The 137,838-nt window shown below is 56.8% G+C and overlaps 4 protein-coding genes across 7 annotated transcripts in view; 1 reads left to right on the top strand and 3 right to left on the bottom strand.

The window, feature by feature from the left end:
* UNC13A (unc-13 homolog A) overlaps positions 1-50,136 on the top strand; it is a 59,655-nt gene extending 9,519 nt beyond the window's left edge. Inside the window, exons 4-44 of one of the 4 annotated variants that reach the window (XM_069493749.1) lie at positions 1,291-1,408; positions 2,805-2,928; positions 3,525-3,598; positions 4,443-4,497; positions 6,003-6,038; positions 9,013-9,220; positions 14,963-15,451; positions 15,924-16,032; positions 18,480-18,526; positions 20,239-20,317; positions 20,481-20,486; positions 20,983-21,054; positions 21,323-21,542; positions 22,552-22,779; positions 23,594-23,735; positions 23,835-24,004; positions 24,443-24,558; positions 25,515-25,678; positions 26,411-26,561; positions 26,820-26,888; positions 27,207-27,296; positions 27,507-27,641; positions 29,153-29,286; positions 30,412-30,497; positions 30,695-30,821; positions 31,926-32,022; positions 32,413-32,556; positions 33,951-34,034; positions 34,868-34,945; positions 35,212-35,300; positions 35,775-35,927; positions 37,474-37,597; positions 38,358-38,363; positions 39,875-39,913; positions 40,975-41,004; positions 42,105-42,161; positions 42,545-42,625; positions 43,259-43,406; positions 47,467-47,559; positions 48,274-48,433; positions 49,836-50,136. In XM_069493749.1, coding sequence (XP_069349850.1) covers positions 1,291-1,408; positions 2,805-2,928; positions 3,525-3,598; positions 4,443-4,497; positions 6,003-6,038; positions 9,013-9,220; positions 14,963-15,451; positions 15,924-16,032; positions 18,480-18,526; positions 20,239-20,317; positions 20,481-20,486; positions 20,983-21,054; positions 21,323-21,542; positions 22,552-22,779; positions 23,594-23,735; positions 23,835-24,004; positions 24,443-24,558; positions 25,515-25,678; positions 26,411-26,561; positions 26,820-26,888; positions 27,207-27,296; positions 27,507-27,641; positions 29,153-29,286; positions 30,412-30,497; positions 30,695-30,821; positions 31,926-32,022; positions 32,413-32,556; positions 33,951-34,034; positions 34,868-34,945; positions 35,212-35,300; positions 35,775-35,927; positions 37,474-37,597; positions 38,358-38,363; positions 39,875-39,913; positions 40,975-41,004; positions 42,105-42,161; positions 42,545-42,625; positions 43,259-43,406; positions 47,467-47,559; positions 48,274-48,433; positions 49,836-50,136 — 4,933 coding nt within the window. The remainder of the gene's footprint in view (positions 1-1,290; positions 1,409-2,804; positions 2,929-3,524; positions 3,599-4,442; positions 4,498-6,002; positions 6,039-9,012; positions 9,221-14,962; positions 15,452-15,923; positions 16,033-18,479; positions 18,527-20,238; positions 20,318-20,480; positions 20,487-20,982; positions 21,055-21,322; positions 21,543-22,551; positions 22,780-23,593; positions 23,736-23,834; positions 24,005-24,442; positions 24,559-25,514; positions 25,679-26,410; positions 26,562-26,819; positions 26,889-27,206; positions 27,297-27,506; positions 27,642-29,152; positions 29,287-30,411; positions 30,498-30,694; positions 30,822-31,925; positions 32,023-32,412; positions 32,557-33,950; positions 34,035-34,867; positions 34,946-35,211; positions 35,301-35,774; positions 35,928-37,473; positions 37,598-38,357; positions 38,364-39,874; positions 39,914-40,974; positions 41,005-42,104; positions 42,162-42,544; positions 42,626-43,258; positions 43,407-47,466; positions 47,560-48,273; positions 48,434-49,835) is intronic. The other 3 variants (XM_069493732.1, XM_069493726.1, XM_069493740.1) reach the window with 3 other exon arrangements.
* A 10,464-nt stretch (positions 50,137-60,600) lies between these two features.
* COLGALT1 (collagen beta(1-O)galactosyltransferase 1) lies at positions 60,601-77,408 on the bottom strand. Its single transcript, XM_069476143.1, has 12 exons — positions 77,141-77,408; positions 76,001-76,111; positions 75,322-75,439; positions 70,288-70,422; positions 69,082-69,286; positions 67,939-68,058; positions 63,706-63,782; positions 63,343-63,449; positions 62,758-62,890; positions 61,904-62,031; positions 61,180-61,386; positions 60,601-60,932 (listed from the first exon to the last, which is right to left on the bottom strand). The coding sequence occupies exons 1-12, from the start codon at positions 77,401-77,403 to the stop codon at positions 60,665-60,667; spliced, it is 1,872 nt and encodes a 623-aa protein (XP_069332244.1). The 5' UTR covers positions 77,404-77,408; the 3' UTR covers positions 60,601-60,664.
* An 18,078-nt stretch (positions 77,409-95,486) lies between these two features.
* On the bottom strand, positions 95,487-102,362 carry PGLS (6-phosphogluconolactonase). The gene is made up of 5 exons (XM_069493711.1): positions 102,051-102,362; positions 98,811-98,918; positions 98,332-98,433; positions 97,867-98,007; positions 95,487-95,788 (listed from the first exon to the last, which is right to left on the bottom strand). Exons 1-5 carry the CDS (start codon positions 102,336-102,338, stop codon positions 95,651-95,653), a joined length of 777 nt encoding a protein of 258 aa, XP_069349812.1. The 5' UTR covers positions 102,339-102,362; the 3' UTR covers positions 95,487-95,650.
* A 3,497-nt stretch (positions 102,363-105,859) lies between these two features.
* Positions 105,860-132,297, bottom strand: SLC27A1 (solute carrier family 27 member 1). Its single transcript, XM_069493699.1, has 12 exons — positions 132,089-132,297; positions 117,827-118,221; positions 117,474-117,635; positions 117,314-117,383; positions 116,070-116,161; positions 115,884-115,993; positions 111,424-111,633; positions 110,217-110,343; positions 109,995-110,132; positions 109,751-109,915; positions 109,216-109,362; positions 105,860-107,120 (listed from the first exon to the last, which is right to left on the bottom strand). Exons 1-12 carry the CDS (start codon positions 132,253-132,255, stop codon positions 106,963-106,965), a joined length of 1,941 nt encoding a protein of 646 aa, XP_069349800.1. The 5' UTR covers positions 132,256-132,297; the 3' UTR covers positions 105,860-106,962.
* Positions 132,298-137,838: the final 5,541 nt, after the last annotated feature.

Below are 137,838 nucleotides of genomic sequence, written 5' to 3'. Positions count from 1 at the left end.
CCCTGACCACCTCCCCCAAGCTGCGATTTCAGAGCATCATGTTCTCCCCAGGCCCAGCCATCAATTGTTAGTCATTTCTATGGGTTTTCACATTTCTGGCCACATCTGCCAGACTGTGAACTCCAGGAGCGTGGGGCCAGGTTGGTCTCTGTCCTCATTGTGACCCCCGTGCCACAAGACCTGGCTGGCACGCAGCAGGTGCTCAACAAATATCTGTCTATTAACTGAATGAATTAATGACCTGGACCTGCGCCTCAACTGGAGCCAGGCAGGGCCTCATGTACCCCATTTACAAACCGCTACTCTGACGACGCCAATGACATGTGCCGTGGCCTGTCCTAAGTCTCTAAATGCTTTTATTAAATCAGTGTTGCCCACAACCCTGGGAGGGGGGAGTGCTGCTGTAATCTCCAATTTACAGATAACAAAACAGAAGCCCAGAGAGGCAAAGCCACCTGCTCAGTGTCACACAGCATGTATGTGTCACAGCTGGGGTTTGGACCCAGGCAGCCCTCAGTCCCCAGGTTATGCCTCGAGCACAGCCTGGTGGGGGACTGTCGGGGGGGACATGAGAGGCCCCAGAAGAGGGACATTTTAGGAATGAAGGGGGGAGCCTACAAATTCTAGACAACATGTGAATGGGAGGGGACCAGGTGGTCCCCAACTCACTGAAGGCCAGTTACTGAGTGACCAGATCACAGTGGACAGATCTATTCAAGGACTGCGTTCCTGAGGACAGATCTTGGGTAAGCTGGCAGATTCAGTGAACTGGACAGCCGCCAACTTTCCCACCCCCCAGACAGGCAGATTCCAGATGAGGCCTGGAGGGACAGTGCTTGGAGGTGGGATCGTGCATGTACCCAGGAGTGTCCTCACCTGATTAGATGACGATGCCACTGGGCAAACCAGCGGTGCCCCAGATGCCCTTATCCCGGGGCAAAAGGGAGCCATGGAGGGTGTTTGAGCTTCTCCCTCACTTATCCAGTGTTGTCAGGGCCTGAGGGCTCAAGGAGGTACAGGAGCTGCGTAACATCTGTCCCCACCCCTTCCCTCCCAGCTTGGAATCCTGGTCCTTCTGTGATACCCGGAGCCAGTAACATCCCTCTGTGGCCTCAGTTTCACCTCTGTAAAATGAGAACCACTCTGTTACCATCCTGGCTGGCTCAGGACTCACCCAGGACTGGGTTTGGATTGCTGTGTGCTGTGTGTCCTCAGGCAAATGAACTAACCTCTCTGAGCCTCCATTCCCTCCCTCCTGCTCCCTTCGTGTCGCCTCTCCTCTTTCCACAGTGAGATTAATCGCCTGGATTTGGGGCTGACTGTGGAGGTGTGGAACAAGGGTCTCATCTGGGACACGATGGTGGGCACCGTGTGGATCCCACTGCGGACCATCCGCCAGTCCAATGAGGTGAGTGCTGTGCAGGATGAGAGTGGGGAAGGGGTGCCTGGGAAAGAACCAGATACCAGTGGCCTGAACAAGATGGACGTTTGTCCGCCATCCCCTGACGACATCCATGTAGACATCCGAGGTTGCCACGACAGGTCCAAAGTCACCAGGGCCTAAACTCCTTCCACCTTGTGGCTCTGCCTTCCTCCCTATGTGGCTTCCACCCTGTGGGTCCAAAATGGCTGCGTGAGGCTCACCATTGCCCCTGCATTCCAGCCAGGGAAAGGTGGCAAGGGAGGGGGCCCCCTCTCAGTGGATGGCCCAACCCGGAAGCTGCTCAGTTCCCTTTGCTCACATCCCATTGGCCAGAACTTTGTCACATGTCCCCACCTAGCTGCAAGGGATTCTGGGGAATGTACTCCCAAGCCGTGCAGCCCTGGGCCCAGCTCACCATGTTTCACTATGGAGGAAGGAGAGAAGGGACAAGGTGGGCCACTAGCATTTTGTGGCCCAGGTGGGCAGCAGGGGGAAGGTTACACCAGCACAGAGGAGGGTCCTGGGCAAGAACCCTGGCCCCTCAGCCCTCGTGTGACAGCCAGCAGGCGGTGGTCACGTCTGTTAATCTCCTTTCTGTCCCTGCACCCCAACCTTCACCCCTCACAGATTCTAGCCTCTGAAGCTTTGCATACGCTGTTCCCTGAGCTTCAAGTGTCCTTCCTTCCATCACCCTCTAAGCCCAGCTCCCGTGCTGCCTCCTCCAGGAAGCCCTCTCAGCTCCCTCCTGGATCCCTCCCTCCCTCTGGCCTGACCTCACGGGGCCGGAGGTGCCTGTATCCAGTTCAGTTTCCCAGGACTATGGGCTTCTCAGGGGCCCGGCTGGCGGCTAGGGCCCCTTGGGGACCCTGGTATCACCCATCGTGAACCAGGCGTGGAGGAGACACAAGGGAGCATGTGGTTTTGAATGAATGAATGGAGAGGGAGGGACTGGGTGCAACAGTCCAGGCAAGTGAGTGCAAAAAGAAGCCTTGGGGGGACCCGAAGTTTCCACAGCACAAAGCAGATTCCACTGAAGATCATTCCCATTTGAGAAATGAAGAAACGGAGGTTCCGCGTGGACCCCACTTTCTCAAAGGCCCCCAGCTCTAAACGAGGGGGATGAGCTCCTTCCCTGGACGAGAGGATCAGGGCTTTCATCCGATGTCAGAGTCCCATGACCCTCCTCAGACGCAGGGAGTGGCCGTGCGAGGCCGGGACCCTCCTGCCCAACCCTGCAGGGCCCTCTCTCTGGGACTCCTCCTGTGTAAACGGGCCACGGGAGCCCCGTTCCCAGGGCAGGGTGGGGGCCATCTCGTGGGAGCAGGGCCCGCTGGCCAGTGTGCAGCAGGTGCCTGAGCCACACACCTCCCTCGGCCCCCAGGAGGGCCCTGGAGAGTGGTTGACACTGGACTCCCAGGTCATCATGGCGGACAGCGAGATCTGCGGCACCAAGGACCCCACGTTCCACCGCATCCTCCTCGACACGCGCTTCGAGCTGCCCTTAGGTGAGTGCCGGGGACCCTTGCCCAGCCCCGGCCCAGCTCCTGGAGAGCGTCCTGGCTTGCGGCAAGTTGGCAGGGACGCGAGCCTGCTGCGCTCCAGGGAGTGGCAAGTGCTTCTCAACCCCCCGGGGCTCAGGTCTGAGCTGTCCCGACTGGTTCTTGGTGACACCTTAAGCTGTAGGGGTGAGCCGGGGATCGACAGAGACAGAGAGACACACGGACATGGAGAGAGACACACGGAGACAGAGGCAGAGAGCAGAGAGCCCCCTCTGCCTTTCCTGGAAGCACCTCCACATTTTCCTTCTAGAAACTCACAGCATCCCCACCTTGTGATTCTGGGCCCATCTCTTCTCCTCTTCTAGTCATTCCCAAGGCAGCTTGGTGTGGGGCGGGGGAGTCAGGGCTGCCACCCTGTCCCCCTTCCACTCCCCCTACCCTCCCGAGCCTGGAGTCCAGCCCAACCCCCCTCCCAGGCTTGGCCAAAGACCCCAGGAGCCAGGGTGGGGCTGGAGCTCCGTAGACCTGCAGGAGGGAGGCCGAGGGGTGGGGTGGGTTGCGGTGGGGGGCTTCCAGCATCATGGCCTGGGCTCCACTTGCAGACATTCCTGAGGAGGAGGCCCGCTACTGGGCCAAGAAACTGGAGCAGCTTAATGCCATGCGGGACCAGGATGAGGTGAGTGTGTGGCTGCGGCTGCTTCTCCCTTGTGTCTGTCTCTCTGTCTCCCCACGTACTTCACTCTCCATCTCCGTTTCTCTCTGAGCTTGTCTTGCCCCACGTCTATGTGTCTCACTCTTCGTAACCCGACTACAGCATTGACCCATGTGGTCCAGTCTCAAAGCAATCACGGGCTCTGCGAGCATGCAGCCCACCAAGGACATAACGATTCCAGTCCACGCAAGTTCTGCATTTGCCAAATACCCTTAAAAAAAATACGTCGGCCCTGGCAGAGGTTCTCATATCCCTTCCTGCCCCACGCCCCTCGGCATCTCCAGGGACACTTGCAAATTTCCTAAAAACTCCCCCGTCCCCACCACCCTAAGCTTGTCCCCTGCTGTTCCGTGCCATTCCCTTGCTTCCTGGCTTCGTATCACAACAGTTCAAAGACCCAGTGAGGCCCCCGAAGACAGTTTTCAGAAGGTTAAGGTCGGGGAAGAAGCAGCAGGCGAGACAGAGCACTCCTTAGGGGAAGGCACGAGGCCCAAAGAGGCAACGTTCACGTGTTAGTGATTTTTGTCCAACCTCCTCCTCCTCTTCCCGTCCTTCTGCTGCCTGCTCAGCACGCCCCCATTGCTCTCACGGGTGTCTCTTTTTTTCTGTCTCTGTTTCCTGCCGTCTCTCCGTCTCTTGTGTGTGTGTGCCTCTCTCTCTTTCTCTGCCAACACCTGTGTCCTCCTCACCAAGAAGGAGCAGATTTGGCAGGTGAGAGAGTCAGTCGGGACGGGACAGCACAGAGCCATCCTGGTCCCCTGACTCGCGGCCCCACTGAGACAGCCCTCTCTCCCTCTCTCCGCCTCAGTATTCCTTCCAAGATGACCAAGACAAGCCTCTGCCTGTCCCCAGCAACCAGTGCTGTAAGTGCCTCTTGGTTTCTCCCTGGGCGTCCGCAGAAGCCCTCGCCCGTCCCCTCGCCACGACTGCTCTGTCCCTCCACTCAGTCCCCTCCAGAGACACCAGTCCTAGGAGGACACGGTTCCAGCACGCGGAAGGAAGAGAGCTGAGACTTGGGTTTGAGTCCTGCCTTGCTACGTGGCCACGGGTGTGCCCGTGTCCCTCTCCGATCCTGAGGGCCCCTCTCTCGCAAATGGCCCATGTGACAGCTCTGAGGGCTGCTGGAAGGTCCCGGGACGGCTCGAGGCACTGATGTGGGCCTGGAACTCAGTCGACTCGCCGTTCCCGGCGGTCCACAGCCAGGCGGCGCAGGCAGACGCCACACTCCCACGACACACCGGGGCCGTTTCATCCGCCCATTTTCTCAGGGGAAGAAACTGAGGCCCCAAAGAGGAGAGGGGACTTGCCCGAGCCCACACACCCGGCAAGTGGCAGAGCCAGGATGTGAACCCAGGTCTGCGGCCTCCACGGCTGCCTCTCTTGTCACTGCACCCTGTGAACGGTGACGATCGCGTTCCTCTGCCCACCCCCTCCGTGAAGGCCGGAGCGGTCAAGATTGTTTGTCCTCCGCGGCCCTGTGGGCCCCGCGCGCCCAGACCAAGTGTGCAGGGCCAAGTCCCTCAAGGTCCCCAGTCCCCTGGGGCGGACAGCAAGCAGGGCCCCGGCAGAGCTCCCGCCTGCTGGCACCGACAGCGCACTTCACTGCTCCCTCTCCTCCTCTCCTGCCCCCACAGTCGTCCCTGTATCCGTGTGTCCCCCTCCGTGCGCCCAGGACGGTGGGGACGCAGGGCTGTGGGGGGCGCAGGGCTGGGGAACCGCAGCTGGGGGCGCTGTCCCCACACTGACCTGGGCTGTGGCGTGGAGAAAGCCCCTCGACTTCCCCGGCCAGGGCGGGGTGGTCGCTGCCCGGAAAGGATCGCAAGGCCCCTCCCTCCGTCCCGGGTCGTCGAGGGGCCGTGGTGGGGACGGGCCCCGCGGGGAACACCGGTGCGGGCGCAGGGACGTCGGGGGCGGCTCGATCTGGGAGACGGAGGCCGCCCTCAGCGCTGACCTCCCAGTGCCCCCAGAGTGTGTCGTCAGCCCCAGGGGAGGCGCCCAGGGTCAGCGCCGGGCCCCGAGGTGCGCTCGGAGGCTGTGTGGCTTTGGGCGGCTTGTCCCGCCTCTCTGAGCCGCCGTTCTCCCGCTGGAAACGATAAACCCAGCCAGCAGAGGAGTGTGGAGCTCGGGGGTCGAGTCCTGCGTGTCCCTCCTTCCCCGCCACCTCGGGCCTGGGCGGGCGGCGCCGAGCTCAGGCTTCAGGGCCGGGAAACCGGATTCCCACGTCCGCTCTGGGGCCCGGTGGAAAACGGGGACACCCGCCCTCCGCCCACGCAAAGGCCAGCAGCCCTGGGGCAGGGGGAGGAGAAGGGGGACCCCCCTCCGCCCGCCCTCTGTGGCCCCGTGTCACGTCTCTGCCCTGTCTCCGCAGGCAACTGGAATTACTTCGGCTGGGGCGAGCCGCACAGTGAGTACCCGGCCCACGCCCGGAGGCCCGTGGGGGCGGGCACCCTGGCGACCCGAGGCCCCCACCCAGCACACAGCGAAGCGAGGAGCCCACGGCTGTCACGCTGGGGCCTGCGGGCTGGAAAGAGAACGCCTGTCTCGGCGCCCTGCTCTGTGGGGGTGGGGCGGGCATTGGGACCAGAGACCTGCCCCAGCCTCCCCATGTACAGTCTCATTTTCTCTCCTGTGACCCCTCCCCGCCTTTTGTCTTCCCACCCCGCCCCTTCACCTAGAAGTGTGAAGGCCAGAGGGTGGCGGGTGGGGAGGGGTCTCCAACACAGAAGTGGGGCAGAGACCCTCAGGGACTTCAGCTCTTAAGTCCCCCCAACCACATGCATGCCTTCCTTCATTTGCCACCCCCACCCAGGAAAGCGGGCAAGCCACGCACACACACCCCAACTTATTTTTTGTAGAGATGGGGTCTTGCTCTGCTGTCCAGTCTGGTCTCAAAATCCTGGCCTCAAGCGATCCTCCCTCCTCAGCCTCCTAAAGTGCTGGGACTACAAGCGTGAGCCACACCAGACAAACTAAATGTCCATTTTCCTCTCTTTCTCCCGTATCATGCCCCTTCTAGAGAAATCCAGTCCTCTAATCCGATGACGAATCTGCCACCTTCTCTTTCCTTCCCCAGCTAGGGACTCCTTCGCTCCTTCCCCATGTCCTGGTGGACAAGCCCAACTCCAGAACCAGGGAAACTGTTTACAGACACTTTGGCCCACTGTAATTTATCAAAAACGAGTTGGTTAAAAATCAGTTCTGCCACAATAGGTGTCTGGCAGACAGGGCAGGCTTCCCGGTGACCAGTTTGCCAGAAACAAACAATATGGTCAAAAGCAAAGACATTTTTGGGTAAAACCAATGTGGCCAAAGCTGATAATTGGGTCAAAAAGGAAAGACAATTGAGCTAAAAGCAGACCATTTGGTCACAACAAAAGTGGCTGAAAATGAAGGCAATTTGGTCAAAAACTATTCGGTGAAAAACAGAACTAAGCAAAAGCAAAAAGAATCCAACTAAACAGAGTTCAGAACTCATGAACAATTCGTCAGAAAAAAGAATAATCGGGTGAACATGTACACAGCTTCACGTGATTTGGTTGGCGACATCTCAGCCTTGTCAAGGACGATTTGGTAGAAAGAATGCTGATTTGCTCAAATACCGAAAACCCAGATAATTGGGAGGAAAAACAGTCGGTCAGAGAGGCATTTACCCAGAGCATCAGATGGTTGTCCTGTGTGGCAGGGTCAGGATAAAAAGCTTGCAGGCCATAGTGGCCCCGGCCAAATGAGAAACCAGGAAGCAGGGTGACCTTGATAAGCTCATCTTTGCTAGCTGAACGTGAATTTAGGATTTTTCTAAAAGCAAAATAACTCAGGGAATGAGTCAAAACAGTTTTGTCCGTCTAAGTATGAAATTAATTTCTTGATAGCTCACCACATTAAAAAGAATTCAGCCGTATTTTTCAAACATATAAACATGTACTCAATTGGCTGAAAAAGAATTAGGAAGTTAAAATCATAAAGTAATAAATATGCACAAATATCTGGCAAATGAACAAAAATACTCAAAGACTTTTATAATGGTACAAACTAAGCCAGGCGCAGTGGCTAGTGCCTGTAACCCCAGCTACTCAGGAGGCTGAGGCGGGAGGATTGTGTGAGGCCAGGAGTTCGAGACCAGCCTGGGCAACATAGTGAGACCGCATCTCTGAAAAAAATTTAAAAAAAATTTTTTTTAAATGGTACAAACCACTCCTTTGTGCATAAAATTGTCAGTCAATAAGCCCCACTATGGAAGTTACTGTGAACCACCCTATCAGGATTTTAATGTTTTTTGCAGGCTATTTATTTGCAACCCAGGTGTTTTCTGAATAAATTCTCTCCCCTACCACAACAATCTAACATCCTCTGATGCTGCCAGCAGCACTCACAGCCCCTCCCCTAAATGCAGCAAAAGTCTGAAGGTCGGGCTCACTGGCCTGCGATTTTAAGGTCTCTGCTTGTAAAAAGGTCTCTCCTTCCTTTTCCTGCGCGTCTCGTGCTTCCTGTGGGCACTGCGCTTTGCTTTGCTTTCAAAACAAAGACAACTTTGTCATTTTTAGTGCTAAAAGTAACGTGTGTGTGTTACTGAAATCATTTCTTCAGAAGGTTCAGAAAGGAATAAAGAAGAAAAGGTACCATCCCCAAATACCCCGCTACCCAGATATGTTCCTTTTAGAATTCAAATTTTTTTAAAGGGTTTAGTAAATAAACTGTTTTTTTGTTTTGTTTTGTTTTGTTATTAAGAAAACCAAACCAAAATAGCCTTTACTTCTTATTAAACCTTTGACGTTTGGCAACTCCGCCCCATTCCATTCTAGCGATAGATTCTGGGTGTGTGGTGGTCTTGCCCACCCGAGAATCTAATCCTTTTTGAGGGAGGTGGCACCTTGTCCTAGCGCCTGCTTTGTTTTTGCGCATGTAAGTTCAGGTCTGGGGTCCTTGCCCTCGAATATCAGGAAATCTCTGAGGGTTAAAGGGCATTTACCTCACCTGGTCCTCCTGGTCTCCCTCCAACTTCTCCCTGAGTGTATATGTGACTCCTGTCATGGAAAAACCCTGTCTCATTTTCAGAGAGCCTGAACTTCAGCAAAGTGCTTCCTCACGTGTGAACTGAAGGGATGCCCTCTAATGTGTCCCTGTTTTCTTTACATGGTAGAGCCTACTCGACACCCTAGACTCTAGGTCCAATTTGACCTACATAAGGCAAAGCGAGGCTTTCACCTCCCTTGCTCTAAAGTCTATACCTCTATTAACATGACCCACAGTCATTCATCCATTTTGGTAAAAATTTCCCTTCTTGGGTTAGCCACACCCTCAGTCTGGGCGCCTGCATTGGCCTCCGCCATGTGCTCTCTCCCTTCTGCTCATCTTCTCCCCTCACCTCCTCTCTCTTCCAGACGACGACCCCGACAGTGCCGTGGATGACCGTGACAGCGACTACCGCAGCGAAACAAGCAACAGCATCCCGCCCCCCTATTACACTACATCGCAACCCAACGCCTCAGTCCACCAGTATTCCGTCCGCCCCCCGCCCCTGGGTTCCCGGGAATCCTACAGCGACTCCATGCACAGCTACGAGGAGTTCTCTGAGCCGCGGGCCCTCAGGTAGCTGCCACAGAGCGGAGTGGGTCTGCGTGTGCGTAAGGGCCCTGCTCCGCCCCTGGAGTGGGGAGGGGGTGGGGCTGGAGGTACCTGGAGGTGGAGGGTGGCGCGTCTAGGAGAGCAGAATCTGTGCTTTCCTGTGGGCGGTAGAGCCCTTTCTTTACCTAACACCTTGCCAGAAAATTCCATGACCTTCGCTGGGTGCAGTGGCTTGCGCTTGTCATCCAGCACTTTGGGAGGCCGAGATGGGAGGATCACTTGAGGCCAGGAGTTTAAGACCAGCCTGGACATCATTGTGAGACCCCATCTCTAAAAAAAAAAAAAAGAAAAGAAAGAAAGAAAGAAAAATAAGCCGGGCATGGTGGCGTATGCCTGTAGTCCCAGCTACTCGGGAGGCTGAGGCAGGAGGATCGCTTGAGGCCTGAGTTCAAGGCTGCGGTGAGCAATGATTGTGCCTCTGCACTCCAGTCTGGGCAAACAGAGTGAGACTCTTTGTCTCTAGAAAAAAAAAAAATTCCGTGAGTTTGATAAAAGGGATCTGCTTGGGCTAAAGAAAGAAGGAAGCCCAGGCCCCTGAGAAGTTCTCCTGAAATATGGGGGCTTCTTGTTTCTCCCCTTAAAAGCCACTGGTCTCCGTGTTCTCTGCAAATGGGCGGAAGAAGGGGTGGGTGGAGAAAGAGCTGGGGACTAACGGGGGCGGCGAGGCACAGTGACGTGGAAAGACCTCCGCAGCTGGCGGTCCCAGGGCGGCCTGCACAGCCCTCCTCCGCGCCTCCCGACCCTGTGTTCCAGACTAGCAGACACGGGCACGGTGGCTTGGGAGCTGCCCCAGGTCAGACCGGCCACCATCACCACCCCCTTGAAACAAGGCTGTCCCTAGGCCCGTCGGATAGGTGGGTCCCCTGACCCGCGTGGACCACACGTCTGCCTGGTGCTGTGGACCGGCCCTGGGAGGCAAAAGCCCATCACTGCCACCCGTTGTCATTGACCCGGTCACCCATCCCTGGCTTCGAAACGGAACAATGACAAACATGATATTAGGTTAAATATTTGTAAAGTACTTAGGGTGGTGCCTGCAAGCACCGTGTACTGACTGTTAGGTAAACAGAGAGCACAAACAGCGGTATTTAGAGCTACCTCTCTGCCCCGCGCTAAGTCAGCATCTTCCCTGCGTCGTCTCGTTTCATGCTTTGCATTGGGAATAGTATTGGTCCCACTTGACAGATAGGCAACCAAGGCACAGAGAGGTTAGGTCATTTACCTGAGGTCACACAGCTGGAAAGCATTGTAAGTACTAGCATTTAGGATGGACCTACTGTATGCCAAGTAGTGGCCTGGTGTGATTTCTGGTCATGGTCAAAATGTTTGCTCCCCGAAGAATACATTTCCTCCATTAGAGGGTGAGCAGGAAGGAAATTTTGAGTACTCTGTACTCCCTTGGTATGGAGCCTGTACTTCTATTAATATGACCCAAATAGGTCTCTTTAAGATAAGCTCAAGCCAGGCGTGCTGGTATGCACCTTATAGTCCCAACGATTCAGAAGGTTGAAGCAGGAGGATCTCTTGAGCCCAGGAGTTGCAGACCAGCCTGGGCAACATAGTGAGACCCCCTATCTTAAAAGAAAAAGAAGCTATTACGCTCAGTTCACACACACACCAGGAACCCCTGTTATGGCAAGACCCTGATATCTGGGAGTGGGAAGTCAGCCTGTATCTTAGGTCCAGGAGTGAGGTGCTCGTGTCGAGTGTAAAATTTAAAGAAGTGGCCAAAAGAACTCAGTCATCAAGATCAATAATACTTTAGTTCAATATTTTAAAAGACCAAAATGAATGAAAAAAAAATCCATGAGAAAAAAATTCACCGAAATATACTTTTATGAGAGTGAATTTTATTATACGTAAATGCTATTTCAATAAAATGCTTAAAAATCCACGATGAACAAAATATCAACATTTTAGGCACAGACGGGGCGTGAACCTGCGTTTGCAGGACGCGGCGGCGCCCTGCCCCCCGTCCCGCTCCGTCTGGTCAGCGAGCAGGAAAGACAGTAGCGCTAACCCAGCGCTCCGCGTGCGCCAGGCGCTCCGGCGAGTCCCGGCTAATTTGCTGAGTCCTTAGCCGGTCCCGTGATGTGGGGTTTTCCTCTGTGGGTAAGGAAAGTGAGGGGCGCAGTGAAAGGCATCATCCTCTTGGTCAGAGAGGTCAAGTGCACAGCTCAAGGTCACACAGCTGGGAAGTGGCTGAGCGGGGACTGGAAGCTGGTCAAGCAGGCTTCAGCGCCCACGGCCACGGCCAAACTGCCCCAGTCGCTCTCAGCACCAGAGAAGCCATCAGCAACCCACAAAGGGAGCCTCCAGGGTCCCACAGACGGACAAACGTGCTATTCCTTCCGCATCCTGCAGCAGCAGCGCTGGCCAGGGGGACTGTCCTGTTCTCTGGGCTCCCAGCCGCACCTCCGCTGGTGGCTCCCTTAGAACCATCTGATGTCACTCTGGGTCCCAGAACTCCCGGGCAACACACACTGACCAAATAAAAAGTCACTTAGACTCCTGGACTTCGGACCTTCTCTGAGCCTTGATGAGGAGGTTCTTTACACAAACCAGTGTGTGCCCGTGGCTGAGGTCTCCAGGAAGCCTCGCAATCTCTTTATTTCTGGTGCGGTGAGAAACGCTCTGTAGATGGGCCATCTTTGTGCCACTGAGATAAACTGAGCCTTCAGAGCCGCGCTGCCCAACATGGTGCTGCATGTCGATTTTTTAAAATTAAATTTAGATTAATTACAGTAAAGTATCCGTCCCTCCGTTGTACTAGGCACCTTTCCAGTGCACAAGAGCCACGTTTCCCACCATGTTGGAACAGTGCAGATAGAAAACATTGCCATCTCTGCAGAAAATTTTATTGGCTAGAGCTGTGGAGGGTTTGAGTACAATGTAATTTATAGAAAACGTTCACAAGCTTCCCACTCAATCTTTAGCATCAAAGTATTTTTTTGCAGGTATTGAACAACTTTATTTTGAACTTTCCTGTATTTTTATATATCACATAAAGCTTTATAGTTCATAGACACAACATTTTAGAAGAAACATTTTTAAAGACTGAGCATCCTAGCCGGGCGTGGTGGCACGCACCTGTAGTCCCAGCTGCTCAGGAGGCTAGGACAGGAGGATCACTGGAGCCCAGGAACTTGAGTCCAGCCTGGGCAACATAACAAGGCCTCATCTCTTAAAAAAAAAAATTGAGCATTTTATCTAGCCTTTTTATTTTTTAGGTCCAAGGAAATGAAATGAGTTACTCAAGGTAAAACATTCGGTGGCAGTGGGAGTAGAATCCAACTCGCCTGGGTTTACCCGAGCATTCTTCCCACAAACCCTGTGCACTTGAGCCCCGCTATGTTCTCAGGCTGAAAACAAAGAGCTAGATCTCTTTTTGTTTGCGTTTGTGACTTCCTTGTTCACACTCTCTTCAGAGGCACTGTCCTCCTAACAGCACCCTCCCATTTCTGCAATTGATACGATCTTTAAAGCATGGTTCATTTGCATAGAACACTGGCTCAGACTTAAGCATTTATCCGAACAGAGTTTCAACACATCGGAAACAGCCGAAAGGAAAGTAAGACATTAAATATTAATAAAATATTAACTCTTGGAGAAATAGGAAATCTCTTGGAGCAAAAGAGCAGGAGAGAGGTTGATCATAGCATCATCTGCACAGGTGCTGGGAAGTGTGTTTGCGCAGAAACATTTTCTTTAGAGGGAAAATTGATTCTCTGAGACTTTTTCTTCCGTGGGGCAGTGGCGCCATGGCCCCCACCATCTCCGTGAATGTCCGTGAGGCTGGAAAGCGCGGAGTGGGTGGTGCCCATCTTACAGATGGGGAAATCGAGGCCCCCAGGGCAGGAACGAGTTGCCCACGCCTCAGAGCTGCCTTTCCTGGCCACCCCAGCCGTGCTGCCTGGTTCTGGGTGATACTGGGCTCTGAGAGGCTGGAGGGGACAGAGCAAGACATAGACATTCCTATCCCACAGGTCAGGGCTCTGTTGGAGGCAGGGCCAGGGCTGGACATCCTGGCGGTGGGGGAAGGCAGGAAGGGCTTCCTGGAGGAGGGTGCATGGGAGCCCACCTTTGAAGGATAAACACACATCTGGAGAAGGGAAGAGAATTCCAGGCAGAGGCAACAGCTTGGCTGAAGGCTGAAGGGGCGAGGGGGCCAGATCATGGAGGAGGGCTCTTGGGTGGCAAGCTCAAGGGCACGGGAGCCAGGGGAGGCACCTGAGTGGGCTCAGAGCTGTGTTGGGACCCCAGATGTCAGAGCTGGGGTGGGGGGGTCTCGGTGATCTCCAGGTCCCTTCCCTCAATTTGAGGGGAGGAAGCAAAGCGAAGCTTGGCACGGCTCGTGTGGTGCCCGAGGTGGCCGGTGGGCACATCCGGGCCTGTGTTTCGGATCCCACTTCCAGGCTGGTCCCTCCCTGGGGACCTGAGAGTGTGCTGGGGTGGACTTGGGGGTACTCCCGGCAGATGGAGGTTGCAGTCCTTTGCGAACAAATCATGCTTCCTGACCTCCTGCCTCCCATGGTGCTGTCTGCGAGGACAGGCACTAATCAAACACATGAGCTAGCGAACGGGGGCTGGAGGAGAAACCCGCGTTTGAAATTCCTACCGCACCCCCGGGGCTGGCTAGGGAAGGGGGTCCCGGGCACTGAGCACAGGTGGTGATAATCAGGGACTGCGAACGTTCATTGAGCGACTGAATGGACAGTTAGAAGAGAGCTGGGTGGCGGCCCCCATGTCCTCCCGCCTGCCTTTGGGCAGAGAGATGTTTCTTCCCGGTCACGCTGCGCACGATTCAGGGTAGAAATAAGGAGCATATAACGGGGGCCCGACCTGGCCAGAGGTGGCAGCCTGTCACCCAAGGAGGTGATGATTCCATGGGTTCCCAAGGATGAGCAGGAGCTTGCCGGACGAAACAGACAAGGGAGCGAGCAGAGCAGGTGCAGAGGCCCCGGGGCAGGCCAAGTTTAGGACGTTGGAGGAACAGTGAAGAGGCCGGTGTGGCTGCCGTGGAGAGAAATGGCGGTGGGGGGGCGGGGGGAGTCGGAGGGTACGGACCACATGGGGCTACAATGGGTTTTATTCCAAGGCACTAGGGAGCCACAGCAGGATTGGAAGGCGGGGGTATGTGGTTGGATTTATGATTTTAAGGGGCTTCCAAGGGAAGCAGGGACCGCTGAGAGCATCCAGCAGAGACAGAAGAGGCTGGAGCAGGGTGGGGCCCAGGGTGCAGGGGAGCGGGTGCATTTGCCACACATTTGCAAGGTGGAGGCGAGGGCGCCCACCACACAGTCAGCTGCCGAGGGCGGCCGAGGCCAGCAGAGGAGGACGGTGGCTGGAGGGATTGGGCGGTGGGAGGACCATGGGGATCCCAGGTTGGAGTCGGGGACAGCGAAAGCCAGGAGTGTCCATATTCAAGCTTCAGGAGCACTAGGTGTCCGAGGGGGGCATGGCAAGGACGCTGATCTGGGTCCCCAGATCTCTTGTCTCTTGTCTCCCCAACCACCCACCGGACTGTGACTGCCACAAGAGCGGGATTCACGTCTCTTTTGTTTTCTGGCATCTGGAGCAGGGCCTGGCACACAGTAGGTGCTTGGTCAGTGCCAAGTGAACGCCCAGGTGATGAGTCTGTGTGACGGGGCTCGGGCAGGTGGCCGCTCGGTGCCCCAGCCCCTGAGCCCCAGCCTGTCCCTACAGCCCCACAGGCAGTAGCCACTATGCCTCCTCGGGGGAGCTGAGCCAGGGGAGCTCGCAGCTGAGCGAGGACTTCGACCCCGACGAGCAGAGCCTGCAGGGCTCGGAGTTGGAGGACGAGCGGGACGGAGACTCCTATCACTCGTGCCACAGCTCGGTCAGCTACCACAAAGACTCGCCGCGCTGGGACCAGGACGAGGAGGAGCTGGATGAGGACTTGGAGGACTTCCTGGAGGAAGAGGAGCTGCCCGAGGATGAGGAGGAGCTGGAGGAGGAGGAGGAGGTGCCCGATGATGTGGGCAGCTATGCCCAGAGGGAGGAGCCGGTCGTGGCTGAGCCCAAAGACTTCAAGCGCGTCAGCCTCCCTCCAGCCGCCCCGGAGAAGGAGGACAAGGCCGCCGTCGTGCCTGAGGCCCCCAAGCCAGCCACGCCGGAGGAGGTGCCTGTAGCTGATCAGGCACCCGAGCCCGAGCCCTCCAAGGCTGAGGAGAGGTAACAGGAGGTGGCCGAGGGGTCAGAGGGGCTGTCACAGGTCATGCAGCCGGTGGGGCCGGGATGGGGCCTGGGCAGTTGCGGGGGTTGGAAGTTGTCACAGAGCCATGGGTTTATTGAAGGGACCAGAAGTGTCAGGGTGAACTGGGGAGGTCAAAGGCGGCTCAGTGGAGTCATGAAGGGCTGTCAGGGGTCGTGACCTTAGGAGGTGCTGGGGTTGGAGAGGTCAGAGGGCTTCGGGAGGATCCTGGGCAAACAGGATTACAAAGGGTCAGAGGGGCTGAGAGTGGTGTCAGGGAAGGGGCGAAGGGCACTGAGGTGGGCCAGAGGGGACACAGGTGGGTCCTAGTGCCTCTGAGGGGCCAGAGAGGCCCCGGGGGAGGAGGCGCACATCACTGGGAGGGCAGAGGTCAAGGGAAGGTCAGAGTCACGGAGGGCTGGCCTTGGAGCCTCTTGGTGTTCCCTGCCTTAATTTCAGGCCGCGAGAGGATGAAGAAGGCCAGGAGGGTCAGGACTCCATGTCCAGGGCCAAGGCCAACTGGCTGCGAGCCTTCAACAAGGTGCGGATGCAGCTGCAGGAGGTGAGTGAAAGGGAGGGCCCCGCCACGCCCCCGCCACCCCCCCGCCACGCCCCTGCCGCGCCACACCCACCTGGCCCCACCCAGTGCCCCACCCATGCCGGGCTTGGCCACACCCACTACCACTCAGACACCCAGAATGGCCACGCCCAATGCCCCACCCACATCAGATTGGCCACACCCAACACTCCACCATGCCCCACCCACCCGCCCTTCCCAGGCCACGCCCACACACAGCTCATGCCTTCCCCATGCCCAACCCACATCCAGCCTGGCCACGCCCAATTTCTCACCCACGCCCAGAATGGTCATGCCCATTGCCACCAGCCCCACCCAGATTGGCCATGACCAGTTATAACTCCATTCCCACACCCTGCCCGTGCCCCGCCCACCCTGGCCCTTCCCTGGCCCCACCCACAGTCTGGTCACACCCATGCCCTCCCACACCAGCCTAGTTATGCCAACTCCCAGTCCCTGGACACCACACCTGGCCTGCCCACACCGTTCTCACACCCCTCCCACACGTGCACTGGCCTTGCCTACACCCCACTCCCACCCAACCTCATCACGTCTGCACATGCCCATGCCCCCATGCTCCCTGGCCCTGTCTACACTGAGTCCAAACCTGGTTGTGCCCATTTGCCCACCAGCACCCCATCATGACTGAGCAACCCCCAGCCAGGTTCTTCCTTGGCTCCACCCACACCTGCCTGGCCCCGCTGTGTTACTGGATGGGGGGATGTGAGATTGGGGAGGTAGGGTCGGACAGACGCAGTATGATAGTAGCCCTCCCCATTCCTGGCGCAGCCCCTGCTAATACGACCTCTCCCACCTACAGCTCGGCCCCACCCATCTCCAGCCCGGCCTCCTCCCCCATGCCAGCCTGGACTTTCTAAGTGCAGAGGGCGGAGAGGCAGCTGGAGCTTTTAGCTGAAATAAGGCTACAGCCATGTTAGGGGTCAATTTATGGCCAAGGATGAAGGTCAGGGTTAGAGCCGCAGTCAGAGATCAGAGGTCAGGGTTAGAATTGGTGTTAGGCAAAGGGGTTAGCACGTGGGGTCAAAATGGAGGTCATTGCCAGAGTTGGGGAATGGTCTGAGGTCAGGTCAGTATGGGAGAAGGAGTCAGGTGAAAAATAGAATTAACATCAGAATCGGGGTGACCATTTAGATGGGCAGCAGAGTTGAGGCCATTCATTTATTCCTTGATTCATTCAGTTCACTCCTGGGCTGGGGACAGAGCAGTGTTGCTATCCAGGGTGACCTTCCAGACTGAAGGCCTTTCTCTGTCGTCCAGGCTGGGGTGCCATGGCACATCATGGCTCACTGCAGCCTCGAACTCCTGGGCTCCAGCGATCCTCCTGCCTCGGCCTCCCGAGTAGCTGGGACTACAGGTGCCACTACCATGCCTGGCTCATTTCTTTTTCATTTTTTTAGAGATAGGGTCTTGCTGTGTTGCCCAGACTGATCTTGAACTCCTGGGCTCAAGTGATCCTCCCACCTCAGCCTCCCGAGTCACTGAAATTGCAAGCATGAGCCACTGCACCTGTCAGAATTTTATTTTTTTACTTAATAATATATTCATGTGGTTCTAAATTCAAAAGGTAGAAAAGCATGCATCGTGAAAAGCCTAGTGAATGATTTTAACTTAAGTCAGCAGATTAAATGAAAAAAACACCAGCTACTGCTGGAACCATGTGACACGATGAGAAAAACTGTAGAACTAGTGATATGACAAGAAAAATAAACACGGGCAAGATCTCTGGGTTTCGTAGAAAAGGCATAAAACTAATCCAAGGCAATCAGGAAAACTCCATGGAGAAGATGACACTTAAGGAGAGGTGATGCCCAAAATATTTCAACAATGTTTCAGAAGAGCGCTGCCCGCCCCATGACTCCCGTGTTAACCCTTTAGGTGCAAGATGGAGGGGAAGAAGGGGGATGCCGACCCTGGCTCTATGCTGAGATCTGAGCGTTAAATGTAGGCTAGTCGGGTCCAGAAGGTTGGAGAACAACAAGCTAGGGGCATAGCTCAGGCAAAGTCCCTGGGGCGTGCAAGCAGGTGAGCAAATGAGGCTGCAGGGAGTTTAGGGAATGATGAGATCTTATAAGTGTTTGAACAGAGAAATTGTAGCCACCAAGGATTCCAGGGATATAGCTAATGTGTTCTTTCTGTAGATGATGCTAGATCCCCAGGTTTGATCAATGGGAGAGGACCTCAAGGTCCACTGAAGTGGGTGACAGAGAGAACCTCCTCTCTCCTCCAGCCCATTTTACAAATGGACAAACTAAGGCCCAGAGAAGGCCAGGGAGCTCCGTAAGGACACACAGCAGGACTAGGACCCAGGCCTTGTGACTCCTGGCCCAAAGGGAGTCAGAAGTGGGTTTGGAGCCTGCCCTAGGGAGAGAGGGGGTGACCACACTGACCACGTATGCCTGTCTGTCCTGCAGGCCCGGGGAGAAGGAGAGATGTCCAAATCCCTGTGGTTCAAAGGCGGGTAAGTAACAGAGCTGGGCTGGGAGGAAGTTTTGAACTCAGAGCCCAAGGCTGGTTTACACCCAAGCCCCAGACTGCTAGAGGGTGGGGAGGGGGTTTGTGTAGACAAAGGACAGATTCATCATGGACAAAACAATGTGGCCACCCTTGTAAGACACCTAACCACAGGCAGATGCCAAGGGCAATCACCTTTGAATTGATTCAAAGACTTTGAATTCTCACAGCAAACTCAGGGCAGGGACCCTGCTGTCCCTACGTTACAGATGGAGAAACTGAGTCCACAGCCACTCACATAGTTCAAGACCATTTACCCATGGAGATAAATGTAAAATAAAGCAGGAACTGTTTCCTGCACTGTACATCTGCAACCCTGGAGCAAAATGTTTGCTCCGATTCTATTTTTAAATGCCTCAGATTAATGCTACAGTTGCTGGCTCTTTAATGATAGTTGTTTAGTCTTCAGTGGAGCGTGTGGTCCTGTCTAACCTCCTAACTTACTGATTTTCAGGGCTGCTGGATGGTGAGGTTAGTGCATGCACAAGCTATTTTAAAATTATGCCCGTGGTTTAAAATAGCAGCAAACTTCGTGCGTCCTTTGCAAACAGGCAGGGAGACAGCAGCTGGGACTCCCAAACACGTGAGCAGGGGCCCTGGCTGGAGAGCCCCAGGTGCAGGGCCCCAGAGGGGCTCCCGTGCTCGTGAGTCAGGAAGGAAGCGCTCTCGGGAGAAAGGTGGCAGGTGGCGTCGGGCCGGGGAAAGATGTGTCCAGAGGTCTCTGAGCTTCAGCTCATCCTGCAGAAAGCTCCGTAGCAGGAATAGCAAGCACCACAGGGCTTGTCTCTCAGTGGCCAACGGGAACCTTCTGGAGAGAAGCCACACCGAAGCCTCTGTGGGACGGCTGCACCTCTCAATAAAGGGGGTTTGGACAGGTCACTACAGCATCTGCCACGGCAGCCATTTCAATTCGCCAGCCGAGGCAAAGCCACCAAGAGACAGCAACACAAACACAGTTTCCAGTTCTCCCTTTTCCGTTCGCTTCCAAATCCCTCCTTCCCAAACAGATTCTAAACATACACTGTATTCCCAATGTTGAGCATAGAGAAAGGTTTCCTGCCTGTTTTAGTCAAATGTTCATTCAAGGTGGGCAGCTGCCTTATCTCCCCATTTTCCAGATGGGGAAGTCGAGGCCAGGGCCTTCACTTCCCAGGGCTGCTATAACAAAGTACCACAGAGGGGTGGCTTAAAACAACATCTATGTATTCTCTGTCCATTCCGGAGGTGTCGGCAGGGCCACACGCCCCTGAAATCTGTAGGGGAGAAGCCTTCCGTGCCTCTTCTCACTCCTTGGTTTGCTCGAAATTCTTGGCCAACAAGGATCCGTCTGTAGGTGCATCATCCCAGTCTCTGCCTCCGTCCCCACAAGGCTGCCTTCCCCGTATGCCTGTCTTCTTACGGGGACACCGGTCACACTGGATTAAGCATCCACCTCACGCCAATACGACCTCATCTTAACTAATTACATTTGTGACAACCCTATTTCCAAATAAGGTCACCGTCTGAGGTCATAGGGGTTAGGGCTTCGACATATCTGTTTTTGGAACACAATTCACCTCTTAACACCTGGAGAGGCTGAGTGTCCTGCCCAGGCCTCTGGTGATGCCGGTGTGAGGAACTGGGTGGCCCGGACCCTCCAAGTCTCTGCGTATCTTGCAGCCCAGGGGGCGGTCTCATCATCATCGACAGCATGCCAGACATCCGCAAGAGGAAGCCTATCCCCCTCGTGAGCGACCTGGTAAGCACCCATGTCCTTCACTGCCTCAGCAGAGCAAGCCTGCTATAAGCAGTGTGTAACCTGTGCAACTGTCCATGGTGGACCTGGGGCTGGGGGCTGACGAGGCTTTCTGTGGGACTAACGTACTCTGATTTCTACTCCACGTGCTGCATGGACACTTCAGGCCATGGTGAGTGGTGGTGACATTGGCCCCTTGGGATGTCCTCTACAAACCCCCTCACTGGGATCTTCTAAACCAGCCCCGAATTCATGGGTTCTGGGGGATTCTTGCCATGTCCTGCTGTTCATGGGTAGGGAAGAGAACATACGACTCCCCACCTGTGAGCTACCTTGGTTCATGGTGAGGCTGATGGTTTTGCTCTCTGGCTGGTGACCACAGCCAAGCATGGCTCCCAAGTCCTATATTGGGGGAGGGGTGTGAGTCTGGTGTGGGGCTGCTCACCTCCCAGGGTCCCTTCCAACCTAGAACCTCTGTCACTTCCTAATTCTTTGCTGGGTCTGCCCCTGCTGCCATCGTGATCTGTTTCCAATTTGTTCCAATCTGTGGCGGGTCGTCCCAATTCGTGGCCGGCCTTTCCCATCTGTGGCTGTGAATTATTCTCCTGGCGACGATCCCCTGCGTGTCAACTTCTGTGACTCCCACCTCTGTGACCTTCCCTCCCCAGTCCCTGGTCCAGTCCAGGAAAGCGGGCATCACCTCAGCCTTGGCCTCCAGCACGTTGAACAATGAGGAGCTGGTGCGTGAGACGCCTCCTTCCACCGGGTGGGGTGGATTGGGCTGGGGGCTCCTGGGAGTATCGCAGCCTCTGAGGACCCCCGGGAAGAGGGGGTGTGTGACAGACACTGGCATAAAGCAAGGAGGATTCCCACGGCGTGGGGGTCGGGGAGGGGATGGAGGCTTTACTGCGCCCAGCACTGGGGCGGAGCAGGGCAAGACAGGGACAGTGCCCGCTTGCAGGTTAGGGCCACTGCTGCACCCCAGCTGCACCCCCAACTTCTCCGCAGAAAAACCACGTTTACAAGAAAACCCTGCAAGCCTTAATCTACCCCATCTCGTGCACGACGCCACACAACTTCGAGGTGTGGACGGCCACGACGCCCACCTACTGCTACGAGTGCGAGGGCCTGCTGTGGGGCATCGCGCGGCAGGGCATGCGCTGCACCGAGTGTGGCGTCAAGTGCCACGAGAAGTGCCAGGACCTGCTCAACGCCGACTGCCTGCAGCGTGAGCGCGGCGGGAGTGGGGGTGGGGGCGTCCAGGCGGGCCAGACCGGACACCACGGGGTGGGGCGAGGGACTAGGACGGGACATCAGGAGAGGTGGGGCGCTGCCGGGAGGGAAGGGAGGAGCAGGCCGGTGGGGTCACGGGTTGGGGGATGGAGGGGAGGGGAAAGGAGACGGGAGGGGTCCGAGGAGGGTGGGGCCCGGCTCAGGGACTAGCTAGACTGTGGAAAGGGAGGGCTTAATCAGAAGAGGCGGTTCCCCTGGAGAAAATGGGTTGGCGAGGGTAGCTCAGAGGGGGGAGTGCGTTTCAGAGAGGGAAGAGGCTCAGACTGGGAGGGGACTGTGGAGGAGGGGCTTGGAAGAGGACGGAGGTGGGGGGAATCAGAGAGGGGGCGGGGCTCAGAGAAGAGGGACTCGGCAAGGGGCGGGGCTTAGTGAGGGGGTGGCTCAGCGAGGGGCGTGGCTCAGAATGCGGAAGGGGAGGCTGGACAGGGGTGGGGCTCCGAGGGGGGCTTACTGAGGAGCGCGGCCCAGAGGAGGGGCGGGGCTCCGAGAGGGGCAGAGCTTTTTGGCCAGGGCGTGGCTATGAAAGGGGCGGGGCTCAGGGTGTGGCTCAGCGAGGGGTGGAGCTCAGAGAAGGGGCAGGGCTTGATGAGAGGCGGGGCTAGTGAGGGGCGGGACTTAGTAAGGGGCGTGGCTAGGAAGGAGTGGGGCTTAGCGAGGGGCGTGCCTGGGGAGGGGCGGGGCTTGGCGAGGGGCGGGGCTCCGAGGAGGGTGGAGCTCTGAGTGGGATGGGGCTTAGTGGGGGCGTGGTTGTAGGTGGGCGGGGCTAAATGAGGGCGGGGCTTGGCGAGGGGCAGGGGTTAGTGAAGGGCGGGGCGGGCCCGGCAAGGGACGTGGCTCGGCCAGAGGCCATGGCTCGGGGAAGGGGCGGGGCTCGGTGAGGGGGCGGGGTTCAGAGAAGGAGCAGGGTGCGCTGGGGGATAGCGACGGCCGTGGGGCCCCCGCAGGTGCGGCGGAGAAGAGCTCCAAGCACGGGGCGGAGGATCGGACGCAGAACATCATCATGGTGCTCAAGGACCGCATGAAGATCCGGGAGCGCAACAAGCCCGAGATCTTCGAGCTCATCCAGGAGATCTTCGCCGTCACCAAGAGCGCGCACACCCAGCAGATGAAGGCGGTGAAGCAGAGCGTGCTGGATGGCACGTCCAAGTGGTCGGCGAAGATCAGCATCACCGGTGAGGGGCGGGCCCTTCCCGGCCTCCAGCGCCTGGTCCCCTGGCGCTGTGTGTTCGTCCCTTCTGCTGCGTGAACGTGAGCGCGCCCGTGTCCGTCCCCCGTCTGCGTGCGCGTGCGCGTGCGGGCAGGCACGTGTGCCTCCAAACGCGCGTAGCTGACATTCTGTCTGGGCGCGACTTGCTTGTGCCCTCCAACGGGAAGCCCCAGGAAGAGGAGTTGAGGGCACGTGGTTTACCTGGGAGGTGACCCCGCAAAGCCCTGGTGAGGGGTCGGGAGGTTAGACAGAGAGGGGAGGAGCCCTGAAGGGGCGCCAGCAAGCAGGCAATGATGTGGGCGCCTGGGACCATAAAGGGACGATGTTGAGCGTGCAGTTCCGAGTGGTCCCACGCAGGGACTAGGGCACTTAGATTTTCCCATAAACAGACCCAAGGATGGGGATTTCAGGGTACATGGGCTACTTAGGAAGTAACCCCAGGAAGCCCCCGTGAGGGGTGAGGATGTGAGTCACGGAGGGAAGGCTCCCCGCAGGGGTGCCAATGGCAGGTGATATTGTGGGCGACTGGGGCTCAGTCCCCCTGGGAGACCTCAGGGAGCTCACGCCCCTGGGCGAAGGGGCTGGGGCACCTTCCCTTCGTGTGCTGGCTGATGGCTCCCTCCGCGTTAACTCTCTAGTAAGCCTGGTGTGCCTTGTGGTGGTTCTTGGGCCACATCGAAGGTGTCCCCAGTCAGCAGCTTGGAACACGTGGCAGTGACTGTTCTCAGCCTGCCTTGCTCCTTGAGTGCACGTCTGTGTTTGTCCTGCGTGTCTTTCAGTGGTCTGTGCCCAGGGCTTGCAGGCAAAGGACAAGACGGGATCCAGTGACCCCTACGTCACAGTCCAGGTTGGGAAGACCAAGAAACGGACAAAAACCATCTATGGGAACCTCAACCCCGTGTGGGAGGAGAATTTCCACTTGTAAGTGCCTGGCTGGGTGCCCAGCCCCATGAGGGGCTCCCAAGACTGGCCCTGTGCTGGCCTCCCTACCCCCAGCCCTGATTCCTCTTCCCCCTGCAGCGAATGTCACAACTCCTCCGACCGCATCAAGGTGCGCGTCTGGGACGAGGATGATGACATCAAATCCCGCGTGAAACAGAGGTTCAAGAGGGAATCTGATGACTTCCTTGGCCAGACGATCATCGAGGTGCGGACGCTCAGTGGCGAGATGGACGTGTGGTACAACCTGGGTGAGAGGAGGGGGTTCTGGGGGGCCGGGCCTGTGGGGGGCATGGAGGAGGGGGGCCCAGGGATCCAGCCAGAGCGCAGAGCCCACCCAGAGGGGAGACACACATTCTCAGGAGGAGTTGGCGGAGGAGCCCAATCTGGCGGGGGAAGCAGGGCCTGGCAGCTCATTCCAGGGGAGACCCGGGACCTAGAGCTGCTAGTCTAAGGAGGGAGACAGAAACCTAACCTGAGTGGAGGAGCAAGGCCTGGGATCCTAGTGTGACGGGAAGGACAAGGAATTGTAGTCTAACGGGGAGACACAAGCCTGGGGGGCCAATCTAAAGAGAGACACCCAGGCCTTAGTTTCAGATTCCCAAGAGGGCTCCAGATTCATGCATGATTAAAATAGCCCAAGGCTGTACTGGGAAGTTCTGAAGTTGCCATCTCTCTCTGCCCGGCAGACAAGCGAACTGACAAGTCCGCCGTGTCAGGCGCCATCCGGCTACACATCAGTGTAGAGATCAAAGGCGAGGAGAAGGTGGCCCCCTACCATGTGCAGTACACCTGTCTGCATGAGGTGAGGCCCGCTGCTCGCCCTCCCACACCGCCTCTGACTGCCCGCCCCTCGTCTCCGGTCCTTCCTTCCGTCCCGGCTCCAAACACGCATGGGTGGGCTGTTTGTGTCTGGGTCTGTCTCTTCCAGCTGCCCGGGGGTACCTGGAGAGAACTCCAGCCCCAGCATTTAGTTTGTTCAATGAATGCTGGTGAATGAATGAATGATTGAATGGACCAGTGAGTGAAGAGCAGATAAAAGGAAGGATGGGGAGATGGGTGAGTGCATGGATGGACAGACACACGAGCTGGTGCGTAGATGCATGAATAGGTGGATGAGGGATGGATGTGTTCTTGAACCGTTAGAAGCATAGACGAGTAGATGGGTAAATTTTTGTGTAGTTGGACAGATGATGGGTGGGCAGATAGGTAAAGATAGATGGATAACTTGATGGGTGGATAGATAGATTGGTGGATAAATGGTTGAATGCATGGATAGATGAATTGTTGGATGGACAGATTAAGTTGTAGGTACATACATGGAATGGATGGATGGATGGATGAGTAGTCAAATTATTAAAAGGAAGGAGAGAGTGTGGGTGAATTTTTGAGTAGCTGGATGGGGACAGATGTGTGGTGAGTGGATGGGTGGGTGGACAGATGGATAGATGGGTGGGTGAGTGAATGGATGGCCAAGTGGATGGACAGACAGACATGCAGATGGATGGGTGCGTAGAGTCGTGGATGGACGGAGGAGGCACGTATGCATATGTGGTTGAATTACTGAAAGGACGGATGGGTGGGTAGGTGAAATTTTGGGTAGTTGGATGGGTGGGTTGGTGGATGAATGAAGCGTAGATGAAAATTGATAAATGAACAGACAGACGGACGACATAAGCTGCCTCAGACCCTGGGACCTCTCTCAAAGGACTGATGCTCCTTGCATTCTCCATAACAGCACCTTCTCCCCCTCGTTGGCAGAATTTATTCCACTTTGTGACGGATGTGCAGAACAATGGGGTTGTGAAGATCCCCGATGCCAAGGGTGATGACGCCTGGAAGGTGTACTACGATGAGACAGCCCAGGAGATCGTGGACGAGTTTGCCATGCGCTACGGCGTCGAGTCCATCTACCAAGCCATGACGTGAGGCTGCAGGCCGGGGCAGACACTAGGGCGAGGTGCAGGACACAGGAGGGGCTCACCAAGCAGACACTGGCAGATCTGGAGTGGGAGCCAGCCAGGGGGGGAGCGGGTGTGACGGGGGCTGTGCGATTCCCCTGGAGATCAGGAGAGGGCCAGATTGAGCTGGAGTGACAGGGACCAGAGAGCCTCAGTTAGAAGCTGGGATGAGGCCGGGCGCGGTGGCTCACGCCTGTAATCCCAGCACTCTGGGAGGCCGAGGCAGGAGGATCACTCGAGGCCAGGAGTTCAAGACCAGCCTGAGCAAGAGCGAGACCCCGTCTCTACTAAAAATAGAAAGAAATTATATGGACAACTAAAATATATATAGAAAAAATTAGCCGGGCATGGTGGCAAATGCCTGTAGTCCCAGCTACTCGGGAGGCTGAGGCAGGAGGATCGCTTGAGCCCAGGAGTTTGAGGTTGCTGTGAGCTAGGCTGACGCCACGGCACTCACTCTAGCCTGGACAACAGAGTGAGACTCTGTCTCAAAAACAAAAAAAAAAAACAAACAAAAAAAAAGCTGGGATGAGGCAGCCCAGAGGGTTGGAAAGACAGAGACAGGAGACGCAGAGAAACCCGGAGGACAGAGTCAGACAGGGGCATGGCTTGGGGGGCGAGGGAGGCATTCTAGTGGGGAGCTCAGCCCGGCCTGGTGAGACCCCTGGCCCAATACTTCCTGCTCCCTCTCGCCAGCCACTTTGCCTGCCTCTCCTCCAAGTACATGTGCCCTGGGGTGCCCGCCGTCATGAGCACTCTGCTCGCCAACATCAACGCCTACTACGCGCACACCACCGCCTCCACCAACGTGTCTGCCTCTGACCGCTTCGCTGCCTCCAACTTCGGGGTCAGTCGTAGGGGCTGGGTGCCCAATATGGACCTGATTTGCTGTGTGACTTTGGGCTAGTCACTTCCCCTCTCTGAGCCTGAGTTTACCCCTCTGTAGAATGGAAACAAATGTTATGGGGGTTCCGTGCAATGGTGGATGGGGTATACTTAGCGTATAATCGGTGCTCAGCCAGTATGGCAGCCACCACCATGAGCTGCTTCACGTAACCGCCACGTCCCACCTTCATCCATCCTCCCTCCTCCCCTGCCTCTGTAGAAAGAGCGCTTTGTGAAACTCCTGGACCAGCTGCATAACTCCCTGCGGATTGACCTCTCCATGTACCGGGTAGGAAGCGCGTGCACAAGGATTTACTGGCCCCCGTGCACTTGTGTGTGCCTGGAGGGGACAGCTGCCAGCAGGTGTGTACATGGCAGATCCCGTTTTAACACATGCAGTGTGTTCTCTGACACGCGTGCACGTATGTGAGCACTACCTGCCCAAATGCCGGGTGCATCCAAGCAGAACCCCAGTGGCATCAAGGTGCTCTAATTGCCACCCCCGGCCCACCTCCTGAAACTTGGAGCCTTTGTATCCCCCTAAAACACTGTCTCCCATCCCCCCCAACCTTCTTCCATAACCCACCTCTCTTCCGGCTTCCGACAGAATAACTTCCCAGCCAGCAGCCCGGAGAGACTCCAGGACCTCAAGTCCACCGTGGACCTTCTCACCAGCATCACCTTCTTTCGGATGAAGGTAGCGAAGGGCCCCGCCCCGTCCGCCCCCGCCAAGGAGGAGTCAGGGCTCCCGGTCCCCAGAACAAGTACCCCTGGAAAGTAGCGCCCTTTCCCACTCAACTTCTGCCTCCGAGCTGCTTCAACTCCTTCACCCCAGGATGACTCACAGCCACTTCCTGGGTACCTGCTGTCCGAGCTGTGCCCACCCATGCCTGTCCCCTCCCTTCAGGTACAAGAGCTCCAGAGCCCACCCCGAGCCAGCCAGGTGGTAAAGGACTGCGTGAAAGCCTGCCTCAACTCGACTTACGAGTACATTTTCAACAACTGTCATGAGCTGTACAGCCGGGAGTACCAGACAGACCCGGTGAGGACCCCAGACGGGGCAGGAGAGAACAGGGGACATCACCTGAGCACTGGCCCAAGTCCCAGCTCCGCCCCTTCCTGAGGGATCTCAGCCGATCTCCGCCTCTGTATCTTTTGGTCATAAACCCACATCTCGGGACTGGGGAGAAGATTTATGTGACACGGGCTTCAGACACGATACCGTGGGCACACGGCACGTTTACCCGGCTGCATGGCTGAGGCTGGCATAAGACGTGCCTGGCAGAGAGTCGCTGTGCAGTGAACGTTGGGTTGAATTGAATTTCTTGAATGGAGCTCAGTTTTGGTCACTTGGCCTCAATGTCAGATCTTCCAAGTGCTTCTCTACACATGCAATGTCCTGGGTTTGTGGGTAAAGTTTCAAGGAGCTTCTAGTCTATTATGGGGACAAGATGTACGAATTAGAAATTTACAACAGAGAGTGGTTTGTACTGAGATGGGGGGATCTGCCTTCTCCAGCGTCTGACGGGATAGAACACGTGAGCCTGGTTCAGCTCAGTGTCATCTCCGTGTGTCCCTTTCCACTCCATTGACTTGACGTGAAATCGGTCACGCTTGTCTGAGTTGGGTTGAGGGGAACTGGATCAAACCGGGTGGAGTTTCGTTCAACCTTAGTTTACTTCCATTTATTTCTGTTTGGTTGATTTAAGTTAAAATTGTTCTTGATGAATTAGAGAGCAGAACTGAGCTCCATCAAGTGGAGTTTAATTGGGTACAAACTCATTCTTTCCCATTCGGTCAAGTTATTCTCAACGGGGTCAAATCAGCTTGTGTGAAGATGCGCCGGGGCGTTGGATTGGGTGCGGCTGATTTCCATTGCATTAGGTTGAATCAGGCTGATTTCAGTTCATTACACTCATTTCCGTTGATTAACTAAAGTTGAGCTGAATAGACCTGCGCATGTTGGGTTGGGTTTAGATGCACAGAGTCAGGTCGGGTTGACTTGCATTGAGTTAGATCCAGTTGGGTTGGGTTGGGTTGGGTTGGCTTGGGTGGAATTCAAGTCAACTTCTTTCCATTCTTTTGACTTTGGTTGATGTGGGTCTTGGAAAAGTTGATTAGGTTCAATCCAATTGAGTCCATCTGAGCTTAATTCAATCAAGTTTAATTCCACTCCATTCAGTGTAATTGGCCCACGTTCAATTCCACTGAATTAACTCCGAGAACTGACTTCTGTTAAGCTAAGCGGGTTTGATGTGCATTCGTTCTCGTTCCATCTTGCTTAGTGGAGTTGAGTTTGTTCAATGACATTCAATTCCATTTATTTCCATGCAGTTCTATGAGTTGAGTCTAAAAATCTTAAGCTTTGCCAAGGTTCGTGGACGTGAGCTCTGTTCGGGGCAGTCCCTATGAACTCAGTTCTTTCCCATGGCTTCCTCCCGAACCACATCCGTGTTAAGGGGGCCATGCTGCCACAATGTCCCACCCCTCAGCAATGAACTGATGGAGGCACCAGCCTCTGGGCCCCTTATAACCAACGTCTCCACTTTTCAGGCCAAGAAGGGGGAAGTACCCCCAGAGGAACAGGGCCCCAGCATTAAGAACCTCGACTTCTGGTCCAAGCTGATCACACTTATAGTGTCCATCATTGAGGAAGACAAGAATTCCTACACTCCTTGCCTCAACCAGTGGGTTGTGTCTCTGTGTGGTTAATTATCTGGGGCCCAGTGTGTGTGCGTGTGTGTGCGTGTGTGTGTGTGTACAGCTTTGTGTCTTGTGTGTAAAAGTGATCATGTCTAATTACACATAAAACATGCATGTGGGGGCAATTTTGGGTCTGATTGTGCCTGTGTGAAATTCAGATATGGGCATAATTTGCAAACGTAAGCGAAATTGCACGCATGCACACAATCGCGGGGGTCATCAGACTTATACTTTAAATGCATTGATTTGTGTGAGTAACAGTGTGTGCATATGTATATAATTTTGTGTGCATGTGTGTAGGTTCATAAATAACAAGAGATAGTGTTGCTCAAGTATTTACCATGTGCTAGTCTAAGTGTTTACATTTAAATTGTATTATATCTGACATGTGTGGACGTATGTAATTTTGTCCACAGTTGTGGTCAATGGGTTTGATTGTGTATATGTGTATAATTGTTGTGTGCATGTCAATATACAATATTGTACAAGATACAATGTTGTGTATTGTGTAACTGTACGTGAATGTGGATCTATGTGTCTGTAGAATTTTCATTTGCATTCAGTTGAATGAGCTGTTGTGTATTTTTCCTTCCCGAATTGAGCACGAGGGAGGCCCCTAACTTTGCAACACTAACATCTCCTGATTACTTAGATACAGAATTAAGATCAGGGATTTGGACGGATTGGAGGGTGGGCAGATGAGGGGACGGATGGACAGGTGAATGGCTGGATGGATTGGTGGGGGGAGGGTGTGTGGATAAAGGAATGGAGGGAGGAGTGAATGGATGGGTGGGTAAGTGGATGGACGGGGGCTGAAGAACGGATGGGTGGGTGGAGAGATGGAGTCACAGATGACGGGGGGTGAGTGGATGAGCGGGTAGTGGGATAAGTGGGTGGATGAACAGGTGGAGGGCAGGCCGGGGGGCGGGGTGGTTGCGGGCCGGAGAGAAGCAGGGCCTTAGTGCAGAGTCGCCCAGCAAGTCAACGGCTAGGAGGGAGCTGGACTCTAGATCCCGCCCTACACGCCCCTTTGGGGCAGGGAGGGACAAAATAGCCTTTGCCACCTGGCTTCCGTCTGCAAAGGTGTCATACTCCATGACCTTTGCCAGGTTTCCCCAGGAGCTGAATGTGGGTAAAATCAGCGCCGAAGTGATGTGGAATCTGTTTGCCCAAGACATGAAGTATGCCATGGAGGGTGAGTGCCCCAGTCCCGTGTGTGTCCCCCAGCCTGGCCACAGCAGGTGGCCGTGCCTCGGCGTCCCCTCCAAGGCTGCAAGTGCCCTGGACCCTCCTGTCTGCGTCAGACAACAGCGATGACCAGAGCAGGCAGCCTCTGCGGTGACAGAGGGCGACAGACCCTCCCCTCTGACCTGCCCCCTCTCCCCGCCCCAGAGCACGACAAGCACCGCCTGTGCAAGAGTGCCGACTACATGAACCTCCACTTCAAAGTCAAGTGGCTCTACAACGAGTATGTGGCCGAACTTCCTGCCTTCAAGGACCGCGTGCCCGAGTACCCCGCGTAAGTCCCCTGGCCCAAGCCCGGCCCAAGTGAGAACTGTGGCGCCGACAGCTAGGAGGCCCAGAGAGAAAGGCTGGCCCCCTCAGAGTTACCTGGGCACCAGGGTCACAGGCGGGGCCCAACCCAGGGTTCTCTACTCTCAGCCCTTGAACTTTGGGCCCATAGCCCAGAAAACTCGGAGTCATGACAGCAGCAGGAACCGTCCCTGGGCCGTTTCTCATTTGATCCTTTTGACAATTCTATGAGATGAGGTGGGATCGTTATAATTCCCATTTTGTGGAAGAGAAAATGGAGAGTTGGCCAGGTGTGGTGGCTCACGCCTGTAATCCCAGCACTCTGGGAGGCCGAGGCGGGAGGATCGCTTGAGTCTAGCAGTTCAAGACCAGCCTGAGCAACATAGCGAGACTCTGTCTCTACCAGAAATAGAAAAATTAGCCGGGCGTGGTGGCGTGCCCCTGTAGTCCCAGCTACTCAGGAGGCTGAGGCAGGAGGATTGTTTGAGCCCAGGAGTTTGAGGTTGCAGTGAGCTATGATCATGCCACTGCACTCTACCCAGGCGACAGAGTGGGACCCTGTCTCAAAAACAAAAACAACAACAACGAAAAGCAAATGGAGAGTTAAAGATGCCAAATGCCTTGACCGAGGCAACGACCCTTCAGTGATGGAGCCGGGGCTTGAACTGGGGACGTCTGACCCCCAGGCTGTGTGTTGGAGAATGCTATGGTGGCCACCAATTACTGAGGACCTCCTGTGCATGGTGTCATTCACTGCTCCCAAAGGCACTGTGGCAGAGACGGGCTGCTATCATATAGGGAATGGGAGCTCAGAGAGTAAACCCACTGGCCCACGGGCCGTTTATCTGAACCGGGATTCCATCAAGTCTGGGCCCTGCTCGGTCAGTGGCCACTCAGTCCATTTCACAGGTAGAGTAAACTGAGGCCTGGTGGGGGAGGTGAGCAGGGGAGGAGCCAGCCAGGGTTGCAGGGTGAGTTCGAGGTAGAGCAGGCCCGGCCCCAGCACCAGCCAGGAGTGGATCAGAAGCAGGAAGCACAGAGGGTGAGGTGGACACGCAGCGGCAGGGCCCCACTCCGGCTCCCATTCCAGGTGGTTTGAACCCTTCGTCATACAGTGGCTGGATGAGAACGAGGAGGTGTCCCGGGATTTCCTGCACGGAGCCCTAGAGCGAGACAAAAAGGATGGGGTGAGAAGGCCGACCCACGGCCATGCTCCCGCTCTGCCCGTGGTGACCGCACTGCCTCTGGGGTCCACTGGGATTCAGTCTGGGGGCAACATGTGCCCTGGGGATGAAGCCAGTCCCTGCTAGGTGTCCGCCACTCTTGTCTTGCTCATGGTTTTTAAAGTCTTCTGTGCATTCACCAACTATGGAATGCGAGTCCATCATGCCCAACCCCCCCACCCACCCGTGGCCTCTGCGTCCACCTCTAGAGGCTGTAGGTCAGTTTCACACCCTGTTTAGCTGCCCCCAGGGCAGGTGGCCTCTGGCTCTCCCCGAGGAGAGTGCGAGGGGGGGGCTCCGGGCTTTGTCCAGGGCTGACCTCCTCCTCCCTCCTGGCCTCCTTTCCGGCTGCAGTTCCAGCAGACCTCGGAGCACGCGCTGTTCTCCTGCTCTGTGGTGGATGTCTTCTCCCAACTCAACCAGAGCTTTGAGATCATCAAGAAACTCGAGTGCCCCGACCCCCAGATCGTGGGGCACTACATGAGGCGCTTTGCCAAGGTGCAGGAGTGTGGGGAGTGTTGGGGCTGGGGGCTGGGGTCAGGATTGGGATGGGCTTAGGGTTGGGTAGTTGAGGTCAGTGTTGGCTATAGGGTCAAGTTTGGGGCTGAGGTTGCGTGTTGAGGTTGCGTGTTGAGTTTGAGGTCAGAGTTGGGATCGGTGATGTCACTGAGGTTCAGGTTAGGGTTGGGGTTGAGTTTGGAGTTGAGGCTGGGACTGAGGCTGGGGTTTGGTTTGAGGTCAGTTGGGGCTGGTGAGGTTACTGGAGTTGAGGTTGGAGTTGAGGTTGGCATTGGGGTTTGGGCTGAGATTGAGTTAAGGGTTAGGGTTTGTGTCGAGGTCGGATTTGGATTGGGGTTTGGATTGAGGTTGGGATTGAGGTTGAGGTTGGGTTTGAGGTCAGAGTTGGGGTTGGTGAGGTCATTGAAGTTGGAGTTGAGGTTGGGGTTGAGGTTGGGGTTGGGGTTTGGGCCGAGGTTGAGTTTAGGGTTAGGGTTTGTGTTGAGGTTGGATATGGACTGGGTTGAGGTTGGGATTGGGGTTGAGGTCAGAGTTGGGGTTGGTGATGTCATTGAAGTTGGACTTGAGTTTGGGGTTGAAGAGATTGGTGGACTGAGATCATAAGTGGAGTTGGTGATGCCATTTGGTCGATGTCATTGAGGTTGAGGTTGAAGTTGGAATTTGGATTGAGGTTTGGCTTGAGGTTGAGGTTGGGGTTGAGGTTTAGGCTGAGGTTGAGTTTAGGATTAGGGTTTGTGTCGAGGTTGGATTTGGACTGGGGTTGGGATTGAGGTTGGAGTTGAGGTTTGGGCTGGAGTTGGAGTTGATATAGGGGTTGAGGTCAGGGTTAGGAATGAGTTCCTAAGTGGGACAGGCAATGCCATTTGGTTGGAGTTGAGGTTGGAGTTTGAGGCTGAGACCGGGGTTGGGTTTAGGGTTACTATTAGGGTTGGGTTTTGATTTGGGATTAAGGCTGGAGTGAATGCTGGGATTTATGTAGAATTTGAGTGGGCCTTGGGGTGAGTTTGGTGGCCAGGATCATCGCACGGGGGTGGAGGTCTAATTGGATTGGCGTCAGGCCGTGTTGATCTTGGGGATTACAAGTAGGAATTGGGATTTGATTTGAGAGCAAGTCACACTTGTGGTCCAGGCTGGGTTAATATGATGAGAAAGAGCTGAGTCTGCATAAAACAATCATCTTTATCGGGTGGTATCGGCCGCGGGTCTTGGTGGTCATCCTGGCTGGAGAATTCCCCCAGCCCAGTGACCCATCATGGGTGCTAGTAGGTTTGGGTTCATCCCTGATCTTGCAAGTGTCTCTTGATGGGACCTGGTGACTGGGGCCCATCCTGGCCCCAGCCCCTCCTCTCACCCACCCTCTGTGTCTCCGCCAGACCATCAGTAATGTGCTCCTCCAGTATGCAGACATCATCTCCAAGGACTTCGCCTCCTATTGCTCCAAGGAGAAGGAGAAAGTGGTGACCTGCGGAGGCCCCTATGCCGTCCAACCTCCCCACCCCCCAGCCCCACTCAGCATTCCCAGGGCCCCGCTCTTCCCAGGGCTCTGACACCTGTGTGTCCATCTGTGCAGGGTCTGACCGGGTTGATAGTAGAGCATCATGTGTGTTTGGACGTGCTGGTTTGAGCGTGTGTATCTGGGGGTATGGGATCTGAGTGCATGTGTCAGATTCTGTATTGTCTAGTTGTGCTGACTGGTATAGTGTGAGTGTGTGTGCGTGTGTGTGTGAGTCCAACTGTGCACTTCTGGGTGTGTGTGTCTCACAGCGTGCTTTGTCTGGCGGTGCTGAGTGGGTATGGTGTTTGTGTTTGTGCGTGTGTCCACATGTCTGTGCATGTCTGAGTTTGTGTGTCTTTGGGAGGTGTCTCACCGGGGTGAGGGCAGACACCTTCACTGAGTCATTGATGGTTGCAAATGAAGCTTTCAGGGTGTGTGTGAGTGTGCAAAGCCTTGGGCCATAGAGAAGAATATGGAAGTATGACAAGGACCCCCCTTCCTGCTACTCCCAGAGTTCCCAGACCCTCTCCTGAATTCACCACGCCCAGTGCGGACATTACTTGAGCCTGCCTTTCCCCGCACAATCCCCGGACACGCTACCAAACACACCCCCTGCCCAACACTCCCAGGAATCTGAGCCCAAATGCTGCTTTCCATGCTCGGGTGACCCTGTGGGACCCCAGCTTCCTTTAGACCCAGACCCTGAGACCGTCCAGAGGTCCCTGGCAGTTGGGGGTGGGGGAGGTTCTGGAGAGGGGGCCTGAGGCCTGACTGCCCCTCTCTTCCCGCCCCCAGCCCTGCATCCTGATGAACAACACTCAACAGCTACGAGTTCAGCTGGAGAAGATGTTCGAGGCCATGGGAGGGAAGGAGGTGAGGCAGCGCCCGGACAGGGCTGGACAAGGGGCAGCGTCACTGCCACCCATGTGTCCCAGCAGGCCCCAGAGCTCAAACGTCAATAGGCCTGGGGATGAATTGCAGCCCAGCCACCGCTTCAAACCCAAGCTGGCGGCTTAACTCTCCGTGCCTCAGTTTCCTCCCCAGCCCCTTGGGCTCCCTTTCCCCAGGTCAGATGAGCAAATGCCTAGTACAGGTGGGTGCTTCATTAACCTGGCCCGATGTCCCCTCCCCTCCCACAGCTGGACGCTGAGGCCAGTGACATCCTGAAGGAGCTTCAGGTGAAACTCAATAACGTCTTGGACGAGCTCAGCCGAGTGTTTGCTACCAGGTGAGGGCCTCTCTAGCTAGGGCTGGGGGCAGCAGGGAGGGAGCGGCCCCCAGAGCCCGAGCCCGGTGCATCTGGAGATTCCGCAGCTGTAGAGGTGCAGACTTTGGGCTCCGAGTTAAACAAAATTGAGTGCAAATCCTGGCTTCACCGCTTACTAGCTGTGTGGCCTTGGGTGAGTCACGTAGCCTCTCTGAGCCTCAGTTTACTCATCTGTAAAGTGGGGATGATGGTAATAATAGTACCTGAGTAGGACTGTGAGGATGAATGAACAGCACAGGTAACTGTCGCAGCCCAGTGCCCGATTCTGCTGTTTCTATTCCTCGCCCTTGCTCAGTTATGTGCCAGTGCTCCCTGACGCTGGTGATGTAAGCTCAAGGATCATAAGTCCCCAGATCAGCACCTGCGGCCTCGTGCAGCCCTTCCCCTGGGAGACAAGGAGAGTCTGGTCTGAGCCCCTCCCTTCTGTGCCCCCAGCTTCCAGCCGCACATAGAAGAGTGTGTCAAACAGATGGGTGACATCCTTAGCCAGGTTAAGGGAACAGGAAACGTGCCAGCCAGTGCCTGCAGCAGCGTGGCCCAGGATGCCGACAATGTGTTGCAGCCCATCATGGACCTGCTGGACAGCAAGTGAGCCGGGCCAGGGGCACTAGGCTGGCGCCAGGGAGCAGCCAGGGGTGGGGCCAGAGACCCGAGAAAGGGCTGGCCTGGAGAGGGCATTCAGGGCATGTCTGCTGGGCGGTGGTTGCATAGTTTGGACGCATGAGTAGGTGGCGGCATGAAGGGATGGAAAGATGGTGGGTAAACGATCGGGAGGACTGTGGGCAAGTATTTGTGCGGATGAATGGATGGTGGTTGGACGGATGGACGACATAAAGGATGGGCAGGTGGGTGGATGCATGGATTCAAAGACAAATGCTTAGAAAGCTAAATGGAAGGGGGATGGAGGGACAGTTGGGTAAATATTTGGATGATAAATAAATGTTTGGAGGTATGGATAGGTAGAATGAGAGGTAGATGTAAGGATTGATGGGTGGGTGAGTGGATGGATGGATGGATGGACGGATGGATGGGTGGGTGGATGGATGGATGGATGGACGGATGGATGGGTGGGTGGATGGATGGATGGATGGATGGGTGGATGGTTGGGTGGATGAATGGATAGATGGATGGATGGATGGATGGACAGATGGACGGATGGGTGGATGGTTGGGTGGACGGGTGGGTGGATGGGTGGATGGTTGGGTGGATGGATGGGTGGATGGGTGGATGGGTGGATGGTTGGGTGGATGGTTGGGTGGATGGATGGGTGGATGGGTGGATGGTTGGGTGGATGGATGGGTGGATGGGTGGATGGTTGGGTGGATGGTTGGGTGGATGGATGGGTGGATGGGTGGATGGTTGGGTGGATGGATGGGTGGATGGGTGGATGGTTGGGTGGATGAATGGATAGATGGATGGGTGGATGGTTGGGTGGATGGTTGGGTGGACAGGTGGGTGGGAGGGTGGATGGTGCGGGATGGATGGATTGATGGGTAGATGGACAGTTGAGTGGGTGGAAGGATGCCTGGGAGGATGGATGGATGGATGGTTAGATAGAAAGACAGGGAGAGAGAATTAAAGAAAGTTGGAGAAAGGGTAGTTTGGTGATAACTGGGCCTTTTGGTAGATGGATCATGGTAGACGGCCTCTCTCCTTCAACCCCTTACATCCAATCACAAATTCTTTGCTGGTTTCCCTCTCAAGTCTGCCCTCCTCTGACCATTCCCCTCCTCTTCCTCCTGGGCATGGTCTTAGCCCCCTCATATTCCCAATCTCCAGACTTCCTGTTCTGGTTCATCCCCCACTCTGTTCTTTCAAACTTAAATATCTGTCTGTGTCTCTCTCTCTTGAACACTCCATGGCTCCCTACTGTCCCCATCCTCATGATAAGGCCTGAGCCTTCCTTCTGAGTGGCCAGACGTTGAAGCCCCTTCCAGTCTGGCCCCCAATGACCTGTCCAGCCACCTGCATCATGCATCCTTGTCCCATCAGAACCCCCAGGGGTCCCTGAGCAGGCTGCGTGCCCTCTGGCCTGGCCAGGAAATGCCTTCCCACCTTGCCCACCTGCGGAGGGAAGGGGCTCTGCGGGTTGGGGCCAGCTCGGCCCTCTCTCAGGCCGGCCCCTTGCCCCCAGCCTGACTCTCTTCGCCAAAATCTGCGAGAAGACGGTGCTGAAGCGCGTGCTGAAGGAGCTGTGGAAGCTGGTCATGAACACCATGGAGAAGACCATTGTCCTGCCACCCCTCACTGACCAGACGGTGAGGCCCGAAGGGGGCCAGTGGGGACACTGGCGCCACCTCCCCGGTGGAAGCCCGTGGAGCTTGGTGCCTAGAGGCTGGGAGGTGGGGATGAGAACAAAGGCATTAGGGGTCAAAGGTGATCTAGGTGCAAGGGCCATCCGAGGGTCATAGAAGCCACCAGAGGTCAGTGGGGCCATTCAAACGTCAGAGAAGCCACACGTGTGCCAAGAATGATCAAAGGCTCAGAAAGGACATTCAAGGGTCAGCTGGGGTTATTCCAAAGTCAAAGAGGTGAAATAGAATTAAGGGAAGTCTAAGGGACAGAGAGGTCACACACAGGTCAAGGGATCATTCAAAGGTCAGTGGTCACCCAGAGACCTAGACCCTGCACCCAGGACCCTTCTGGGAAGAGATAAGAGACCACAGTCCCCCAGGGATCGGGCTGTTTAGTGGGGCTGAGGGAACACGGACATCCGTGGGTGGGCGTGGGTCCCTCCAGGAGGCGCCAGGACCCTGAGGACATCAGCGGCACGCAGACTCTGGGCACAGCGCTCTGGGTGGCCCCGGGGGACTTGGGGAGGGTGGGCAGCGGCCACAGAGAGGCGACTATGTGGGGGAGGCTCGGACTTTCCAGCCTGCCCCCCTGCACTGGGCTGGACTAGGGCAGGTGTCTGCCCCTGGGTGCCTGCTGTCTCTGTCCCCTTCCCGGCCTTCCCGGGAGACTCACGGTGACTTATTCCCCCCTCCCCCACCGCCCCGCCCCCATCACGGCTGACAGATGATCGTAAGTAGAGGCCCGTCTGTCCGTCTGTCTGTCCGTCCCCTCTGTGTCTGGACTCGGCCCACCGCGTGGCTGCACCCTCTCCCCACTACCCTACCTCCCGCCTAGATGTGCCTGTGTCTGTCTGGGGCGGGGCATGGGGAGGGGGCGGGGCGGGAGGGAGGCCACGCCCAGCCGCCCCGTCCCACCGAAGTCCAAGGAGGCCGGGCCCTGCTCCTCCCTCGCATCTGCCCTCGCCCTTTGGTTAGCACACGCCCCTGCTCCCCTGCTCGGACTCGGCCAGGATGTCTGGGTCTCTCCCTGCAGCCGGAAAGAGGTTCAAAGTCAAGAGGGCCCCTCTGACCTCCCCTTTGGGCTCTAAACCGTTAGCAGCATTCCGGAATGCAGGTCCACACCATGCGGGCCCCTACTCAGCTGCTCAGCACAGGACCCACTTCTGACTGCCCGCAAATTCCAAGCTCTGTCCCTCTGTGTCCCACCACCCTGCCTACCCCTCCCCCACCATACACACAGACACACACCCGGGTGCTCAGGTGGGGACAGCGTCATGGCTTTGGTGTCAGGCAGACTTGGGGTCAAATCCTAGCCCAGCCGCTCTGTCTGTGACCTTTTGGGAGTCACTTCACCTCCAAACTTCTGTTTCCTTTGAAAAATGGGGTTCACAGCAGCCATTCTCTGAAGACTGGCTGTAAGAACCAAACGGGGTGGTGCATTAAAGTGCTCATCTCAGCGACTGGCCCAGAGCAGCGCTTGCTAAATCAGACCTAATGTTGCTGGGAGTATGTGGACACGCACTAGGGCAGAGCCAGAACTGCTTTAGATTCTCGCTTTGTGGGTGAGACAAGGCTGTTACAAGATTTCACTTTGTCAAAAGTTTCCCAGTGTTCATCTCACTTCTCAGGGGCTGCAGCCTGGGTCTTTGGCTGTAACCACCTGGTGGCAGCGTACTCAACCACAAGCAGTGTACTCATAGGCAGGGAGATAAGGGAATTTGAATTTCATGGTGCTCTCTGTATGCCAGACCTCAGAGCAGCTGTTTTAGCTCATCTTCACGACAATGCTTTGAGTGAAGTGGATACAATTATTCCCATTTTGCAGATGAGGAAAGCTGAGACTCAGAGAGAAGTCGCTTGCTCAAGGTCATATAGTAAATATATGCCAGAGTCAGGATTCAAATTCAGGTCTGTCTGAACATGGAGCCCGTTTGCTTCCTATTAACCCAAGAACCTAGAGCATCATGTGTACAGTAAATGTAAATGGATTATATTTTGGCAGTGACTTTTCTCCTTTCTTTCTAGCTCTGTTTCTCTCTCTCTCTTCTTTCCTCTCTCTATGACTCTGACACCATTTAAGAGTCAGTCATTAAAGCACACACACACAATCCCCCTGGAACCCAGCCACCAGCCCCCTGTGCAATGTAGACCCCCGAACCCCACGAGTATACCTCTGAGCATCCGGGGTTCCCACCCTGCACGGCTGACCAGGTTGATCACCCTGTGACATTGTCTCTGCAGGGCAACCTCTTGAGAAAACATGGCAAGGGATTAGAAAAGGTAATGAGGGCCTCGTCTCACTGAGGCCCCAAGCTCTGGTGTCTGGGCATGTGTGTGCATGTGTGTGTCCGTGTGGATGGGCAGGAGGGTCAGTTGGGAGTCGTGGGTAGGAGATAGATGTCCTAACAAAGTCCCTCAAAACCGGAAGTCAAGGACGAGGTGATTGCCCAGGGCCGGGACGTGGAGTGTGTGTGCGTGTGTGCACAGCAGTGCGCACAAACAGCTCCCATCCTCTCGCAGCAATCCCGCGTCCGAGCCATCGCGGCCCTGGGCTCGGCGGGAACCGCGGCTTCTCAAAAGAGCCCGGTTGCTGGATCACTTCCCTGGACTGACACGTGTGTTGTTTTTTATGTAGATTTTTTTTGTTCTAATGGGTATTTGTCGTTAAGGAGATGGGAGCTGCAGTGACACACCAGTGGCTGTCTTGCTGTACGTGTGCGGTAGATGTGGTGCCCGTGTGCATGGCGGTGGAGTCCCAGCTTCCTGAACGTGGGTCACGGGGCCTCCCTACCCACTCAGCCAGCTCTTCAGGGGGCACATTGATGTGCCAAGCACTGTATACATGTATGTGCCTCCATGTGGGGGCCAGGCTGTGTAGGTTTATGTGCGTGATCGTGCACACGCGTGCAGGTGTTCAGGAGCGCGCTGTGTGTTTTAGCATGTGAGTTCTTCTGCACTGAGTGAACTTGGAGTATATGTTAGCGTGTTTTTTGTAGAGTCAGGCCTGCCAGGGGAAGGTCTTTGGGGCTCAGGAAGGAGGGACTCTGAGCCCCCTCTCTTGTCCCCGCCTCCCCAAGTGCCCCATCCTGGGGCAGGCTGACTGTGGGATGGGGCTGGTTCCAGCCCGCTGGGCATCCCCAGAGTGCACTGGCAGTCCAGGAATCGGGCCCCAAACCCCCACTGGGGGACTAGCTGGGGAGGGGGCGCACCACTAGACCAGTGTCAGGGAGGGAGCTCATGGGTTGGGAAGTGAGAATGCGCTCTGAGGGGGCAGGGAAGTCCCACTAAGTATCCTCCCAGGAGCCAGCAGAACTCTGACCTCCACCTGATTCTCTCCACAGGGCAGGGTGAAATTGCCAAGCCACTCAGACGTAAGACCGGCCTCTCACTGTCTGTCTGGCTCCCACCCCACCCTCACCCACCCCTGTGCCCCTTTCCACGTCTGTGGTCCGTGCCGTCCGGGGCGTACCGTGAACCTGTGTGTTGGTCTCTTCTTCCTCTGTCTGTCTGGCTTGCTCGTGGGGGGTTGGGGATGGGGCTTGGCTGGTGGGGCAGAGGGTGCCCAGGGGGCCCCTGCTCCCTGCTGGACCACACAAGTGGGTGAAGCAGGGGAAACTGAGGCCCAGAGAGTCAGGGACATGCCTGAGGTCACCCAGTACAATGATGGAGACTGCGACCCTGTCACCCTTAGCATTGGCCGTGACTTTGAGACCAAGTGATGCTTACAGTGAATGCTGAGCAAAGACGTTTAGTCCCAACGAAGCCACAAAGGATGTAATGGATGTAATTTCCCACATCTAAATGGGAAAACACAGGCTCAGAAAGGTTAAGTGACTTGCCTAGGGCCACACAGCAGAACTAGGATTTCAACCCAGGCCCACTGGCTTGTCGAAGCCATAACCGTGTCATCCTCTTGCCAGTGTCTTATTTGGGAGGGGGTGAAGGCGGGTGGGTACGGAGGCATGTGTTTGGGGGGAGGGTTTTTCCTTTAAAAGGTTAGATTCACCCTACCCCCAGATTACGAGGGAAAGTTCCCCACAGAAGGGACAGTCCCTTGGGAAGGGAGAGGGGTTTCACCAGAGCTATTTCCTGACCCAAGGCTCCCTAACTTGGGGCTGGAGAGCCCCACCCATGCCCACAAGCAGCCCTGTCTGAGGCCCCTCCCCTACTGCCCCTCACAGCCAGGTCCGGCCTGTTCCCCTCTGTCTCACAAGTCTGGGGGTTCGGTGGAGGCGGGCGGGTGGGTAACAGCCCCATGAGACTGGGATTTCCAGGGACAAGGTTGCCATGTTCTCCTCGGCACTTCCTGGGGGGCTCCAGACCTCTGTTCCCAGGACACAACCAATTGCCCTGCTCAAAGCCTTTGGACAAGAACCAAGATGCTGTCCAGGGCTGGGGTGTCAGCCCAGTGCTTGGGGACTGAGCTGGAGGACCCCTGCCCTCACCCAGCTGTGTCTGTTGTCACCTGCAGGGAACCCAGATGATCTTCAATGCAGCCAAGGAGCTGGGGCAGCTGTCTAAACTCAAGGTGAGGGGTGGGGGCAGGAGGAGCAGATTATGGGATGGGAGGGACTCCCTGGGGGAAAGATCCCAGGATGGTGACATGCTTTGCAGACCCAAGGAACAGAAACCCTACTCACTGGCTCAAGCACAATTTATTTGCTCCAATATGTTGGAAAGATGCGCATGGTTCAGCTTCAGGTACAGCTTGACCAAGAGTACAAATCATTTATTTATTCCACAAATATTTATTGAGCACGTGCTGTGTGCCAGTCACATGCTGGATCCTTGGATGATGAAAAGACAGACCCTTCTCAGTACACTCCTAAAAGCTGAACAGGGATGAGACCCATAGATTGATCCAAGGCGGGGCCTGCTCTGCCCACCTGGCCCCTCTCCCCTTCCACCCAGGACCACATGGTACGAGAAGAAGCCAAGAGCTTGACGCCGAAGCAGTGTGCAGTGGTCGAACTGGCTCTGGACACCATCAAGGTGAGGGGCCTACCCCTGCCTGTCCTAGGAGGGGTAGGCCGAGGGCGTGGCTGGTGTGGACCTGGGTCTATGCTCACCGCCAACCCACATTCATTCATTCTATTTATAAACACGCCCTGATTCCTTCTATATCAAAGCTCGGGTGGCTGATGCTGGGGTCTTGAGGTGCCCCACGCCGGGGGAGATAGCTGAATACAGAAATTCTCAGCTTTGCGGGGTCAGCCCTGCAGTAGAGGGAAAGATGGGGCCTGGAAGAGCCCAGGGAGGGAGCAGCAAGGGCTTTCTGGAAGAGGGCATGTGGGAAGTAGGTTCTGAGGAATGCATAGGAGTTCACTAGGCAAAGCAAACAGGAGCAAGGGGCTGGGCGGGTGTTCCCACTAGCGGGCGCAGTAAGTATAAAGGCCTTGAGGCAGGAATGATCTGGGGGAGACACCTGGAGAGACGTCTGGGAGGGGGGTGAGGCGTGGGTGTTATTCCCAAGGTGCTTTGGGGCAGAGGTGGAGGTGGGGAAGTAGCAGGATCCGGCTTGGGTGGGAGACAGCGGAGTCGGGGAGGAGGCTTTGGGGCTGCCAAGCTCTACGGGCGGGCAGGGGGTCTTGCCAGCCTCACCTCTCCCCACCCCACCTCCTGCAGCAATACTTCCACGCGGGGGGCGTGGGCCTCAAAAAGACCTTCCTGGAGAAGAGCCCGGACCTGCAGTCTTTGCGCTACGCCCTGTCCCTGTACACACAGGCCACCGACCTGCTCATCAAGACCTTCGTGCAGACGCAGGCCGCGCAGGGTAAGGCGCCCCGGGCCCGCCCGCCGCTCCCGGGTCCGCAGAGGCTGCCCCGCCCCCAGCCCGCGCAGCCCCCATTGGCTCGCCCGTCTGTGACGTCATGGGCGCGCCTACGAAGACAGGGCACCAACGAGTGATCGACAGCTTTGGGGGTGGGGCCTCTGGAATCACAGGGCCGGGAGGGACTGACATCTAGGAAAATCTGTGATGTCATGAGGCGATTGACAGCTCTGGGATGGGACCTCTTTGACATCCAAGACCAGGGAGTGACTGACAACTCCCAGGGTGGGACCGATGACAAGGCGATTGTCATCTCCTGGGAGAATCTATGATGTCCCAGGGCCAATGGATGATTGACAGCTCCTGCGGGCGGTCCAGGGAGCAGTTGACAGCTCTGGGGGAGGGACCTCTGTGACTTCGGGAACTAGGGAGTGATTGACAGCTCAGGATGGGCGGGACCTCTGACAGTATCTGCCAGAGAGCGGTGGGGGAAGTCCGCCGAAGGGGGACCTCTTACGTCTTGGGGCGAGGGAATGATTGACGGTCCCAAGGGCGGGAGGGACTGGGAGCGGGGAAGTGGCCAGAGAGGGAGTTCCCACTCTCAAATTCTCTCTTTCTTTCTTTCTGTCTTTTGCTTCTGTCTCCTGTCCTCTGAGCTCACACATAGCAGCTGGGGCGGGACGGAGGGCAGGACTCCCTGGGGACCCCCTTTTCAAAATCGGTCGTGAGGGTGCAGACGCGGGAAAGGAGTGTGGCAGGTGACCCCAGGAGGGGAAGGGGCAGTTGCCATTCATTCGCAGGCCAGGGTGAGGGGAGCAAAGCCCTCTGGCCTCCAGCGGTCCCCCCCGCCCCCCGCAGTCAGCCCAGGGCCCTCCCTGGATGTCCGGCCCTGTGGTCAGCTTCCCTCCCAGTCCTCGCTGCTTTTAGTGTCCCTGGTGTCGCCGGGGCAGGAGGCTGTCTGTCCGTCCGTCTGTCTGCAGCTGACGTTTCTCTCTCTCTTGTTTTTCCTCCCTCTCACTCGCCGGTCCCTCTCCGCGCCTCCCCTGCCCCTGCCACGCACACTCCTCCGTCCTCACCTCTCGCTGTGTCTCTCCGCCCTCCCCACGCTTCCCCTCCCGCCCTCCCCCCGCCCCGTGATTAGTCCATGGTGGAAAAGGGACTAGGTTTACCCTTAGTGAAGACATTTATCCTGAGAAGGGTACGTGCCTCTGCGCCCCCGCGCCTGGTGCCCGGTGCCTGCGCCCCTCCCGCCCGGCTAGTAAAAGGCCCGTCCTTGCGCCTCCCCGGCCTGGCGGCGGCGGCAGGATAAAGGACGGCTTGCTGGTTCCACATGGGGAAGGGGAAGCGATTCCAGTCGGAATTTGTTTCTCCCGTGACGCATCTTGTAAGCCACATCCCGGTCCCTGAGACAGGCACCCGCGAGGGTCAGAGCTGGGCTCAGATCCCAGGTCAGCCGCTCTGTTCAGGCACCTCGGGCAAAAATCTGCCTCCTCGAGCCTCAGTTTTCTCATCTGTAAAATGGGGACAGTCAAGGACCCTACTTCATGGGATTATATTTAGGACTCCTCTAGTCCTAAAATTTTAGTGCAAGTCCTGGCACGTAATGAGCTCGCTGCAATTGTTAGCTGTTGTTACTGTTGTTATTACTGTCCTGGATGTTACAGTTCCCGGAGTAGAAAATAATTAACATGGATCAGGCTCAGCCTGGGCAACATAAGGAGACTGCATCTCTACAAAAAGAGAGAAAAAAAATTACTTTTAAACTAGCCAGGCGTGGTGGTGGCATGCCTGTAGTTCCAGTTCCTCAGGAGGCTGGGGAGGATCACCTGAGCCCAGAAGTTCAAGGTTGCAGCAGGCTATGATCACACCACTGTACTCCAGCCTGGGCAACAGAACAAGACCCTGGCACAGAAAAAAAGAAAAAAGAAAAGAAAGAAAGAAATACACTTATCAGGCCCTAACTCTGAGCCAGACCCTGCACCAGGTAATCCTTGGGGAATCTCGGAAAGATTTCTCCAACTGCCCCACGAGGGGGCCGTCCCTCCACAGATGAGGATGCTGAGCGCCAAAGGGGTAAACTGCTTGCCCAAGGAACCTTCCCCGGCAAAGGGCCCGGGGCCTGGGGAGTGGGGAGTGGGGTTAAGGGTATCAGAGAGGCCCAGGAAAGACCCTTCCCCGTGGAGCCAGCAAACCACGGGATGGGGGCGCCCAGCACTGCCCTCCTCCCCCTTCTTACTAGCTTTGGCCTTGGTCTGACCCTCACCCGCCCCACCACTGTCCAGCTCCCCCTGGCACCCTAGTCTGGCCCGGATTGAGCTTGCTCTGAAGCATCAGCCTGGGGGGTGGCGAGGCTGAGCATGTGATTGGCGGGGGGGGGGGGGGGGGGGGGGGGGGAACGGAACCCGGAACGTGAGATGACAAGGAAGAAGGTCTGGGATGGGCACGTGCCCAAGGCCCGGGGCGAGGGGATCTCTCTCCCCTCTGCTCCCTGGCCCTCAGTCACTTCCTGTCCGGCCGAGGTAACCCAGATCCACCTTTGGTTGCCCCAGTCTCCCACCCTCCCCCGACTTTCCCCTCGTTCTCCCCGTGCATGGGGCGGTCCAAGAGTGGGGAGGTGCCTGGAGGGCTGGGAGGGACCTTCGGGAGTGCTGGCGGCCGCAGGTCCGCAGGCCCCGGGGAATGCCCTTCTGGGTCACAGACGGGGGACTAGGGCAGAAGCTTTCAGGCCGCCTCTTCAGCGATCCCCGTCAGAACCAGACATTCAAGAGGACACGGTGGTGGCCTAGAACACACGTGCACCTCACGACTCAAGCAGAAAAGGGAATTTTTGGCTCCACGACTGAAAGCTGAGGGGTTCAGTTGGCTTCAGGAATAGCTGGATCCAGAGTCAACAATACCATTGGTGTCGGTCTTTGTGGAGACCATTGTGGGGCGGGCTCTCCTGTCACTGGGCAGAGATGGCCCTGCCTGCTTAGCACCAGAAAGAGCCTTTTCTAACGTCACAGCCAAAGTCCCAAGCCCAACTTCTATTGGCCCAGCGTGGGTCACATGGCCATCCCTAAGCCAATCACTGCAGCCATGGGCAGAGGACGATCCGATCGGGCAGCTGTGTGCCATGCAGCCCGTCCTACCTGACCACAGCTCTGAGGCCAGCGGGGGAGATTTCCCAACAGAAACTTAGACCCTGTATTAGAAGGGGAATATGGGTAGGGAAAATAGCAGTTCCCCCTACAAGCTGTCACTTCAGTAGAGACGGGGTTTCTGGGGCAGGTGATGCAGTGAGGTGGCCCGTGGGACTGGATCAAAGCTAACAAGGGCCAGAGTGTGGGGAACTGAGGCAGGAGGGGTGGTAGTGAGGGCATCTTGAGAGGGACATTGCAGGTCACCACAAAAGATCTGATTACTTAAGAGTGAAGGGGAGACATGGAAGAGTTTTGAACAGAAGAGGGACAGGATCTGACTTAGAAAGATTTTTCCGGCTGGTGTGTTGAGACTAGCTGGGAGGGCAGAAGCAGGAAGACCAGCGAGGAGGCTACTGCAATAGTCCAGGCACACAACGATGGAGACAGGACCGGGACAGAGGTCAAAGACATGGGTCCAATTCTGGATGCACTTTGAGGGTAGAGCTGGCAGGATTTTCCAGTGTACAAGTGGCTAGTCTGTAGGATGAGAACCTGGGATGTGTGGCATTATATGGCATCCTCCAGGAGGAGAAACAGGCAGCAGAGGCCAGGGTGTCAGATGCTGCCAAGAAGTAGTGTAACATGAAGACTGAGTTTTGACAACATGGTGGTTGGTGAAAGAAGATAAAGGAAAACAATTGCATCAGGCTCAGAGAGGTTACGAGATCTACCTGAGATCACACAGCAAGACAGTTAAGGGCCAGAACCCAGGATTCTTGGCTTCCTACGAGGCCCTACCATCCTGGCCCCCTCAGTGCATTCCTGTCAGGGCTGATGACCTGGTGCCGCCAGCACATGGTGGGTGGGACGTAGTCAAGGTCCCTCCTAGTGGGTAGGAAAAACTAGAGCTCACACCAAGCATCCTCCCCTGCCCTGCCCAGGCTCGGGTGTGGAAGACCCCGTGGGTGAAGTCTCCGTCCACGTTGAGCTCTTCACTCATCCAGGAACTGGGGAACACAAGGTCACAGTGAAAGGTGAGTGGCCTGGCGTGGGAGGGAGTAGGCCTCAGCCAGGACTCACTAGGTTCTAAGACAGAAACCAAACTCAAAACTGGCTTAAGCAAGGAAAATATTTTTGGGCCAGGCTCGGAGGCTCACACCTGCAATCCTAGCACTCTGGGAGGCTGAGGCAGGAAGATCGCTTGAGCCCAAGAGTTCGAGGCTGCTGTGAGCTATGATGACACCACAGCACTCTACGCAGGGCCATAGATTAAGACTCTGTCTCAAAAAAAGAAAAAGAGAAAAAGAAAAGAAAAGAACATTTTTTTTTGTCTAATGGTTCATAAAACTGAGAAGTCCAGAGGTAAGCACCTTCAGGCATGGCTGGATCCAGGAGTGCAAACAGTGTTACAGGACTCTATAAAGATGCCTCTGCCATCTTTCCTTGGACTGTCATCCCTAATGTGTTTTTCCTCCTCTACAGGGTTCTAAAGCATTCAGCCCCCACCAGCACTGCAGCCTGAAGCTAGGGGAAGGAGAAAGTTCAGGGCTCACTTTCTTTTAAGGCACAACAGAGAAGCTGTGCGCATCACTTCGTCTCACATCTCACTGGCCAGAAGTTAGTCATATGGCCACACTTAGCCACAGGGGCATGCTAGGAAATGTAGTCTTTATTTCAGATAGGTTTTGAAAACCACAGACATCACTGGGGAATCATGACCAACCTTACCTTCTACTTCTCCCCAACAGTGGTGGCTGCCAATGACCTCAAGTGGCAGACTTCTGGCATCTTCCGGCCATTCATCGAAGTCAACATCATTGGGCCCCACCTTAGCGACAAGAAACGCAAGTTTGCAACCAAATCCAAGAACAACAGCTGGGCTCCCAAGTACAATGAGAGCTTCCAGTTGTGAGTCTGGGATCCTTGGAGGAGCGTGGGGACAAGGGAGGGGCATCTGCCAGGTGAACCTCAGGGCCAGCTAGGCAGGAGGGATGTCTGGGGGGCTAATGGCACCTGGGTGCAGGAATGGGAGGGGCCACCTCCTGGGTGGGGAAGCTGGAAAGGAAGGCACCTCAGTGCAGGAGTAAGGGGGTGACACCATGAGGAATGTCACTTTATGGGGCTGGCAAGTCCCAGGGGAGACAGTGAGTGATAAGGGGCACGGGGTGCGGGTGGGGTTAGCATCGTGATGAGGGCTTGTGAGGGGGAGAAGTCTGGGCAGAAAAGGTGTGGCAGGCAGTGCCATTTTGGGGCTGGAGACTGGTCCAGTTAAGGGATGTGGGGGGTCATGATGAGGCTTGTGGGTGAGGGGCTATGGGATATGGGGGGACTGAGGTCACGTGGGGGTGGGGACTCCTGGAGTCAGCAGTGAGCCTTGTCAGGACTGTTGGGGCAGGTCACCTTGAGGAGTCAGAGCTGGGAGACAGGAATGGAGTGTCTCCCAGGCATGGGGGTGGGTGTCACAGGGGGTGGAGGTGGGATCACATGCGATGGGGGCACTTGAAGTCAGGAGTGGGCTTAGTCAGGGGGTATCATAGCTGGCATCATCTAGGGAGAGGTGGGCGCTCCTACAGGTCAACGCCACGGCCAGGTCCAGGTCGCCTCAGGACAGGGCTCTTGGACAGAGGGCGTGGGGTGATCGGGAATGCTTACTGGCTAGTCGGGAGGAGCAGACGTCAGCAGCTGCGTGGGCATGGCCCTAAGGCAGGGGCTGCTGCTCAGCTAGCGGCAGGGAGGTCACTCAGAGAGTGCTGAGGGGTGGGAGCATAATGTCACTCCCGAGTGGGTGAGGAGCATGCAGGAGCCAATGTCACTAGTGGTGAGGCACCAGGCAGGGTCATGTCCGGAGGGGGGCCGTCTTGGGGGTCAGAGAGTCGCGCTAGGGGGAATGGGGGAGGGGCCACGTCAGGGGGCGAACTTGGGCTCAGGTGGGAACGCGGTAAAGGGACCGCTGGGTGGGACACCTGGGACGAGCAGCAGTTCAGCAGGCAGAGGGCATAGGCGCGGGGTGCCGGGGGTCATGGCCAGGCAGGAGACAGGGTGGGGGGACCTGAGGGAAAGGACACTGGGGGGGGCAGAGGGGGTATGTGAGCCTGTGGGGGTGGTGTTGGGTGGGTGTGAAGGGAGAGGGGACAGACCTGGCAGGATCATCACCGAGGTGTGGGCGTGGCCCAGCACAGGGTTCCAGGGCGTGTCACCTGGGGCAGGGGCGGGGCTAGCCCAGTGCGGGAGCTGATGGGCATGGGGGAACCTGGTGTGGGCGTGGCGTCGGCGGGTGGGCGTGGCCTCACGCACCGCCCCGACCCCGCAGCACGCTGAGCGCCGACGCGGGCCCCGAGTGCTACGAGCTGCAGGTGTGCGTCAAGGACTACTGCTTCGCGCGCGAGGACCGCACGGTGGGGCTGGCCGTGCTGCAGCTGCGCGAACTGGCCCAGCGTGGCAGCGCCGCCTGCTGGCTGCCCCTCGGCCGCCGCATCCACATGGACGACACGGGCCTCACGGTGCTGCGCATCCTCTCGCAGCGCAGCAACGACGAGGTGGCCAAGGAGTTCGTCAAGCTCAAGTCGGACACGCGCTCCGCCGAGGAGGGCGGTGCCGCGCCTGCGCCTTAACGCGGCGCGCGTGCGTGGGCGGGCGGGCGACACTGCGCCTGCGCGGCGCGTGGGGCGGGGCGGGGTTTGAGGGGGCGTGGCCTCCTGGGGGGCGAGCTCCGGGCTCTGCTCAGAGGGTCGGGCTGCGCCTGCGCCCTGGGCTTAGCTCGCCCGTCTGGAGAACTGGGAAGGGCCACGCCGCGCCCCTCGGGAGGCCACGCCCCCGTCGTCTGGGGGCCCGTGGAGCTGGGGTGGCGGGAAACCCCATCTCTGGGGAGGAGCCACATCCCCAGGCTCTGGTACAGGAAGGCCGCGCCTCCTGTCCCCTGGAAAAGCCATACGACGGGTCCTAAACCCCCGGGGCCCGAGACAGACCCATTGCCAAGGACGGAACTCTAAGCTCCTGGAGGGGGGGCCCTAGGCAAGCGCCCCTTGAGGGGGTTGGGGGCTGGACGGACCAGGCCTCTGGCTGGAGGGCCCCGGAATACTGGAGTCCCCCTTTGACGTTTGTGCAAAAAATAAATGGGGTGAGGGGGAGGATGGGAGTTCAAAAGCACATGCGCCCTCGGGCGCTCAAACCCTGGAGGCTAAGGGGACGGCTCTGGGGCACCCATGCTGCCCCTACTTCCCCTTGGGGGTTTGCCTCCCCCTCTCCCCCAACAAACCCAGTCCTCACATCATGGAGTTCAACACACCCATTTGATGGATGGTGAAACTGAGGCCAAGAGCGCTGCTTTAGACTCGGCCGAGGTTCCCAGTGCCATACCCTCTCCCCAGTCCCTTAGGCCTGTGTGCCCCATGGAAGGGTGGGCTGAGGTTGGGTGACCCGACACGGCTGCCCATTGCTGCTAACCCCACCTCAGGGGTCCTTCCCCAAGGGGTGGAGGTCCTGGGCCAAGGCCCCCGTTGCACCCGTCCTCCTCTGGCTGCCAAGCAAGACCCTGCCTTCAGCCTCTTCTCCTGGAGCTCCGTGGGGGTGCCCTGAGAACTCTTGACCTCCCAAAAAGAGTGAGGATTTGGGGTCCCCTGTACCCAGGTTCTCCCATCCCTTCTTCCTTTCCCAGAATTCTCCAGGCAGGAAAGAACAGGAAGAGACCAGAAACTCTGGGGGGGGGGGGGTGAGAGAGAGAAAGAATACACAAAATCTCATTCCTCATTCAAACGCCCAGGCCACAGGATTGCCACAGCGGGAGCCCTTGCCTGCCTGGAGCTCTTCCGCCGGCGACCAAAATTGGGGTAACTTGACTAGAGCGCTCGTGCAGGCAGGACCCTTCAGGAAGTTTGGCGTGGCCTGTCTTCCCCCACGATCTGCTTTTCCACGTCCGATCTGTGCATATGTGACATGGATTCTTCTGTCATTTCGGCACGCACGGGACCATGCTGAGCTCGGGGGAAATGAGTAACTGCCTCCAGAGGGATGGGAATGGCCTCAGATGCGGAGGGTTCCAAGGTGAAAAATGAAGGAACCGCTCACAAGACAGAAAAGAGCTCCAGGGAGAGGGAACAGTAGCTGCAATGGCCGGGGGCAGGCACTCTTGAAGCAAAAAGGGTGGTCTGGGTGGCACTGCGCCAGCACGGGGGACAGTGGGGAGTAATGCGGCTGGAAAGATCTGCAGAAGTATCAGGCGAGGCAGAGACTTGTACGCTGCCCTGAGAGCTCTGGGAGATTTTAAAGCTGGGGAGAGATTGGATTTCAGGTTTCAAAAGCTGCCTTGTGAAGAACGAAACCAATGAGGAGGGGGTGGGGTTCCTTTTGGGGTACCAAAATTGATTATTGGAGAAAGCCTGGAGGCTACACAACAAAGAAAAGACAAACCAAACCCTTTGTCCTTAGATGAGCCCCAGGGCCTCTGGGTACAGTTGTCCCAGTTGTGCACTGTCCAAGGGTTTGGCATCTCTAAGGAGGAGGCCACATGCAAATCCTAGACGTTGAGTATTGTATGTTTATGGTGATGGTTTCCCAAAATGTGAATGGCAAGCATCTGGGAGAAGTGGCACCGCTTTGTACTTTGAAGGTTCTGTATGTCCCCTACGCTTAGGCAGGTATGGGTAACTTGAGCTTCTGAACCAAGGGTTAGGATGCAGGATTGGAGGATTCCAGCCAGGGGCAAGGGGGAGGTTAGAGTGTCCGTCACATGTACCTGGGGGCAGATTTGAGATCCAGACCATGCCAGGTCTGGGGCTATGGATATGTGGGTAGGGTGGATGGATGATTCAGGTTTGGGAACACCAGCAATGCAGAAGGGGAGGTAGTCTGTGACCTGGGTGAGTCCTGAAAGATTTTTGGATGGCTGGAAGGAGAAGGAGGAGCTGAGCTGCCTGAGAGAGCCAAGATATTTCCAAAAGATTCCTTAGGAGTCTTTCTGGTCGAGTGTGTGTGTGTGTGTGTGTGTGTGTTTGTAGGGTTCCACAGCACTGGCCAAGGCATATGGGGGGAGCTTCAGAGAGTATTTGTTGAATGAATTTTTCTGACTCCCAGGCTAGAACTGTTTTTGACATTTCCTCCCACTTCTCTTTCCCCAGAGAACTCCTACTCATCCTTCAAAACCCATAACAAAAATCCCCTTGTAGAAAACTGTCCCCCCTCCTCCTCCTCAGGACTTCCCCAGCTTTTGCTCCTTCTCTGGTCCGGCCCTGATGCCATGGGGCTGGGGGTGTCTGTGTCCAGCTCTATTTCTCCCAGACTGGAGACTGAGGCCTCTCATGAGCTCCAACTTTGCTCAGCACAGGCTGGGCACAGGGAATGGCAGGGAGGATGTGCCTAGTTGAATTATATGTTGGAGGCGGAGTCAGTGTGTGACGACACATCCACATGCGTGTCTGTGCATGTCTGTCCATACCAACCGTTCACTCCCGCACGGACCTGGGTACATAGACAGTGTCTGAGCCAGATTCAGGCTGAGCTGCAGGACACAGAGTGCAGACAGACAAGAAAGAGCTGGAAGCATTTTGAAACTAGAAAGTTCCTGTATTGGCACAACGAGGCCAGGGAGGAGCAGGGCCTTCCCCAAAGCCACCCAGCAAGTGGATGCAGAGCCCAGTCTCAGATGACCCCCTGGGGCACCCGGGGTTCTGTGCCCTGGTTGGTCTTGGGCCTTGCTTCATACAAGGAGCTGGCCCGGGATTTCCACAGGTCAGGGAAAGGATAAAGGCATGTCAGCCCGTGGCAGGGCAGCGGTGGGGGTGACATTGAGGGACATCTTGGACAGAGCCAAAGCACACCGCTCCAAGAGGAACAGGGACAGAGAGGAAAAACACAGAGACAGGGGTGACATCATGCCCCGAAGAAGACAGAGACTTTGAGATGGAGAGAGACACAGAGACAGAGACACACAGGGACAGAGGAGGGAGAACAGCACAAAAGGGGGTTGCGAAGGACGAGGGACCCGCTCTCTCCCCAGTCTGTCCTTGAGGATTTTCGTAACAGGAGGAGGTGCCCGTCGACGCCCTCTTGCAGCCCCCAGAGCCTGAAACCTCGCCACGCCCCCCCCCCATCAGAGATGCAAAAAACTTAACACCCAACCAGGAATCCTTGGGCCTTCTCTGGGATCTCAGAGCCTTTCTGTCCTCCACCGCTGCCCCCTGTGCTGTCCATTTTGCAGGTGGGGACACTGAGGGGCGGGGCAGAGTGGGGACAACTGGAGCCGTCTGGAACTCTGCTCCCCTCAGGGGAGGGGACACCTCGGTCCCAGATCACCACCCGCCTGTTCCCCGAGCACCCGTTCCTAAGAATCATTAAGGACCAAAGTTGTCTTTGCTGACACGTGTTTGCTTTTCTCCTGCCTTTATCGTTTTAGAGAGAAATCAAGTAACCTGCCCCATCCCCGCCCAGCCATAGTGGCTCTCCGGAGACACAGGCCACAGGCGGGGGGTCCCTCATGCATCCCTGGCCACTCGGCCAGGGAGCCTCGACCCCCACTCCTGTCCTCAGCTCCCCAAACCGGCCAAGCAATCCCGGGAGGCCACCCCCTCCACACACCTTCTCTTAGCATGTGATTGCAGATGTGAATGTTGTTTGTTTGTGTTTTGTTTTTTTTAATGACACCCTGTCGCTCTGGCGTCCGCACAGATGCCCTCATTTCTCTGTAAATATGTGACTTGGAACAAATGTTTAAAACAAATGAGAAGTGACCATGGATGCATGGTGTTGAGATGTTTTGCACTATTCCGACTTTTTGGTCTCTGTAAAAATATTTTATTAACAGCAGACATTAAAAAAAGAAAAAGCCCACAGAGCTTTGGACGCGTGGTGGCCTTCTTGCCTTCCCATGATGGCAAAAAACTCACGCTGCGCACCTACTATGCAGACACCATAGAACATGCTTCTTGCCCACGGACACCGCTCATCCGCCGCTAGCGCTGTCGTCATTTTACAGAGGAGGAAACTGAGGCACACAGATCGCACAGGCAGGAAGCAGGGGAGCTGGGATTTGAATCCAGGACCTTGGGAAGCTGCTGCTCCCAGCTCAAGGAAGTTAGGGTACAAATGCCAAGGACACATGCCCCTAATTCAGCTCACACCCCCTTTTTTGTCTGTTTTAAATGTGGCAGGTGAGCACTTCATTCCATAAACGCAGATGTGCAAGAAACAAAGCTTCATTTTCCAACAGCTGAATTTAATATCTGTTTTGAACCCCCCAACCTAGCAGGGAGCAGAAACAGAGAGTTGCCTTGGCAAATTCAGGAACCCCCCCCCCCCCCCCAGGTCTGGGGCCGTGGGATCCGGCACCGGGAGCGGGAGCAGTGAGCGCGTCTGGCCGCGAGGAGCAGCAACAAGACTGACCGTGGGCCAAAACCATGGCTGAAAGCCCGGGGGCACCCTTCACTCGGCAGTTCTGCTCCTGGGGGTGCACCTCGGGGAAGCTCTGGCACGCGGGTCTGTGCTTGGAGCCGGGGACCACGGCTGTCGGTGTGACGTTGGCAGAGCCAGCCCCGATTACTGCCGCGCGGCCCAGCCTGCGAGGTTCAGGGACCGAGCCAATTCTGTGCCCTGGCGCGTAGGCTACGCGGCCTGATTGCGCCGATCTGCTCAATCCCTGCCCAGCGGGGCCGGCTTCTTTGGTGCTCGCTGCAAAAGGTCCTCCACCGCGTTACCCACGGGGCTTGGGGGCTGCGGCTCACGCTGCTTGCTGGGAAATGTAGCTTCTGCTCTGCTCTCCCGTCCAGCTAAAGTTATAGTTCTACGGAAGGAGAGAAGCCTAGCAATTGGGGCAGAATTTCACATTTCTACAACTCGGCCCAGCTCCCAAGCTCATTTTGGTCATGGTCTAATCTGGGGGAGGGGGGGTCAACCAACTTTTCTGTAAAGGGCCGGATGATAAATATCTTCGCTTTGCACGACATACGGTCTCTGACTCAACGCTGCCATTGTAGCCATGAGAGCCTGCACGTGTGGGTGCGGCTGTGTGCCAATAAAACTTTATTTAGAAAAGCAAGCAGCTGTGCTCAAACAAGTCCTGGTACCCGCGCATCCAGAGCAGCACTATTCGTAACAGCCAAAAGGTGGAAACAACCCAAGTGTCCATTAGCAGATTCGTGGGTGCACAAAATGCGGTCCCGACAGACACTGGATTGTCACTCAGCCATGGAAAGGCAGGAAGTTCTAACACCTGCCGCCACGTGGGTGCGCCTTGGAAACACACAAAGGCCACACAGTGTGCGACTCCGCTGCTGCGAAATGCCCGGAACAGACAGATCCATGGAGACAGAAATCAGATGGGTGGCTGCCAGGGCTGGGGGAGGGGAAGTAGGGAGTGACTGCTGATGGGGACGGGGTGGCCTTCCGAGATGATACAAATGTTCTGGAACTAGATAGAGGTGGTGGTTGCACAACATTGTGACTATACTAAATGCCACTGAATTGGACACTTTAATATGGTTAATCTATGTTGTCTGAATTTCACCTTAAGAAAAAACAATTTTAAAAAAATAAGTCGTGGCCGGGCATAATGGCTTATGCCTGTAATGCCAGCATTTTGAGAGGCTAAGACAGGAGAATTGCTTGAGGTCAGGAGTTTGAGACTAGCCTGGGCAACATATCAAGACTGCCATTTCTATAAAAAATAGGAAAATTAGCCAGGAGTAGTAGTGCACATCTGTAGTCTCAGCTACTCGGGACGCTGAGGCAGGAGGATCGCTTGAGCCCAAGAGTTCGAGGCTGCAGTGAGCTATGATGACGTCACTGCACTCCAGCCTGGGTGACAGAGGGAGACTCTGTCTCTAAAAACAAACAAAAAAACCCCTGTCAGATTTGGCCCGTGGGCCGTAATTTGTCAACCCCTGACCTAATCTATTGCCCTTCCACTTTCCCTCCTACTTCTCCTCACTCCTCCCAACTTCAGGCTAAATAAACTCTAGCCCCAACCTCACACCCACCACCGTCCTCCCACTCTTACCCCAAACACCCCCACCCCAATTAATGTCCCGCTAACCCTAACCTTATTTGAGCCTCGTCTCCTCATCATTTCACCAGGCAACGTGGCAGAATCACCCAGGAACTTCAAAAACATGCACATTCAATTTCCTGGAGGGCGTAACACAATTATGTGGTTGATGATCTAAGATTCCATTTCATTATATAGTTTATTATCTTGCGTGGTAATTACTCTGCTCCTAATCCAGCAATTACGTGTGATGGTGACTGTGATTATATGTCCTGCGATTACACGATCATGCTCACCATCGCTACGGCACACACTAATAAACCACGCCGGGTCGACGTCGGCGCCCGCCCCAGCCCGAGCTCATTCCAGGCAGAGGCTGCCCCGCCACTGGGCGCCCCGGGGTGTGCACTGGGCTCCCCTGGCCAGAGGCAGCTACCAGATTTTTGGAAGGCAGAAGGGATGGGAGTCATCTTGGTTTGGCTTCCTCTTCCCTCTGCCAGTGGCCAGATGTGGAAACAGCTGGTGTTTCAGAATCTGCACTCCCTGGCACAGTGACAACCTTGGTGAGCCTTGAAAAGCCAGTTCTGCAGGGCCATCCCTGTAGGACCAGATCCAGTCCTCATCCTGTGCACCAGGAGCTGACAAACTACTGCTCCTGAGCCAAATCTGGCCCAACACTTGTTTTTATAAATAAAGTTTTATTGGCACACAGCCACATTCATTCATTGACTATCGTCCGTGGTTGTTTTCATGTTACAACAGGAACATTGAGTCATGAATTTCCTGTAATAAACCTCTTTCTGTTAAAAGACCTCAAGTGGTTTCTGTTTCCTGCCTTGATCCCTGACTCATAAACCATGTTATATCACAGGATAGATCGATACATCCACAAACTGGACACAACTGCAGTTATGCAAAAGAATGAATGTGCTAATCGGCTAGATAATGTCCCCCAGAGACATCCACATCTATTGCCCGCAACCTGTGACTGTCACTTCAAATTGCAGAATTGATGGCCAGGCATGGGGGCTCACATTTGTGATCCCACCACTTTAACAGGCTGAAGGGGGAGGATCGCCTGAGGCCAGCGGTTTGAGACCTCATCCCTACAAAATATAAGAAAAATTAGCTGGGCGTGGTGGCCCACACCTGTAGTCCCAGCTACTCGGGAGGCTGAGGCAGGAGGATCGCTTGAGTCCAGGAGTCTGAGGTTGCTGTGAGCTAGGCTGACGCCACGGCACTCACTCTAGCCCCGGCAACAGAGTGAGACTCTGTCTCAAATAAATAAATAAATAAAATAACATAAATAAATAAAAAGATTTAACAAGAAAAGTAAACATGGAAGCCTCCACTGGAACTTCACGTTCACAGCCCTGTTAACCCAGAAATTCCACCTGTGTCAATTTACCCAGTGGAAACGTACAAGTCCAGGATGAAAGCTGTCTGTACCGTACAACCCTGCTCACTGCAGGGCTGCGATGCTCTTCAGCCAGAGTCGGACACCCCTACCTACCACAGAATATTTTCGGTAACAATCCAAAAAGAACTAGTAGGTGTTAGCCCTGATTAGAAAGAATGTCCACAATATATTAAGTTTAAAAAGAAAGTTGTTTAAAAGAAATCAGTACAGGCCGGGCGCGGTGGCTCACGCCTGTAATCCTAGCACTCTGGGAGGCCGAGGCAGGTGGATCATTTGAGCTCAGGAGTTCGAGACCAGCCTGAGCAAGAGCGAGACCCTGTCTCTACTAAAAAAAAAAAAAAAAAAAAAAAAAAATAGAAAGAAATTATATGGACAACTAAAAATATTAAAAATATATAGAAAAAATTAGCCGGGCATGGTGGTGCATGCCTGTAGTCCCAGCTACTCGGGAGGCTGAGGCAGAAGGATCGCTTGAGCCCAGGAGTTTGAGGTTGCTGTGAGCTAGGCTGACGCCACGGCACTCTAGCCGGGGCAACAGAGCGAGACTCTGTCTCAAAGAAAAAAATTAAAAAAAAATCAGTACAGTTTGATCCCATGTTTATGAAATAAACATGTGTTGCATGAAAAAAAATTCAGGTTACAGTAGAGTTTATGTAACACGGTTGCCTTTTTTAAAACATGTATATACTTGCACCATGGAAATCGGTAAGGCAAGAAGGTTTTTCATCAAAATGTTAGCTGTGTCTGAGGACGTGTGATTTAATTTTGCTTTGCCTGTTTGTTTAGCTCTAATTTTTTCCACACTGATCGCACACCATGTGTGTGTTTATAAGAGCACTGGGTGTGTACCTATGCACCCTAAGGGCCGCATAATCCTGAGAACCCACAAACATTTGACTCAGAAGATCCAACTGCAGTGGGGTGTGGAGAAATGCCCCAGCCCGCTCTCCGCGGCTGGGACACTCAGGCTTGAGCTCTGTGCACGTTCTGAGGTCCCCGGTGCCCACGGAGTTATCTGCTCATTGGCACCCCTGTAGAAATCTTTCTCAACTTATGCCACCTGTCACCCTCCATGGCGGGCTCCTGGAATCACACCCTGATCACTCAAGCGTCCTCACATCTCCATCTGGGCGCTGTTTTGTGGGAAGCCAGGCCACGACAGCCCCCACCCTTATTCAGAGTCATCTAGGACAATCCTGCAGTTCACTCAAGATACTGTGGCATCTGCTGTCTGCCCCTGTGCTATTTTGGGCAAGTGTCAGGGGGCGGGCTGGGAGCGGGGCTGTCACCACCCCGTCACCCCGCACTCGCTCTGCTGCTGGCTTCCCCATGGCCTCCACCCTGGTTCCCTCCCAAATCTGGGCTGGAGGCTGGGAGTGAGGAGTGTGGGAGGCGTTTTGGCAATGAGCAAGACCATAGACTTCAGTGAAAACCAGGAACGTTTAATAAAAAAATAAGCAAGTGTCCCCAACAGGCGAAGCACCGCTGGCCGTGACATTCAATTCAGGCTGGAGGCAGCGCGAGTCCTCCAGCCCTTGCTGGGAGACGTCCTGCCCGGGCCTGGGCGGTGCCCCAGTGCAGCTGAGCCCCCGCAAGGCCCCCAAACACACGATCCCACCAAAGACTTGAACAGAGGAACTTCAGCAACCGGGCAGAGACCACACCTGAGACATAAGGGCACGGAGGTCAAGGGAGTGGAACCAGCGTGGGTGAGGGAGACCCAGCCCCCCCTCCTGTGCCCCCTCCAGGGGGGCTTGCCCGTAGCCATGTGGCCACCGGGACCCATGCTTGCCCCTGGTGTGGGGAGAGCCCTCCCTCCTGGGCGGTAGGGGATGTTGTCTGTACACAGGTCAGGTAAGGGGGGGACAGGGAGGAACGAAACTTAAATTGACCATTCTTCAACCCAACCGGGAGTTGGGAGGCCGGGCATACAGTAGGCACTCAATAAAATGCTCGTGGCATGAAAAAATTCGAAGAGACTCATATTGTTCATCTCTGTGCCCTGGCGCCTGACAGGCAGTCCCGCATACAGTGGAGGATCAAAAATGCGCACTCAACAACAGTCATGCTGCTTTGGTTCACTCGTGCCTGGCTCTTGAGAAATGTGGGAAAAAAACAATTAAAGACTGAGAAGCACCTTATTTACCTCCATCCCCGGCACCCAGCTTACACCCCTACACACAGCAGGCACTCAATAAGTGCACCGAATCAAGAATTTTTCTCTGTCACAAGTGCCAGGCACACAGCAGGTGCTTGATACGTGTTTGAATAAATGAATGTAGATGTCTCATTTATCTTAATATTCCCAGAACCTGGATAGTGCCCAACACACAGTAGGCGCTCAATAAATATTTGAATGACTAGTGCCTGATGCTTAATCTGATCAATAAATGCTTGATAACTAAATCAACCGCTGACGGACAGTATAATTGTGCCTCATTCACTGTCATGACATAGGGACCTGATGCCCAGCAGGTGCTTCGTCAGCGTTGGGCTCATGAACATGAATGAAGAGGTCTTGGTCCCTCCCAATCCCCCGGTGCCAAGCCCTGTTCCTGGCATGCAGTAGGCACTCCATTAATGCTGCCTATGTGCACACAATTGCTGAGCAAGAGCCGGCTGGACGCTACCCTGCATGGAGAGCCCTCCGTGGCCTGCTCAGGGGTCCTCAGGTGGCCCTGCTGTCCCCAGCGAGCATGTAGAGGGTGGGCCAGCAACGGCTGCTTTGGCTTTTGACTGCTGCCCCTCAGAGTTCGTCCCGGGCAGCGCTGTCCAGCGGGGACTGGAGCACATCTGAGTTCTTGGCCTCGCGGCTCAGTGCCTGCTGCTCCCGCATCTTCTGGGACTTGGCACGGTCCCAGTCAGTCTTGACGTGCTCGTTGTTCCACACGACCGAGGTCTCCGTGTCACTCACGTACCCGTCGTCCCCCGTGTAGTGTGTCGGGTAGACAAGCAGGGGCTCCACGGAGAAGGCGCGCAGGTTGCGGAGGGCGAAGTGGGCCTTGTACTCGGACCTGGCGCCAGGGAGGAGGAAGTGAGAGGCAGCGGTGGGTCCGGGGGAGGGGACAGACGGAGGGAGGAGTGGCGGGAAGAGACTGAGACAGACGTAGGTGGGGGCACAAACAGCGAGCGAGCGGGGGAGGGGACGCACGGAGACATGCGGGTGGGGGCAAATGGAGCCCGCGAGTCTCACACCCCCACCGACCCAGGACAGACGCACGCTGAGACCCGGCCCCCAGCCTGCCTGCCGCAGCCCCTCACACTGGGTGCTTGTCGAACATGACGGGCAGGAACTCATCCACAGGCAGCATCTTGGCGAGCGGCCTGGCGGCCAGCAGCTTGTGGGCGCCTTGCAGGGAGATGACGTAGGCCAGGGTCCAGTAGGAGTAGTCGGCCTCCACCAGGTTCCTCACGCGGGGCACGGCCTTCTCAGGGTGCTCCACCTGCATCCGCTTCCGGCCCACGTAGCTGGGGTGCACAATTGGGCCCCGTCACACGCCTGCCCTCCACGGAACACTGACCCAGAGCATCAGGGAGGTAGCCACCCCCGGCAGGCCCTTGGACGGGAGCAGGCTCAGCGTGTCTGGGGAGCAAGGCGACTTCTGTGACTGGAATGGGTGGACGGTGCAGCACAGGGGTCCGGGGGTCACCGGGAGGAGGGTGAGGTTTTCCAAGGGCACTATGGAGCCATGGGAGGATTTGGAGCTGGGGAGAGCAGGACCACCCAGACGCTGTAGGAGCCTGAAGCGGTTCTGAGCTAAGACCCAGGCTCCCTGGCCACGCCCCCATGCTCTCCAACCGCGCCCTCGCTGCCCCCAGGTCAAATCTCAGCCACACCCGCTGTCCACAGGCCTCAGTCGAGTTTCCAAGCCCAGACCAAGCCTGCGGGCTTCTGGCCACGTCCCAGCCCACACCCCTGACGCTGGCCACGCCCATCGCCCTGGCCACGCCCCCGCCCCACCCCGCCCCCCAGGGCCCCACGCACATGAGGTCCCAGTCCAGGCCCTCTCGCTCCACATCCCGCATGAGGTTCATCAAGCGCCTCTTGAAGAAGATCTCAAAACGCAGGTCGTCCTCAAACACAAGCGACTTCTGCAGCCCCCGGTCCACCACCTGCGGGAGGAAGCCCTGCAGGTCACAGGGAGACCAAGGCCCTGCCTGTCCCTAAAGCCAGCCCTTGCTGGAAGAGGCTCTGGGCCACCTGGAGAGAAGCAGGTGCTCGCTCCCTCCCCTCCTGTCTACAGGGCCACCTGTGCCTCCTAACCTCTGCCCGGCGCCACCCACCAGGAATGTCAAGGAGGGCGGGCCACCGGCGGGGCGCCTCGGTGGCCCAGAGCCCCTCCCGTGCCCCTGCCACCTGCAGCCGGACACCCGCATTTGGCCTCACGTCTGACGGGCACAAGCGTGAATCCCAGCCTGACACCCTCGTCCCTCGCAGCCTCTCCCTCCGGGAGCCCTCGGTAACGGGGCGGCCCCGGCACGCCCCGGCTGGCCGAGGTCGCTGCGCTGTCGTCTCTACTGTCGCGGTAAACGTGGAGGCAGAGCCAGGCGGCAGGGAAGAGGCCGTGCGTGGGGGGGGGTCCTCGGCCCCAGGCTCTGCCTCTGGGGCTCACCCCTCCCCCTCCCAGCCTCGGTTTCCGCATCTGCACAATGGAGGCCCCCACAGCCGGCAGGGGAGCACTCGGCAGGGGAGCACTCGCCGCAGAAGCCACGTGCTCTCTCTGTCGCTGCCGGAGGAGGCCGGGCTGGGGGAGGGGGCATTCCCTCCGTCCCTCTGTCCCCCTCACAACCCCGAGACCAAGGGTCGTGACGCCGGCCCGCCCAGCCCTGGGCACCCACCTCCTTCCAGATGTTGTAGTGGCTGAGGAAGCAGCCCAGCTCGCCCTTGGTGAGGGGCCGGCCGTGGTAGGGGTCCCGGTAGCCTGGCAGCATCTGTATGCCCAGCGCCTCCACCTGGCTGGTGTTCATGGCTCTGCCGAGGGGGGCGGGGGTCACGAGGGAGCCCCCCCTGCCTGCCAGCCCGCCATCCGTGTCCCTCCTCCGGGACACTGCGCGCTCAGCCACACGCGCAGCCCACCGCCCAGCACACGGTCCACACTCGCCGGCAGACCCGCCCTTCCTTCCTCCTGGGGTCAGACTGACTTCCCCTCTACAGCCCCCACCACCGTCATCTACACCGGAGGTGTGGGGACCTACCCTTTCCCGGGTCAGGACTCACCGTCCACGGCCCGACCAGTGTGGTCTACACCAGCAAAGACCTACCCCTCCCCAGGGCGCATTCACTTCCCCTCCACAACGCCCACCAGCGGGGTCTACACCCCCCCCCAGGTCCCCCCCCCCCCCCGCAGAATCACTTGCCATCCACCAGCGAGGTCTACACCCGCAAGCGCATGCCGATCCGCCTCACCCTGGTCTCGGACTCACTTGCCGTCCACCGCCTCCACCAGCCGACACTCGATCTCCTGCTCCTGCAGCGCGCGCAGCATGCGCGCCCGCCGGTCCTGCCGCCGCTTCAGGTTGATCATGAACACCTGCGGTCCGGAGCGCCGTCAGACCCCCGCCCCGCCCCCCGCGACCCCCGGCGACCCCTGAAACCAACCCCGCCCCCACCCCCCGTGACCCCTAACACCAACCCCGCCCCCCGCCCACCCCCGCGACCCCTAACACCAACCCCGCCCCCACCCCCACCCCTAACACCAACCCCGCCCCCACCCCCTGTGACCCCTAACACCAACCCCGCCCCCACGCCCCCCCCACACCACCCCGCCCCCCCGAGGCCCCACCCACCTCATCGAAGCCCATCTTGTCCGGCGTCTTGGTGGGCGCAGAGATGAACCGGGAGGGCTCCACCGGCGGGTGCTTCACTGCCGGGCAGAGAAGCTAAGGCGTCGCTGGGGCCACCGGGCCTCCAGCCTCGAACACCCTTCCCTGCCCTTCCCTTGGCTCCCTGTCCAACCTGGCTTCCGCCCCCCAATCCCATCTCACTCAAGCTGCTGGCACCACCCCAAAGACCCCATTTCTACCACAGGACCTTTGCATATGCTGGGTCCCTGCCGGGAACATCCTTCCCTCTCCCCTTCCCCACCCTCAGTTCTCAGCTGTGATATGCGGGGAGGGAAGAACTTCCCCTCCGCAGGCTGAGTCGGGCACCTCCTCTGGGCCCCACACACCTGGGCTTCCGCCACCAAAGCTCCCACCCTCGCTGTCCTATTTGCCTGGCCCTGCACCTGTCTGTCGTGAGCCCCTTAGGGAGGGCACCCGGTCTGTGTGCTCACGATGGGTCCCCAGCGCCCGACATGCGGCAGGCACTCAGTAATCACTGGTAGAGTGAACAGAGCAATGACGGCAGGCTGTGCAACCTTGACCAGGCTGGGCTTTGGCTTTCCTCGTCTATAAAATGGGCCAGTAGGTCCGGCGCGGTGGCTCACGCCTGTCATCCCAGCACTTTGGGAGGCCGAGGCGGGAGCATCGCTTGAGGCCAGGAGTTCGAGACCAGCCTGAGCAACACAGTGAGACCCATCTCTACAAAAACTATTTTAAAAAATTAGCTGAGCGTGGTGACACATGCCTGTAGTCCCTGCTCCTTGGGAGGCTGAGGCAGGAGGCTGAGGCTGCGGTGAGCTGTGAATCCACCACTGTACTCCAGCCTGGGTGACAAGCCAAAACGAGGTCATTAAGGGGAGCCCTGATCCGCGTGGCTGGAGTCTATGAAAAGGAAATCTGGACAGAGACGTCCTGGACACACAGGAAGAAGCGCCCACGGGACGGGCGGACATGTCTGCTAGAACTGCCAGCAACCGCAGGAGCCAGAACGGCAAGAACGGGGCTCCCCGCGGACAGGGCAGCCCGGCCGACTCCCTGACTTTGCACTTCTGGCCTCCGGAACCCCGGAAGTACGTTTTGGTTGTCTTAAGCCACCTGGTTTGTGGTCCTTGTTACAGCAGCCACGGGAAACTCACACCCACGTCAAATAAGCTTCTCAGAACGGTCATACTTGTTATGCTGTTAGCTGCGGGCCTGTCGTGGAGGAAGGAGGCGCCCCAAGGGTGGGTGTCGGCCTCCTGAGAAGATGAAGCTTCTGTCTGCCCACCGGGCTGGCCAGAGAGAGCCCAGAGCCAGGGTGAGCACAGCGTCCCCCTCATTAGGAACAAAGGCCCCGTGTGAGCTCGTGGGACACACACAGCCCCTCTGTCTGGGAGAGGCCCAGGGACACGTGTCTTGGGGTGTCCTCCCACCCAGGGCCCTTTGGTTCCTGGTCACCTGCCTGCGACTCAGCACTGAGGGCAGGGCTCTGGGATCTGAGGACCCAAGTTCAAATCCCAGGTGCCCCTTCCAGGCTCAGCCCGGACTCTGAAGGAGCTGGATGTTAGGGGCCAAAGTACCTAGGGGACCAACCCCAGTAGGATCCCTGCACACCGAGGCCTGGGGAGCTGCCCGGTTGGCAGTGCGCCATGCACGCTGTCACACCCCATCTCTGGGCAAAGGGAACGCTGTCCACCGGCCACTGGGAGACGACAACGCCAAGCATGGGACCCTCCTGGACTCTGCCCCAGGTGCCTCTTCCCACGGCTGACTCCGCTCTGTACCCTTCTGCTGTGATAAACCGTAACCGCGAGCATGACGGCTTCAGAGAGTCCTGTGAGTAGTCTCGGGGAACCGTCAGAGTTGGCTGTGCTCTTGGGGACCCCGGCGTTTGCAGCTGGTGCCAGAAGCGACGGTGGTCTTGGGGACTATCCCCTAACCTTGTACCCACGGACGCACATCTGGAACTTCCCCACACGTGTGCACAGGGACGCCCATGTGACACTGGGAACAATGAGGAACGCCCTCTGAGCCCCGGAGCAGACCGGCTAACGCACACGGCGGTCGCTGGGCCAGTCCAGTCGGTGATGCGGCCAAGAGCAGGTCCCTCTGCGGGCGAGCATCTGCGCGGACGCCACGCAGCGAGCCACGCTGCCCGCCGCAAGCAGCACAGCGCGCAGAGGGAGGCAGAGCTCCGCCCGGGCCACACCCCACCAGCTGACAGATTAGGACAGCGCAGGCCCAGAGGAGGGACAGGGCCGGGACCGGGAATATCCTGCCGGCAGGCTGGCTCATTACAAGGACACAAAATGAAACATCGTGGCCCACAGATGTGACCCAGGCACCCCTGTATGCGCTAACCCTCAACAGACAGGGCTCATCCCGAGCAGGCTTTCTGGGGCCACGGAGGGAGCGAGCCCGTCATCCGCGCAAGGCAGCAAGATGCAGGACTCGCCACACGCAGGGGACGGGCATCATTCTGTGTGCCCTGCAGGTCTGAAATCTCATCATACAAGGGATTCTCTCTCTTTCCTTCTTTCTTTCTTTCTTTTTTTTTTTTTTTTGAGACAGGGTCTCACTCTGTCCCCAGGCTGGAGTGCAGTGGTACAATCAGAGCTCACTGCAGCCTCGAACTCCTGGGCTCAAGTGATCCTCCCAACTCAGTCTCCCAAGTAGCTGGGACGCCAGGCATGTGCCACGATGCCTGGCTCATTTTTAAGTTTTTTTGTAGCAATGGGGGTCTCACTATGTTGCCCAGGCTGGTCTCAAACTCCTGGCTTCAAGAGATCCTCCTGCCTCAGCCTCTTCAGTAGCTGGGACCACAGGCGCCACCACCACGCCCAGCTATACAAAAGATCTTTGAACACATAGCACAGTCCAAGTGCCCACACATGGAGAGAAAACGTGGTTTTTATGCAGAACATAAGGAAGTATTTGCACAAATATCTGAAACCTCCAGACCTTCTACCCGTCTGTGGTGTGTGGTTCACTCTCGCCCTCAAGGGATCAGGAAAACATTCACGTCTCTTTGAGTTTTTAACAACATCAATTGTTCTTCCTACCAGAAATAACAGCAGAAACGTATGTGAGAATTTAAACTGGGAAAAGCATGTCAGCCACGGGGATGCTGCCCAGCATTCGATGGCAATTGGTGATAAGCAGAGACCCACCCCCCCTTACTGCAGCCGGGTGGGGCTCGTGCATCTACGTGTGACAGACACTCAGGCGTTGGTGGCTTTGCCACTCCAGGTGTCTTGAGGGCAGGGTGCCATCCCACCTTCAGCCACCAGGGGGAGCCACAGACAGAACATTCCACAACCAGCTCAGGCTGGGGAAACTGAGTCCTCAAGGCCGCGGCCTCACCCCTGCCGGCCAGTCCCCTTCCGTGCAGTGGTGGGGATGGTCCTGCTGTTTGTAGGGATTTGTGTGTCCAGCACAGGACACCGGGAGTGGCCGGGACAGGAGCACCCTCCCCAAAGGACCTCGTCTCCAGGGTCCCCGAGAGGGATGGCGGCTGGTTTCATAGTTTATATACTTATTTTTTTTATGTATTTCAAAGACCCAAGCTTGCAACTATGGTAAAAATACTGCAGAATTTCCTGTTTTACAAGAAACTTCTTGCACTGAAAAAGGGAAAAGTGTTTAAAGTAAGTATCAAGTATTACTAGCAGGTTTGGAGTTTAGCAGGAGCAGAGAGGAGACGCTGTCCTGGAACGGCTGTGTCCCAGACACTGCCACCGACATGCAGTGCATCTGAGGAAACCCTGTCTTCTCCACTCCCACACCCTTCGGGCTCCCTACTGCCCTGAGACACCTGGTGTCAGGCCTCCTGCCCTGCTGTCGCCCTTGGGTCTGCACCCGGATGCCCACTGACCTTGCCTGCTCCCAGAGTTCATGTCCCCTCCAGCCTCCTGGCCTTTGCACATGCCGCTACCTCCAGCTGCGACCCTCTTTCCGGTAAGCTCCTGCTCACCCAGAACCATAATGCCACCTCCTCCAGGAAGCCCACCCTGACAACCCTGGGCACACTGTGTACAGCTACCTGCAAACCAGCTCTGTGAGAGCAGGGACCACGTCCCTCATGCACGCCCTTGTACCCGGCACCCACCCCAGGGACTGGCACCCAGCAGGTGCTCAGTTAGTGCTCACTGATAGATGCTCGATGGGAGCAAAAGGGAGGCAACTCAGCCCCTCCCAGGGCAGCGTGCCGGGACTCACCCATGACCTCCAGCTGCACATGCATGAAGCTCTCGGCCTCGTCCTGGAGGGCGCTGTGGGACCGCAGTGGCACCGGCAGGAAGCCGTACACCGCCTTGTTGCACACGTACATCTGCACCTCTGCGGCCAGGGAAACAACGACCAGAAATGAAAACGGGTGGGCGCGGGGGCTCCCGCCTGCAATCCCAGCACTCTGGGAGGCCGAGGCCCAGGAGTTCGAGACCAGCCTGAGCAAGAGCGAGACCCCGTCTCTACAAAAAAAAGGGGAGGGTGCAGTTTGACAGAAACACCTGAATGAAAGGATCGATCTGGCTGGGCGTCTGTGAAACCTTATTTACAGGCCATGAAATCTGAATTTCATGTAATTTTCACATGCCCCAAAACATTATTCTTCTTTTAATCTTTTTTTCCCCAACCACTTAAAAACATAAAAACTGTCATTAGCTTACAGCTGTACCAAACCAGGAGTGGGCCAGAGGTCCGTGGGTCACAGTCTGCCAACTTCTGGTTTGGAGTAAAAGTCAAGGCAACACAGGGTGTGTTCTTTCTCTTCAAACTTTTTTGTTGTTGTTGGAGACAGAGTCTCACTCTGTCGCCTGGGCTGGAGTGCAGTGGCGTCGTCATAGCTCACTGAAACCTCACACTCCTGGTCTCAGCCTCTTGAGTAGCTGGGACTACAGGTGTGCACCACCGCGCCTGGCTAATTTTTCTATTTTTAGTAGAGACAGGGTCTTGCTCTTGCTCAGGCTGGTCTCGAACTCCTGACCTCAACTCCTGATCCTCCTGCCTCACCCTCCCAGAGTGCTAGGGTTATGGGCATGAGCCACCGCACCAGCCTCTTTAAAACGTGGTTTTCCCTGATTATGCAATTGATATATACTCAACTATAGACAACTGGGAGAATACAGAAAACTATCAAGATGGAAATAACATTCAAGAAAGAAGTCCTAAAGAGCTGGGCGCGAAGTTAGGGCTAGAGACAGACCGGGATCTTGGGGACGTTATCTGAACACCTGGATCCAGCTGCACCTGCAGCCATCCCTGCACCGGGCAGTTCTGGTTCTGCGAATTTCCTGTGTGCTCTACTTGGAGCCCCAAGCACCAGCCAGCCAGCCCTGTGATGGCAACCCCTCAGGTGCTCACCTGCTTGCTTGCAGGAGAAGGCGAAGACGATGATGTCGTCAAAGGCCCAGGTGTAGTCGGGGTGGGGCGGGTAGAAGGCTAGGCTCCTGGACGCCGCCTTTCGCAGGTCGAGCAGGAAGGTTGAGTGCACCATGGGGACCGCAAAGCAGCCCCGGCGGTCCCGCTTGCGGATGGGGATGTAGGCAGGTGTGCGCCTGTAATAGCCCTGCAGGGAGGGGTGACAGGGTTCTGCACGGGGGCCCCAAAGGCGAGGCTGGAGGCCAGCAACAACGGCAGGCACGGACGAGACCCGACAGAAATCGGCTCGGGGTAGGGAGGAGGCGCGACGGCCCAGTCGGAGAGGACCCGGTGCCGGTCCCCGAATTCGGCATGAATTCCCTGCGTGCCAGGCTCCGGGCACCGTCAGGCCGGGCTCCGCCCCCGCAGCCTCAGCTGAGGGACAAGGACAGATGCAGAAGGGGCCCATGTCAGATGGGAAAGGCAGCGTCTGAAGGGGGAAGTTCAAAGGCTGAAGTGGGGCTGGGCATTTGAGATCCTGTGATTTGCACGGCAATTAGAGGTCAGACGTGTGATTTCAAGGAAGGGGGGTGGAATCTCTCAGAAGAGAAGTTTCAAAAGCTTCTGGAACAATGTGGAGTTGGCATCTCTTTTCCTTGTCCCCCTTGCAAATTGGAATTGTTAGTATGTAACCTTTCAATTTCTACGATGTGTTTTAAAAAAATAAAACCACTCAACTGTCCCCTTTAAAACGCTGAGTTTTGTGTTATATGTATTTCACCTCAATTAAACAAAAAGGCAGCGGGAGGCAGGAAGAGTCAGTGTCCGGGCTCCAGCCATGCAGCCCCCCGGCCCTGGCCAAGGCCCCTGCTCCGGCGCCCGCCTCCTCTCGCCCCCTGGCTTTGCACAGAACCCGACTCAGGCCTGGGGTGGGACCTGTGACCAGGCCTGGCCGAGCAGAGCCTCGTGCTTTCCGGCTTCAATAACTGTGTCGGGGCAGAGAGGAGACGGGAGACGGCCCGGTCAGAGCGGACTTTGGCCGGATGCTGGCGAAGCCACCCAACGCATGGAGAAACGAAGCCACAGCCAGGTTTAAAGGTTAAAGCTTACCATGGTGGTGTTTATGAAACGCTCACCACGGGGACATGTGACGGTAAGTTAGACCTCCCAGCCACGGCACCCCTTGCTCGGCCCAGGCCCCTGCCCTACCTGGGAAGTCATTCCACACCAGAAGTTGGAGTACGCGGCCCGCGAGTCCAGCATGGGGGCGACCACCGTCTTGTTCTCAGCAATGAGCAGGCTCAGCGTGTCGGGGTTCAGGATCAGGTTGTCTGCGTCCACAAACTGCAGAACACCCAACGCGGCGTCAGGGCCGGGCCACGAGTCCGAACAGCTGGGCCAACGGCCCAGGGGGTCTGGCAAGGACCCCTGGAAATCCCAGCCCCCAAGCCTTAGAGCTCTACCCTGAAGATCGAGCCGCGTCACATGCACGCAAAACAACACCCTTCGCGGCCACGAGAAGGGACGAACCGCCGAGCACACGGCAACACGAAGGAGTCTCACACACACGCCGCTGGCGAGACACGGACACAATGGCAGACACACCGCGCGGCTCCACTTGCAGGAAACTGAGAAACAGGCAGAGGGCAGCGCTGACCACTGACGAGGGCCACCGGGGCAGAGGGCGTCTCTGCAAGGAGTGGCTTGTGACCAGCAGGGACGAGGGGGCCCCCAGATGTGGGCGCTGGTCATGGGGTGTCACTCTGAGGAATGTCACTGGGCTTCCCACACAAGGCAAACACATTTCTTTCTGCATGAGTTAGATGCCAATAAAAAGTTCATAAATATAGGCCGGGCGCGGTGGCTCACGCCTGTAACCCCAGCACTCTGGGAGGCCGAGGCAGGAGGATCGCTTGAGCTCAGGAGTTCGAGACCAGCCTGAGCGAGAGCGACATCCCGTCTCTACAAAAAATGAAAAATTAGCCGGGCATGGTGGCACATGCCTGTAGTCCCGGCTACTCAGGAGGCTGAGGTGGGAGGATCGCTTGAGCCCAGGAGTTTGAGGTTGAAATGAGCTGTGAAGATGCCACTGCAGTCCAGCCTGGGCGACAGAGGGAGACTCTGTCTCAAGAAAAAAAAAAAAGCTCATAAAAATAGAATTTTTATATAAGCCTTTTCTTCCTTTAACACCTGGGATATTTGGGCTTAAAATATGGTAACCTTTGTTTGTTACAACAAAGCAAAAAGTCTGGAAGGAAACGCACCAACTCACCGACATGGTTACCGTGGGGGGGAGGGGTGCCTGCTGTTCCCCACAAAAATGTGTCGCCAACACCTTCCAGGAAGGCCACAAAGAATGCAGTGTTGCTGTGACAGACTGGGCAGAGCTCCAGAGCCCAGCAGTGGTGATGCAGTTAGAGAAATTCCGACCGACCCCGAGGTGGAGGAGAGGCAGCCGCTGAGCACCGCGCCACGGGGCACGCTTAGGTCACGCGCCCCGCTGCGCGGGGATGTGAAACACGGAGGTCACGACCCATCACAGAACTGCTAAGGGGTCTGCTGGATTTTCTTTCTAGACACATCTGATCCACAGAGATGCTTTCGGTTACGCACGTGGTATTTCAGAACGTTTGGGTCAAACGCCGTACACACCAACAGCGGACACTAGAATTCCAGCCTGCCCTGCAAACGCAGGATGGCGTTCCCGCTTGCAAGCCCCGCTGGGGAGGGGTGGTGGCTGCCCCTTGGGACAAGCCATGCGGCCTTGTTACCTTCCCTGCCTAGTCTCTGCAGACATTTGAATCTGTGACCTTTGATTATAAATGCAGAAAAAACAGCCAGGTGGCCCAGGCCTGTCATCCCAGCACCCTGGGAGGCCGAGGCGGGAGGGTCACTTGAGCTCAGGAGTTCGAGACCAGCCTGAGCAAGAGCAAGACCCCATCTCTACAAAAAATAGAAAAAGTAGCTGGGTGTGGTGGTGCCTGTAGCCCCAGCTACTCGGGAGGCTGAGGCAGGAGGATCGCTTGAGCCCAGGAGTCTGAGGTTGCTGTGAGCTGGGCTGACGCCACGGCACTCACTCTAGCCTGGGCAACAAAGCAAGACTCTGTCTCAAAAAAAAGAAAAAAGAAAAAAAGAAAAGGAAAGGAAAAACAGCCAGAACATTCTGGTGGTTCCTCAAACAGTTAAACACAGAGTTACCGCGTGATCCAGCAACCCCGATGCTGGGCGTGTGCCCGCGACAGCTGGAGGCGGGCCCCAAACGCACGCGTGCACCCACGTCCACGGCGGATCATTCACGGCGGCAGAAAGCGGGAAGCAAAGCGACCACGTGCGGTCGCCCGATGAGCGGATCCACAGAATTCGGCCCCCCACACAGCGGGATGTCCCTCATGGAAAGGCAGGAAGCTCTGCCACACCTGCCACCACCTGGCTGCACCTCGGAAACACGGTGCTGAGGGAGAGACGCCAGACACAAAGGCCGCACGGTGTGTGCCTCCACTGATGTGAAGTGTCCAGAACAGGCCAATCCACGGACAGGAAGCAGACGGGTGGCCGCCAGGGCTGGGGGGAGTGGGGAGTGACTGCCAGTGGGGACGGGGTGCCCTTTTGGGGGCATCAAAACATTCTGGAACTAGATAGAGGGGAGGGTTGCACAGCATCGTGAATGTGCTAAATGCCACTGAACTGTGTTCCTTCTCTTCTCTCTCTCTCTCTCTCTTCTCTCTCTCTATTTTGAGACAGAGTCTCGCTCTGTTGCCTGGGCTAGAGTGAGTGCCGTGGCGTCAGCCTAGCTCACAGCAACCTCGGACTCCTGGGCTCGAGCCATCCTCCTGCCTCAGCCTCCCAGAGTGCTGGGATGACAGGCATGAGGCACTGTGCCCGGCCTGAACTGTATACTTTAAAACAGTTAATTTTATGTTATGTGAATTTTAATTCAACTAAAACAAACAGGCAAAAACCAGGCAGAAAGTAGATCTCTCTGGGAGCAAACACTAAAATTAGATGTTTTTTTTTCTTTCTTAAGCTTCATATATTGTCTTACTTTTCTCCTCCAAATAACATCCATAGCTTTTATAAAAACAGGGAAAAAAGGGCCCTCCTAATAAAAAAAAAAAAAAAAGAATCTTAAAACCTTAGATAATTTCACATCCCAACACGAACTTCCAACATCCCCAATTATAAACACACAATTTTTGTGTCAAAACTGCTTTGAGTTTTGAACCAACACATTTGAGTTCCACCCAGGTTTGCTGAGGGGAAAAAAAAAGTGAAAACCAGCCAACCTCAAACCGCAAAAGCAGAATCCAGGTGAGCAAGACAAGGCGGCTCTGTGCAGGAAGGTTCCAGAAGGTACAAGATCCACCTCTGTGCCTTGCTGGTTTTGAGACCCCCACCAGCAAGTTGTCACCTCCCTCCCTAAGCGTCTGCTTCCTCATCTGTAAAATTCATGTCCAGTCCCAAAGCGGGGCCTGTCCCCTGGCTTCACAGTCTATCTTGAACCCCCTCCATGGTCCCTGCCCCATGTAGGCCTAGACGCTGTCCTGGCCTCCATGCTGGCTTCTGGCCAGAGTGTGTGGCTCTTGCTCCCCACAGAAGCCACAGGGGCTTCTGAAAATCTTGAATCAGAACACAGCCCTCCCCTGCTCACACACCCTCCATGGCTCCCCAGTGCCCTCCAAGTAGAAGCCAAATGTCTCCCTTGGCCTGTGTAGTTAGGCCCCAGCCACCATCCATCATTACGGCCTAGCTCACCGCATTCCTTGAACGGCCCCGGCTAGCTCCCGGCGCTGGGCCCTTGGCCTTGTACACTGTCCCCAGTCCCAGCCACCCCTTTTCCCCCCAGGCTGGCTCCGTCACTCTTTCAGGTCTTTGCGTGGGTCCCTCCTCAGGGGACCTGCTCACTGATCACCCCACCTTGGTTACACCATCTGTTGTGGGTTGACTGGCAGCCCCCCAAAAAGATACGTTGAGTTTGAATCCCTGGTGTCTGTGAACAGGATCTTATTTGGAAAGAGGGTCTTTGCCGACGCAACGAAGATGTCAGTTCAAATGAGGTCACAGTGGCTTAGCGTGGGCCCTAAATCCCACGACCGGTGTCCTTGTAAGAAGCCAAGAAGAGACCCAGAGAAACGGCCGGGTCACCATGGAGGCAGAGACGGGAGTGACGTGTCTACAGGCTGAGGAACACCACGGACTGCCAGCTGCCACCAGACGCCGGAAGAGGCGGGGAGGATGGCCCTGCAGACGCGCTGACTTCAGACTTCATTCTCCACTAAATTCCCACTGCTGTGAGCCACGCGGCTTACAGTACCTCATTCCAGGGAGCCCCGGGCAACGGACACACTGTCACTTATGTTCTACACTTGCTTCCTGGCCCAGCCGCCTCTGGAATCCCCTCGCTAGTTTCTTTGGTTTTCTGGTCGCATCCACCTTTCTTGGGAGACTAAGAAGGTGGCTGAGCCTGTCCTGGTGCCTGGGGCCACGCGTGTGGGAGCCTGTCCTGGTGCCTGGGGCCACGCGTGTGGCTGGCCCGGCGGCGCGGCGCGGACGCGTGTGGAGTAATAAGGAAGGCGGGTGCAGACCACAGCCCGCAGCCTGGCACCAAGACGAGCACGGGCACTGTCAGGCTCACGTCACTGCCTGCCACCTCCCTGGTGGGCCAGGCTGCCAGCGTCCTCCCGAGTGCATCAGGGGAGGGGGTCTGGCACCACCACGCCCAGTCAAGGGGAAGGACCGTGACGTGAGGGTGCTTAGCCCAACATTGCTGTGTTCAAGACTCAACCGTCCCCTTCCCCATGAAGCCACTGGCAGCCCTGGCGGCCCTGGAGGAGGAAGCGGAAGTCGCGCCTCCCCGGCCCGCAGCAGTGCCAACAGCCCCCGGCCCCCGGCCCCATCCTCCTGCTTCTGGGAAGTGACCCAAGTATTTGTCATCACGTGCGATGGTGACAAAAGTGGAGATGAGCCACGTGTTCAACCACAGGGGACTGTTGGGGACACCAAAGTCTATTCGTTGCTGACAATTAAGAAGTGACACTCAGGACCCAGGTGGCCCAGGATCGCATGAATCCCACCTCCTCCACCGTCTAGCTGTGTCACCTCAAGCAACTCGCTTCCCCTCTCTGAGCCTCAGTGTACTCTTCTGCAAAACGGGGTTAGGACAGTCCCCGAATCCTGCTGTTCCATCTTCCCTGGGGACACCCCAGACCTCCCCGTGACCCGTGGCCGGCTGGCTGACACACTCACCAGGATATAATCAGCCCACATGTCCCGAGCTGATTTCAGGGCTGCCTGGCGCAACTTCATGACGTGCTCATAGCGCAAGTCGGACCAGTGTTTGGGGCCCTCCTCATCTGGGTAGGACCTGTGAAGGGGCCGCTGTGATGCTGGAGGACTGGGGATGCCGAGGGCACTGTCAGCCCAGAGAGGGCCTGAGCCACACTGGGAGTAATCAGAGAGGGCTTCCTGGAGGAGGGGGCGTGTAAGCTGATCTGAAGGCCGGGAGGGAGGGAGCATGTCCCTGGCAGGCAGCACAGCTCGGCATGTGCAAAGGGCCAGAGACAAAAGGCCAGGCTGTGGGGGGGGGGGAACCTCCAGAGCCCAGCAGGGGCATCCTTGAGAGCACAGGGCGGTGCTGGGGTGCGACTGGGACAGGAGGCAAAGCCGGGGTGGCCACCAAACAGCAAGGGGGTGCTGGAGTTCTGGGTGGAGGGAACGGCCTGGGCAAAGGTCTGGCAAGAATATTATGACCTATTTGTGAAGCTGAGGGCAGGTGGGGTCAGAGTAGCGAGTCGCACTGCTAGGCTGGGGAGCCAGGGGCTGAGGGCCTGGGGTTCTGTCCTGGGGCAACGGGGAGCTATAGAGGGTATAGGAGCAGAGGCACGGCAGTCAGACTGGGAGGCTCCAGGCAGGGCCCAGCACTCACCTGGGCTCCTCCGCCGGCCGCCACTCCACAGAATGGTATAAACTCTTCACGGCCACCAGCCACTCCCGCAGCACGGCTGACGTGTTGTCCGAGTTGTGGTCCGTGGCCACCCTGCCAGCAGAGAGGGACAGTCAGCACAGCTGGGGAGACCGAGGCACAACCAGGCAGCAGCGAGGCAACTCAGGCTGCGTACCCCTGCTCGGTCTCCCACCAGCTATGTAGCCCTGGGCAGGACACTTCCCCACTTCTGTGCCTCAGTTTCCTCATCTGTAACACGAGGGTGAGGGCAGCACCCAGTTCACTGGGACGTGGGGGGATTAAACGAGCTACTGTTGGAAAAACACATTCGCAACTGGTGGTTTTATCAGTGAGTACCTGGGATCGTATGACCACACTCGGTGTCAAGTACGTGTAACTTGAATTCATACACCATAACCCCCCACGCCGCCTTCCTTCAGGCTCTCCTAGGAGCAACACCACCTCATACTGGGCTGTGGGTCACTCATTCATTCAACAAACGTTTGTGCGAAACCAATTGTATTTTTGGATCATCCAGACTGGGGAATCCGGGAGTGGAGGGAAGAGGGACATTTGGAAGTCTAGTTTGACCACGGAGCCCAGAGCTAATTCTCCCCGACAAATGAAGTTGACGATAACGGCAGCAGCAATAATAAAAATAACCAAGCTCTCCTCACAGAGAGCCAAGCCCCTGCCAAACACAGACTCACATCCATCAGCTGGTTAAGCTGAGACAAACCCAGAAGGAGAATTAGACTACTGCACCCATTTCCCATTTGAGGAAACTGACGCGGGGAGCGAGAAATCAGCAATCGCAGGCTTCTTCAGGGCTCTGCCCCGTTCCCCTTCCGAGAAGCGTCCACGCCCTGTACCCCACCCGCGCCGGCCACTCCGGGGGAGCTCCAGGCCCCGGCTCTTCCGGGCTGTACGTGCGGCAGAGCAGTTAGCACGTTTGTCCCTGGCTCGGGATCTGGCCCAACGGGGGCGCAGGCAGGGGCGATGGCCCGAACACCCCGAAGGAGCCCGCAGGCGAACGTGGGTCCCGTCCGTCTGGCCAGCCTAGAAAGGAGCGGCAGCAGGCAGGTCCCGCCAGGACGAGGGGACGGGGGCGGTCCCGCTCACCACAGCGCCGTGCGCTCCCGGGGGTGCCGCAGCCGCTCGAGCGCGCCCAGTGTGGCGGGCAGCGCGTGGGCCGCGTTCCGCGCCAGCAGCGCGATGAGCACGCGCGGCGCCTGCAGCGGCGACTCCGGGCTCCAGCGCTCCTCCGGGAAGTAGGCGGCGGCGCCCGGCGGGCCCCCCGGGGGCGGTGGCACCAGCAGCAGGAGCAGCAGCAGCGCCGGGAGCGGCCGCCCGCGCCGCCGGCACGCCCGTGGGGCCGCCGCCATCGCGCCACGCGTCACCTTTAAGCCGCTTTTCTGCCGGCGGACGCGGGCCGCGCGTTAAAGGAGTCACCGTGGCCCCGCCCCCGTCGCGCGCCTTAAAGGGGAGGACGCGCGCTTGGCTGGAAGTCAGGCGTCAGGCCCCGCCTCGCAGGCCCCGCCCCGCAGGCCCCGCCTCCAGGCAGCCCGGCGTGACGCCAACCTGCAGGCCCGCCCAGGACGCCCCGCCCCCGTCCCCACCTTAAAGGCACACAGCGCTCGGAACACGTGGGAGCAGACGCGGCCCGGGAGCCCGCCCTGCTGCAGGGTGCCTGCTCTCCCGAGCACCTCTGCCTGAGGCGCAGTCCAGCTTCCCTGTTGGAAGACCCGGGCTGTGCCACCAAGCGGACCTGGCTACACAGTACCTGGTTTGGGACCTGAAGGATCTGAGCCTCAGTTTCCCCGGCTGCAAGGTGGGTTTTGCCATCCTGGTTCCAGACCTCCCCGGAGTGTCCTCGAGGGTTGCTGGGCGTGAAGGCCCTGACGTCCACAGACCGCTTCACATCCAGCCCCGCCGTGGGCTCGGTGTGTGTGAGCCTCGGTTTGTCCATCTGTGAAATGAGATCGCAGAGATCCCGCAGGATGGGCGTGAAGACGGAGCCAGACGATGATGCTGGAACATGCTGGAACGTACTGAGCACATGCTCCGCCGGAAGCAGGGTCGGCGTTTCCAAGGAAACGCTGGCGAGAGATTGTTTTCCAGTACTCCAGTGTTGTGTTTTCTAATTGATTGTGGTTGTGTCATGCTTAAAAATTAAGTGTTAAAAATGATGCTGAGATGTGTATTTATGAATGGGGGGAGGAAGGTTCAATATTAAGTAAAATTCAGGCCACCGGTAGCACGATGTGCACCACACTCAGGGGGTTCTGAAGCTTAAGGAAGTCAGTGGGCTTAACCTGCAAAGCTCCAGCCGGGCGGGGTCGCGGGCGCGGCTCCCAAGGGTCACGTGACACTCGCCGCCTCCTGCCCTTCCATCCTCCTCTTGCACTTTCTTCTCTCTACTTTGCTTCTGGTTTCCATTTTGTGTCTACAATAATCATCTGCGCAAGTTCAGTGTTCGGCTGAATGTTTCTGCGACTGCAGCCCACTCTTACCTGGTTACAGTACGAGTCAGGGGGCGGGGAGGGGACGGGAGGAAGGAGGATGGGGCTTAATCTGGTCACTGCTGAATCCAAGTAGGGGTACCCGGTGTCCCTGCTGTTGAGGTACATTTGAAACTTTCCACAGAAAGGAAGAAACAAGTTTGCACTCTGGGTTTGGTGAGGAAAGAGCTTTCATATTAAGTAGAAAACCGAGGTGACAAGATGCATCCCATCTGGAAGGATTTACACGCAAGGACAAACAATGGTTTTCTCAGAGGGGACAGGATGACATTCTTGTTGCTGCAGTTTTTCCAGAATTAACATCTACACCCCTTCCTGGGTAAAAGGGAAACAGCTAAAGGAGGCTGTGAAGTGCATATGTATCTCAGAAGGTGGAGCTGGAGGGAAAACTCTGGAAAGGTCTGGAATATCTCATTCTCTTGAGAGAGGCGGGAAACTCCAGGACAGAATTGGAGGAAACCGTCTCCATGGCGTTGGCAAGCCCCTCTGAAAGCTGAGTGAAGAACATGAGGGAAGTCCCTGTGGAACCCAGTCCAGAAGCAGCTGGAGAGCTCGCGACAGTGGAGAAGCTGCCAACCTCAAGTGAGCAGATGTCTTTTCTGGCAAGTAGAAGGAAGTCATAAAAGCTTCTGTCCCAGCTGGGAAACTTGACTCTACGTTAAGATTTGGAGCTAGGAAACAAACCCAAAAGGCTTCTAGTGAGCTGAGGGGGGAAAAAATCTGTAACCTGTATTGCAAAGCATTAATAGCCTTCAGATACAAAGAGTTATTAGATATCAATAAGAAAGCAACAAACATCCCTGAAAAGTAAGAAAAAGCTATGAACAGGCAATTCACTAAAAAACTAAAAATGTACAACAAACATATAATGGCCACTAAACATATTTTAACTTCAGGTGAGTCATCAAAGAAATTCAAAATAAAACAATGAGATTTTTCTGTGTTTATCTAATTGACAGAAGGTTTTTTTTTCTTTTTATTAAAAAGTCCTAGTGTTTAGAAAGGATTTGGAGAAAATTTGCAAATGCAGCTGGTAAGAGTATAAAAAGATACAGGGTTTTTTTTTTTTTTTCTTGGAGGCATAGGAGTGACAAAAGCCTAGAACAGTGTGTACACTTTGGCTCAGAAATTCTACTTGTAGACATTTATCCAGTAGAGGTGAGGATGGCTGTGGGTGGAGACTCAGCTCCAGAATGTTCTTGAAGGAGGAAGTGGGCAGAGTGTCTGGACCTCGGCACGAGAGCCTGGCTGCATGGGGCAAGCCCCTCTCTCTCTCTGAGGCTCAGTTTCCTCATCTGTAAAATGGAAGTATCAGGACACCAAAAATCAGACATGAGAAACGCCTGGCACATAATCAATGCTCAATAAATGGGAGCTTAGCAATGAAAACTTCATTGAAATGTATAAGCAGTCAGAAGATAAGTGGGGGAAGGACAGGAACAAAAGGTTCTCAGAGAAGGAGCTAAAAATAACTCCTAAACTTCAGGAACACAGATGAGGGCTCCAGGTGAGAGGCAGGCACCCTCTGGAGACCGCTGTTGAAAGAGGACACGCATATTTTGAACCATGCAGGGATTTACCCACAGGAACCTGCCCTTGCAAGACAAGTTTGTACAAGGTTATTTCCTGTGGCGTTAGCTGTCAGCACAAAAGACCAGAAACCAACGAGCCACCTGTTAGGTTCTGGTTAGATTCAGAGGCGCATCCCCAATTGCAAATCCCTAAATATTCTGACACCCAGAAGTCTTTCTAAGACCGTGTAACCATTTATCCCAGTTAGTGTAAATATTGATCAGTTTATCTGCAGGGATTGACTATAGGATGCTGCCCCAGATCAGCAGGGCAGTGTATTAATCAGCTACTGCTGTGTAACAAATTGCCCCCCAAATTATGCCCATCTTACAGAGCCCTTGTTGATGGTAAACCTAAGGCCCCCATCACCACAATCCCCCTTTCCAGGTTGGAAACAGGAAATAGCAGCTGCTGGGAGGCCCACTGAATCCTGGCATTAGAGGTAGGACAGAAATTCATGACAATTTCAGCTCCCGTGAGCAGAGCCCACATGCATGTCAGAGCCTGGGTTTAGAGGGTCCCTCTGTGGCTCAGACACTCTGTGGCCTCCCACAATCTTGGCCATCCTGGCTGGTCAGGAGACAAAGTACGTGCTGTTCCATCCACGAACCCTCACTCATGACAATCCCATACGCCTCCGCAGGCCCCCGGCCTCCCAGCCCCCAGTAAGTCACTGGCATGGCCCAGGAGCCTGTGGGGTCCTCACCTCTTCCTCCTCTTCCCATGGGGCCTCTGAGGAGCCAGCCAGAGTACAGGATGCGTCACTGGCACCAAGGGCCTTTCTGAATTCTGAAACAAGAGATAAACTCCTGGACACATCTGGAGAAGTCCAGGCATTAAAGGGCTTCCATACATTTTCCCAGAAAGGCCACAGATGTCTCAACCAGGAATCCTAAACAAGTGGCTCAGGTACAGCCTCTTAGGATGCTTGTGTCCATGGCAGACATTGCTAACCGATCCCTGCATCCTTCATTGAGCCTGGACACTGCCAGCCCTGCCTCCCAGCACACTGCTCTAGACAGACATCACAAATCAATTGAAGACGGAACCCCTTGAAGACAGGTAAGACCTGCAGGAACAGAAACTCATGGAGGTCACTTGTTTCTGGATTTAATTTTGCAGTCAGAGAATAGCTTTTTTCAACTTTAAAACTTCTGCTATTCTCAGGGAACTCAGTTCTTCTTGTTTGTTACCAAAGACACACCTTCACCTTGTTCCCTCACTCACAGGACCCCGCCATCTCTGGGTTCTCCCACCTCTCTGACTGTACTTCCTATGTCCTTTCTTCCTCTTTGCGTCCTCAAATGAGGGCTCCTTGAGACTCCTGTCTGCACTCCACACGCTCTCCCTGGCTTGTGGCATTCAGTGAATCCCAACTCAACAACTCCAACCCTTCCAGCTCCCACCTCGACCTCACTCCTGGGCTCTGTCCCTCCGCGGCTGCCACTTGCTCGAGACTGCCCTTTGCCCCCAGGACCATGGCCTCATCATTCTCCTCCCTAGTTTCCAGTCCGGCTTCTGTCGCCCTCTGCTCACACACCCTCCATGGCTCCCCATTGCCTGTACAATAAAGTCTAAACTCCTCCACTGTCATTCAAAGCCCTGCACATCTGCTCCAGCAGCCTCCGGCCTCCCCCCATGCCTTGTGCACCAGCTGCACAGAGGCTGATGTTCCCTGAATCGCCAGTGCATGCTGTTCGCCACCCCCACCGTGAGTGCACACATCTCGGTGGTCCTGGGCATAGGTTCGTGAGTGAACTGACAAGCCAGGAAGCAAGACGATGTTTCTGGAGCCACTTCCCAGCCCAGGAGCTCCCGAGAGGCCTACCCCAAGTCTGAGAACTCTTGGGAGCCTCAATGCCAGCACAGAGAAAAGCAGGGAGTGGTTGTCGAGTGAATAAATGAAAATGTCTATCCTTAGTTTTTGAACTCTGCCTCCTCCTTTTCATCCTGAGAACTCCTACACATGCCTCATGGCCTCACTCCCGTGCCCCCTCCTGCAGGGAACTTCCATCACTGCCCCTCTGAGCTCCTCCACCCCTGGACGCCCTCTGGCCCAGTCCTGACCCAGGGTCAAAGGGCAAGTGTTCACAGGAAGTGAGAGGTGATGGGGCTGTGTGTAGTGGTGGAGCTCCTTACAAACAGCCAGGGGACACCAGGGGACACCAGGGGACACCAGGCTCCCTGAGCGATGGCAGGGAGGGGCTCACCTCGGTTGATTCGCTGCAGCAAGACCCCCCGGATGACGTCCTCATAGATGCCCTCGGTGGTCAGGGCCTGGCTGCCCACAGCGAGAACATCCCCCTCGAACTCAGGCAGCTCCTGGAACCACAGCGGGTCAGGGGCGAGGCTGGGAGAGAGGGCCGCTGCAGGCTGTGACATGGGTTTGGGCCCCAGGCCTGGAGCTGATAAGCTGGGGACCTTGGGCCTCAGTTTCCTCATCTTTAAAATGGACTCAGTGGTCTGTATTCCCTAGGTTTGTTGTAAGGGTTAAGGGGGTTAAAGGGACAAAACAAATCACATCTCACAGGGACTAGAGAAGGCATCTCACCTGGAACCCAGGCCCCTCTGACCTCGCCCTCAGCCCCTTCTCACCCCTCACTCACTGAGCTCCAGCCACACCCGCCTCCTCACTGTTTCTCCAACACCCCAGGCACAGTCCAGCCTCAGGGCCTTTGCACATGCTGTGCCCTCTGCCTGGAACGCCCTTCCCGGCGGACATGCCTCGCACTTCAGTCCTCTGCTTCTCAGGCATTGTTTCTCAGGGAGACCCTTCCCAACCACCTGGCAACCCCCGGCCAACACACACCTACCCTGCCCATCCCACTCCTCCCTTCTCTGAAGCCCGCGCCACCCCGTCATAGGCGACAGATGGGACTCGCCCACACCAACTCTCCTGTGGCAGTTGCAGGGTGGACAGCGCTGTCGCGGGGGAGCAGAGGGCTCCCGACCCGGCCCCGGGGCTCAGGGAACGAAAGTCTCTAATGACCACAGAGCATTCTGCCCGCTTCACAGAGAGACCTGGGCGCACAGCCACGCTGCAGGACCTGCCTGTGTCTCCCGGCCCCACGAGCTCACCTTTTTGCGGCTCGGCTCAAGCTGACTCAGCACAAAGGGCAAGAAGATGCACAACAGCCAGCCCCGGGTGAACTTCCGCTGCCCCGAGCTGCTGTCCGACTTGAACTTCTGCACAACACACCCAGTGGCCTGTCAAGCGACCCTCTGAGCAGCGCGGCCCACTGCCACCCGTCCCCACAGAGCTCACCTTCAGCACGCGCCCCCCGACTTTCTCCAGCTGCTGGGCAGCCTGGTCACAGTCCAGGGCTGTGGTCAGACACTGGTCGGCCAGCTGCAGGAAGGTGGCCACAGCGTCCGCCATGAGCTGCGACAGGAGGTGCTGTGATGAGCACATGCGCCAGTTTCCTGGGCCTCATGCCTGCCTGGCTCACCTCTTCTCAATATCCAGTCAGCAACCTCCCCCCAACCTCCTCCTCCTCATCTCAGGACCTGGGTGGAAGTCGTCCAGTCTGGGAGGGACCTATGCGCAAACTGGCAAAAAGCCCTCCGGGGGGTGGTGCCAGGGTGCCCAAGTTAGGGAACAGGGAGCTAGCCAGAGTTCAGCCTCCTCTGCTGAGAGCTCTTGTGCAGTACACACGCTGAACAACTGTGCCAGGCAGCACTGGTTCATCTCACTCCCTACCTCCTTCATTCACCATGCCCATCAGCAGGTCCCATCTCCTTGGCCTTCAAAACACTCCTTGCTTCTCCCCACTGACAGCCCCCATCCAGCTTCAGGACTCTTCCCTGCCTCCTCCATTCCTGCCTCCAACAGCCAGACAGCCCCTGCTTCCTAAACCTTGAATCCAATCATGCCCCTCCCCTGCTCACACACCTACTGTGGCTCCCCAGGGCCCTCAGGACAGAGGTCAGCCCCGTAGTCCTGTGCTCAAGGCCCTACCCAATCTGCCCACCCACCTTGCCTGCCCTTGAAATTCGATCTCTCTAAATTGCTTCATTTCCGTCAAATGCAGACAAGTTCTCTCAACACTGTTCCCTCCACCCAGACGTGCCCCACCCCCATTCTTGCCACTGCTGTCTCAGCTTGGCAGTCCTGTCCACAGTCCTGTCCACCACATGTGGCCACTGCCTGGTCATGGGCTCATGTCCAGATGAGACCGGGAGCCTGGTGAGGGAGGGCCAGGTCTGTCTGGGTCATCCTGGTCTCCCCAGGGCACACTTGGCAACTGCTCGCTGGAGCCTGCTGTCCCTGCCTGGCCTCCTCCTAGCCTCCTGCTCACCCTCACCTGCTGTGCGAGATCCTGGGCCCCAAACACCAGGCCCTGCATCCCCAGGAAGCCAAACGGTGCCACCAGCTGCCCCAGTTGCCCCTTGCCCCGCTCGGCCTCTCGGTAGCACGTCTGCATCAGCTCCGGGTCCCACGGCACCTCCCCAAAGGAGTAAACCTGTGCTCCAGTGGCAGGTGGTAGAGAAAAACACCGTCAGCTGGTGGAGGTGCAGGGCCAAGGACCCCACGGCCACGTGACCACAGGAGAAACGCAAATAGAAACACATCCCACCTTGGTTGTCACCAAAGAAACTAACTCATAATAAAGTAACAGTGAAGTGTGATGTAAGGGCTATAAAATGGTTAAACCAAAAAAAAAAAAATTATAACAAGCAGTGCTGGCACAACTGAGAGGAAATGGGCACACTCAGTCCCTGTCAGACGTAAGGGCCCTGGGGCTGCAGTAATGGAGTGATCTGACCCAGTCTGTGGAGGAGATAGATTATAGACGACCACTCACGGTGCGACATAAACGACACTGTGATGAGGGAAGCATAGGCAACTGCAGGCACTGAGGGGACCAGGGACAGTTCCTGGAGAAGGTGACTATGAAACAGAGGCTTACAAATGAACTGAAGGTTGCCTGACACACAGTAAGTGCAGCTAGCTGCACGGAGCAGAGTTCTCTGGCTCAAGGGACAGGATGGGCTTTGCCCAACAGGGAAAGGGGAGGAAGAGGACTTCGGGTGAAAGATGACCCCAGACTGACTGTGCTAAAGTGCCACTCTTGTCATCTGACTCCTTTCCCCACTCCACCACATTTTAACTGCACCCCAAGGACCATAGTGTGGTGATGATGGGGAATTCACCATGGTCCACAATAAATAAAAAGCAGTCCAGAACAAATACAAAGAGGGTTTTCAAACAGGAAAGTGGCAAGGTCCACGCAACTCTTCTGTAAAGTGAACACATTGCCAGGTGGCCCGATGAGCCCCTACCCACCGGAGCTCACCTCCCTTCGCAGCCGCGCGCCGGAGGGGTTCTGGCGCAGACGGCGACATAGGCGGTCCATGCCCTGGGCTAGGAGGGTCCGCACCGCTTCGATCGTGGCCTCCACGGTGCTCAGCAGCATCCGCGTGACTCGGGGCAGCTGCGCGTCCACCTCCCGGCGCAGGCATGACTCGAGCAGGCCCTGGACATCCGCTGGCAACGGGAGACATGGGCCTGGGGTCTCGCAGGTGGGGGTGGGCGGGGCGTGTGTTTCTCCTTTGGTCCAGGGGACCCCGAGGTCGGTAGGGCGAGGCGGGCGGGAAGCACCGACTCTGAGCACCCTCTTCTATCCCGTTTTCTTGGGGAGGAAACTGAGGCTCTGAGAGGCTGGGATCTGCCCAAAGGCGCACGCCGGGGAAGGAGGCAGAGCCGGGATTCGAACCCGCGTCTCTGTCGCTGAGCTGAGATGGGGCCACCTTGGCACGCCCCTACCGGTGTTTCCGCCTTTCCCCACCCCTCTCCTGACCCAATGTCACCCCTGCCCTCCCTGCCCGCCTTCTTCCCAGGCCTCTGGCTCACCAGGCCTCGCCCGGTGAGCCTCGGCCTCCAGGCCCCGCCCACTCCCCATTTAGGCCACGCCCAGCCACGCCCTCAGGCCCCCTGTCTTTTCCCCAGCACAGGACCTCCGGTCCTCTAGTCCCGTCCGGCACTCTCATCCTGTTCCCTCCCGTCCCCTCAGCCCCTCGGCCCTGCCTCGCCCTGTCCAGGCCCGAGCTCCCCCCCAGGACACGCCCACGTTTCATTTAGACCCGCCCACTCTTTGCCAGCACGCCCCGCCCCCTGCTCCAGGCCCCGCCCCCTGCTCCGGGCCCCGCCCCCTGCTCCGGGCCCCGCCCCCTGCTCCGGGCCCCGCCCTTGCTCCAGGCCCCGCCCCTGCTCCGGGCCCCGCCCCCTGCTTCAGGCCACGCCCCTTGCTCCAGGCCCCGCCCCCGGGCTCACTCCGCAGCCGCCCAGCCACCCGAGCTCGCAGCTGCAGCGTGTGGTCCACGTCCGGGCGGATCGTCCTCTCCAGCGACTCGAGCAGCTCGTCCTTTTCGGGCTGGAAGGCGCGGAGCCCCGCGGAGACCCTGGCCAGGACGACTGTGTGGACGGCGTCCAGGAGCTGCGCACACCGGCCGGCCGGGGGCCCACGCGGGACAGGAGCCAGGGGAGGGGACAGAGAGACGCAGAGACCAGAAGGGGATTTAGGCGGCGGTCGTGGCACTGGGAAACCTGAGCGCCGGGGTCGGCCCGGGCCTCGCCCGGACGCCAGGTACCTCGGTCCAGGCCCAGGCACGCGCGCGGCCGGCTCCCCGCAGGCTCGGCGGGATCTGGGCCCGCAGCGCCGGCAGCAGCTCCCGCATCAGCACCGCGGCCAGCACCTGCGGGGATCGGGCATTGGCACCTCGCCGGCCGCCAGAGGTCCTGGGGTCCCGGTGCGGCCTGGCGGGGTACTGACCTCAGCGTCCGAGCCCAGGGTCACGTCGTCGTCGCCAAAGTGGCCTTGATGCTGCCGGTAGAGTCGGACGGCGTCCAGGAAGGCCCAGGCGGCGGGGGCCTGGCTTCGCTGCAGGACTGCGGGGGGCGGCTCCTCAGTGCCCCGGAGCCTCTCCCCTGCCTGGCTCCTCGTGGCCCCGGGAGGAAGCCCTCAGCCTCACCAGGTCCCCAAACGCCCAAGTCTCACCCACCTCTGGAACTTCGCACAAGCAGTGCCCTCCGCAGGGAACACACTGCCTCAGGAGCACCACCAGCCCGTAAGGCACCTTTATTTGACTTAGGGACTTAGGAAAAGGAACCCTCTATTGGCAACTACAGCCCCGTGACCAGCAGCTCCAAGCTGCCCCTTCAGTTGGGTATATTTGTGCAGTCAACAACCTGCCCAACTGTGTCAGTCCTGTTCCCCTTCTTCACCTGGGTGGCCCCTCATCTTTTTCAGAACCCAGCTTCCCCTCCTCTGGGAAGCCCATTCTGACCACCCCCAGGCTAAGCTCCCACAGGGCCTCCCTGTTACAGCCCTGGTCACTCATAACTGCCTGGTGTCTCCTCTGTCTCCCCCAACAGCCCATTTTATGGATAAGGAAACTAAGACTTGGAGAGCTCCCACAGCCAGCAGGGTCAGAGCCATGTGACCCCAGACCCCAAGCTCCACCACTGCCTAACACTTCCTGACACCCACCTGTGCCCCGAAGCCGGATGCCACCCTGCAGGGCCAGTCTCCAGGCACGCTGTGCCTCCCTGGTGGTGGCAGCGAAGCAGAGGTGCCGACGAAACGGATGCTGCAGGAACAGGGGGAAGCTCACAGGCGCTTCCAAGAGGGAGTCAGGATCTTCCTGCGTATGTTCCTCTAAAAGCAGACAGGAGTTTGCTTTTTCTGTGCTCATTCGCGACAAGAAAATACCCGTGAAATGTGCACAGCAGCCCCTGGCATGGACAGCTGCTCAGTAAGCGTGGCCACGCCATTAGAGTTGCCACCGTCTTTGTTCCCACAGCTCTGGGCTGGGCACAGTCCTGGCGAAGGCAGGGCTACTCTCCTCCCTTGTGTGCCCAGGGCAGACATCACCAATCCATCCCAGCATTGTTTCCCAGCCTCAGCGTCCTCCCCAGCATAGCGCTTCTGGCAGCCACCACCGACGTGTCCACATTGGGCTGGGGTCTGAGCCCTGCTGGCTGTGGGGCTCTGGACTCAGCCAGGCCCGGTTCGAATGTGACCAAACTACTTCCTAGTTCTATGACCAGGCCCACGTTTTCAGCCCTCTGAGCCCTGGTTTCCCTGCCTATAAAACAGGCTTAGTCGTGGTATTTATGACCTAGAACTCTTGGGAAGACAAAACAATTGAATTTGATTTTGATTAATTTATTGGGGGGGGGGGTCTGTTAAATCCTCAGTGTTTTGTTCTGATTTCCAGAGTGACAAACACAGTGGGTGGAAAAACCGCATAAGCCAGAAGGTGGAGCCTCCTTCCTGGTCACCCTGGGCCTCCCACTGCAGCCCCCAGGGACAATGATAACTGTGAACAGTTTAGGGGACATTAGTCCAGATTTTAAATCTGCACAGAATTGCATAGGGTGCATTTTTGTAATAAGATCGGGTTTCGTGGTCCGTAACTGGCCGTTAACCACCTCAATACGTCTGGCACACCTGCAGCAGCTGCAGTTTTTCCTTTCTAAGGGCTGCGCTGGCCACAATTTATTTAATCAACCCGCAAAGGATGGGCATTTGGGTGGATTCTGATGTTCTGAACTTCATCTATGCTTCGGCAGACCATCCTTGTGGCCATTAATACATTTCTGCACCATTTGGCAGCGGGAGAGCTCCGCGGTGAAGGAGAGGGCGCAGTTCTGGCTCTGCCCTTCGTTAACTGTGTGAAATGTCCTCACCTGGGAAACGGAGTAATTAGTGACGGGGCCTCCACTCTGCTGGGCAGGCCCCGCGATGAGCACTTGCCAGGCTCCTGCCCGGAAGTTTTGCTCCTTACCCGAACCCTTTCTCTGCACTGTGTTATGGTAAAAGAGAGAGAGGGAGAGAGAAGGGGGAGGGGTGGAAGGGGGAGGACGGGAGAGAGAGAATGCGCTCTGCATGGACCGGACCGCGCACCCTGAAGCCAAGTCTGTGTCATTTCCCCTCCTGCCAGTGCCCGTCTCCCCACATGCACGCTGACACCAGGTTTTATCGTTTTTTACCCTCTCCCATTTTGATTCTGGCCTCTTGCCATAACTGTCCCTCTCACCCTGGTGAGAGTGGGTTTTCTCTCTCCAGCGCAGAGGTGCTCACCCTGGGGCCATGCTGCAATTCTGACAGCATGTTTGGTTGTCACCCCTGGGGTGGCGGGTGCTACTGGCACCGAGTGGCTGGAGGCCAGGACGCTGCTCAACGTCCTGCAATGCACACGACAGGCCCGCGCCGCAAAGAATGATTTGGCCCCAAATGTCAACAGGGACGAGGTGGAGAAACCTGCTCTTAGGGCCTCGGGGGGTCTCACCAGAGGAGCCGGGGCAGAGGGCATCCAGAAGGCGGAGGTATGCCCGCTGGGAAGTCAGCAGCGTGTACCCCGTCAGGACGGCGGAGCCCAGAGGACGACCCCCACGCTCATATTCCTACAAAAGACACCAAAGACCCGACCTGGAGCAGGTCCGGACTGGATTTCACGTCCCAGCTGGAGGGTCGAGGGAAGATTTCAGATTAGCCGTCCCTCCTTTCCCTCCCTCCCTTTCTTCTCCCCCTCCCTCTATCCCCCCCTCTTTCTCCCCCTACCTTCTTCTCTCCTCCCTTCGCTCTCCCCCTTCCCTCCCTTCCTCCCCCATGGTCACAGTGCCCAGCACCCCCGGCCCACTGTGTGCCGAGCTGGCCCCAGGTGCTGCCTGAGGATCAACCCGTGGACTCCTCAAAGCCCTACCCAGCGTGGAGTACCATCAACCCATTTCACAGAGGTGGCAACTGAGTCCCAGGGAGGGAGTGAGCTCCCCAAGCTCCCCCACTGGGAAGCAGAGTGGCCCCGGGTGTGACTTGCAAAGACCGCAGGAGGTTTAAACCGCAGCTCCGACAGTGACCGTGAGTCTGACCACAGTCCTACCCCTGGCCTGGGTCTCGGTTTACCCACCTGGCACAGCAGGGGAACGGGACAAGTTGGTCGCCCACCCCGGGCCAAGCACATAGGTGTCCTTGATTCATACTGGGTGACAGACACGGGGGCTGTGATGGGAGCTGGACCCCAAAGCCACTCTGGGGGACGGGACGGGATGGAGGGGCCCAGGGGAGAGGAGTGTGGGCCACCCGCCCACCTCCTTGTGGCTGAACCACTCCAGGCGCCCGTCCCCACGCAGAACGCAGAAGATTGGCTGCCACCGGGGTGGGTGTCCCCGCAGCTGGGTCAAGGGTCCTCGGTGCTCGCGGACTCGGGGCAGCTTCTGCAAGAGGAGGGACACACAGGTGTCGGGGTTACTGTCCTGTATCAAGCGTAACCGCTGTGTGCACTTGCCTGCCGCACTCTGGATTTACTCATTTCATCCTCCCCGAGACCCTGGGGGACGGACGCCCTTGTCTCCCTTCCCCATTTCAGCCTCCGGTGAGACCCCAACCCTGGCCCACGTCATGACTGCAGCCTGCGAGTGAGCCTGCAGGAGGGGACTCCCGGCCCCGGGCAGCTGTGCTGACTTTGTGCTATATTGTGACGCTTTCTCCCTAGAGCGCGCCAGAGGTCACCCTGCAGCGTGAACTCGTTGGGGGTCTTCTATCTCCCACCTAACCGTGAACCCCAGGGGCCAGAGTGGGATCCGTCTCCGTTGCTGCTGAGTCCTCAACGCCCTGCCTGGGGTGTGGCACAAATTAGCTGCTCAGGGAATGTTTATTCAAAGAATCAATATCTGAAGTCGCCCCAGGGCAAGGGCAAGGGCCGAGGCCAGAAGCCCGGCCTGGGCAGGGCTCCCCACCGGGCGCCGCCCCCCAGCCCTTCACAATCAGCCCCGCCCTGAGGCACCCACCTTGCTGCGTAGCAGCTGGCATCCGGCGGGCTCCTGGGGACCCAGCTCTCGGGAGACCTGCCGCAGGACGGAGGCTGCCAGCCGCCCGCGGTAGCAGGGCAGGAAGGTCCCCAGCAGGGTGTCCACCTGACCTGCGGGACAAGGGCACCGCGGAGCACCCTGATGAATGGGGATCACAGCCTGTCTTCCTGGGGAGGGCAGGACAGACAAGCAGGCCACCGCGGGCTGCTGTCCTCATGCCCCAATTTCCTCCACCCTTAGCCCTTCCTGCCGTGTCCCCTCCCACGTGTGGAGGGGCAGTTAAGCGACTGGGGCTTCGTTTAGAGCTGACGTGTCGTATAAAGCGAACAGTTTCTTGAGCTTTGATGCAATGACACAGCCACGCAACCGTCACCACAATCCAGATAACAAACAGTCCCACCGCGCCTGGCAGGTTCCTCGTGACCTTTCTTTACCTGGGGAGATTTTCAAAAACTTTTAAAAGTCCCACCTCAGCACAAAGGAACTAGCGTTCCGCATCCTGACCTAGGAGGCAGTCACACGAGTGTCAAAGTTCTTCAAGCTGTTCCCCTAAGATGCGTGCACCTGACTGTATATAAAACATTCTTGCTTCCTGCTGCTTGGAATGCAGACCCGATGGCTGGGATTCCAGCAGCCATTCTGTGCCATGAGGTGAACTTGGGCACAGAAGGCCCACGTGGCAGAGCCACAAGGTGGAAGGAGTTCAGGAGTTCACCCATCCCTGCTCTCCCCATCACTCCCGATCCAACTGCCATTCGTGTGACCGTAACTTGATCTGCTTTCCTGGTCTAGGTTGTGAGCCCGCCACGGCAGGACTGGTACCACAGTGCTTCTAGCACCCAGCACACAGTAGGTGCTCAACCTGCATATGAGGGGGACAGAGGGACTCAAGTGACACTAAATCTGGCCTCTCTTAGTCTCAATTGGGAACTGAACCTTGGTCCCCAGCGTCCCTGCCAAGGGGCCTGCTAGTCTTTCCCTGCCCATGAGGACCTCTGTGGGGGCCTGGCTGGGCCTGGGACACCCCCAACCTGGCCCCATGCTCCTCCAGCCCTGAACCCTGCCTTGAATAGGGCTACCAGATTTATCAAATAAAAATACGCCAGTATCGCATACACCCTATGCGAAATTTGGGACGTACTTACGAAGGTGATCCACTGTCGATGTGGAATTCACGTGAACAGGGCGTCCTGCGCGGTCCACAGCTCAAGCCCTGCGCCCGGCTGCAGTGCCCGCCCGACCCCCACACGGTCCCCACCCTCGCCGCTCACCCCTTAGGCACTGCTGCTGCTGCTTGTTCAGGGGGCTGGAGGGCCGCCCTCCCATGCTGCCGCCTCTCCCGGGGGTCCTGGGCTCGGGGGCTCGGGGAGCAGGGCGGCTGCGAGGGCCCTGGGTGCCCCGCCCCTGCCCCGCCCCCTCGCTGCACCTGCGTCCTCCCCGCTCCCCCCCGGGGCCAGCCTGCCCAGAGCTGGTGGTTTCTGTGGGGGCCACGGGGGCAGCCCCGGGGGGATGTTGGGGCTGTGTGAGAGAAAAAGTCCTGGCCCGCCTTGGGGGAGGGATGCAGGGCAGACATCTGGCAGGACTGGCCAGCAGTTGTGGGGGGGCAGGGAAAGAGGGGTGCAGCGATGGGGCGTCTAATTTCGTGTGCCACCCCGCACACACTGTGCCTGCCCTGTGCTGGGTGGAGCTGGGTCCCTAGAGGATCCGGCCCTGGCCCAGTGCTCAGGAACCCCCAGGCCGGGCAGCCAGAGCCGGGCAGACACTCCCAGACTGTCCCTGGGGCCAGTGCCCGGGCAGGAAGAGCTGGGCTGGGGTCTCAGAGGAGGGGGGAGCAGAGACTTGGGGGGCACTGGAGCTTCATCCTTGATTCCTTCCTCGGGCCCCTCAACACCCTCCCCACCCCCACCAACCCATCACCCCGGCTCTGTTTCCTGTCTCTGTTTTTTTTTTTTTTTGAGAGACGGGGGTCTCAGTACGCCGCCAATGGTGATCTCAAACTCCTGGCCTCAATGATCCTCCCCGCTCAGCCTCCCCAATGGCTGGGACTATAGGTGCCGCCACCACGCCCCGCTCTCAATGTAGCTTTTTGAGTGTCTCTCGAAGGCACCTCTTTTCCAGGGCCCAGCCCCCATCTCCAGCCTCCAACCCCCTCAGTCCTGACTCCGAGCTCTCCACCCCCCACCCCAGATCACAGCACAGGGGCCCCGGCTTCATCTCTCCTCGAGCCCTTGGGCCCCGCTCAGCCGCCTGCAGCTCCCTGGGTCCCCACGGTCCCCTGGCGCCCGAAAGGCCCCTACCGCTTCCTGTACCCAGTCACCCAGGCCTCATCCCCTGAACCTTGGCTTGGGTCACCAGCCTCTTGGAGAGCGGACCCTGCACCCCTAGGCTGGTGGGGCGTGTCCTTTGTGTCCCAGCCTTTGTGGGTCTGGTTAGTCAGGTGTCCCCTCCCCTTCGACTGTTTTGTGCCTGGCACAGAGCAGGCCTCAGTGTTTGCTGACTGGATAAGTGAACGAATGAACCAAGGGAGGGAGGGGCGGGTCCGCCCTCCAAGCTGCCATCCCGGGCTGCTGATGTGCGGAGTGCTGAGCAGCGAGTGCGGGACCCGGTTTGACTTAGGGAGTGGGCTGGGGCCCCGAAGACTTTTCAAGGACGCTGGGCGGCAGGGCTCCCGGCTGGAGGAAGGAAATCCCAGACTGTGGCTCCTCAGGGAGCAAGACTCCCCGGGAGCCCCCAAGAGCAGGCAGGTCATCAGTGCACAAAGAAAACGTGTCCCCACAATACCCAGTGCTCCTCGTGGCTTCAGGGTCATGGCTGTCCAGTCAATACTGAATTTTCCAGTCTTCCCTGCTGTTACGTGGGGCTGTGAAATATAGTATGGCCCTGAAGATGTGATCCGAAGTGTCTTGAGTGAATCCTGGGATGTTTTCTTCGTACAAATCTCCTTCTCCTCTTCCTCCTCCAGTGGCTGGAATGTGGATGCCGTGGCTGGAGCACAAGCAGCCACCTTGGACCATGAGGTGGACCCCACCCCACCCCCCCGTCCCCGGTGATGCCAATGGCATGGCAACAATATAGAAGAAGCTGGGGTCCCCAAAGAGTTCACACCATTGCTCCACCAGCCCTGGGTGACCTATCTCCAGAGAAAGAGCTAAACCTCCATTTTGTTTAAGCTAAGAAAGAGCTAAACCTCCATGTTTTGTTTAATTATAAGGCTAAGGGAGAAAAATGGAGCAGGAGTGACAGAAAATGTCAGGGGCCGGGGAGGAGTCACAAGAGTGATGTTGCACCAAGACCTAAAAGGAAGTGAGGGCCCAGATCATGCAAAAAGCTGGAGGAAAAGGAATACCAGGCAGTGGGCGCAGCACGTGCAAAGGCCCCGCGGTGGGAATGTTTGGGGGGTTCCAGGCACAGCATAAAGTGCATGGGCAGCGGGAGGTAAGTGAGGGGCTGATGTTGGGGGGAGGCTGGAGGCTTGTGAGAGGGCGGGTTTCACCCTCAGGCTGGTCTGCAGCAGGGAGAGTCGCCCCTCTTGGGAGAGAGACACAGGAGGCGGCGACACGCTCCAGGCAGGGCCCCCATGTGGGGTCCCCAACTTTCCCTTCCCGTCGTAGCCCCTTGCCCCAGCCTCTGCCCACAGCTGCAGGGGGCATGGCCACCTGCGGCTGCCCGAGCCCACAGCGGGGTGCCCCTCCTGGCCCTCTGCTGTTTGTCAGCCCGCGTCCACTCAGGCCCTGTCGCACTTCCTCCCTCTCACAGCTGAGTGACCCACCCGCACAGGACGTTGAAGGCGACTTCCCTTTCTGTGGTTTCGGCTTCCCTCCCCACCTGCACGGCGGCCCGCGCGAGCTTCAGTTCCCCGCCCGGCGACCTGCCTGCCCGGAGCCAACCCCGGACGCCCCACCCAACCCCAGCGCGCCCACCAGCCTCCTCCCCACGGTCCCTGGAGCGGGGAGAGCTGCAGACACACCCCGGGAAAGTGCCGCAGCCCGCGGCCCGGCTCACCGGAGACGGAGGCCCCTTGGCGACGCCGGGCTCCACGCGGGCCTGCAGCGCCGGTCCTGGGTGACGCCAGCGCTCGGCTGAGTGGGCGTGGAGTGGCTTGATCTGCGTCCCTAACCCTGGAACCTCAGAACGCGACCTTGTTCAGAACAAGGGTCTTGGTGGGTGTTAATGCTTCTGGCAGTTATGAGACAAAATCACCACGAATTAGGGTGACCCTGAACCCCGCGACAGGTGCCTTTGTAAGAAAACAGAGGCACACGAGGGCGGGAAGGCCATGTCAAGACGGAAGCAGAGGCTGGAGGGATGTGTCTCTAGGCCACCAGAGAGAACCGACTCTGACGCCGCCTTGATTTTGGACTTCTGACACCATGCGTATGACGCAACATGCTTCTGTTGTCTTCGGCCACCCCAGGACGTTCCCCCACAGCGCCCACGCCCCAGGGGGGCAGGCCCACTGTGCCCCACTAAGGCCAGGGCTGTGGGTCAGGCCCCCAGCCAGGGCGCCCCCCCACCCCAGGCCCGCTGCCATCAAGGACCACGAGACAGTGGAGACTTCCAGAAACACGGCTTTTAATATCCAGGTTGCCCAGAGCCGTGGCCCACAGGCCGAGCCCCCAGGGCAGGGCTGGTGGCCGGATCGCTCCCAGCAGCACCCTGCAACCAGCAGGGCCCAGCCCCGCGGGCCGTGCGTGGTCCCAGCTGCGGTGCGCCCCTGGCGGACGGCTACAAGGTGGAATGCTTCTCGAAGGGCACCGTCAGGAGTCTGGCGGCCGCCTCGTCCAGAAACCAGCAGAGGTTCCCGGTGTGGGGCTGGACCAGGGCAGCCGGGAGCGGGTTCGCTTCCTTGTCCTGCAAGATGCGCTGCGGGCAGAGGGCAGGAGGGTGAGGCCTCCCCAGCGCCCTCGGGACTCCCAGGGCCCCCGCGGATAAGCCTAGCATACCCTCAAAATGCGCTGATGCCCGTCTTAGCTCTCCTGGCCTCAGTCAGCAGAGACAGGGTCCCTTTCTTCCTATCATGTCACTGTTTATTTTGAGACATGGGCTCACTCTGTCATCCAGGCTTGCATGCAGTGGTGCGAGGACAGCTCGCTGTAACCTCGAACTCCTGGCCTCAAGCGATCCTCCTGCCTCAGCCTCCCAAAGTGTTGGGATTACAGGTGTGTGCCACCACTCCGGGACAATTTTTTTTTTTTTTTTAAATGGGGTCTTGCTATGTTGCCCAGGCTGGTTTTGGCCTCCTGGCCTTAACTGATCCTCCCACCTTAGCCTCCCAAAGCTCTGGGATCACAGGTGTGAACCACCACGCCTGGCCTGTAACTGGTTTAATACCGGGGTCAGCAGCTCTTCTCGGCAAAAAACCACAGTCAATATATTCAGCCCTGCACCGTGTCTGTTGCAGCGACTCAGCACTGCTGTGGCAGCCCAAAGCAGCTGTGGACAATACCCACACAAATGAGTGTGGCTATATTCCAATAAAACTTTATTTCTGAACACTGAAATTTAAATTTCATAGAATTTTCATAGGACAGAGAATATTATTCGATTTTTTTTTTTTAGATGGGATCTCACAATGTTGTCCAGGCTGGAGTGCAGTGGTGTCATCACAGCTCACTGCAGTCTCCAACTTCCCGGCTCAAGCAATGCTCCTGCCTTAGCCTCCTGGGTAGCTGGGACTGTAGGTATGAGCCACAGCATCCAGCTCTTCATTTGATTTTTTCCCAACCACTTAAAAAGGTAAAAATCATTCTTAGCCGGCAGGATGTGGCCTGCGGGCTATGGGGTGCCAACCCCTGATTTGACCTCATAATTAGCAGGAATTATAAATACTGCTTTCACCAGGCACGGTAGTGTGCATGCGTGCAGTCCCAGCTACTCGGGAGGCTGAGGCAGGAGGATCGCTTGAGTCCAGGAGCCTGAGGTTGCTGTGAGCTGGGATCATGCCACTTACGTTAACTCATTTACTTCTGGTGACAGCCCTCTGGGGTCGCCTTTGCTCTCACCCTCATTTTACGGGGAAGCCGAGGCTATGGGAGGCCGAGTCACTTGCCTGGCATGTGCTGCTTTGTGCATGAGGGGACCCTGCGCTGGGAACCCCTCAACCAACCCTCGGGGGATCTATGCGGAGGAGTCCCAACCCACCTTGCAGATGGCAAAGTTGAGGCTTGGAGGGCTAAGTGGCTGCCCAATGCCACTGGAATCCCTGGCGGGGAAGCCTGGTCTACTGGACTCGAGAGAGTCTGTACCCTAAACCCCAGCACTAAGCCACCCCCACGAAGACATGTGGACCCGGTGGTTTACAAGAAAGCATTATTATTTATTTATTTTAAAAATATTTTCAGTTTCTTCTATAGTTGGTCTTTTCAATGAAGGCAATTAAAACTTTTTAATGATTTAGTTTATTTTTAATACCATAATGAATTTTATATTTTCCCAAAATATTATGTGTAACTGTACATTTTATTTCTTTAATGCTACATGATTTTCTTCCCCTCTTGATTGGCTTTGTTAAGGGTTTATCAATCTTTTGGCTCTACTCAACTAAACTTTAAAAAAATATTAACCAACTCATTATTATCTGATTTTAGTTTCAGTTATTCCTTCCACTGACTTTTCTTAGACTTACATTATTGTTCTTTTTCTAATTCTACAGTAAAGTGCTTTATTTCTTTCAAAAGTTCCATATTTAATTTTTAAAAATGCATTTTTAATGCTACGAATTTACCTCTGAGTGCAGCTTTGGCCTCATCTCATCAATTTCATTTCACAGTCATTCAATCCTACGTAGCCTGAAATCTCAATTTCAATCTCCCCTTTGACCCAACAATTACTGAATTATCTTTAGATCTGATGTTTCCAGCACAGCAGTGTCTGGGGCCATACTCCATCCCTGGGGCCCATATGCCCATGACCTTCCTGGGATTGGAACCCTCAGCTATTACCTTTAGAACAGCTGCCTTGCCTTCTCCAGTTGCCACAAAGATGACAGTTCGGGCTGCATTCAGGACAGGTAGTGTGAGGGTCACACGCTGTGGAGGTGGCTTTGGGGAGTCACTGATGGGGGCCACAATTTTCTCTCGCTCCTGGGGGAGGAAGGCCAGTGGTGGAGACAGAAGTACAACGTCACGTCTAGTTCTTGAGCACATATGCACGCCAGGCCCAGTGAGGCCATCACTCCATCCCATCGCAACAATTCTCTGGTGGGTGATTTAAGGCCCACATTTTAAAATGGGTGACCTGAGGCTCAGAAGGGTTGGGTCCAGCAGGCATGTGTGTTGGTAGAGGCTGACGTGAAACCCGGCTCTAGGTGCCCTACCCCACAGGTGGCCCTCACCCTAGAAGCTCCAGACACCAGGGGCTGGGCTTTGGACAAGAATGAAACCTGTGCCTCGCGTTGGCAGGCTCACCTGCAGAAGGGGGTGGTCTGGGAAGAGTGAGCAGGTGTGGCCATCTGGGCCCACTCCCAGGATCAGCAGGTCGAAAACCGGGATGCAGTCCCCTTGGAAGGCCTTGGCAGGAGGAGAAGAAGGCGGGAGGGTTCAAAGGACACACAGGGATAGTTTTCAGAAAATATGAGCAGCTATAACACAGGAAACAGTGCTCAGCCTTGCCTGTGACCAAAGCCACATGTCTAGGGATACAACTGTCCCCAAGATGTGAGTTTCCAGGCCTGCTACACGGGCAACAGCGTCTAACAGGCCCTCCAGGCTCCCCAGGGCAGGGCTGTGGCCCCATGGGGGGGTGTGGGTGGGTTCCTCAAGGGGCCCATGGACCGACCACCCCCAGGGCAGTTTCCGCTGGTGACAAGTACACAAGGCTGCTCCACTGCCAGGGTGTGGCCACTTCATGGACATGGTCTCCCTCGTGGCCCCTCCTTGGGACTCACCTGTCTCAGCTTCTTGGCATAGTCCTCAGCCGCCTCCTCCACGGGCAGCTCGGGGTTAATGGTGATCACCTGGCTGTCTGGGATGGGCAGCCTGGAGAGCAGGTGCGTCTGCAGCAGACAGAGGGACACCCCCAACCGTACTGTGACCACCTGGCTCCCCCAGGTGAGGGTACCTTGCAGACGGTAGGGTCATTACACCCACTTACAGAGGTGGAGACTGAGGCACAGGGAGACTGGTGCCTTTGCTCAAGGTCCCTCAGTTGGTGAGTGGCGCAGGGCTCTCAAGCCCTGGGTGACGCCGCCTCTCATGGCAGAGGAGGTTCAAGGGCAAGTGGCCGCTCTGCTGCCCTCAGGGGCTGGGCAGGAGGGTGGCCCTCCTGGGTGGTTCGGAATCACGGTGATTCCTATGCCTGGGGCCACTAGAGGGGCAAAGGTGGCCCAAGCACCAGGGGTCTTTGAAGCCCGTCATGTTTGCGGGGGAACACAGCGTACGCCTGTCTGGCCACACCACAGCCCCGTTTCAAAGCCTCCGGGGTCTCTGAGCCCTCAGGAAAAAAGTCAGCCTTGCTGACCTTTCCTGCCCCCACCTTCCTTCCCGCCCTGCCTGGGAAACTCCTATTCATCCCTCAGGCCGCCCCCTCCGGGCAGCCACCCCTGCCTGCACCTCCCCCACGGGGAGGGGCGGGGAGAGGGGGAGGCCTACCCACGCCCAGCACTTGTGCCCTGCACACAGCAGGCGCCCAGGCATGTGGGTGGAAGCAGAGCTGGCAGCATATTTAACTCGAAAGCAGCTGGGCTCAAGCCTCCTTCAAGTGCAGGGCTCCGGCCCTGGCCCACTGAGATGTGCCCCTCCCCTGCCTGCCCTGCCTCCCTCGCAGGCTTCTCCTGGGAGCTCCCTCTGGACTGATCACAGGCACAGGGAGCCAGGGCTGGGGTGGCGTCAGCTGGGCGGGTTCCTGGAACTGGAGCTGCAGGAAGGAGGCCCCAGCCAGCCCTCCCACCCCCATGAAGCTTGCACCCAAGGTGAAAGTGAATAAGGGAAGAGTCAGTCTCTGCTCCAACGCACACAAGGGCCCCTCCTCAAAGAGGGAACCACTTCTGTGTCCCCCCAAAACTCATGTCCACCCAGAACTTCAGAATGTGCATGACCTTATTTTGAAACAGGGTCTTTGTTGGCTGGACATGGTAGGTCATGCCTGTAATCTTAGCACTCCGGGAGGCCAAGGCAGGAGGATTGCTTGACAGAAGGAGTTAAAGACCAGCCTAAGCAAGAGGGAGACCCCGTCTCTACTAAAAATAGAAAAATTAGCTGGGCGTGGTGGCACACACCTGTAGTCCCAGCTACTCGGGAGGCTGAGGCAGGAAGATCACTTGAGCCCAGGAGTTTGAGGTTGCTGTGAGCTATGATGACACCACTGCACTCTAGCCTGAGTGACAGAGCAAGACCCTGTTACTCTGTCTCAAAAAAAAAAAAAAAAAGAAAAGAAAAGAAAAAAATAGGGTCTTTGCATATGTAATTAGTCAAAAACAAGTCATACTGGATTAGGGCAGCCCTAAATCCAATGACCGGTGTCCTTACAAGATGAGAGGACACACAGAGGATCAGAGAAAGCCACAGGAAGACAGAGGCAGAGAATGGAGTGATGTGGCCATAAGCCAAGGAACCCTGGAGCCACCAGAAGCTGGAAGAGGCAAGAGGGGACCCTCCCCTCGAGTCTTCAGAGGGGGCCTGGCCCTGCCGACACCTTGATCTCAGACTTCTGGCCTCCAAAACTGTAAGAAAATCAATTCCTGTGGTTTTAAGCCACCCAGCTTGTGGCCCCTTGTGGCCCAGCCCTGGGGAACTAACATGGGCTCCATCTGTCCCTCCCCACGCCACAGCCTTCGCCCTCACCGCGCCATTTTGCTCCAGCTTACCCCTGGCCAACTCCTGGTTGTGTTCCAGGTCTCAGCTCAAACATCACCTTCTCAGGGCCCCAGACCCCACCCTCCCTTGACAAAGGATGCTCACACCGCCCCTTCCCCAGCACTTTGGATCATTTCACGGCACCTTTTTTCACACTGCATCACGTTAACGCCCCCAGTGGATATTCCTGTTTCCCTGCGTGTGAGTGTCCATCCCCCCATTAGGAGCCCTGGGAGGGAACTGCCTAGTTCTCCACTGTGCCCCCCAACAAACTGAGGACCCTCCTTCAACATCCGTGCCATTTTCTCTTTCACTGTTTTGTTAAAGTTTTATTACTTGAGAAAGTACAGTTTTCCTAATTAAAAAAAAAAAAAAAAAAGGTTTTAAAAAGCCATGCAAAGAAAGAAAACAAAAGCCCACTTTTTAATGAAACTCTTGGGAGAACCCACAGGAATGCAGAAGTTAAGTGCGGCCCCCTGGTCTGGTCACTAGGTGACTTGAGCAGGTAAGCACGCCTCTTCTAGCCTCAGTTTTCCCATCTGTGAAATGGGTGTACTAACAGGCCCTGCCTCATAGGCTGTGGTGGGGGTTCATGAGATGATGCATATAAAACGCTCAGGAACCCTTCCCTATTACGAGAAAACAAAAGAAAAACCATCATCTCAAACTTGTACGCAAAGAAAAGGCAACATACCCAGGATCCCCTGGCAAGGAGGCCTTCACGTTGCCAGGCTCAGGTGGCCTGAGGCTCCTGGCGGCCAAGTCCACCCCTGCCACCCCTCCCGGGCCGAGTTGAGAGTTGACTCAGGTGCAGCCACGGCACCCCAGGGCAGGCCCCGGCTCCTCCCAGCCTGAGTTTCCTTGTCTGTAAAACGAGGACGGTCCCCTGATTCTGCCGGTCCACGCCAAAAGGCTGCTGGGAGACCACTGAGGTTCCAGAAGAGGAAACCGAGGCCCAGGCTCCGCGGCAGATCCCTGCTGCCTGGCCCTTGCACGCTCCTAACTGCCCTTGCTGCGAGGCTGCTGAACGGGCCCCTCGGTTTCACCTCCCGGCTCCCTCTGCCTGGTCACCGGATACGGCACGACGAGGAAGTGCAGAGCCCCGTCGGCGGAGCCACGGAGAAGTGGGGAGTGGTGCTGCCCAGGTGGGACCTCAGGGCCCCGGGCAGTCCCTCCGTCGCCCTGCCCGGAGAAAGGCAGGCGGCGGGGCGAGACCCTGCGCGGCCAAGGCTGGCAGGTGGGCGTGGCCCTGGGGCTTGACCCCCGGCGGCCCCCGTAGTCGAGGCGCCAGTGGCCCCGGTGGCTTGACCCCCGGCGGCCCCCGTAGCTCTCACCCGGTAGAGGCCGTACGTGCTCTCGGCGTGCTCGAAGGGCACGAGGCGCTCGTCGCAGAAGCCCAGCGTCCAGCGCGCGAGGCCGGCGGGCCCGGCTGGGGCGGCGGCGGCGGGCAGCTCGCGGGCTAGCATGGAGACCAGGCTGCCGCCCGACAGGCCGAGCGCGAAGCGGGCGCGGGCCCCCGCCAGGCAGCACGCTGCCCGCTGAGCCACCAACTGCGCCAGCGACGCGCCCAACTCCTGCGGGCTCGAAAAGACCGAGATGAGGCCCGGGGCCGGCGCGGCCATGGCGACGGCGGCGGCGGGGAGGTGGCAGCGCTCCCGACGACCGCTACTGCGCCTGCGCGAAGGCCCGCCCCTGCCCGCTATGGGCGGCCGCCTCTGGCACATGCGCAGTTCTACACGTGAAGCCACGATAGGGCCGGGCAGTCAGTCCTGCCCCACCCATGGATTCTTTGCCTGCTGGGCCAAGCCTTTACCTGGGCTGGGGCAGGCGGAGCTGGAACGCTCAACCTCGTGGTGTCAGGGAGGGCCTGAGAGAGGAGTGCAAGAAGGGGACGTGGTATTGTGGTGGCAGGAAGGGCTTTGGGAAGATTTCCTCCAGGAGGGCGCATTTTGGTGGGTTTTGAAGATTTCTCACTTTTTATCATAATTATTGCTACTTTTGTTCTCTGTCGCTTGCTCGTAGTAAGCGCAATGAGCATCACACAGGTAGTGCATCTTTAAATGAGAAGCAAATTAAGAAAACTATTCCATTTACCGTAGCATCATAAAGAAATACTTAGGGATAAATTTAACAGAAGCCCAAGACTATAAAACGTTGCTAAAAAAAAAAAAAAGATGATCTAAATGAATAAGACATCCCACGTTTGTGGATTGGAAAATATAACGTTAAGATGGTAATACTCCCCAAACTGGCCTACAGAGGCAACAAAATCCCTATCAAAATTCTAACCATCTTTTCTGTAGAAATTGACAAGCTAATCCTAAAAATTCATAAGGAATTGCAGATGGCCCCCAAGTAACCAAAACAATCTTGAAAAAGAACAAAATTGGAGGACTCACACTTTGTGATTTCAAGCTTTCTACAAAGCTATAGTAATCAAGACAGCGTGGTATTGACATAAGGATAGACATCTAGATCAGTGATTAGAACTGAGAATGCAGAAATAAACCCAAATAAATATGATTAACTGATCTTCCACAAGAGAGCCAGGGCTATTCCAAAGGAAAAGAATTGTCTTTTCAACAAATAGTGCTGGGACAACGGAAAAGCCACGTGTAAAAGAATGAAATTGGGCCCTTGTGGTAGGCGGAACAGCCCCCCCCGCCCCCCGCCCAAAGATGCCCATGCCCTAATCTCCCGAACCTGTGAGTATATTAGGATCGTGGCAAAGGGTAATTATGGTTGCCAGTGGAATTAGATTGTTAATTAGCTGTGATTAAAATAGATGGTCTGGCTGGGCCCGAGGTAATGAAAGGGGCCCTTATAGATGGAAGGAGGAAGTAGAAGACGTAGAGTCAGGGAATTGGCAGCACAAGAAAGACCTGACCTGCTGGTGCTGCCTCTGAAGATGGAGGAAGGGGGCATGTGCCAAGGAATGTGGGCGGCCCCTAGAAGCTGGAAAACGCAACTGAATGGATTGTCCCCTAGATCAGCAGCCCCCAACCTTCTTGGCACCAGGGACCAGATTCGTGGAAGACAAATTCTTCCACGGACAGGGGGTGGGGGTAGGCGATGGGGTGCGGAGCTCAGGCAGTTATGTGCAGCCTGGTTCCTGACAGGCCACAGCCAGGTACCAGGCCCAGGTTGGGGACTGCTGCCCTAGATTCTCCATAAGGATCCATCCCCGCAGACACCTTCATTTTAGCCTCGTGAGATCAATTTCTGACTTCTGAACTTCATCACTGTAAGATAACAGATTAGTGTGATTTTAAGCCACTAAGTTTGTGACAATTTGTTACGCCAGCACTAGAAAACTAATACAGAGCCCTACCTTATACAAAAATCAACTCAAAATGGATCAAAGACCTAAATGTAAGAGCTTAAACCAAAAAACTCTTAGAAGAAAACAGACATATAGCTTTATGACCTTTTGTTAGACAATGACACCAAGGGCACAAGCAACAAAAGACATGTAGATAAATTGGACTTCATCAAATTTTAAAACGTTTGTGTTTCAAGGGCACATTAACTGGCGAATTGTTAAACAAAATATGAGGTGTCCTTACAATGGAGTAGTACTCAGCCATAAAGTCATGAAGCTCTGACACCTGCTACAATGTGGATGAACCTCAAAAACATGATGCTGAGTGAGATGCTGAGTGCTGACTCCATTTGTATGAAATGCTCGCAACAGGCCAATCCAAAGATAGAAAGCAGACTGGTGGCTGCCGGGGACTGGGGAGACGGGAAATGGAGAGTGACTAATAGGGACGGGGTTTCTTGATGGAGTCATACAAATGTTTTGAAGTTAGGCCCAGGCGCGGTGGCTCACGCCTGTAATCCTAGTACTCTGGGAGGCCGAGGCGGGAAGATCGCTTGAGGCCAGGAGTCTGAGACCAGCCTGAGCAAGAGCGAGACCCCGTCTATACTAAAAATGGATAAATTAGCCCAGCGTGGTAGCACCTGCCTGTAGTCCCAGCTACCCAGGAGGCTGAGGCAGGAGGATCACTTGAGCCCAGGAGTTTGAGGTTGCAGTGAGTTGTGATTGTGCCATGGCACTCTAGCCTGGGCAACAAAGTGAGACTCTATCTCAAAAACAAAACAAAACCAGTTCTCAAAAAAAAGTTGAGAAACTAACAGTTTGATCTGAAGAGTTACCAGGAGTATTTTCTTGCTAACTCGAAGGGATTTTTTTTTTTTTTTTGAGACAGGGTCTCCTTCTGTCACTCACGTTGGAGTGCAGTGGCATCACCACAGCTCACTGCAACCTCCAACTCCTGGGCTCAAGCGATCCTCCTGCCTCAGCCTCCCGAGTAGCTGGGACTACAGGCATGTGCCACCACACCTGACTAATTTTTCTATTTTTTGTAAAGATGGGGTCTTGCTATGTTGCCCAGGCTAGTCTCAAACTCTTGGCCTCAAGTGATCCTCCTGCCTCAGCTTCCCAAAATGCTGGGATCACAGGCACAAGCCACCATGCCCAGCTAACAATTCACAAGTTTAAGTTGCGTACTGTTCTGAGTAGCATGATGAACTAACTCTCTCACCATCCACCTCCGTCCTGCCAGGGACACCAATCACCCCTTTGTCCAATGTATCCACGTTGTCTACACTGCCTGCCCGTTAGCCACTTAGTAGCCATCTCAGTTATCAGATGTACAAAAACACGGTGTATGTAAGTGTTAATACTATCCTTGGTGTCAGACATCCACTGGAGGTCTTGGCATATATCCCCTGCAGATAAGGGGGAACTACTGTATAGACTCCAGAGCTGGGAGTCTTGGGTTCAAATCCTGGCTCAGATGGCCTCCAGGTCAGGCCTAGCAACTCGCCCAGAGCACCAGCTGACCCGTACGTGGAGGGGCACCCTCCGATCTGGGCTGTCCCGTGGCACCTGCAGGAACCTACAGGCAGGCGGGCCATCCCTCCTCTGGAACCACCGAGGCCACCCCAGGGCTGGGAGGCCCCAGGGGCTGCAGGGAGGCGCCTTGGCCCTGCAGGTGGGCTGGCCCCCTGTTTGTGTCTGACTCGGGTCTGGAGCCTGTGCTGCCCGGTGGGGCGGGGGCCCGGCCTGCCTCCCGAAACTCAGCAAGGGTTCTGTACCACACGGGGACAGACACTAAACGACTGGGCTCCCAGCAGGTGCTAGAAGCTCTGCAGGTTTATTTCTTAAAACCAATTAGGAATCAAAACCTCAGTGCTTGGAAAGGTCCGAGTGAGACAGCGCGGGTGACTCACTGCCAGCCTGTTCCAGAGGACGGACAGTACTGCCGAGGGGGGACAGATGGGCGGCCTGGGTGGCAGCCCCAGCAACGCTGGCACAGGTGTCTTGAGGAGCCACCACAAGGCGATGCGGTACGTCTGTGCCATCTTGGCAGGATTGTCAAGCCATCGGTAGCACAACCAGTGGAGACATCTGAGGACTGGAACCCAAGGCCATAACAGATGCCATCCCGGGCAGGAGACCTCCCCCCACCCCACAACTGCCACTCCCATGGGTCCATCCAGCAGCCACGCTAGATGGGGACACCGAAGAGGCCTCCACCAGGGACAGTACACAGTCTGCTAGGGCCACCCAGCCCCGCCTCCTTCAGGGCTCCCCAGCAGGAGTCCCAAGGAGAGGCAGGGGCCAGCAGTGGTGACGACGTCCAAGGGGTCATAGTCAATCCTGGAAGCTTCCAGGGCATCCAGAGAGAAAGGTGGAGCCAGGGAAACCCACCGGGAACGGGGAAGCGCAAAAGGGCAATCGGCCCAGCCTGGGAGACACTGGGGGCCACTTGCTGATGTCCCCACACCCCGGCTCCTCCCCTCAGCACGGAGGGCGCAGGGCCTGCTTAGCGTTCACTGGGGCTCCGGCTCCGACTCGGGAACCCGGCAGCCGAGGTCAGGCCGGGGCTCCTTAAGGCACAGCGGAGGGGGGCTCTGAGGCAGCGGGGCCCACGGAGGACGCTGCTCCTAAGAAACGTTTGATCCGCTGTTGGCGGGAGAGAGGGGGCGGGATGGAGGAGAAAGGGGGGAGATGGGGCCGGACAGGGACACGGGGCAGGGAGGGGGCGAGACAGACACCGGAAGGCGGGAGAGGGCAGCGGCTCCTCTGAGGTTCCAGTTTCAGCCCCGGGACGGCCACCAGGTGCAGCTGGCCAGGCGCCGGGCAGTGCGAGAGGCAGCCCCCCGCAGGGCTGTCGGGCCCAAGCCCACCGCGCCGCCAGGCCCGCCCAGGAGTCTCTGGCTGGCGGGGGAGAAGGATCAGAGGGCATGGGCGCCCGAGCAGATGCGGGTGTAGACGCCCTCGTCCAGGGGCAGGTAGTGGCCCTGCTTCAGGTCCAGGAAGAAGAGCCGGTCTGAAGTCTGCCGGGGGTCGAAGGCCTCCCGCTGCAGCCTCGTCTTCTGGATCTTGAAGGTGCCTGGGGTGAGGAATGGGGGGTGGGGACGAGGGCTGAGCAGGGCTTGCAGGAGCCCCCAACCGGCCACCCGTTCTGCACCTCTGGGCCTCCGCAAAGGCCGTCCTGGTGGGAACCTTCTTCCCTATTTAGCCTGATTCCCCTTTGTCTTTGAGATTCCAGCTTCGTGCCCCTTCCTCCAGGGAGGCCTCCCTGGCTACCTCCACCACAGCAAGAAACTCTGTGTGCTCCCTGCCTGGCCACGTATCCATCCCCCACAGGACTGAGGCACGGTTTTGTCTGTCACACAGTGGGTAAGAGTTCAGCGACCTATGCCCCGTAGGCCAAATTTGGCCCACCCCAAGTTTTTGTAAATAAAGTTTTATTGGCACACATCCATGCCCATTCATTTATACATTGTCTATGGCTACTTCCCTGCCACAGTGGCAGGGTTGAGTGCTTGCAACAGAAACCATATGGCCGGCAAACCTGAAAATATTGATTCTCTGGTCCCTCAAGAAAAAGTTGGCACCTCCCACATTGGGGGATTACAAATTGGTTTTGTGAAAAATATGCTAAGGGTTATGGTTAGTAGAAGAAAGCAAGGAAAGATACCTTTGTGATCTAGAATTGGGAAGGTAATTTTTTAAAAACTCTTAGTATTATTTTTTTATTTGTTCTGGTTTGGAGACAGTCTCTCTCTGTGGCTGGGGCTAGAGTGCGGTGGCGTCAGCCTAGCTCACAGCAACCTCAAACTCCTGGGATCAAGCGATCCTCCTGCCTCAGCCTCCCGAGTAGCTGGGAATACAGGTGTGCACCACCACTCCCGGCTAATTTTTCTATTTTTACTAGGGACGGGATCTCGCTCTTGCTCAGGCTAGTCTCAAATTCCTGAGCTCAAGCTATCCTCCCACCTCGGCCTCCCAGAGTGCTAGGATTACAGGCGTGAGCCACTGTGCCTGGCCTGGAAAGGTGATTTTTATTTTATTTTTTGAGACAGGGTCTTGCGTTTTTGCCCGGGCTAGAGTGAGTGCCGTGGCGTCAGCCTAGCTCACAGCAACCTCAAACTCCTGGGCTTAAGCAATCCTACTGCCTCAGCCTCCCAACTAGCTGGGACTACAGGCATGCGCCACCATGCCCAGCTAATTTTTTTTTTTATATATATATTTTAGTTGGCCAGATAATTTCTTTCTATTTTTAGTAGAGACGGGGTCTCGCTCTTGCTCAGGCTGGTCTCGAACTCCTGACCTCGAGCGATCCACCCGCCTCGGCCTCCCAGGGTGCTAGGATTACAGGCGTGAGCCACCGCGCCCGGCCAGAAAGGTAATTTTTAAAAGCAGAACTGCAAAAGCACAAACTATAAGGTTAAACAAAAAGGATAAATTTGTTTTGTTTTGTTTTTTTTAGAGACAAGGCCTCACTATATCACCCTGGCTGGTCTCAAACTCCTGGCCTCAAGCGATCCTCCCGTCTCAGCCTCCCAAGTAGCTGGGGTTACAGGTGTGAGCCACCGCACCCAGATGGGCAAATTTGTTTGTATCAAAATTCAGAGTTTCTTTTCTAACAAAGGGCACCATGGACAAAGTTCACAGTGAGATTCAACAAGAGAAGAGACTTATGGTGTCTGAAATTGCTGACAATTAACACCCAGACTGTTATGAGGAACTCCTGTCAACCAGAAAGCAGGTGACAGCCAACATAAAGACAGGAACAGGCGATTTGCAAAGGAGGACACCCAGGAGGTACGAGATGATTCACTCAACTGTCCTCGTTATCAGGAAATGCAGAAAATGGAGAGCTGCGCTGAGTAGTTCAGGACGCTTAGCAGGGGTGGGAGTGAGAAACAGAAATAAACAAACACGTAAATAAAACCCCAGCAGGCCTGCGTGAGCCCGAGTGGCCCGCTGGCCACCGATGTCACGCCGGATTCGGAGCAGGGTCCTGAACGAGGACGCGAGTGCCTGGCTGTGTGCTATGGTTTGGGTACTGCTGGCTTGTCCCCGCCAAACCCATGTTGAAATTTGATCCCCAGTGTGGGAGGGACCAAGGGACTAAGACATCAACCAACAGACAAACGGATGGATGGAGAGAGGCTGGGCGGGGCGGTGGTAGGGCGCACCTGTAGTGTCCATCTGGGGCAGGAGGCGCAAGAATATGGGCCGGGCATAGGGTGCCAGCACCTTCTGCAGCTCCTGGTACATCACCTTGGGGTCCAGCTGGCTGTGGGGGTCTGCAATGGCTGCCATTCCTGCTTTACCCTCCACTCCTGGGGACAGAGGCTCAGCTGAGAACACCCCGCCCCCAGCAGCAGGACCAGACACCCCTAAACAGCAGCCCCTGGTCTCTGATCTCTGGTCCACCCCCACCTGGGATAACATTCGCCAAAACAGCAAACATTTTATGGAGTTCCTGCTTTGCTCCCTGTGGCCCTTAGATGGGGTTGCTTTCATGATCCCATTTCCTGGATGGCAAAACCAAGGCTCGACATCACTCATGTGAACTGACTTCAGATCCCATGCTTCCAACCAGACCGCCACGTGCAGTTGTCCAGGTTGTGCACTCCCCCAAAGCACCCGTATACCTCCTGGCCCCTTCTGGCTGTGCTCCCCTAGGGCTGCCACGCTCCAGAACCAAGTCCCGCAAGCCCAGCTTGCCTGGCACGGCCACCCCATACACGGCCACATCTGTCTGGCCCAGCAGGCGACTCAGCACGCTCTCCACCTCGGTGGTAGAGACGTTCTCCCCACGCCAGCGGAACGTGTCCCCGCTGCGGTCCCGGAAGTACATGTAGCCAAGTTCGTCCATCACCAGCACATCACCTGGCAGAGGGGAAAGGAGGAGGTGGATGGTGGCTCCCCGTCCTCCCAGCCAGCCCCTGGGATCTCGCGGGCTGCGCACCTGAGAGGTAGGCGCTGTCACCCTTGCGGAAGACGCTGTGGGTGATCTTTTTGTTGGTGGCACTCTCGCTCATGTAGCCGTCGAAGCGGCGCAGTGGGTCCTGCTGGTTGATCTGGCCCACAAGGAGGCCGGGCTCCCCTGGGGAGGAGGCTGCACTCAGGCGGTGCTGGGAGGGGCGGGCTGGGGCCCCGGCTCCCCGGGAACAGGCAGGGCCCTGCTCACCAGCCTGGCACGGGATGCAGAGGCCCCGGGCGTCCCGCAGCAGCTCCATCGTGTCCTCGTTGACCTTCACCAGCCGGATGGGGTACACGTGGGGCAGGATGAGGCTGTTGAAGCCACAGGAGCCGACCTGCAGTGGGGAGAATGGAGTTGGCACGGGGCCCGGCGGGGGCGCGGGGTCCTCCTCACTGGCACTTTGCCTCCCCTGCCCCAGAGCTTGGTGTTAGCATCCCTGGTGTCACTCTCAGCTGTGACCTTGGGTGACCTGCAAAATGGGGGCGGTAAGTGCAGGGTCCCCCACCCCTATCCCTCTCCCACCTTCCCAGCCTTCCTTGCAGTCACACAAGGAGACCCGCAGCTGGCCACCACTTCCTGGCCCACAAAACCCTCCATGCTGGCAGGAGGCGGATGCCTGGTGTCCCTGGGGCCACGTGGCTCTGTTCCTGCCGGCTGCCCGCCGCCCTGCCTGGTGTGGTTCTGTGAGGGGAAATGCTCGTTCAGTGTGTTTGGGCCACCACACGCTACTGTGTTCGTCACATTGCAACTGGGTGTTGTCGGAGGGGCTGGCTATACAATAGATAATCCCAGTGCGGACTGTGCATTTTCTTGGCACTGGGGGACCCAGCTCACGTGGCACTTGCTTTATTTATGATCATGATTTTGCTCCTGGCCGTGGGTGGGAGGGGCTTGGGAAGAGAGAGGGAGAGTCATGCAGGGGCAGAAGAAAGGCGATACCACGGTAAGTCACTGCCAATCACGGAAGTGTCTGCCCTGCACACTGAGCTCATGACGTTGCGTGATTCGAACATGCGCAACGAGCTGTTAGCCCTGTTTACAGGTGAGGAAACCGAGGTCCAAGGAACCTGAGTGATTAGCCCAGCAGGAGAGTGGCGCCCCGACCCCAGCTCTGGGTCCCCCAACCCCAGCCCTGGGTCCATCACCACACGCACTTGTCCAGGGCACACAGTCACGCTGCCGTGGCCTTGAATCCTCCCCAATCAAGGGTGACGGTCACATAACTGACTATGCACACTGAACGAAGGTCCCTGCATTGAGCCTCCGGGGGCACAGGGGGGAAGGGGGTCCCAGGAGACCCCCCACGCCCCGCCCTGTGCACCCCGGCTGAGCCCGGCCTCCGCGCTATGGATACCTGGGACCTGGGAGGCAGAGGCAGGGACCGTCCCTGAGCCCGAGCCCTGCCCGCGCACACCTTGCCGTCCAAGTTGGCGATGCTGCAGTTGCACTCGGTGGCCCCGTAGAACTCGCCGATCTGGCGCACGCCGAACCGCCGCGCGAACTCCTCCCAGATGGCCGGCCGCAGCCCGTTGCCCACGGCCAGGCGCACGCGGTGTTGCCTCTCTGCCTCGCGCACTGGCTGCTTCAGCAGATAGCGGCAGATCTCCCCGATATACTGGACCACCTGGGGGTGCGGGGAGCCCGGATTGCAGGAGACCCCCCCCAAGACTGCCCCACCCGGGGAGCTACTCCTAGGAGCGAGACGCCCGGGTGGCGCTGTTGACATCTGCTACATGGTCAGCCCTCACAGAGGGCCGGGGACGTGGCTTCTATCTGAATGGCTGCAGTTGGTGTCCCCTATGCCCCTCCACGATCCCTCTACCCCTACGCTGCTTCCCGCAGACACATCACTCTCAGAGCCCCAGGGGACACACAGAGCAGAACTAGCTGGAGAGCGGGCGCCCCACAGGGCCACCCTCAGTCCAGAGCCCACACTGCCCCAGAGCCCACCAGCTAGCCCAGGTCCCCAGACCATCATCCCCGGGGTCAACCCCTCGCAGGTGCAGGTCCTGGGCTGGGACTGCGCCCCAGGTGCCATGGAGTCACCTGCTCCTTGGCGCCACGCACAGGGCATCGTCCCTCCCTGCCCTCTCCATCCCCACCGGGGCTTCCTGGGGTCATTTGCTGGATGCCCCGGGTGCCCTTGAGTTCTCTCCTCCCAAAGGAGTTCTGAATGATTGTCCTCCCCATTTTACAAGTGGAGAAACTGAGGCTCACAGCTGGTAATTAACTGGCCCAAGGTCACACAGCTGGCAAGTGGCAGCATGTGATCTGCACCCAGGTGCCCTGTCCCCAGAGTGGGAATGAAGCGGTGACGCGCTCAGGATTGACCACCAGACGGGTCATGACCGCCGCGAACGCGCTGGCGGCTCCCGCCGCGTTGCAGGATGAAACCCGAGTTTCTGCCTGTGGCTCCCTCAGTCCGTCTCCCGCGCTTTGCTCTGCCTCGTCGGGGACTTTGCACGTGCTGCGCCTTCTGCCTGAAGCGCCCTTCCCCCGGATGCACGTGTCTGGCCCGGGTCTGGGCTCAAACGTCACGCCAGTGAAGGGCATTCCCTGCGTGCTGGGCTGAGCCCCTGAGTAGGCGCCCACTAAACAGATGAACAAACCAACCTGCTGGGCACACGCCACCTGCCAAGCACTGAGGCCCGGAGAGGGGATGCGGCGCACCCCAGACCACCAGCCACTAACCAACATCGGGACCCTACGGAGAAGAGTTCTCTCCCTCCATCCCCAGACTTAGGCCACTTGCCTTGAGTGTGCTGCAGCCCACCCCATTTCCAGGACAGAACATATGACACAGCCTGGCCAATCAGCCTAGTCCACCCTCAGCCGGTGTGATTGGTTTAAGAATGGGCATGTGACCAGAGCTGAGCCAATGAGAACCAGCCCTGGGAGTTTTGATGGACTGTGGAGGAAAGAGAAGCCCTTTTTCTCTGCCAGAGCTACTGGGGACCCTCCTGGAGGAGGGACAGGGAGGGGAGCTGCCCACTTGAACAGGAACTCAAGAGGGAGGCTGAAAATAAGAAATGGAGAGTGACGAAGGCTCTCCTGGATCAAACTGTGCCTGAAGCTGTCACTGTATGGCCTCCTCGGTTCCATTAGTTAATAAATCCCTTTCCTTGAAGAAGCCATAGTTTAGCTTAGGCTTGGGGTTAGGGTTTTGGCTCCTTTCAACTGAAAAAGCCCTCCCTAAATACAGAGCTGTCCTCCAGATGGTGACCAGATGGTCCCAGTGTGCTATGAGCAACTCCCTTTCTTCTTCGGAAATCCGGCCGGGGAGGGAGAACTCAACTGTAGTTGAGGTGGCTGAGGCCACATCAGGTACCGAGAGCAAGTGACAGATCCTTACCTCTAGTCGGGGCCCTGGGACAGACCCAGAGCTGAGCGAACACAACTCAGACCTGCTCAGCAAGGCAGACACCGGGTGCCTGTGCTGTGACCTCCAGTCTGGGGGCTGCACCCAGACGTGGGCTGGGAGCACGCCAAGGGCTGAGCTCCCCCAGCCCACTATGATTCCCGTGTCAGGGCGACCTGGCACAAGTGCAAACGCCCCAAGTGGGTGTGGGGAGACAAAGGTGCCGCACGCTTGGCTCCCATGGTGACGATGTGTTGCACTGCTTGCCCACCTGCCCCTAGGAATCTAAGAAAGCAAGGCTCCAGGTCACAGCCTGCTGACCCCCAGGAGGATGGCTGGACTGCGGCCACCACTGCAAACAGAACAGCAGCCGAGCGGTTTCCTCTAGCCTACGACCATGAGATGGAATCTCGAAACCCAAACAGACACATGCTCTTGTTTTCTCGGCATCCTTGTTCAACGTGACCTTTGGAGATTCTGTCCTGTTCCTTAAAGAGTCCTCTGTGTTTACCGCCTACCTTATGTGACACAGAAATTCCACTTCTAGGAAACTGAAAGAATGAGATTCCAGCGGCCTGGAGACAGTGAATGACGCCCAATGCAATGTGGCGTGTCAGGGACAAAGAGAGAGAGATCATCAGATGCCATGGGCCTCCGAGTTCTGGGAGGACATGGCGCCACCCACAAGGAATCTTTGCCAAAAAAAAAAAATTAAACTTGAAGCTGATCAAATATCTAGACCAGTAGTTCTTGACCAGGGGCAATTCTGTTCCCCATGAACACTTCACAATGTCTGGACAAATTTTTTTTTTTTTTTTTTTTTTTGAGACAGGATCTCACTCTGCCACCCAGTGGTGCAACTGAGTACAGTGGCACAAACAGCTCACCGCAGCCTCAAACTCCTGGCCTCAAGTGATCCTCCTGCCTCAGCCTCCCAGAGTGCTGGGATTACAGGCGTGAGCCACACCCGGCCGATGGAAGGATTCATATAAGACAGATCAACCAATCATAATGCTGGTTGTCTATTGATTCTTTTTAAAATTATAGAACAAACACATCCTTGACATGGTGAGACACGGGACTGGCCACTGCCAGATTCCTGATGACACTGAGAAATCCGTGTCATTTAAAAACCCTCCTTTACCAGACACCAAAGGCCACATGGGTATGCAATGTCCAGAACAGACAAATTCGGAGAGACGGGAAGCAGAGTGGGGGCTGCCAGGGGCTGGGGGGGCGGGTGAGGACTGACCGCTAATGGGGATGGAATCTCCTTTTGGTGATGGGGAACGAGAATGTTCTGGAATTACATAGAGTGGTGATTGTACGACACTATGAATGCAATTGTTCACTTAAACATAGCTAATTTATGTGAATTTCACCTCAATTTTAAAAAACAAGTCCTCACCTTTCAGAGGTTTCCTGAAGCATCCATGCAGGAAGCGCACCGTACGGCTGTCTGCCGCGGGCGCTGCTCCACAGCCACTCAGAGGGAGGGGGTGGCTGCGGGTGGAGGGGCAGAACGGGGCGTGGGTGGCCCTGGGACTGGCTCAGGGGCGCGCAAGAACGCCCCATGCTTTCCCCCCCACAGTTATGTATATTTCCAACTCTCAATAATTAATGTTTTTTTTTTTTAAAAAGAGATTGTTTTGCAATTTTCCCCAAGACCCCCCAGGCAGAAGGTAAAACCCTCTAAAGTGGAGCAAAGCACAGCTGTCGCTGACCCTGCGGAGTCCCCAGGATCCTCAGCCCAGAGCGCCCTGCCCCTGCCCCCGTGGGCCCTGGGCAAGTGGCTGAGCCTCCCGGGTCCCACCTGTGCGAGGTGAGTTGGTGCATGCTCATCTGCCACAGCCCTGAACACCCCCTGCACTCTCTTCTCCTGACCCAGCCGGCCGTGCTGCTCCCTGGGGGCCCAGCAGCCCCTTGGGCCGGGAGCTCCCACCTGTGTCGCCCGAGTCTCTCCCATCGCAGCACTGAAACCCTCGGCCTGGTCTCCTCTCACCGTGGAGGGGAACGACCATTGCTGCCTTCTCTTAACCCCCACCTGCTCTTCTCCCCGGGACAGCAGATGCCCCCCATGCTTACCCCACCCGCAGCCCCAGCCTGTAGCCCTCTACATCCCAGGGGTGGACCCCACACTTGGTCTCACTTCCCTGCAGTCACCAGCGGGGAAGACCCATGGGGCACTAGGCACCTGGGCCCAATCCCAGCAGCACTACAAGCCTCAGTTTCTCTACCTGCAAAATGGGCGTGATGCCTTTGCCCACTCTCAAGCAGTTATGAGGACTGCAACGAGTTTACACCTGGAGGGTTTAGCCCAGGACTGGACACAGAGCCAGTGCTCAAGAAACACTGGCTGCCCTCTCTGTCCCCATCCTAGGCAGCCACTCTGGACATCCTCGGGACAGAGGGGAGCAGGCCCCACCATAATGGTGGACGACCCCCCCGCCCCCGACAGTGGGTGGGCGTGGCCTGCCGGGAGGGGAGGGGCCTGCCGGGAAGGGGCGGGGCCTGACCGTGCAGTTGTACTTGACGCAGTCGTCCCAGAAGCGGCTGGCTGAGAATTTCTTGCGGAGGACGACAGTCTGTCCGTAGAGGAGGCACTGTCCCACGCCCATGATATTCCCTGCAGACGGTGGGCTCGGTGAGGGGTCCCCCAGCGCCCACCCGCAGTCTCCCACCACTGGGCTGCCGCGCCGTACCTGCCGAGTGGTACAGGGGCAGGCAGTCGTACAGCACGTCGGTCGCCTGCATGCGGTAGGCGTGGTGGCCGAAGGCAGCAATGCGGTAGTACCTGCAGGGCCAGGGGGGCACGGGCTGGGACCTAAATCCACCAGGGTACGGGATGGGTGAGCGTGCTGGGTGCCGACCAGGCAGAGCCAGCCCAGCTCGCACGGGCCTCCCAGGCTGGCCAGAGAGGAAGCACGTGGCAAATAAAGAAACTAATTGCCACTGGTGCTAAGAGGGATGTCACAGGGTGAACCAGCAAAGAGGGACTGATGGTGACACAGCCAGGGAGGTCGGGGGATCCTGTCAGGGGAAGTAAAGCATGGTCTCAGACCTAGTGAGAGGGAACTATGGGGCATGCTCTGAAAGGGTGTCCAGGCGGAGGGCACAGCACGTGCAAAGGCCCTGAGGCTGGAAGGAGCATGTGGGTTCGAGGCAGTTTGAGGGGCTGCGGAGGAATGAGCAAGGGCTGAAGGGGAGCAGATGACATCAGGGAGGTGGCAGGGCCTGAACGATTTGAGAAGGGGTTTTATTCTGAAGACCAAGACAGGCGCAGGGAGGTCTGATCTGGGAACTTTTAGAGATGGCATCTCGCTCTGTCACCCTGGATGGAGTACAGTGGCGTGATCACAGCTGACTGTAACCTCAAACTCCTGGGCTCAAGTGATCTTCCCACCTCACCCTCCCAAGTAGCTGGGACTACAGCCACACCCCACCATGCCGAGCTAATATATATTTTTTTTAATTTTGTAGAGACAAAGTCTTGCTATGTTGCTCAGGCTGGTCTCGAACTCCTGGCCTGAAGCAAGCCTCCCACCTTGGCCTCCAAAAGTGCTAGGATTACAGGTGTGAGCCACTGCACCCAGCCTGATTTAGGATTTTAACCCCTCCTGTGGCTGCTGAGGGGAACCGGGCCTCTGGGGACAGGAGCAGGGGGCAGGAGGGCAAGGAGGGGCTGGGGCAGGTCGGGGGGTGGGGCATGGAGAAAAGTGGACAAATGAGGTGACAGGTGCTGCTGATGGGCTGGATGTGGGGAAGGCGGAACGGAGGGGTCCCAGAGCACTGGGCACGGGGGAACAGTATCCTGAGATGGGCTGTGAGTTTCACCAGGTTGGGGTCTGAGATGTCCCCAAGACCCCACGGGGGCTGGGCGCAGGTCAGGCTGTTGAGACACCCTGGGTCACTTGGGGGCTCAGGGCCATACCCATGGGCCCCTCACCTGCTGTGCACGATGATGGCAGCCTTGGGCAGCCCCGTGGTCCCCGACGTGTAGATGTAGAAGAGTCGATCTGTAGGAGATGTGGGCGTTGGGGACAGGGGCCGGGCGGGTAGGGAACCAGGCAGTCGGGGGGGCGTGGACGGGTCCCACCAGGACTCACCATCCATGCCCTTGCTGGGGGGCTGTGCCAGGGGGGCGGTGGAGGCCTCCTTCAGCAGCGGGTCCAGGAGGTGCGTGTCGGCCAAGACGCCCTCAGGCCCCAAGGCTCCGGAGCAGAACTTAAGAAGGCTCCTTCTCAGCTGACCGCTCACCTCTGCCACCACTGAGGTCCAATACAGGCGTCAAGGTCATGGCTGGACAGGCCCCTCCCAAGGCCTGGGATGCACCATCTCCCTGCCCTGGGGCTGTCCCAGACCACGTGCCTCGTGGCCACATCCAGGCAGGCCCCTTCCTCTTCTGGGGCCTGGGGCCAGCATCTCCCCCCACCCGCCTGACGCCCGCGCCTGGCCTCACCCGCTGCCATTTCTCCACCAAAGACCAGGGCCTTGGCGCCCGAGGTGCCCAGGCAGAAGGCCAGAGGGTCGCGCCGCAGGTTAACATTGAGCAGCGCGGCCTCCACGCCCGCCTTGGCCAGGCCCAGCCACAGCCCCACGAACTCGGGACGGCTCTCCAGGAAGACAGCCACCACGTCGCCCGCGACAAAGCCTAGCTGGAGGAAGAGGTTGGCCACGGCGTTGGAGTAGGCATCCAGCTGCGCGAAGGTCCAGCACGCGCCACTGCCGGCGTCCACCAGGGCCGGGCGCTCCGGCTGCAGCTGGGCCACCGCCTGGAAGATGCACGGGATGGTGTGGCCGGCGCGCTGATGCCGTCGCAGCTCCAGGCGCACGCGGATCAGTACAGAAAGGCCGCTGGCGGGGGACAGAGGACACAGAGTCACTGGTACCCTCTTCAGCCTCCTCTCCGGAAGACTGGCGTCCCTGAGCCTCAGTCTCCCCATCTGGAGAGCTCTGGTGAGATTTACAGTTAACACTTTTGGTGTCGGATCTCTCAGGGGCCACTTACCCAGCAGCCCGGAAGCAGGTGGAATTCTCGAAGCAGCCTGGCCACGGTGGTGTGAAACAGTCACTCTGTCCTGCCCCACTGGCACAGGCCGTGTTTGTCACGGCAGCCTGCCCTGTCCTGACCCGGGGCGGGGTCTCCACTTCGCCTGCCCCTTCCTCAGCCTGGTCTGGCCACCACCGCCCACCGCTTAGCATCAGAGTCATCACCAGCCCCGGCCTGTGTGCTCCGCTGCTCTCCCGGCCTCCCCGCTCCCTGTAGCCTGCCTGCCTTCCTTCCTCCCCTCCTTCACCCAGCAGGCCGCCAAGGCACCCCAGTGCCTGTCGTGTGCCAGGCACTCTTGTCAGCTCTGGGCAGAGCAGTGAACAAAGACCACCAAGCCCCGTGCTCAGGGCTCCACCGTCCTCTGGGGAGAGAGTCCGCTCCAGGTACATGAATGAGCACCGGACAGTGCCGGATGGTGACCAGGCTGCAGGGGCGGTGTGGCCAGAGCGGGAGAGGCCTCCAAAGAGAGGCAGGTGGCACCTGGTGAGGTGAGGAGAAGTGGCTATGGGTGGAGCCAGGGCACAGCCAGTGCAAAGGCCCTGAGGTGGGAACAGGCCTGGGAACCAGGCGCACCTGAGGATCGGAGTGGAGGCTGGCGTGGGGGAGTGGGGCTGAGGGAGGCGGAGGGAAACGAGGTCTGAGGTGGGCAGGAGGGGTTACGATGAGAGCCCTGCAGACAGGAGGCTGCTGGGGCCTGTGGGAGAACATCTGCGTTTCCAGAAACGAGGGTTCAGGACTCTGGTGAGATGTACGAGATTTCTTGCTTGGGTCAAACACTTGCCCTGGAAGCATCTGGAAGGGCCCTCTAGCTACCCTTGGGATGGGACCAGGGTGCCGAGGTCCTTGCAGCTCGATGCCAGCATCACCCCCCCACACACACACACACCCCACCTGCCAGCCCCCACCGACCCGCCCACTCACTAGGCTCCTTCCAGCATCCTCACCACAGCCTCTGGGAAGCCCTCCAGGCACCTGCATGGGGTTGGCCCCTGCGCCACACCTACTGCCACCCCATCCCAACACAGATTCCCCCAAACGGGGCCGGACTTGGTCAGCCGGGCACTGGCTGGGCTCAGGGAATGTTCAGTGTGAGCCCGCCCCGTGCAGAACCACCAGCCACGGGTCCACCCCCGGACTGTGAGCAACCCAAGGAAGCTGCATCTCTGTGTCAGCCGAGGAGCCCAGGGCCCAGGGGTGCTCAGTAAACAGACTGGACAACTGTGCTCACTCCCCTGGACCTGGGACCCAGCGCACCTGCCCCCCCAGCAGTCAGCTGCAGAGTTCTTTCATTCTCTCCTGAAACGGTGAGCACCTGCTTAGCACCAGGCCCGCGTGGGGCGAGAACCCATGGTGATAGAGACAGAGCCTCCTCCCTCTCTGTCCCCTCCCACCGTCTTCCGCTCCACCCCTCCTCACTAGCCCACTCCGGCCACACCCACCTCTTCACTGTCCCTTGAACACACCTGGCCAATCCTGCCTCAGGGCCTTTGCACAGGCTGAGCCCGCCGGCTGGAACACTCTTGCCCAACATCCACATGGCTCCTTGCCCAGGTCTTGCTTCAAGTGTCACCTCAGGTGGCCGTTCCTGGACCCCGTCTGTTACTGCCCTACCTTCTACGCTCCTGTGCCCTGTCCCTGCTTTATTTTTTCTCCATGGCACTCATGCCTTCCATGCCAAGTGCAGGGTGTTCAGCCTTGGCCTTGGCCCGTCTCCTCCTGCTCCAGGCAGACAGGGACTTGTACCTGTTATGTTCTGGCCCCAGAGAGACAGCAGCGGAGGAGACAGCCCCAGGCCCCGCTCTCCTGGGACACAGAGCACCCGCCACAAATAAGCCCACGAGGGAAGAGACGCGTCTGGGCTCTCGGGTCAGACCTGAATTCTGCAGCCCGAAGGAGCAGCCGCCCCTGGTGCCAGCCCGATCTTTGGCAAGGGCAGAGGCACCCACACATGAGCAGGGTCTTGGGGCAAAGCCACTCTGCAGAGGGGCCAGGCACAGGGATGGAGGTGGGGACACAGAGGCAAAGCTCCGAGGCCCTGAGCAGGTTCGGGCCCACCAGCCCTGCTCTTTGCTCTCGGGGCAGCTCACCAGCCCCTGCAAAATGAACGACTCCAGCGTGAGAGTCCCAGAGAGTAAATCAGATCAAAGCTCCCCAGGAGAATCTCAAAGACGCTGCACTGCAGGACAGCAGCCAGACAGAAGAGGTTCCAGAAAGGGGAAACCAGAGACACGGTCGGTGGCTCAAGCTCGCAGTCCCAGCTACTCGAGAGCCTCGGCGGGGGCGGGGGGGGGGCGGATCGCTTGAGGCCAGGAGTTTGAGTCCAGCCTGGGCAACATAGGGAGACCTTATCTCTTGAAAAAATAAGAAAGAAAAAGAAAGGTGCCCTTGTCTGGGCCCCACTGCGCCTGGTGCTGCCCCCGCTGGCTGCCAGACGGGTTGTGAGCACCCAGGAGAGTGACATCCTTCAGCTCTGAACGCAGCCTGGCACACAACAGGTGCTCAGTAAACAGAGGCCAGATGGCTGCATCCTTCGCCTCCACAGAGGCCAGCATAGAGGCACAGATTCCTTCACTCGTCCCCCACACAGTGAGCACCTACTGTATACAGGCAAACCTGATCTGGTGTGAGATGTCAGATCAACAGAGACCTAGGGCCCCAGGGACGGGAAGGAGGGATTCTGATGGCACCAGGAGACTTTTCGGGAGATGGGAATGCTTTGTATCTGGACAGTGGTGGTCTCCTGAGCGTGGACCTCTGACGGAAAAAACCCAGCTGGACACTAAGAATGGGTACATTTACCGTTTGTAAATTACAGCACAAAAACAACCCACGAAGGATATAATAGAGATTCCGTTTTACAAGGTGAAAAGAGTTCTGCAGGCTGGGTGAGGTGGCTCACACCTGTAATCCCAGCACTTTGGGAGCCCGAGGCAGGAAGATCGCTTGAAGCCAGGAGTTCAATACCAGCCTGGCAAGAGTGAGACCCTGTTTCTACAAAAAATAGAAAAATTACCCGGGTGTGGTGGTGGCCGCCTGTAGTCCCAGCGACTCGGGAGGCTGAGGCAGGAGGATCGCTTGAGCTCAGGATTTGGATTTGGAGACCAGGCTGAGCAAGAGCGAGACCCTGTCTCTACTAAAAATAGAAAAAATTAGCAGGGCGTGGTGGCACAGGCCTGTAGTCCCAGCTACTCAGGAGGCTGAGGCAGAAGGATAGCTGAGCCCAGGAGTTGGAGGCTGCAGTGAGCTGTGATGATGCCACTGCACTCCAGCCTGGGCGACACACTGACACCCTGTCTCTAAAACAAACAAAGTTCCAAAACTAGATAGTGGTAATGTTTGCACAACATTGTGAATGTACTTTATGTCACCAAAGGTAAATTTTGTGTGATGTGTATTTTACTACCACACAGAATGAATGAATGAGCGAAGCCCCTGAAGACTAGGTTATGGAGAGATTAAAAATGGAGTCTCTTGCCTTCCAGAAACGCACCCTGGTATCCTAACACATGAAAGGATGTGCGTCTGGGTTTCGCAAGGGGGAGGAAGTGGGTGGGGACGAGGAAACGAGCGCGTACAGTCACAGAAGCTGGAGATGTGCCCGCAGGCTCACTGTACTGCTCTCTCTACTCCTGTAGGTTTGGAATCTTCCCAGAATAAACCCTTTAAAAATATCTTTTAACCCTCTAAAAATTCCCCATCATTGTTTTTTCAATCAAACGCCATCCCTGGGTCCTGGGAGGCTCTCCATGGCCCTGCCCTGCCCTCCTCATTGTCCCCCTCCCCCGGCTCTTCGAGCACTGGCTGCCCCAGGGCCTTTGCTCTTGCAGTTGCCACTGCCTGGAATACTCTGCCCAGCCCCCCACCCCCCATGGTGGCTCCTTCTCATCCTTTACTTCTTTGTCTTTTTCTTTTTTTTAGAGACAGGGTCTTGCTCTGTCGCCCAGGCTGGAGTGCAATGGCATCATCACAGCTCACTGCAACCTCCAACTCCTGGGCTCAAGCGATCCTCCTGCCTCAGCCTCCCAAGTAGCTGGGACTACAGGTGATGGCACCATGCCTGGCTAGTTTTTCTATTTTTTTGTACAGATGAGGGTCTTGCTCTTGCTCAGACTGGTCTCGACCTCCTGAGCTCAAGCGATCCTCCCGCCTCGGCCTCCCAGAGTGCTGGGGTTACAGGTGTGAGCCACCGCGCCCGGCCTGCAAACGTAATTTAATGAAGATCTTGAGAGGAGATCTTCCTGGGTTGAGGGTGGGCCCTAAATCCAGTGACTGCTGCCCTCCTAGGAGAGAGAAAAAGAGATGACACATAGGCCGGGCGCGGTGGCTCACGCCTGTAATCCTAGCACTCTGGGAGGCCGAGGCGGGTGGATTGCTCAAGGTCAGGAGTTCGAGACCAGCCTGAGCGAGACCCCGTCTCTACTAAAAAAATGGAAAGACATTATATGGACAACTAAAAATCTATATAGAAAAAATTAGCCGGGCATAGTGGCGCATGCCTGTAGTCCCAGCTACTCGGGAGGCTGAGGCAGTAGGATCGCTTAAGCCGAGGAGTCTGAGGTTGCTGTGAGCTAAGCTGACGCCACGGCACTCACTCTAGCCTGGGCAACAAAGTGAGACTCTGTCTCAACAAAAAAAAAAAAAAAAAAAAAAAAAAAAAAAAAAAAAAAAAAAAAAAAAAAAAAAAGAGATGACACAGAGGAGGCCACGGGAAGATGAAGGCAGAGACACGGCTGCATGCCAAAGAACGTCAAACATTGCTAGAAGCCACCAGAAGCTAGAAGAGATGCATGGAACGGATTCTCCCTCAGAGTCTCCAGAAGGAAGCAGCCCTGCCGACACCTTGACTTTGCACTTCTGGCTTCCAGGCCTGGGAGGGAATAAATTTCTATTGTCTTAAGCCACCCAGCTTGCAGCACTTTGTTACGGCGACTCCAGGACACCCATGCGCCCCACTCTGTGTGCAGCCTCTGTCTGTCCCGCTCACCGCTCTTGCCCCAGGGATCTACCCAGTGGAGGCAGCATCTCCACTCCCGCGGTCTGGGAACAAGCAAACTTCCTGCCCGGTTGTCCCCAAACCCTCCTCGCTGAGCCACAGCCTGGCTGTGCTGCTCTTCTGCTCAGAACCCTTCCTCGGCCATGTGACACTCTCCTCTGCTCAGCATCCAAAGCCCTGGAAATCTCATTCTGCCACCTCACCCCCATGGCTTCCTCAACTCCAGCAATGCCCAACTCATAGACACCACCACAAACACACGTCGCCCCCTTTCAGTCTCCCTGCAATGTGGAACGTAGCAGTCCTATGTCCCCTTTCTTCTGCCTTGGGAAGCTGTCGTTGAGATGTGATGCCTGGAGCCACAGCAGCCCATGAGAGCCCATGAGGAAAGCCAGCCGGAGACACCAAGCCTACACATCATGGATGGCCGTGCAAAAAGATGGAAGGAACCTGGGTCTATGACAACATGTTAAACCATAAGTTAACCAACCTGAAGCCACCTTCTGTCTCAATTCTGTACTACATGTGGCCGTAAACGTTCCTTACTGTCCATGCCACTTCTGGTTGGGATTTCTGTTACTTGGCACTGAAAGTGTCCCCATGCTGAACAACTCCCTGGAGGAGCAGGTCCACTCGTGCAGTGGCCTCTGCTGAGTACCACCCCACGCTGGATGTCGAGACAGGCACAGGGACACGCAGGTGACCAAGGGAGGCACAATTTTTGCCCCTTTGGGGTTTACAATCTAGGGTGGACGAGGCAGTTCCTAACCAAGGGAAAGGCAGACAGAAGCCATTACAGTGTTATGATCAGTGCTCAGAAGGAAACAAGCAGGGCGTCGTGTTCAAGCACAAACATGCAGATTTTAGCCCCAGGGACAGGGGAGTTCCCCCTGGGGAAGCAACATTTGCACTGCATTTTAAAGGATGAGGAGGAGTCAGGTGGCTGAAGCTCAGGGAGAGGCATTTCAGGGAGAAGGCGCAGCAAGTGCCCAGGCCTGGAGGGAGGAATGTGATTGGCATGTTCAAAAGGGAGTCAAGGCCTGGCGTGGCAGCTCACGCCTGTGATCCCAGCACTTCTGGAGGCCAAGGTGGGAGGACCGCTGGAGGCCAGTAGTTCAAGACCAGCCTGTGCAACATAGTGAGCTCCCAGCTCTATAAAAAAAATAAAAAGTAAAATAAAAAAATTAGCCAGGCGTGGTGGTGGGACCTGTAGTCCCAGCTACTTTGGAGGCTGAGGGAGGAGGATCGCCTGAGCCCAGGAGTTGGAGGCTGCAGTGAGTTGTGATCAGGCCACGGCACTCCAGCCTGGGCAGCAGAGCAAGACCCTGTCTCAAAAAAAAAAAAAAGAAAGAAAGAAAGAAAAAAGAAATGACCCCAAGAGAAGACTGGAGATCTGTCCCCGGGAGGGTCTCCGGCTGGGCATCTCCCTGCATATGGGTGGTAAGTGAGTGTTTGCTCATTGGGCGCCAAGTCCTCAGCTCCCCTCCCTGGGGTGCTGCTGGCTAGACCCTCACCCTCCAGGGGGAAACTGTAAGGCTGGGGGCAGGCACCCCTCCCTTCCCTAATGAAAAAGAAGCCCCTCCCATCCCTCAATACCCACCCTAAAGCTGAAACAAAGAAATTCCTCACTCCTCCCACCGACATCTCCTGGCCAAAGAGGCTCCCATCCCCCATCCCTAAAAATGTAAATAAACCCACTCAGACTTCTGGGCGGGGCAGCTTCTCTAGTCCCACTCGTGGGACTGTGAGGCTCGCCCAGGGCCCTCTCTCGGGGACCCGTTACCCCCACCCGGGAGCGCTCCAATAAAGCCTCTTTACTTATCTCTTTCAACTCCGCCCGTCTTTCTTTCTCTGGCGCCGGCCACTTCAAAGAAACCTTACAGAAACCAGCCAAGCTGCCTTGGGGAATCTAACCAGACCAAGAAAAACCACCTAAAGACATGGCCATTGGGGTTTCCCCAAAACACTGCCTGGCCAGGTGACCCCCTCACGAAGCTCACAGTTGCCAAGATCTCACACACACACACACACACACACACACACGCGCGCGCGCGCACTTGCCTGGAGCTTCTAACTGGCTAGCTGGCTTTACAACTGAGGACAGCCAGACCCCTGCGGGTTTCTTGACAAGCATGATGGAGACTAAAGTAAACAAAGCAAAAAATCTTTGAGGAAGAAGAGATTGTTCAAAGAAATAAATAGAACAATAATAAAGTCACTAATATGCTGAGAGACGTAAGAGGGGATATGGCCTCTATGAGACAAGAACAGGATGGTATCAAAAACCCTTCAGGGGCCGGGCGCGGTGGCTCACGCCTGTCATCCCAGCACTCAGGGAGGCCGAGGCGGGAGGATCGTTTGAGCTCAGGAGTTCGAGACCAGCCTGAGCAAGAGCGAGACCCCATGTCTACTAAAAATAGAAAAATAAAAAAATTAGCCAGGCGTGGTGACATGCGCTTACTGTAGTCCCAGCTACTCGGGAGGCTGAGGCAGGAGGATCGCTTGAGCCCAGGAGTTTGAGGTTGCTGTGAGCTATGATGACGCCACAGCACTCTAGCCAGGTGACAAAGGAAGAAAAACAGAAAAGAAAAGTGATCCTAGTATACTAGATGGCTCAGCTTAGAATAATTAGAGTCAAAACAATATAAACATTTACTACCGACCTGACCCAAATTATCATGTATACTCAACCCCCATCCTTTGTGGATTTCTTATTTGCAAATTTGCCTACCCACTAAAATTTATTTCTAACCCCCAAATCACTGTCATTCTTGGACACACACAGATCGGAGAAAAATCTGAGCTGCCAAAGCGCACATTCCCCGCACAAGTCAACAAGACGGCAACGCTCCGCCTAATTTCAGCAATCGTACCACAAACCAGTATCCTTTCCATGGTCTATTTAGTGCCGGTTTTCCACATTTTTTTTTTGCTTTTTCCTGGTGACTTTGCTGTTGAAAATGCCCCCAAGCGCAGTGCTGAAGTGCTGTCTAGTGTTCCTAAGCACAGGAAGGCTGTGACGTGCCTTACGGAGAAGATACATGTGTTCCAGCATCTTCCTTCAGCCATGAGTTTTAGTGCAGCTGGTCATGGGCTCGATGCTAACAAATCAACAATATCTATTAAACACGGGGCTGGATTCTGTTAGTTAAACAGAAACTCACATAAAATAAGGTTATATACTACTCAGCTGGTGACAGTGATGTGACAAGAGGCTCACAGGAAACTCACCTTGGATTTTCCCCAGGAACAATGGTTCAGCATCCACTAATTCACTGTAGCGACTGCCGATGACAGCCACCACCACCGAGCACTGGCTGTGATAATTGTCGGACAATGCAGGGATGGAAGAATGTGGACAGGAAAAGAGTGACGTCAAGGGGACAAAAGGATGCCAAATCTTCATCTCCCCACCCACCCCCCCCTTTTTTTTTTTTTTGAGACAGAGTCTCACTCTGTTGCCCAGGCTAGAGTGCCGTGGCGTCAGTCTAGCTCACAGCAACCTCAAACTCCTGGGCTCAAGCGATCCTCCTGTCTCAGCCTCCCGAGTAGCTGGGACTACAGGCATGCGCCACCATGCCCGGCTAATTTTTTGTATATATATATTTTAGTTGTCCATATAATTTCTTTCTATTTTTAGTAGAGACGGGGTCTCACTCTTGCTCAGGCTGGTCTCGAACTCCTGACCTCCAGCGATCCACCCGCTTCGGCCTCCCAGAGTGCTAGGATTACAGGCGTGAGCCACCGCGCCCGGCCCCGCCCCCTTTTTTTTTTTAGAGATACAGGGTTTCACTATGTTGCCCAGGCTGGACTCAAACTCCTGGGCTCAAGAGAGCCTCCTATCTCAGCCTCCCAAGTAGTTGGGACGACAACGGACGCCCTACCACACCCAGCCAAATCCTCACCTTCTATGGAAGGAAATGACAAGATCAGGCCTCAAACTGGGAAAAAAAAAAAATGCAAGATGTCGTCACATATGTCATTTAGAGACATGGAGGTGAAGTCCAAAAACTCAGGAGGTGAAAGTTGTTCCTGCCAGAGAAGGGAAATTGTAGGCTGGGGGTGAGGTAGATGCTTTGAGTGTTTCACTGTGATGCCTGCATGACTTTGATACAAGTAAAAGTTACAAGTGCAAGCGGAGAGGAGGAAGAGAATGCCAGGGGAGGAACACGACAGAGAAAGTGCTGCCGTCTGTGGCGCGGATCCGAGCTCGGCCTGTGCACACTTTTGTACACAGACACGCAGCGTCTCCAAGGAGGGGAGCTGCGTGGCTGCAGGCGGTGGGGAGAGGGCAGCATTCTCCGCAAGCCCCTCTGCAACATTTAGAATTTTGTACAATGTGTTATGTATTGACGATTACAAAAAAATAAGTAAAAGCATAAAATTAAAAGTTGGCTCTTTACATATGCACCTCCCTGGTCACACCCTGACAGCCTTGGGGACAAAGACTATGTCTTGAAAGGTGTTGGTAAAGATAGGGTCTGGGCCTCACAGTCCCCCTCCAGTGAGCTCTGGAGTCAACTATGGGGCCACCATGAAGGGCCGGGACAAAGAGGGGGTGACCTCACCAGCAAGAACACTGCTCATCCATTCATTCAACCATGATCATAAACAGAATAACTAAGATGATCATCTTTAGTGTTTGTCAGTCACCTACTATGTGCCAAGCACTGCGCTAACCTTACAGCCACCTGCCAAAGGAGGGCCCTAGGATCCCCATTTGTCAGAGGATGGATAAGCTGGGGGCTCAGAGAGGTGAATTAACACACCCAAGGTCATACAGCAATTTGGGGGCAGAACAACCGAGAACCGAAGCTGCCTAGCAGGCTCCTTCTGTGTTCCAGGTGGTGGGCCAAGTGCCTGTGGTACACACAGCAGGTGCTCAATGCATGCTTCCCCAGGGAGGAGCTGTGCACGAGGACCAATCTTGCGGATGAAGGAACTGGGGCCCAACGGGCAAGCGAGGGGCAGGGATGAAGTCCACAGCCAGACCCTTGGCCATCGCGTGCCTCCCGGTGCCGGGGCCACCGATGGCAATCAGTGCCAACGCGTCTGAGCACTGACTGGGTGCACAATTCTTCCCTAAGGGCTTCCCGTGAGTGAACTCGATAGAGTACCCCAAGAACCCTGCGACCACAGGAAGCAGCCCCTGCGTTCCCAGGCAACACAGCAAGAAATGGGAACTGAGGCCACAGCTGGTCACACTTGGGCCAAACACGAGGTCCCTGACCGGGAACAAGAGGATTGGCCCCGGCCACTCTCCAGGACACCCACGTGGGCAGGCAGTGGATTCCGGTGCTTGGTTCCAGCCACATGCCTGGGCAGCCCTCCATGGCACCAGTTTAAGTCACCCCCATCCTGTAGACAAAGGAGCCACTGTCTGCTTCTCATCCCACTGCTCCTCTGCCCCGAGTCCCAGGACTCCAGGGCAGGAAGAAATCAACAAGGATGAATGTGATCAGATTTCATGCCCCCGAGTACAGGACAAGTTAGGAGCACTGGGGCAGGGTGCTGAAAATTTTTCCGAACCCAGGTCTAAATTCAGCACCTCCACCACCCCAGTATGACACAGTGGCTAAGAGCACAGGCTCTGGAGCCCTGGCCCTCCTTGGCTGTGTGTTCCTGGGCAAATGACCTCACCTCTCTGTGCCCTTGTGCATTTCACCTACCTGTAACGTGGAATTCACAAGCATCCCTTCTTTGCAGGACTGTGAGAGGATTAGAACAAGGGTCTAGTACATGGGGAGGTCTATACAGGCTGCATTGGTTAGCTATTGCTGAGTAACAAATTACCCCACGAATTACTGACGGGAAACAACAAATATTTATCATCTCAAGGTTCCTACAGGTCAAAAATCTGGGAGTGGGCTGGGCACAGTGGCTCATGCCTGTAGTCCTAGCACTCTAGGAGGCCGAGCCGGGAGGCTTCCTTGAGGTCAGGAGTTCAAGACCAGCCTGAGCAAGAGTAAGACCCCGTCTCTAAAAAAAAAAAAAAAATAGAAAAATTAGCCAGGCGTGGTGGCGCATGCCTGTAGTCCCAGCTACTCAGGAGGCTGAGGCAAGAAGATCGCTTGAGCCCATGACTTTGAGGTTCCAGTGAGCTATGATGACATCACTGCACTCCAGCAGGGGCGACAGAGTGAGACTCTGTCTCAAAAAAACAAAAAACAAAAAACAAAAAATCTGGGAGTGGCTTAGCTGAGTGGTTCTGGCTGAGGGTAAGGCTACAATTGAGGTATCAGCTGGGGCTTTGGTCATTTCAAGGCTTTTTCCGGGGAGAATCGACATCCAAGGCCACTCATGCGGGCCTTTCCACAGGGCCGCCTCACAACATGGGGCAAGTGATCCAAGAGACAGTGCCCAAGAGAGAAGCCAGTCTTTCATGTTACCTAATAATGTGACGAGTGACAACCCATCACTTCCATTGTATTCTACTCATTACCCAGAGTCACCAGGGCCAGCCCACGCTCAGAGGAAAGGGATCACACAGAGGCATGAGGCAGGCATCCCTAGGCCATCTTCGAGGCTGCCTCCCACAGACAAGTGTGTCAAGCCATGTCAGGGACTCAGAGTGGACCCAGATGCCGCCCTGTCCCCCAGGGGAGACAGAACCGGGCATGGATATTCCTGGGTTCTAGCAGGGGCAAAACTGAGGAGGAAGGAGACAGAGCCTGGGTACGGCCAAGAACGAAGGGAAGTCCCCGCGCTTGGCAAACACGTCCCGGGCTCCTGCCGGGTGCCAGCCCTGAGTTGGGGGGCAGGGCCAGAGTGGCACCAAGCCCAACACAATCTCCATCTGCACCCCCCACAGTCTAGCAGGGGGAAAGAGGCCCAAGAACTAAAAAGCAAGAAAACAGGCAGATAAAATAATTCCAAATGACAAACACTGCTAGTGGTGAGCGGCCACACCGCTCAGCTTCCAATCCTGTTCCCACCACTTGTGTGACCTGGGGCAAGTTACGTAGCCACACTGTGCCTCAGTCTGCTCATCAGTAAGATGGAGACAGGAGAGTACCCCCCTCATGGGGTTGTAAGAGGGCTTTATATATAAGGTTGTGCCTGTAAAATGCCTAGCACAGCACCCGGCACGGCGGGAACGCTCAGTAAATGTTGGCCATTCTGCTAGTCATTTTTGACTGAAAATGAGGAGTAGGGAAACAGCAATCTAGGCAGATGGAACAGCAAGTGCAAACGTCCTGGGGCTGGAACAAAGTTAAGGAACGGCAAAGAGGTAGGTATAGCTGGAGGAGTAGGGGTGACACGGGGGAAGGTAGTGGAGGTTGGGGATGTGGTCAGGGACCTCGTGGGCTGTGCTCAGGTGTGTGGTCTAGATTCTAAGGGCAGCAAGGATCAGGAGATGATGCTGAGCAGGAAAACCCAGCAGTTTCCCTGAGGGAGTCTCATACAGCAACCCCAGGCAGAAAGGGGTACAGTGTGTCCCAGCAGAGGGGGCAGCCTGAGGCCAACACTGTAGCAAGTTGATTTGGGGACCAGGTGAACATATAGAGGTGGAGAACAGCAGGTGGGCAGGGAACAGGTTGGCAGGACATTGAATGCCCAGCTGAAGAGGACGGGGTAGCCATGGAAGGTGCACGAGCAGAGGGCACAATGAGACCGGCACATCAGAACCACCAAGGGGCAGGCAGTGGGGAAGGGGCAGGGGCCACAGCATGGAGAAAAAAGGATGGGTTTCAGAAAGTTCCAGACCAATCAACTTACAGTGGGGCCCTTCCCAGCTCCACACCATCTGTACCCCTCCATGAACCTTGGTTTCTTCACCTTTGTCATGGGTTCAGTCCCCTCACCTCCCTGCAAGACCGGTGAAGGCGCCAAGCCCGGCCTGGCACATGGCAGGTGCTCACCTGCTCCCACAGGGGGGGCTATTCCTGAGATTTGCTCTGATGGGAACCCCCCAGCATCACCTATTTCACCCCAGAAGGACTCCAGCAGCTCCTTTGAGCCAGCCCCTCATAGACACCCAGAGAGCCTCCAAGGATCCCTGCATATGACACCAGAATCTATCCCCCCAAAACCCAGTCTCCAGACAGCCTCAAACCAATTCTGGAATACACAGCAACCTCCCTGCAGATCCTGAGACCCCAAACTCTCAAAGCGTGCCCCAGCCATGCAGAAACCCGTTAACGGTCCTGAGGAGATAAGCAGTCACACCCTTCAGAGGCCCGCAAGTCCTTCACAGACTTCCCAAGCAGCTCTCTCGTCCCTCAGAGAAAGCCCTAAATAGACTCAAAGTGTCTTGGCAGCCCCCAGAGACCACTGGGTCGCCCCTGTGAGCCCCCAGTCACCCACTGAAGAGCCCACAAAAGTCTCCCGCAGTCACCACGGCCCCAGAGAGTCTCCCAAGCCCCCATGGCTTCCCTAGCAGCCCCAGATCCCTGGAACTTCCACCAGCTGCCCCAAAACCCCCAAGTTGCCCCTGAGATCTCCCAAGCAGCCTCCAAAGCCCCAAGCACCTTGGACCCTACTCATCTCCCTCCAGAGACTTCCAAGCTGTCCCCTGCAGTTGCTCTCAGAGCCCCCCACTCGTCACCGCCGCCCCGCCCCCACCCTCGAAGCACCCGTCCCAGATCCTCGAGGCCCTCCAGGCCGGCGGCCCCCGGTACGCCTCCCGGGCGCGCAGTCCCGCCCCCGGCCCCGGCCCCGGCCCCGGCCACACTCACAGGAGGTCCCGCCTCGCCGTCTTGCAGACGATGCGCAGGAAGCGCCAGCCGCCGCTGCCCACGTACACGCAGAGCGCCGCCGCCGCGCTCCAGGTCCACGGCAGCCCCAGCAGCCACAGCAGCGCCAGCGAGGCCGCGGAGGCCGCGCCCGCACCCGGAGCCCGCATCCTGGGGCGGCGGAGAGCGCTGAGGCCGCGGACCGCGCCGGGGCCGCTCCGGACGGGCCCACCCCGCCCCCAGGGTGAGCTCCGCCCCCGGGCCGCGGCTCTAGCCCGAGGGCTCTCTCCGAGCCAGACTCCGCCCCTCGGCCTGGGATTGGCCGTGTCCTGCTCCGGTTCCGCCCTACCCCACGTTGGGCCCAAGAGTCCCTGCCAATTATTACAACACGCCCCGCCCACAGAGCCAGCACTTCCACACCGTCGGTCACTGTCAGGCTTCGCCCCATGCCTTAATCTAGCTGCTGTCCTCGATCCCAGAATCCACCTTCACATCCTGTCCCCGAGTCTACACAGCCTCGGATCCTTCGCTTTTCCCCATCCGGCCTTCTCGCCGCTCACCGGGCTTCGTCCCCAGGTTAGGTCCCTAGCCCCGCCCACAAGCACAAGACCTTCCCATAGCCCCGCCCCCTCTGAGCCTGGCCCCACCTCTAATGGTCTATGGGCCCGCCTGTAAGCACACCCCCCACCCCGCTCTGAACTAGACCCCGCCCCCTCCGCTCAAGCCCCGCCCCCAGCCCCGGGCCTAGCCTGCGTTCCCAGGCTCAGGTTCTACCCACGGCACAGGCCCCGCCTTCAGGCTTCGGCTCAGTCACCACTCGCCGGGATTCGCTGTCGCCCACCCAGCACCTAGGCCCCGCCCAAAAGCCCTCTTCCCACCTGTCTAGCTCAAACCCTCTGCCCTCACAGCCGAGGCTGACCCCCTTCCGGAGGCCACGGCCATACCGAGGTGCTTCGGGCCAGAGAGACGACGGCTAAAGAGACCTAGGGGCTAGAGCAGCCCGCCGGAGACGGCCTCTGTCTCCATGGCAACCAAGCCTCGCCCTTCCTTCTGCCCGCGTGTTTAGGAGACACGTGTGTTCTGCAGCCGGGGGCGGGGGGTGGTTGTGGCTCGGCGGGACATTCCTGCCGCCTCAAGGCCACACGTGGTTCCCCAGATCCCCAGGTGCCTCCCTTCAACCGAATCGAAACTTCACAGAACAAAGTTTGGATTCGGATCCAGAAGGCCACCTGTTGCCCCAAGGCCGCAGGTTCCCCACCCCTGCGTGGCATGCGGGATCCCTACCCCCGGGGACCAGAAAAATAGCAGCTCACACCCACGCCCGCCTGTGTTGGATTCTTGCCTCCACTTGTTCTGAATCCAAGCCCCAAAGCCTCTTTGGTTTAAAACATACTTTCCTGGGACCCAGGAAGTGCTAAACTCACACCCTAGTGGCCTCAGTCTTAAACAAGTAGTCCAAAGACCCAGCTAATCCTTGTGAAGTTTTTTTGAAGTAGCCGCCAGAGAAAGACGAGCAGAGTTGAAAGGGATAAGTAAAGAGGCTTTATTGGAGCGCTCCCGGGTGGGGGTAAGGAGTCCCCGAGAGAGGGACCCAGGGACCCGGGCGAGCCTCACAGTCCCACGAGTGGGACTAGAGAAGCCGCCCCATCCAGAAGTCTGAGTGGGTTTATATACGTTTTTAGGGATGGGGGATGGGAGCTTCTTTGGCCAGGAGATGTCGGTGGGAGGAGTGAGGAATTTGTTTTAGTTTTAGGGTGGGTATTGAGGAATAGGAGGGGCTTCTTTTTCATTAGGGAAGGGAGGGGTGCCTGCCACCAGCCTTACAATCCTAAATCCATATCCCAAAGCCTTGTCAGTTAAATGTCAAGTCTCCTTCCCAGGAGCCCCAGGGAAGACAAAATGCACACACCAGGTCCTGGTCCTTCCTAGGTGCACTCACACGAGGTGTCTTTTATTTGCAACCCAGGGCCCTAAGTGCTCACCTGGAGGCACCAAAGCCCTCTTCCTGACCAGCGCTGGACTGGCCGCACCCAGCCCTGTTCTCAGGCCGACCTTGAAGTTGCACTAAGACCTTCAGTCTCTGTTGCTCCTTTGTTTGCTTCCAGAAACTCGGGAGGCAGTCGGGGACTCCAAACCTTGCCCAAGCAGGTCTGGCCCCTCCTGGGCTTCTGTTTCTGCGGAGTCCTGGGCCCTTGCCTGTGCTGTGCCCACGCGGGCCTCTGCCTTGGGTCCCTGCCTTCAAGCTCCCCTCCTCTACCCCCCTGCCCATCCAGCTGCCGGTTGTTTTCTGCCCAGCTTGGCCACCATTCTCCTTGGGAGGCGGCCAGAGCCTGCTTCCAGCACCACTTGGAGGACAGGGCTGGGCAGGCGCTCACCCCCCACGCTGGCTGCCATGGGTCACTGTGGGCAGCCTGGGGTGGCGGGTGGAATGGGGGGCGAGGTGGCAGATCCGGAGGACAGGCGGGGAGCCAGCCACTGGCCGGCTACTTTCCCGGCCTGGAAGAATCAGCAAGGGCCAGTGACCACGGCTGCATTCTTACCCTGTCGGGTAGCACGACTATGATCACCCATTTGACAGGTTAAGAAACTGAGGACTGGAGCTGTCACACTAGCTTGGGGTTGAGATTCATGCATCCACACATGCCAGCTCAGGGCTTTCTGTCCCTCCCTCTGTCCCCTCCTCTTTCTTCTCTTTCTTTCTCTCCCTCCACCCTTGCCCCTCCCCTTTGTTCCTTCCCTAACTTTCTCCTCTCCCTCCTCCCCTTTGCCCCAGTTCCCTTGGCTCTTACCCAACTTCCTCAGTCCCTCCTCCTCCGTCCTCTCTGTCCTCCCTCCCCACCTCCCCTCCATCTTCCCAGGTTGCCTGAGCTCTGACTAAGCAGCCTGCCCAAACTGTCTTCTCCAACTCTCTCCACCTCTCTCGACCTCTCTTGGTCCCCAAATCCGAGAAGCTTTGCAAACCCAGTTTGTCTCCCAAGGTGGTCCCAGAACTCTACTGGCAGCACCACCTCCCCTGCGCTGAGCCAGGCTGTTTCATGGCCAATTATGCGTTTTGTTTTTTTTTTTCAGAGGCAGGGTCTTGCTCTGTCGCCCGGGCTAGAATGCACTGGCATCATCGTAGCTCACTGCAACCTCCAAGTCCTGGGCTCAAGCGATCCTTCTGCCACAGCCTCCTGAGTAGCTGGGACTACAGGTGCGCACCACCACGCCTGGCTCATTTTTAAATTTTTTGTAGAGAGGGGGTCTCGCTGTGTGCGCAGCCTGGTCTTGAACACCTGGCCTCAAGCGATCCTCCCAACAATTATGCTTTTTTATACCCATTAATCCCCTTGCTTACGGGCTGCCCCAGACCTCTAGGGGCCAAGGGAAAAGTTCCCTTCCCACTCCGGAGTTTCACAGAAAATCAACTTGAAAAGATACAGGGGAAATTGTCTTTATGCTTAGGTTTAACAAAGTATGGACAGCTGTGTGAAATATGTTTGGACAGAAAGGGTATGAGCTAATGCTAGTAGACCAAGTGCGGAAATGTAGCAAGGCCTGTATGTCTAGATTCTTCTTGCCACTCTGAGCATGCATTCCTTCCTCCTGGGTGCTGGGCAGGACCTTCTCTCAGATGGGGGTTTTATGCCCTGCAGTCAAACAAAGTAGGTCAGATAATGTTTTCAAGGCCAGTTTTTACACAAAAAGGCAGGGGGAAAGTTAAAGTAATATTGTGAGGTTTTATGGCTGGCTTGGGGGAAAGGGGTTCTGGTTTCTGTACCTGCCCTGGGGGAGAACAGGACTGAGAGACAGGCAGGCAGAAGGTCAGAGAACTTTTGCTTCTGAGGCCTTCATCGTGGAATGCTATTTTCTGAGTGCCAGCAGGCTTCATGCAGTATACAGCAGCATCTGTCCCCAGTTCCACCCCCCCCCAAAAAAGTCCCAATTCCAAAACACAGGCTTCCCCAAGGATTTCAGAGGAAGGACTGAGAACCCGTCGTCCTAGCCCCAGGAAATTGAGGCAGAAGGATCACTTGAGGCCAGGAATTCAAGACCAGTCTGGACAACATAGCAAGACCCTGTCTCTACGAAATAGAGACTGCCCTCCTTCCTCCTCCTGGGAGCTGTGCATTTATTGATCATCCGGTATGCACTGGCTCCTAGTGGGCCACCATCCTGTCCCCCGGGGTGATCACAGGGTCCTGCCACAGCAAAGACAGCCCTTGAAACTTTCTGGAAGAACAGGACAAAAGAAGAAATATTGAAATAAAATGCCACAAGATCTTAGCCTGGGGGTTTCACTATAAGTAGAATATGAACACTGCGTAGGAGTGAACAGTTTCTCGCAGGTGAATTCAGATGCCCACCACAGGAGGGGTGTGAGTTTCCCAGGGCTGCCGTAACCATGTACTGTAGCCCGGGTGGCTTACAGCAACAGGAATTTATTCTTTTACAGTTCTGGAGGCCAGAAGTCCAAAATCAAGGTGAACAGCTGAGCTCCCTCTGGAGGCTCTAAGAGGAGGCTCCTTCCTTGCTTCGTCCAACTTCTAGGGGCCTAGGTTTCCTTGGATTGTGGCCACATCACTCCACTCTTGCCTCCATCTTCACAGGGGCTTCTTGGCCCCGTGTCTCCTCCTCTGTCTCCCATAAGGACACTTGTCATGGGATTTATGGCCCACCCAGATAATCCAGGATGATGTCCTCTTGAGATCTTCAACTAAATTAAGTCTACAAAGCCCCTTTTTCCAAATAAAGTCCCATTCACGGGTTCTGGGGTCGGGGCATGGAGTTACCTGTTGGAGGGCCACCATCAAACCACCGCAACACGAGACAGGATTAGAGACACAGTCCTCAGTGGAGGGTGGTTCTGCCCCCTGGGGACACTTGCAACATCGGGAGACAGTTTTTAATTGTCGTGATGTAGAGGGGTGCTACTGGGTCCAGGCCAGCGATGCTGCTACATGTCCTACCGTGTACAAGACAGTCCTCCACTTGCAAAAGAACGACCCTGCCCCAAATGTCAAGGGCACTGCAGTTTGGAAGCTGGGACAGATGAAAGCCTGGGTCAGATGACACTGACATGTGCACTCTGACAAATGTCACTCACTAGATGACTTGGCCACACCCATCGCTTCTGCAAGACTCAGTGCCTCACTCGTAGGACTATTCTGAGAACACAAGGAGCTTATAAACACTGTAGAAGGTTCTCTCTCTCTCTCTCTTTTTTTTTTTTTTTTTTTTTTTTTTTTTTTGAGATTGTTGCCCAGGCTGGAGTGCAGTGGTGCCATCACAGCTCATTGTCACCTCAAATTCCTGAGCTCAAGCGATCCTCCTGTCTCAGCCTCTGGAGTAGCTGGGGCTACAGGTGTGTGCCACTGTACCCAGCTAATTTTTAAAATTTTTTGTAGAGATGATGTCTTGCTATGTTGCCCAGGCTGGTCTCAAACACCTGATCTCCAGCCATTCTCCCTCCTCAGCCTCCCAAAGTGCTGGGATCACAGGCGTGAGCCACCGTGCCCGGCCCCAGAATGGTTTTTACATCGTTGAACATTTCGGGGAAGAAAAAGACGGCAACTAATATAGGTGACGTGTGAAAATCCTGTGCGATCCAGTGGTCTGTGCCCATAGGTACAAGTTGCCCCAGAAAACAGACACAGACATTTACTTACACGTTGTCTCTGGCTGCTTTCAACATTCGAGGCCGCGGTTGCAGCAGACACCACGTGGATTGCAAAGCCAAAAACATTTCCCTTTCCCAGGAGGGCCTTTACAGA

Source organism: Eulemur rufifrons, chromosome 2 (genome assembly GCF_041146395.1).
Source record: "Eulemur rufifrons isolate Redbay chromosome 2, OSU_ERuf_1, whole genome shotgun sequence".
Classification (NCBI taxonomy): domain Eukaryota; kingdom Metazoa; phylum Chordata; class Mammalia; order Primates; family Lemuridae; genus Eulemur; species Eulemur rufifrons.
The sequence above is the reverse complement of the archived record's forward strand: the minus strand, read 5'-3'. Positions and strand labels throughout refer to the sequence as shown.

What these genes read in the sequence shown, in the direction of transcription:
- SLC27A1 (XM_069493699.1), bottom strand. Translation starts at nt 132,255, where the DNA reads ATGCGGGCTCCGGGTGCGGGCGCGGCCTCCGCGGCCTCGCTGGCGCTG. An exon ending in TGGTGGAGAAATGGCAGCGG is followed by an intron (nt 117,636 to 117,826) that starts GTGAGGCCAGGC and finishes ATTGGACCTCAG; the next exon opens with TGGTGGCAGAGGTGAGCGGT. An exon ending in GCCCCAGATGGACACTACAG is followed by an intron (nt 107,121 to 109,215) that starts GTGCGCCCTACC and finishes TCCTCACCCCAG; the next exon opens with GCACCTTCAAGATCCAGAAG.
- PGLS (XM_069493711.1), bottom strand. Translation starts at nt 102,338, where the DNA reads ATGGCCGCGCCGGCCCCGGGCCTCATCTCGGTCTTTTCGAGCCCGCAG. An exon ending in GCACGTACGGCCTCTACCGG is followed by an intron (nt 98,919 to 102,050) that starts GTGAGAGCTACG and finishes TGTCTGCTGCAG; the next exon opens with ACGCACCTGCTCTCCAGGCT. An exon ending in GCAAGGCAGCTGTTCTAAAG is followed by an intron (nt 95,789 to 97,866) that starts GTAATAGCTGAG and finishes CTCTGCCCGCAG; the next exon opens with CGCATCTTGCAGGACAAGGA.
- COLGALT1 (XM_069476143.1), bottom strand. Translation starts at nt 77,403, where the DNA reads ATGGCGGCGGCCCCACGGGCGTGCCGGCGGCGCGGGCGGCCGCTCCCG. An exon ending in GGTGTGGAATGACTTCCCAG is followed by an intron (nt 69,287 to 70,287) that starts GTAGGGCAGGGG and finishes CCCTCCCTGCAG; the next exon opens with GGCTATTACAGGCGCACACC. An exon ending in CTTCTCCTGCAAGCAAGCAG is followed by an intron (nt 68,059 to 69,081) that starts GTGAGCACCTGA and finishes CCCTGGCCGCAG; the next exon opens with AGGTGCAGATGTACGTGTGC.